The sequence below is a fragment of the Watersipora subatra genome, chromosome 2 (genome assembly GCF_963576615.1).
Source record: "Watersipora subatra chromosome 2, tzWatSuba1.1, whole genome shotgun sequence".
NCBI classification, from domain to species: domain Eukaryota; kingdom Metazoa; phylum Bryozoa; class Gymnolaemata; order Cheilostomatida; family Watersiporidae; genus Watersipora; species Watersipora subatra.
This window is the reverse complement of record NC_088709.1, coordinates 8,524,195-8,649,015: the sequence shown is the minus strand read 5'-3', so window position 1 is coordinate 8,649,015 and position 124,821 is coordinate 8,524,195. Positions and strand designations below refer to the sequence as shown.

General features: G+C 37.2%; 5 protein-coding genes and 2 long non-coding RNA genes across 9 annotated transcripts; 4 read left to right on the top strand and 3 right to left on the bottom strand.

Moving 5' to 3' along the window:
• The first annotated feature begins 16,369 nt into the window (after window positions 1-16,369).
• Window positions 16,370-20,797, top strand: LOC137386790 (uncharacterized). The gene is made up of 2 exons (XM_068072938.1): window positions 16,370-17,769; window positions 20,596-20,797. The coding sequence occupies exons 1-2, from the start codon at window positions 16,653-16,655 to the stop codon at window positions 20,613-20,615; spliced, it is 1,137 nt and encodes a 378-aa protein (XP_067929039.1). The 5' UTR covers window positions 16,370-16,652; the 3' UTR covers window positions 20,616-20,797.
• A 4,506-nt stretch (window positions 20,798-25,303) lies between these two features.
• LOC137386801 (uncharacterized) lies at window positions 25,304-30,815 on the bottom strand. 2 transcript variants are annotated; one of them, XR_010977838.1, is made up of 3 exons: window positions 30,639-30,815; window positions 26,159-26,278; window positions 25,304-25,522 (listed from the first exon to the last, which is right to left on the bottom strand). It is a non-coding gene; the product is annotated as an uncharacterized lncRNA (long non-coding RNA). The 2 variants fall into 2 exon arrangements; XR_010977837.1 differs by having other exon boundaries at window positions 30,651-30,815.
• A 115-nt stretch (window positions 30,816-30,930) lies between these two features.
• LOC137386775 (zinc finger protein 271-like) lies at window positions 30,931-118,807 on the top strand. The gene is made up of 11 exons (XM_068072918.1): window positions 30,931-31,006; window positions 38,190-38,246; window positions 38,352-38,414; window positions 39,883-39,939; window positions 42,092-42,154; window positions 42,554-42,610; window positions 44,171-44,227; window positions 46,158-46,214; window positions 46,309-46,371; window positions 57,467-58,896; window positions 117,014-118,807. Exons 2-11 carry the CDS (start codon window positions 38,231-38,233, stop codon window positions 118,220-118,222), a joined length of 3,072 nt encoding a protein of 1,023 aa, XP_067929019.1. The 5' UTR covers window positions 30,931-31,006; window positions 38,190-38,230; the 3' UTR covers window positions 118,223-118,807.
• LOC137387005 (uncharacterized) lies at window positions 55,249-56,532 on the bottom strand. Its single transcript, XM_068073281.1, has 3 exons — window positions 56,440-56,532; window positions 55,646-55,899; window positions 55,249-55,432 (listed from the first exon to the last, which is right to left on the bottom strand). Exons 1-3 carry the CDS (start codon window positions 56,530-56,532, stop codon window positions 55,249-55,251), a joined length of 531 nt encoding a protein of 176 aa, XP_067929382.1.
• Window positions 80,374-82,906, top strand: LOC137386799 (uncharacterized). Of its 2 annotated transcripts, none has more exons than XM_068072946.1 (6): window positions 80,374-80,581; window positions 80,789-81,460; window positions 81,793-81,923; window positions 82,074-82,194; window positions 82,476-82,652; window positions 82,751-82,906. In XM_068072946.1, exons 3-6 carry the CDS (start codon window positions 81,862-81,864, stop codon window positions 82,811-82,813), a joined length of 423 nt encoding a protein of 140 aa, XP_067929047.1. In that variant the 5' UTR covers window positions 80,374-80,581; window positions 80,789-81,460; window positions 81,793-81,861; the 3' UTR covers window positions 82,814-82,906. The 2 variants fall into 2 exon arrangements, with proteins under 2 accessions (XP_067929047.1, XP_067929048.1); XM_068072947.1 differs by having other exon boundaries at window positions 82,727-82,906.
• Window positions 83,765-85,373, bottom strand: LOC137386802 (uncharacterized). Its single transcript, XR_010977839.1, has 3 exons — window positions 85,215-85,373; window positions 84,247-84,403; window positions 83,765-83,883 (listed from the first exon to the last, which is right to left on the bottom strand). It is a non-coding gene; the product is annotated as an uncharacterized lncRNA (long non-coding RNA).
• Window positions 97,857-112,385, top strand: LOC137387004 (uncharacterized). Its single transcript, XM_068073280.1, has 8 exons — window positions 97,857-97,995; window positions 98,647-98,708; window positions 104,464-104,563; window positions 104,770-104,826; window positions 105,910-105,966; window positions 106,075-106,137; window positions 110,730-110,792; window positions 112,180-112,385. Exons 1-8 carry the CDS (start codon window positions 97,857-97,859, stop codon window positions 112,323-112,325), a joined length of 687 nt encoding a protein of 228 aa, XP_067929381.1. The 3' UTR covers window positions 112,326-112,385.
• Window positions 118,808-124,821: the final 6,014 nt, after the last annotated feature.

The window sequence follows — 124,821 nt, the reverse complement described above, 5'->3', positions numbered from 1 at the left end:
AGTAGTAACTGAATACATAATATTACAATGTATTACTAGTTGAAGTAATTGCACTGTTTCTGAAGAATAGGTAGCTATTTTTCTTCATTGTATTGAATCTGCAAGGGATTTTGTATATTTTTATGCTGCTATTGTGTCAAGGTCGTTTGGATGAAGAGTATCTGTACGTATTTCAGAATTTATTAGTATTGTTTATCTTAATGCTTGTTTTGTTTCTGTAAGATCAAAGTGTGCCACATTCAGAAACTGATGATCCAGTCACACAAGCAAAATAGATTGTTTTCAGCTCGCAGTTGGAAACCTGTTTGTCAATCAGGTATGTCCCAGATTTGCATATTTGAATTGAATGAAATATTTGGCTTAGCCTAACTCGACTCAGCTCTGCATTTGAATTACTAAGCGGTCAGTTTACCATTGGCTTGAATATTGATGGTGAAGAGAATGTAACTTTTTAGGATCATGAAGGTTTATGAGTAGGACCACAATCACTCTTTTCACTTGGCTTAAAAACTGAGCAGTCATGAAATTCTATGTTATATTTTCTATTGTATTCAGATATTAAAAATCGGTTAATGACTACGAATTTGCATCGAAGCTTTGTACTTGCTTCGCATTACAGGTATGCTGTACAGATTGCCGTTGGCCTAGCCTTGGTAGTCCAACCTTTGTAAGAATGGGAACCAACCTAACTATCAATGCTCAATGTAAAGACTGTGATAAAGTGAACACATGATCAACTCAACCCTCTTTGTGTCGGAAGTATGCTGCCAATGTGTTACTGCCATCAAGCATTGTTCTGTCGTAAGTCAATCAATGCGATTTTATAGACAGGTTTCTGTTGAAATACTGCAAACATGGCTCATGTAAGGAACACGAGTAGTCATGAAATGTAATGGCTTTTTGACACTCCGTCATGATATTTATCCAAAATAATTTTTCGTGAAATTTAATAATTACTGCTTCAAAACTATGTGTAATCTCTGTGTACTTTGCATGAAAGTTGTGTATAATATATGTTATACATTGTGCAAATAAAACTGGATTTTACCTTTATACTTTTTAGAGGTCAAACTTACACTCAGTTTGCAAAAGTAGCGAACTCTCTTAATTTAATGATTACATCGAAAACACTATTCTACCGCTACCAGAAGTCGTATGTTGTGCCTGCAGTGGATGATATGTATTTAGGAGCTCTAGAAGAACCTCGGAACATTGTTGCAAGCCAAGGTGGATACAGAAGTGCTATCATGTAATGTATTCCATTGTTGACCTGGTAGTGTATGTGACCCATGTTAACCTTGAAAATTTAATGTTACATTTCATGCAGTTTGTTGTACTCTACTTTGTTTTATTGATTTAGACGAAGAGATCTGTTTATCAGGGGATGGAAGATTCGACAGTCCTGGTCATTCAGTTAGATATTGCACATATACATTTTTGGAACCGGTAAGTGATTTATACATTACTTCTCAAGGTAACGGTTGCAATATAGTATAATAAAAGTTGGTGTGTCATTTTTCAGAATACTGGAATAGTGACCCACTCTTCGTCATTAGAAATGGCTACTACAACATCAGCAACGGCAGCTGAAAAGCAAATCTTTGTGTCGTTACTAAATGAGGCCACCACAGATCTCAGTGTCAAAGTGGTGACAACCGATGGTCATCTCGGCATTGCAAAGCACATGAGACAAAATATGCATGGAATTACTCACAATCAGGTATAACTATCTAACTATGTATAGCGTTAGTGTGTTGGTGATGGCGGTAGATAGCGGTTATGCTGATAGTAATGGTGGTAGTACTGCAAGTGACTGCAACCAATTAATTTATTGGTTCATGAGAACACTGGATGACCTTGTGTCCTGGAAAGCTCCTGTGAATATTAGCGACATGGTATCTTATGCTAAGTACCATTTCAACCAGAAGCTCAGCATCGCCTTTACACTGAACTGCAGAATACCAAACATAGTTCTTTATTTCCTTTATCCAAGAGAGCAACTCTTTTTGATCTTTTTGATCAATTAATTGATCCGTGAAGATGAAAAAATATATTATTTATACCCAATGTTGGCATGAAAGCTGTATGTGGAATCTAATAATATATTCAGAAATATCAAAGCACAGGGAGATCTGTAATATAATATTTTATATATCACTTAGAATGCCTTTGGTTTGTGATATAAGAATATGTAATCATTTGTTGTATTATAGTAAACAGAAATTCGACAAATGGTAAATATTCTGCAGCTGGTTGACATTTGAATAAACAAAAACTTTGCAGATTTATAATATTTTGAAAACTAACAACGAATAATTTGATGTTTACAGAGAAATGGAAAGAAAGGTGAAATGGTTAATTCCAGGAAGTGCAGGGCACAAAATCCTTTGCGATGCATTAGGGCAAGCGAGACTGCTAAAAACATTGTGTCTTTTAAACCATGGTCAACACACTGGTGCTTCAGAAAACCTCTACAGCCTCATATTAAGTTATGCACCAAAGCGAATAGACTTTGATCCCCCAGGATATTTCATGAGAATTAAACTAGCAGCGATAGATCACAACGCAAATGTGGAAAGAGAAGTTCTGACTGGTTAGCTGTATCTGCAATAAAATTATACATGGACTATACTACACTTCAGCAAGGATACAACTTTTACAGCTTGTACAACATTAAAGATAGATTTATGCAGAGATTGTAATAACACAATTGATAACTAGCTTTAAATTTTAACTATTATAAATTATTTATTAAAGATAGCGATGGGGAACTGAAGATGACAGTCTATTACTCTAAAGAAGCTAGAGGCTTTTGCGCAAGAAATGTATATGCTGAAAAAAGATTTGAATTTCGAAGAGAGCTTTTGAAGATTATCTGTAAGAAATCTATTGGATCAACTCTAAAAGTGCCCGTAGTAAGTCATACCTAAATTGTAAAGCAATAAAAACACATTTTTGCACCAAGATGTCGGTTCAATTAGTCACTGTCACACAGTCTGCAGAATAATGCATGAACATACAGTCAACATGCAGTCTTAAATTACCCTAACACTGTACTGTGCAACATTCTGAAACTACTATGATGGTGTAATATACAAATATTTGAATTGCAGGACAGAGCAGCTCCGCTGTCAAAAAATCTTATAAAACCAGATGGTAACACAGCGAAAGAATTGCATAGGTCAAGATTTACATGAAAGGTAAACTCAATCCCTAGTTTTATGTGAGATATTTTTGGATAAAATTAATATTACAGGCTATTCAAATTATACATATTATGCAGTTCTTTGTATAACACGATTTAGATTTATGTAACGTAAGCTGTTAAATGTGGTGTTTTTATGTCATGGCGCAAGTCAAATGATTGAAATATAATTATTTCTCAAACCATACATTATTCACTTATTCACTGTACAAGTCATGAAGATCAGCTAAGTAACGTTGCTGTCAGATTCAGTTAAAAGATTTATAAAAACCATATTTTGCTCAACTCACAACTGAACTTACATTAATTTCCTTCATCTGTTGCTAAACAGAAGAGCATCCCCTCTGAAGCCAAGATACCTTTGATGCTTCAACCATGAGAGTTGTATGGCAACTTTACCCAGTATCTGATGTATTAGTAAATTATACTGCAGGATGCAGCTATTTATATCGGGAATATACTGATCATCCTGAAAGTTTGTATTAGCCAAATTTTCAGGGTAGCAACATACTCTTTCAATGGCTGTCAGCAAGTCAGAACAATTGCCACACTTGCAAAATTTATCTGGAGTTGGTAAGACGTCAGTGGAGGTAGTTGTAGGCGAAGCAATTGTAGTTGAAGCAGGGGTAGTAATAGTAGTGCTCGTGGTCATTGCTATACTAATCGTTGTTGAACATGACGATGATGAATCTGACTGTCTGTTTCGCTTGCGCTCATTGAATAGTTCACCACTGATATATTTATATTTTTGCCCATCTTCAACTTCGTCATCAATTAGGTAGCTTCTATAAAGAATGGTTGTTTTAGCTGTGAGTCTTTTAGCCATTGTATTGTGAACGTAATAGAACAACGACAGAAATACATTTAAGTTGAAATATTTTAACGATACGTGTATTAGCAGCGACGTGTTCTAAATGTGCACTTGTTTTCGGATTGTCACAATTGCGGGAGATGTGCGATGTCCCTCACATCATCGTGATTGGAATATTGATTAAGAATCAGTGTTCCCAGTGGCGAGTCCGTTTCACACTCATTTTCGCAATGACGTTATCCATCCGATTTTTGCAAAATATGCAATTGAAAAAAGACTCTGTACTCAGTTATATGCGAATGCATGGGCATTTTTTGTTTTTAGAATATTATTCTGCGTATTTATCTGTTGTAAGAAATAATTTATATTTTGCTAAACGTAGTAAATTACACAAAACAAATAGGGTCAATGTTGGCCTTCATCAGTAAATTGTGTTTACTTTCCCTTTAACGACCATAATCATCCAGCCACAAAGTTTTAGTAATTTTAATAGTTCTAGCTGTATATAAGTAACCAAAACTGGTAAAAGCACTTTATTTGAAGATTTCTCTTACTAAGCATAAAACTAATAGTAATCAGGGGTTTTATCTGAAGTTATATAGTCTGTTTTATTGATTTTATATATATATATTTATATATATATATATATATATATATATATCTGTAACGTTATCCGTTTACACACCAAAATGACATAATACGTATTTACAACTCTATGAACTTTTTTAGCTCTATGAGACGCAATGTTTTTTTGTCATCGCCATGTTAGTGTTAATTTGTTTTCGGCTAAACAATATCGACACTAGACTCCCTCGATATTAGAATTGGGCGATTAAATTCTACCTATTAACTTTATGAAACCCAATGCTTTTTCGCGTTTTTGTGAACCTCTGTTCTTGGCTTTTCGTAAGGTTCAGTTGCTAAATCGGTGTAAAGGTTAATACTTTTCACGTGGACAATTGTAATATCTGGAGTAGGAAGATTCTCTCACCTGCGATCAGACAAAGACACTACAATATCTCATTTTTACATATTGTCGTACCAGTATCGTCGAATTCAGAATTTTGATGGGTAGCTGCTGGTGGAACAGTAACTTTTTTATACACCTACTTCTATGCAAGAATTGTTAAAACTTAAAACAACTTATAACTTTATAAATAACTTTTAAACAACTTCTAAAATCATTCTAAAACACTCATAGAGGATTTTTCAATGATTTTAAGTTCGATAAAAAGAATTGCGTGATACTGTGTGAAGGCTAAAATCTTGCCAAATCGCCATAAAATTGCTCCCAATGGCTTACTAGATGCATTTTAAGCAATATCTCAACAAATCAGAACTAATTTGCCAGATTGCTATTATAATAAAGTGCCTAAATGATTTATTTGTAAATTCAGAGCCATATAGCTTCACAGAGTCCCGCGACCAATGGCAGCATTTATGAGAGCGCACTCGTTTCCAAACAAACAGGCCACGTCCATTATTTTTATATAAGTTACATGTATAATGGAGAGATAATGAAGAGGCTGCAACATCAACCAACAAAAAATACTCCCATTGGCTGTCGCTCTGAAATTGATTGTTATATTATAAAAAAATCCTCTACAAGAAGCTACTAATAATTTTTTTAATTAAAATATATCTAACCCTTATAAGGCTTAAATTAAAGCACATCCTACTTAAATTGGCATAATTATAGTTCAAATTCTAATAGGTTTTGTATTTGCAATCAGTTTCTAGTTTGGGTTTCTAGAAGAATTGTATGTTGTGATGTCTGTGTAAAAGCCTTAGTTGCTGCTGCTAAACTGATATAACAACATAGTGGCTGGTGGCCATATTTGTTTAAATACTATATGTATAAATTTCCTTCAACTCTTCATCTCACAAACGTGCCAAGGTAATATTAGCTGAAGGTCTATTAAGCAAAACATGTGATATGTAAAATATATTGTATACAGTACTGCAATACATATGCAAAACCAGGCTCAAGTGAACAGTTACAGATATTAAGATCATTTGCATGTGATTAAATAAAATATAATTTACATAGCAGTAACAAACAACAAAAGCAAAACAATAGTACCGTGAAATTTGGAATTCTGTTAAAAAGGTTATTGCTGCATTTGCAACAATGGTTTCAGTTGAGTAGTTGGATACTACTAATATTTTGGCAATATATTAAGACAAAAAATATTAAGCAAAAGAAAATATAAACAGAGTGAATAATGAAAAGAAAATTCGGCTTAGAAGGCGCCCTTCGGATCCGCTCTTCAACAGACGCTTTAAGATAAGAGTTAACTGATGACAACTCCTTGCACAACATCTCGCATCGCCATTGAAGCACTCCCACTGCTTACGGACGAATCATTCTTCAGTGCTTCAGTGGTTTTTTTTACACATGAAGTGCAGAAGTACCCAGACAAACTTTTTTGCCAGATGATGCCCTAGTCCATGTTGGCAGCTTGACGATTTCAGTGCATAGCGCCCTGCGCCCATGGTAAAATGCTCATCTTTATCTCGTGCTGTCTAAGCTTGGCTTCATCCGCCCTTTTCTCTTGTTTTCGGCCTAAACAAAGATTCTGAACACAACCCAAGCAAACGGAAGTATTTTAAGATGCATATTACAGAAATACATGCATGATTTAATGTGCAAAAACATCACCCACTGTTACAATTCGACCAAAATGGGTAAACATGTTATTCTTTAAAGAAAAATGGTAGTATGTATATAACTATATATAATTACCTGATTGAGTCTTTTTTGAAGGTCAATAACCTTGTGTTTGAGTTGGTCAACCTCCGAATCACTGATATCATAGACTAGAAATATAAATTATAATGACCATTAAAGAATAAACATTAAGCTTCTTTAGAAAAATCTAAAATATTCAATTACTCAGCTTTCACTTGATGTCCTGTGCTTCTCCCTGTGTCTAAACATATGATTTCATACAGAGAAACTATGGAGAGACCCGCATACTTGACCATGTGTTCAGCTGCGAGAAGAAAGGGTAATTGATGTTTAAGGTGGATGAAAGGTTAAATGACAAAAATTTCAGAACTGTTAGTATTTTGTTAGCATTTTTGATAGCAACATTATGTTAGTATTTTTTCAACCAGACATGTAGAAGAGAAAACGCTAGCTGTTTGGTGATATGTTAGCCATACCATGCATTTCAGAGTGCAGTAAGGTACAACACATACTAGTGTTAATTGTGATGGTAGCAGAAATCTATTACTGAAACAGGTGAATCACGTGCAATACTAGTAATACCGTATGCCGCTATCTGTCACACGCACAGCAGTTACACACTTGATGATGTACACTGTGCTGAATTAGCTGCATGGGAAAAAATAGAGCATGACAATAAATTGTAGTCAATGGGAGGAAATTTTTGTCACAGGTTAAAATGTAACATGAAATTTGATTAAAACTCCACCAAGTCTCACCAAACTGTCCAACACTGTTCAGACTCATGGAAATCAAGGCGGCTAGTCATGGCCAAACGCTATCGATGATTATTTGACAATCAATTTATAAAATAGAGCGGAGGAACTGTTAACTCTAAATACTCGTGTTACTATATGCTTTATAGTCGATGCTTTTTATGTTATGTATTATTTAGTTCTAAACTTGAAAGGAGATGTTGTGTAATGGCTATTACATTTAACTTTGGAGTTATCATTCTTTTATTATTCAGTTCAACTATTTGCTGTTCGCTCTATGCTTATGTTTTTGATTTACTTGCATTTTATAAAAGACGGGTGAGCTGTGTAGCCGCTCTCGTCAGGAAATAAATAAATATTTTCTGCTCTTACAAACTATACCTAAAATTACCAAACAACACACCAATGGCTTATTATATGCATTTTAAATAATATCTCAACAAACTAGAAAATGTGTGAGGGCCAAAATTGGTCCAAATGTATCTAAACTAGTTGAAAAAACTTTAAAATCTATTAAAAATCGTCAAAAGTCATATTTGTTGTATATGCGTGCGTCTGTCTCGTGCCCGTTAGTATTGCAGGACCTTAGGTTAAACATGGCAGTCTAGCATTGAGGGCCAGACCGCAAGTATGTGGACATATAGGAGTTGACCATGTGGACTGCTGTAGAACTATATAACCAGGTGCGGGACTGCAGACAGGGCTTTCCCCTTGTGGAATACTTGGTAAGTGCATATGTTTATCAATATTCACAAATGCTTGAAAAAAACTTCAAGAATCCTTCAACTTGCAATGTCATCCAGACCAAAATAGTTGAGGCATTTAAAAAAATAAACATAAAATAGAATATTGTAATAAAAATAGTTGTGTACAAAACAAACAAAAACTTTTATTGCTCATATTAGCCTATTAAAATACTTCAACTTGCGATGTTTTCCAGATCAAAATAGTTGAGGCATTGAAAAAACATAAAATAGGCATATTGTAATAGTGGCAAACATAAACCAAAAATAGTTTAAACTTCTCTTTTTAAAAACTACATATATTTAAATAAAAAATAGTCTAGCAAAAACAAACAAAAGTTTGATTGGTTTTGAAACATTTAGGTATTTTGTAACTAAAAATTAGCGTAAAAACATACCAAAAATAGGTTTTGTTTAGTCCTGACTGGAAAATAGGATTGCAATAAACATTTAAACCTTCGTCCAAAACTCTTGTAAAATACAACAAAGAAAACAGGTGTTAGAAACCACTTATCATATCTTGCCAATACTCGGTGAGGCTGGTCTCAATTTCTGGACAGAGAAGCAGTTTGCGTTTGTTAAATTCATTACATCTTTTCATACAGTGCACATGTGCACACATGTAATGATATAGAATTTTTCTACTTTTGGGGTTCCTTTTAACAAGGCACCAACAATGAATGTTATGTATAACTTTTTTAGTTTTAACTAATTGTTTTTTACACTGTTCACAAGTTATATAAGATTTTGTAATACATAGTTGTTGTATATCGCAGGTACACCTAATTCAAATTTCTATGTACTTTATTTAGATATTTGTTTTTATTAAGTCGAATTTCTTCTTTTTGTCACAGTTTTTTGCTTCAGGCTGCCCGTTTACCAATATATTTCTCGCGACTTTTTTGCTTCTCTCTGCATGGCTTTGAACCATTCCAAAAGGAGTTAGGTTGTTTTTGTTTAATATTTAATGGCAGCTTTGCCCACTCATCTGAATCAACATAAACGGTTTTTTATGAATTGGTTTCAACTGATATGAGCCCACTGAAATTATGCTAAGCTCAAAGTTATCTTTTTGTGAATTGACGTATTTTGCTACGTACATGTTTACAAAACTTGATTATATTGGTTTTACGAGTCATACCCGTTTTTAAAATTTTGTTTATAACCTTGTTTGGATTATTGAAGTACTGTTGATCCTCATTGAGTCTAGCTTCAATTTGCCTTGGATAAATCACTCAAGTTTTAAAATGATTACATTGGGATTTTTAGAACAATAAGTAATTCATTTTTTTCTAGAGACAATTGCCATTAGATCTAGTTGCCACTCATAACCCAAAACTATAATTAACCGAGGATGTTTTCCAACAAATAAAATTCCAGAATTTTGTTTGCGAGCAAGTTTTAGCAATTCTTTAATCTTGTCATCATAAAACTTGCCTTTATTGGCATTATACAGTTGTAAAAAATTACGGGGTAGGTCACCACTAGCGTAGAAATTTATTAAACCCCCACTTTCCTTGACCATTTCATGCACTGCATACTGTGGTTTTTGGGTTGGCAGACTCTCTTTCATAATTGCGTTAATAGATGGCTGGGTTCTACTGTAAGCTTTGTTGCAGTTTTTTTTGCCATTCCTATGATATTTTGTTTCAAAAATAAATTGATCAGTATTATTTTCAGAGTTTCGAGTAGGCCTATATGTAATAGCAGATAAATTTGTAAATTTCTTTTTATGTTTTGCACTGAAAATTTTTTGTGTGATTTCTAGATTATGAACAAATTATTGTAAAATACGTAGGAGTCATTTTATACTCTGATTTTGTTTTGGATTGCATTTGCTATTTTTCATGTTCAAATAAATATCACGATTCGGATTGTTTTTATAGAATGCAAGACCAGTGCACTGCAAGTCTTTTTTGAATTGTAAACCTTGACAATCAACTACAAAATTTATGTACCTCTCTGTTATTATAGGTTTGTAAGAGATCTGTTTACAAATATTCGAGATATCTGATTTTGTTTCGAATACAATGTCAAATATTTCAGACCTTTCTAACAAAGAATTGGAAAAAACTTTTAATTCTTTATTTAAAACAGATTCCATTTTTGTTGAAGCGTCAGAACTGTAATGATCAGAGTTTTTTGTTAAAGATATATTACTACTAGGCACTCTGCAAGGTGATGGCTCAAGTACGTCTTTATTTTCGATACTTGAGCTGTCAACATCATCAACATCGTCAACAAATCAAGCTCCGAGGCTTCTTTTGCCAGAAATTTTATTGTTGAAAAACAATGCTCTGTAGAATTTAATTTTTACATTAACTCATATTGAGTAGGATTTAACACCTTCGTAATACTTAGGTCTGTTGCATAGGAGATGCCCATCGTACATTTCGGACTATTAGCCGCTACTTGTTTCTGATGTTTTGAGCCATGCGGCTTTTATAAGTGTGCGGCTAATCTGTGGCTTTTTCTTCCACCGCTAGGGCACATTAACCAGAATCTCCGGTTAGTGCACCTCTAGCGGTGAAAGAAAATACGAATCAATGTCTAACGGTACTGTTCCGTTAGACACTACATTAAAAAGCATTGGTTAATATGAAACGGTGCCGTTAGGTACTGTTCCGTTTCGCACTAGGTTAAAAAGCGTCAATTAATACGGAACAGTGCCGTTAGGCAATGTTCCGTTTTAAACAGCAAAGTTCCTGCCGCGTTAAAGAACACCATCCTGAGTCTTGCGACCTAAACAAAGGTGCGGCCTATGTATTGTTTCATTATGGTTTTTTCTAAATAAAGCAGAAGCGGCTTATATAAGGGTGCGGTTTATAGTCCGAAAAGTATGGTATATAATCTATCTGTTTGATATTTTTGACCAATGGCAAAAGAGCATTAGCAGCAAGGGCGTCGGAGTACAGTGGCGTTTGCCGACATAGATGGATCACCATCAGAGAATCAATACATTGCCAATTGTCTTGTTTTGTGATCACTGGTGATTTGTATTGCACATCGTGAAGTACAATCACAATCTTCAAGCCATTGCTTAGGAAACACAAGGCCAAATCTATAATATCTTGAGAAAAGTTTCTCATATTCTCATACTTTTTTAGTTGTTGGAATGCCTCTGACAAAGATTGTATATTTGGCAGAAACGACCTCTAGTTACTATTCCAACCTGATGTTAACTCTTCTTTCATCATCTCTGTGTAATACCCAACACAGACTCCCAAATGAGTTATTACACTGTGCAGTATTCAATGACCGTCAGGCAGACTTTTGACAAGCGCCTGTCAGAAAAAGGAAACATATGCGTAAATAGAATGTACCTGTAACCCACGAAAATAGCGTTCCTAATATTGTCTACTTCAAAGGTAAATGAATTTTATTTAACCTATGTAACAATTTCATATTTTTCTACTACGGAAGATAGCTACATAACAAAATATAATGGTAAAAATGGCTTCTTATGGCAAAAAGAAAAGGCAACTCCAACTAAAAGGTAAAGGTGCTGGCAAAGCCTTGCACCATTTTTGAACCAGCTGTTGTTCTGCAAGATATGCTCGTCAGAAGAATAACTCCACAAAATAACAGATTTGTCAAGACAGGTTAGTTGTTGCCCCATCTTAAAAAAGCAGGTGTTACAATATGAACACGCTTTAAAATACCTTAAAATAGAAGATTCATTGAGTCACTAATAAATATTGAATAGTTTATGCTTGCCATTCCTTCAGCTACATTATTTAGGCAAGGCTTCTGAATCCATCTCTGTACGTTCTTGGGTCCCTGTGTAAAATAATGAATGCATTGGTAGAGCACGCCAGATGCAGGCGTACCAAGTAATTTCAAAGTTGTTAGACTGTAACCTAGCCAAGAGCTCGCGGTGTTCATGTAGTATAAAAAAATATGTGCTTTAGGTGATACTGAGGCAAACGGTCTATAATTGTCAATGGACTATATGTTACTCATATGTTAACATGAGTACTTAATGTTACTGTTATAACTAGAAGCTTGTTGTACTTACAGATAAAATGGATATGAGTGTTAGACTTGGTCTCTGGATATCATCCTGATGAAGTAAGTATGCAGTCTGCAAAACAAACTCAATTCTGTTAACGAGTTCTTTCTAATAGTGGCAAAAATGGTTTTAGTTCATGGGTCTGGTGGTGTAACATCAGGTTTAGTAAAGCGTGTGAAGCGTGAAAAATTGCATGATGGCTAAAATCATATCAGATCCTCATAAAATTGCTCCCAATGGCTTACCAGATGCATTTTAAGTAATATCTTAACAAACCAGCGATTTTCTTTCCAAGTTTAAATTATTTTCCAGCTAATACAGGTTGAAGCTTTTTTCAAACATGTGTGAATAGGACTTCTGATGATTTCAACTAGTTTAAATACATTTTGGGCCAAATCTGACCCTAACGCATTTTTCTAGTTTGAGCAATATCTCAACAAACTAGAAAAATGTGTGAGGGTCAAAGGGAAGGTCCGCTAACTAGGAATAGTTAGCGGCTAGAGTTTTATGATCTAAAAATGAACTTATCTATAGATATGCTGTAAAACACCTGTCAAAGCTGTCACCTCGTGCTATAACAAGACACAGTCACAACTTCCATATGTCCCAGCTACCATACTCATATTGTATGAGCTGTTTTATTTCTCAACACTAGTACTTACCTGCCACTCCATAATGTACTGATAGTATTTTAAAGATACATGTTTAATCTATAGGTCTAAGCATGAGTGTCTGTCATTTGTCAAGTTTTACCAGTTAAACTCTAGCAAATAATAATCCACTTTGCACTGAGTTTGAACTTGGAACCTCCAGTTCATCAAATGCATGCACTAATCATTTCATTACCCATCGGTGTGGCTATACTATGGTATGGTTACACCAAGCGATCAGGTGCGCTTTGTGTCACATCCGTGCATACGAATGTCCGGGTTTGATTCCCATGAAATGCAAAATTTCTTATAGAACTTGCAATTCCTATGAGCTCCGGACAGCTTGCATGCCACAATCTTTGTGTGTCACAAACAAAACTTTACCTCTTTTCTTTATTTACACTTTTATTTAAAAACTAATTTTATTTATAGCTAAACATTTGTTGTTTTTCCAAAAGTTCCAGTTTACACACATTTAATATCTGGTTTAGCTTTATTTAAAGTTTCAAATTTAACAAATCCCAAGGTCAACCGCTGAAATTGTAAAAAAACTCAAAAGTTTTCACTTGAAGAGTTGAATGTTTTGTTATTTCAAATAGGAAGGGCATTTACGTTTTCTCTCTGTTTGGTCAGACAAAAACAATGATGAATGTTGTGTTGTATATGTTAAAGAAAAATAAATTTTTTGTGAAGAATGTGGTGGACGCTGGGCCATGACATTGTAATTCGTGTTGATGTTTTTATATGTTATATTTTGCATGCTGTGTTGTTCTTTTTCTTATATTGTTATTAATATGATTAGCCATTCTGTTTATTACTAATATTATATGGTTTTTGTGAGGTTCCGTTAGCCGGAACGAGCGAGTTTATTGTATATAAAGAAGCGCCCTCACTCAGTTGGGCAGAGCAGATAGCCGTACGCTCTTCGGCTCGTGTAGTTTCCTTCTATAATAAAAACTGGAACAAAATCACACGCATTTTATTTCTTTATGAAATTGTCTAGATCGTGCCTAGTAAAGGCCGGCAAATTCCTTTACACTAGTATAAATGTACCGTAAAACATCTACTTGACCGCCACCTCTAGATGAACGCCACCTCTAGATGAACGCCACCTCTACTTGACTGCCACTATGAGAGAAGAGTTGAAAAATAGAGCGCCATCCTCTATTTGAACACCACCTTCATTTGACTTTGACAATCTTTGATTTTTATGAACTGGCAATAACAAATGATCAGTACAAAAATGTCTTCAAAATTGTATCCATTATGAATCAATTGCATCAAGTACAATCAATTCTCTCGTTATGCAACTCCAAAACCTTTCGTTTTTTGTTAAAACTATGAAAGCAACATCATAAAAATAATTAATAAATGTCTCAGGCTAATAGTAGTTTTTCTGTAGCGTGGTCTTGATACTTCGAAGGACAAGTATATAAAAATGATTTACATTTACGATGATAGTTGTAAGCCAAAGATTACGTTTAGCGAACAAACTTTGTATGCGTTGCGTTTGTCAAGAATGCAAAGCGTAAAGGTTTTGCTCTGCCAAAAATTGTTTTGACGCTAATATCGACTAGTTTAGCAGTGCAGAAACAGAGTTGAGGTGAGAAGACATTGTGGAAAGTATTGAAAAACCAAAAGATGCTCATTCCATTGAAAACACCAATCAGAACGCAGTTATCCGAGCAAACTGTTGGATAATCATATCCAGAGGATTTGGCTTTAAAGACAAAATTACAGCTTGTGGTTAAGTCAAGGTCAAGACTGTTTCTATGCCAGCTGTAAATGCCAAAGACTTCCTGTAAGGATCTTGTGTGCCAACGAACTTGACGTGACCGGATCCTACACTCGAGCACTTCTATTCACCAACCCCTTGCGATTTGTGAAGAGAAGTGCTTATATTTAAAAGCATTTGAAAAACATCTATTTAACAAAAATATTTGCATTTTAAACCAAAAATGCAAATATTTTTGTTTTAAAAACATAAATTTCTGTTTATGTATGTAATATAAGTATGGTTCATTTATGTCACTTGTTTTTAGATATATATTTGTAGCATTTGATAGATTATTGTTATATAACTTTTAAGTTTGCTGGTATATAGCATATTATTTGATAGCATCAATGCGGTAACCTGATCTTACAATTGATTGAATCTCGTAACTTTTCTTCCATTGTGCATAAAAAGCTAGTTTTGCTGCAATCTGTAGGAAACATATCAATGAGTGCTATGAGTTTTTATGCAACATCGGTAAATATAGATATAAAATAAAAATTAGTCTTCAAATTCAGAATGAAATAAAAATTGAACGCTCCAACAAATTGCAAAGCAGGCCACAAGCTATATCGTAGCAAGATAATTGCAAGTAATAGATATCAACTGGTAGAGATATTTCTCAATTTTTCAATGCATATTTATTAAGATATCTTTGACAACTTACAGATAAGCTAGCAGGTTTATTGCATCAAAAAGGTTTAATATCGCTCTATAAGAAAAAGAGGGCAAAATAAAAGCAACAAGTGCTTTGCCCGTAAAAGAGCTAAATTTATTTTCCCAAAAATCTCATTGCCATTTAAAAACTGCAACGCCAGACTCTATTTGAATGCCGCCTCCAATTGACCGCCGCCTCCAATTGACCGCCAGTATAGGAAAAGGGTTAAAAATAGAGCGCCATGCATGATGTTAAATTAAAGGTTTTACGGTATATACCATTTATAATCTATCTGCAGTGAGAAATATAAATCTTTACCAACTATTAATATTTTAGCCATTACACATTTCTTATTGGACGAGTAGTGTAGCTAGTTGCAGTTATTACTCATCACTAAACGCTTGAACTAAAATAGTTCAAGCGTTTAAATCCAAATACAAAAACATAAAATATGGAGCCATCTGGTCTTTGTTAATACAATCTGCTTTTTGAGAGAACACGACTCTTCCTTTAAGGCTCTTCATGGGTAACACTATAATTGATGACATATTAGTTACTTGTATTCAGAGTTTCTATTTTAACGTTAGTTTATTAATGACTTTGATGCCGTGGAAGTAGGCTCAAATGTCTCGATGATTTCGAACCTGATGATCGACCCCGATTTCTTAATTCAGCACAACATTTATTGTTTAGACTGGCCAGGGACAGTGGATACACCAATGATATACAGCCCTCCAAAGATAGGCGACGGCTATCATATGGGCGGGGTTTAATAATCGTGCTCTGTTAGGATTGTGCTAGCCTGGGTTTCGGAGCTAACACAATTCCCGCGGGCGGTCGGGTTGCCTTGTTATGTTTTGGAAAACACGACTCGCTGTTACCGCGTCATTAGCTCATTCAGTCAGTAGGCCCCGCAATTCACAATAGCAAACCTTGAATTTTTGCAATGTAGGGGTAACACCTAACTAAAAAAATGGGTCCATGGAAAATAAAACACTTCAACTTATCTATTTTTACCAGTTTTGAAATTGGTAGATGTATTGAAGTTATGTGCACAATGTATGTTGCACTTAGTAATTACCTGCCCTTACTTACACTTCCTGTTGTATTCGTCACATCCTTGTATTGCATCAGCATTGCGACATATTTTATGCTTACGGGTGTTGACTCGTTATTGGCTGGGTCGGTCGATATTACACTAAGCAACAATACACTTGTTATACCATGTACACCACTCTTTTAAGGTCAAGACATGGTGTCAGTTTAAACTTGGACTAAAGAGACTTTACATGGATTAATATAATACAACTATCTATATTACATTACTTACATTGGCTTTGCTTACTACCGCGATGGCTAGTGAATATCAGTTCTTGGCTCCTAAGTCATTGGCAGGAGTTGATTTACCAGCAGAATGGGAAGTTTACAAAGAAGACTTTACACATTTTCTGGAAGCTATTGATAAAGACGGAGCCGATGATAAGGTAAAGATAGCTCTATTGTTACGAACTGTTGGAGAGAGAGGCAAAGATATCTACAAGACTTTTACATATGCCACCGGCAAAAGTAAGGATGTGTATAACGATATTATAGAAAACTTTGACAACTTTTGTAAGCCGAGGCGTAACCTGTTCAACTCGAGAGACCATTTTTTCAACTGCAAGCAGAATCACACAAGCGTTGATGAATATCTGACTGAGTTGAGGAAAAGAGCACGTTACTGCGAGTTTGGTGAACAGACTGAAACGTTAATACTTCACACAATGGTTATCGGCTTAGATGACGCAAAAACAGTAGCTAAGATTAAGCAAATGGAAAATGTTGAACTAGATAATGTTGTAAAAATGCTCAGACGTCTTGAGGAAGCTGCTAAATGCGAACAAAAGGAAGAATCTGTCTCTATTGCTGCAGTACGTAACAACGCTCAACATAGGACTGAAAAGCCTAAAACACACCAGTCAAGTACATGTAGTAGGTGTGGAAGTTCGCCCAGACATTCCTTTGACTCATGCCCAGCAAAAGGACAAATTTGTAGAAACTGCGAAAAGCCTAACCACTTTGAGAAATGCTGCTATACACCAAAGCGTAAAGCTCGTAGCCAATGTAACGCTCTTTTTGTTGGATGCATTAAAAGTTCTACAACTAATCCTGCAGACTTCACTACTAACATTAGTATCAATGACACTACAGTTTCAGTGCTGTTAGATACTGGTGCTGAATGCAACACACTTCCTGTACAGTTAGTGAACCAGATGAACCTACCAGTACAAAAATGCGCTACTACACTATACTCTTATTCCGGACATCAGCTTGTACCACTTGGCCAAGTAACAGCTACTGCTCACACAAATGGGAAGAGCTTGCCACTGACATTTATGGTAGTACCTGAAGATAGGAGAGCAGTGTTAGGTGGCAAAGCATGTGTCACTCTAGGACTGTTGGCAAAGCTAAACCAAATACAATCTCCAGGTAAAACTATCAGTAACACTTTCAACCTGGATAGTTATTCGGATGTATTTGATGGGCTCGGCTGCATAGAAGGCGAACATTCTATAGAGTTAGATCCTGCATATACTCCTGTTGTACACCCTCCACGAGTTATACCTGAACCAGTTAGAGATCAGGTGGTAAAGGAGTTGAAAACAATGGAATCATTAGGTATTATAGTTAAGATAACTGAGCCAACTGATTGGGTAAATAGTCTTGTACCAGTAAAAAAACCTGATGGTAGTATTAGGATTTGTATTGATCCAACGAACCTAAACAAAGCTGTTAAAAGGGCACATTATCCTTTACCTACTATTGAATCTGTCACAGCTAGAATGCCTGAAGCTAAACTTTTTAGTGTATTAGATGCATATAAGGGTTTTTGGCAATTGAAACTAGACAAATGTAGTAGTCTTTTGACAACTTTTAATAGTCCTTTAGGTAGATATGTTTTTACTAGATTACCTTTTGGAATTAAGAGTGCTCCTGAGGTATTTCAGGCCGCGATGGAAAGGCTCTTCGAAGGTCTAGATGGTGTGGCAGTAATTATGGATGACATATTAGTGCATGCTACTACTCTTCAAGAACATAACAATAGACTAAAGGCAGTATTAGAACGTTGCAGACAGCAAGGACTGAAGTTGAACAGAAAGAAGTCTCAGATTGCAGTATCTCAAGTAAAGTACATAGGCCATGTTCTTTCAGCTGATGGAGTGAAGCCTGACCCCAGCAAAGTTTCTGCAATTCACAACCTAGAACCTCCAGTTGACAAAACTGGTGTACGAAGAATCATAGGTATGGTCAACTACCTCACGAAGTTTGTGCCGAACCTGTCCGAGCATCTAAGTGAGCTTCGCAAAATGACTGAGAAAAGTTCTGAGTTTGTTTGGACACAGCAACAAGATGAAAATTTCAAAAAGCTAAAAAGCAAAATTTCATCAGCTCCTCTTTTAAAATACTATGATGTCAGCAAACCAGTTCTCTTATCTGTTGACTCTTCTAAATCGGCCATTGGTGCAGTTCTATTACAAGATGGAGAACCAATCGCCTATGCTTCCAAAGCTCTTACAGATACAGAGCAGAGGTGGTCACAGATTGAGAAAGAGATGCGAGCTGTTGTGTTTGGAGCAGAACACTTTCACAGATACATATATGGTAAACATATCACTCTTGAGACTGATCACAAGCCACTTATCAATATTATAAGTAAACCTATCGACAAGATACCGCCAAGATTACTCAACCTAGTTTGGAGATTGATGCCTTACGATGCTACACTGAACTACAAACGAGGAGAGGAGTTATACATAGCTGATACACTGAGCAGAGCCACGTACAAGGATAGTGAACGGACCATAACTGATGAAATCTTAAGTCTCAACTGCCTTCCTGTTCTACATTCTACAGAAGATCAACAAGCTGAGCTTAAAGATGCTACATCTAAGGATGCCCAACTACAAAAACTCTGCAAAGTGATCAGTGATGGTTGGCCTGATAGCAGAAAAGAGTTAGACGAAGACCTTAGGCCATTTTGGACTGTGCAGCATTCACTCACTGAAATTAGTGGCTTAGTGTTTAAAGATCAGCAGATTGTCGTTCCTAGAGCTCTGAGACAGCATATGTTGAACACAATACACCAACCTCACTTGGGACAGACTCTAAGCATCAAAAGAGCTAAAGAATTTGTATATTGGCCAGGAATGTCATCTGAGATCATAGATACGGTTCAAACCTGTGACAAATGCTGCCAACATCAGAGAAACCAACAAAAAGAATCGCTTCAGCCTGTAGATACTCCAGAGTTGCCATGGCAGACTGTAGGAATGGATTTGTTTCAGCATGGCAACCAACACTTTCTTATAGTAGCAGACTATTTTAGTGGTTTCATTGAATACTCAAAACTCAGCAGTACTACTAGTTCATCTGTAATAACTCATGTCAAATCCATTTTTGCCAGACACGGAATACCACTAAAGGTTATAAGTGACAATGGGCCACAGTTTTCTAGCAGTCTGTTCAGGGAATTTGCAAGAACATGGAAATTTGACCACCGTACATCAAGCCCTCGGTATGCTCAATCTAATGGACTTGCAGAACGCTCTGTAGGAATACTTAAAGGACTGCTAACAAAATCTGATGACCCATACTTGGCTCTACTGAATTACAGGAACACTCCTAGAGGAGATGGCATACTATCACCAGCAATGAGATTGTTTGGCAGAAGAACCAGAACACTACTACCCTCTACAAAATCAGCTATGGAGCCAGGTCAGCATTCACTCGACACATATGATGACCTCCGAGCAGCTAAAGCAAAGCAAAAGAAATTCTATGACAGTAATGCTAGAGATCTTACACCTTTACAAGATGGAGATAAAGTAAGAATACGCAACTGTACTAGCAATTTATGGCTGCCAGGAATCATTGTGAAGACAATTGGTAGAAGCTACTTGGTAAAGGACTTGGCTACTGATGTAATATATCGACGTAACAGGAGACAGATTAGAAAGGATGCCGAAAGCAAGACCTGTGTAGACTTACCTGACGACATTGAGCTTAGAGACATTCAGCCAGACAACATACACATAGCTAATCAAAACAATCAACCTAATGCTAAGAAGGTACCTGTTTGTCCAGAACCTGCTGCCACACCGCCTCGACATCCTCGGGTTAGAGCACGACCATCTCGGTTTGACGACTACATTATGTATAATTGTAGTAGACAGCAGTGATAACATTATAATAGCTATGTGTGTTGCTAGTCTGATTATTTCAATTAGAATTGGATTTCATCTTTTTGTTTTGTAGAAGAAAGAGAGATGTATTGAAGTTATGTGCACAATGTATGTTGCACTTAGTAATTACCTGCCCTTACTTACACTTCCTGTTGTATTCGTCACATCCTTGTATTGCATCAGCATTGCGACATATTTTATGCTTACGGGTGTTGACTCGTTATTGGCTGGGTCGGTCGATATTACACTAAGCAACAATACACTTGTTATACCATGTACACCACTCTTTTAAGGTCAAGACAGTAGATGTCGTAGTATATGCTTAAAGTTAAATTTAATTTACCCAAAATCACCTGAACAACGACCTTTTTATCCTAGTTTTTGATTAATATTTTGCCACCCCTAATATAAAATAACAAAGACTTTCATCGTTGTTACATTGTTTTACCTAGGCAATAAGATGGGACAGCAGGCAAAGCTGTGGAGTGTAGTTTTCATACTCAAAATCTAAATATAAAACCAAATTTGAGCTATTTTACGATTGCGACTATTAATATTGTGAATGCTTGTGAATGGCAAACGACTAATCATAATGGTGACAATATTGGGCAACTATATTTATTTGACAACAAAATGAAACCAACAGATCAGTAAAATAACCACTATTGTTCATAATATTTGTAAATTTACAAGGGGCTTTATTCAGCATATTTTTCGGGTTTAGTTCGGGTTCATCCCAAGAGAGCTCGATCATTAAGCCCGGCCCATATGATGCCCGTAGCCTAACCTTATGGGGACTGTATATCATTGGATAGACCAACATGAACATATTTCCTGTAAGTTATGTTTTTAAATGTGATTTTACAGTGCAGGTGCATTACTATTAGTATATGTATTATTGCTTATCATCGCTATGATTGATTGCATAATAAAAGATTGATTGGACCGTAGTTTTTAAATTATTTACGCTTACATAAAATTTGGCAAGGATAATCATTTATTTTTTAAAAGTATGAATAAGCTCAAATTACTAATTAGCAGTTTTATTAATGCTCACACTTAACTCAGCAAGAACTTGTATTTAATTCAATAGATTTATTTCTTTTTTAAAAACAAACATGACAAAGATTAAATCTTTATTTAGTTGTTTGTAAATTTTTTAAAAGATTTCTGCTGCTATAAATTATTTATTATTAGCTCAGCAAGTTCTATAAACTGAGATTTTACAGATGCAGATTTTGTATTAATACTTCAAAACACTGTCAACTACAATGAACAGAGTTAATCTAAAAACGCATTTTTACATTTGTCGTATGTGTTGACTGTTTAACAGCAGCACCTCGGCTCGTAACACAAACATCAAACATATACTCTTACTAGAGACAAACAAGACACTGGTGGCAGATAAAAAACCTATCAAACTTAGAGCTATACCAAATTATAGTAATACTTGTGGTTTTACTTGAGCTTTTAAAGGGTTATCTTACCTTAAATTGAAAAGGATTTTAACGAGCCTTTCGGGCAGCGAATTATTTTCCCAAACAGCTTTACAAATGGCAGTAAAATCTTGGCTCCTGATTGGTTTTAGTAATTGAGTTTTAGTAGCCAAAACCTACATCATTACATTAAAAATTAATAGCTATAATTAGAAAGGAACACAAAGTTCCAAAGTTTTATTATAAATGGTTAAAATCAATGAGTTATAAGTGAGTGCCCTTTTACAGCATTTTTTGAATGATAACATCATTTTTACTATGTCTTTTGAAATTTTGTGTTCCTTTCTAATTATAACTATTAATTTTTAATGTAATGACGTAGGTTTTGGCTACTAAAACTCAATTACTAAAACCAATCGAGAGTCAAGATTTTACTGCTATATGTAAACCTGTTTGAGGAAAAATATTTCGCCTCCGAGCAGAGGAAAAGGCTCGGTCATCGTTGAAGATGCCCGGGAAAACTTCAATGAGAGACTAAGGAAAACTCACATTTCCCCTACTCTCTCATTTTGTACTAAGTGATTCTGTACTATATATGGGTTTGTGTCAACCAAGACTGCCAGCATATTCTGTACACTTTGTATATTCTTTGTATCTTTATTTTCTGGGCAATGTTATGATAATGAACAAGCTTTAGAATCTTTAGTTTTCAACTTTTATCCTGTTCTTCTCTGTAGTATGTAAGCAATACTGATTCATAAAAATAATGCGATACAACTTATATATGATAGGCTCTGCCCACTTTTCATTAGCACATTCCTTATAAGGTATTGCAATTATTAGCAAATTAGTTATCTTTTATTTGCTGATAATAAAAATTTAATAACAAAAAGCCTCTATTTGCAGGCATATTATCAAATAAATGGAAACTGTAAAAGTATCCTGAATGCAAGATAATAGTGAACAATTCATGTTTACTTTGAGATTATTTGTGTAAGAATTAAAAGAAAATTTACATGAGAGGATGACTTCAAATAAGTATTGCAGTTTCCTAACTACTGTATTGTTTTGAAAAAATGCTATACTTGTTAAACAAAAAATGAACAATAACTTGATAAATGTGATTAATAAACTTTAGACTTGAACTATGTAATTTTACTACAATTTAATCTCTTCTCAACACTTTTTACCCCCAACTTGTTGTTAAATTCAAAAGCTTAGTATATAAAATTAACTAAGAGTTACCTTGGGATGTTTTAAATAAAGTTATCGTTCGAATGTCCCATTTGGAGGCGGAATGCGATCAGTTAAATTGATTTTGCAAGACCGTAATAGAAAAACGAACGCAAAACAAAGAAAAAGAGGATAAGCCTGAAAAGGAAGAAAAATACATTAAAAAGAGCACGAAATTGTAGTGGAACTAGGCTGGCTATACTCTAAGTGTTGTCTTTCCTTGCTTATGTAATGTTACGTAGTTTTTGATCTTGACATCGGTGATCATTCTGGGCGCAAGTTAACGCAATAAACTACGAATAAAACCGCAACTCTACAATTCTACCTTTAGCCAAACGCAATAATACTACAGAAATGGTTGTTAAGGCATAGTTGCATGCGTCAGTTTATGCATGCTTGCATATGGTTTATTGCCAATTTTGCATGCATAATACTAATGTATACATGTAAACCAATAACACCGACGTTAGCACTCGGCGTTATTTGTCGACTGTCTTGTGGAGAGTAAAGAAGACCGGCAGTTTCCTTTACATTATATTGGCATCGGCTTGTCAGGAATTTGTCTTTTTTTAAGTGATCCATAGTAATGCAATCAATTTTAGGCAATCATTTTAGTCCTATCATTAGAGATACAGTGGAACCTCGGTTCTCGAACACAATCCGTTCCAGAAGGTTGGTCGAAAACCGAGTTGTTTGAGATCTGAAACAGGTTTTCCCATTAGAATTAATAATTATATATAAGTTTTAATCTGTTCCAACACCCAGAATGTTTACCCTTTACCTGTAGATGAAATAATAGTTAGTGTAGCTCGTTTCTTTAGAAACCAGCAAACTGTTTCTGGTTTTGGTCGCACAACTATTCCAGAGCCGTATAGTTTCACATAGTCCAGTGTCGTATAGTGAAACGGGTGCCAGAGATTACGCCTACAAGTGATTTTGCCTACAGGAGATTACGCCTACAAGTGATTTTGCCTACAGGAGATTACGTCTACAAGTGATTTTGCCTACAGGAGATTACGTCTACAAGCTGATAGACTATGCCTACGATCTAGAATATTGAACCTACTTTAATTCTGTGAATTGTGATGCAGAAAATTACGAATGCATGTTATGAACGTGTGTTGATGTATTTTATTATGTAAATTATTTTTTATATCGAATCCTATAATCATCCATATATCAAATCCTTGCAAATATATAAATTTAATTCGAGTTGATTATTGGGAACCATGGTGATTTAACAGTCGTTTATTTGCAACACACCGTGTTATTGAAGTTAAAACCACATTTTTATTGAATTATTAAGCAAAAAACAAGCGTATGTATTTTTGAAGTTGTTACTCTTATACATACAGACACATGTCAATAACTGAGTATTTCTATGTTATCAGCAGCCCATCACTAAAAGTGATCAATGGTTGTTGGCCAATATATCATTTCATAACTTTGGAGTTGTTTTTTATCTCCTATTGCATACCATTATGTTTCACTTTTACATGGAGCCTCCCTCACAGCCGGTTGAGATCACCCTTGGATACATATGCATATATACAGAGTAAATTACAAATACAAGTTATATGATTTACAATAGTGTCATCCATCATAAATGAGCAAAAGAAGGCTCTCATAAAAATTTGATTTTTCTGCATATAACCTGTTATTTCACTTTGATAAAAAAGAAATTATTTACTAAACAATACTGTTTTAGCAAGAAAAAATATGACATATAAAGGAGCCAACTCTAAATTAACAAAAATACCACAAAACAATTAAGCACGTTTGATAAAATTATGCTAAAGTGGCCATAGCTTCAACCACATTGTAATGCTGTAATAAATATCTTTGAAATGAAGTAAAAACCCATTTCTCAATCTCCTTGCATGGCTACTATAACTGCTCCTTCTCTTTAGCTTTGCTTTAAAATAAGCATACATTAAAAGACTATTTCGAAGTGAATATCATTTAGACATACAGAATTACTCACTTTTGTATAATTTGGAGGAATTGGGCTACTTTTGTACACACAACAGTTCATATGTTAAGTACACATTCTTGCAGTATTTTTACTTGCTGAAGTTTTCATATTTCATCAATTGAATCAATAGATAGATTATAAGTTTAGGATTTATTCTGCAAAAAAATACAAACATCCAGTTACAGATTTGTTTGCTCCATTTTCTCATTCATCACATATAAGCACCATCATGTCAGTGATACATCTTAAAATGGTAGTATCTGTACTTGTACTAGTATTTGTTCAATAACGTATGTATCGTCATATCACCCTATCTTCTGACTGTCAGCATTCTTTCTCAATCGACTTTCAATGTTCTACAAAGTAGAGTAGAAGGTTATGAAAAAGCAGTATGTTTTTTGAGAATATTAGAAAGTATGATAATGCAATTTACTTTCTCTACCTCGATACATCAGAAACCCAACAGTGAGCGGATAAGAAAATTTGCACAGAGAACAAATGCAAGATTTTGCAAGATTTTTGCAAGATACAGAACAAATCAACTTAAGCTAGGTTATAGGTATAATATTCTAAAATGTTCAAACAGTAATATAATGATTAAACTTTTGCTTCATTTTTGTGAGCCAAAAGCCCTGCTAATCATTGTATGAGCTAGTTTAGCCTGTTTAGACTAGCTTTAAGAAAGGAGTCGTGTGCTCAACAACAGCAAAACTCTAACAGACAACTCCCAAACCGCTTGTTGAGAGAGTCTAGAGCTATTTTTGTGCCTGCTACATAGTGCATAAAATGATGCTTGGTAGGCTAAGAGACGAGGTATTAAGGGACTCCATGTGAGTGTCAAAAAAGTGGCCGAAGATGAACTGACAACTTAGCTGATAACACAAAGCCTCAACAGCTACACAAGACAAAGCTCCCATGCTGCAACAAGATTTATGCTCTCTTGAATCTTGAGCCAAAATTTGGCACATGATTTTAATCCACAAAAGTATTACCATCTCTCTATTGGCAAGTCGTCTTTGCCGATGGATACAAATAACTTTCTCATCTTATATGATCACCATCTTCAAAGTGTGACTTCTAATCCTTGTTTTGTGGTAGAGTTGCAGAATGATCTGAAATTTAATCAACATATTTTTAAAATTGAATCCGAGGAAGAGCAATTAATCGGCATGCTTACAATGGTTCTGAAAGATGCAGATCAAAAGACAAGAAAGATAGCTGATACTTCACGAGTTAGACCTGGTCCTGAGTATGGCTGCATGGTTTGGGACCTTTACCTTACAAAGGATATTACTTTACTAAAGTGAACTCAAAACGCTGCACTGAGATTTTTGTATAGACAAAAAAGCAGAGTTAGTTTTCTTCAACTATGAGAAATTAATTATTTTGAAACCTTGAAAGACAGATGAGTTAAACTTTGTCATAATGTTTTTAGTAAAATTCTGAGTGGTGATATTGACTTATTGATCAGGACCAATATCAATATACCAATATTGACATTGGTCCCATTCGCTACTTGGGACTTGTAATTTAGATGTTGCGTACAAAGCTACATACATGGAAAATGGTAGCGTACAGCCTGCTACACGGTATTGGCGTTTCATAATTTACAGTTTTAGACTAATTGTACTGCTCAGAGGATGACATTTTTAATGTAATGTTACTTATCACAATTAGCCATCCCAAGACAAACAGTTTTAACTCATGATTCAACCTTTCGATCAATCAACCTTGCTTGCAACACAAAATAATAAAACCACTACATAATTATATGTAATATATATTATGTATATGGTATAATATACCAAAGATATAATATTACTACTACTCTGTATATATTAGCAATGCATAAGACATTGCTAAAACAATGTATTACAAAGCAAGCTAAACCAAAGCAATGCGTAAAACATTAAAAGTGACCAGAAGAATGGAACAATTTAGTTATAAAACAACTATTTATTTTTTTGTTATTTATTCGCAAATAATCATATTATTTTGTCTCATTCATATACCCACACTCGTTTGACTATTAAATTACTATAAGCAGACAGACCAACGCCCAATATATCAAATTATTAATACTAGTTCACCGTTAGTTGCAGACTATTAATTAATTACAAACTATCAATAAATAATAATTCGTAGTACAACGAATGGTACTACCACCCATAGAGTTATCTCCCCCCTAGAGTGATAACTACACGAGCGTTTCCGGTGCCAACAAGGAGCGTTTAGGCCACGCCTCTTTTTTGTGCTAGTCAGTCGTAGTGATTGACTAGATCAATAACATCAACCATGAGAAGGGTTAAACAAGGATCATGAATTCCAGTTGAGATAGTAATTAATGCTCATATTAAAGAAATGATGATTATAGTTTATTACTCTAATATATGCTTATTATTTAAAGCAATTCAATACCTACCAGGGATCGCTAAACATATTATGGAAATGTTTACTTTTTCATTTCCATAAACATAAATATTTCCATAATTTTAGGGAAATGGATATGGAAATTTTATTTTACAAGTATGGAAATGGTATGAAAATGGAAATAATATGGAAATGAATTATGGAAATGCTATGGAATTGGAAATAATATGGAAATGAATTATGGAAATGGAATTAATATGGAAATGAATTATGGAAATGGAAATAATATGGAAATGGAAATACTATGGAAATGAAGTAGGGAAATGGAATTAATATGGAAATGAATTATGGAAATGGAAATAATATGGAAATGGAAATAATATGGAAATGAATTATGGAAATGGAAATAATATGGAAATGGAAATGAATTATGGAAATGGAATTAATATGGAAACGAATTATGTAAATGGAAATAACATGGAAATGGAAATAATATGGAAATGAATTATGGAAATGGAATTAATATGGAAATGAATTATGGAACTTTTATGGAAATGGAAATAATATGGAAATGAATTATGGAAATGGAAATAATATGGAAATGGAAATAATATGAAAATGAATTATGGAAATGGAATTAATATGGATATGAATTATGGAAATGGAAATAATATGGAAATGGAAATACTATAGAAATGAAGTAGGGAAATGGAATTAATATGGAAATGGAAATAATATGGAAATGGAAATAATATGGAAATGAATTATGGAAATGGAATTAATATGGAAACGAATTATGGAAATGGAAATAACATGGAAATGGAAATAATATGGAAATGAATTATGGAAATGGAATTAATATGGAAATGAATTATGGAACTTTTATGGAAATGGAAATAATATGGAAATGAAATATGGAAATGGAAATAATATGGAAATGGAAATAATATGAAAATGAATTATGGAAATGGAATTAATATGGAAATGAATTATGGAAATGGAAATAATATGGAAATGGAAATAATATGGAAATGAGTTATGAAAATGGAATTAATATGGAAATGAATTATGGAAATAGAAATAATATGGAAATAATATGGAAATGAGTTATGGAAATGGAATTAATATGGAAATGAATTATGGAAATGGAAATAATATGGAAATGGAAATAATATGGAAATGAATTATGAAAATGGAAATTGTGACATACACGTAATCCCTGATACCTGCATGACTTGCCAAGGCACTGAATAGATAGTGAGTGAAAGTGAAGGTAATGCAAGCAGTTACTCATAGATAACATACATAGTCATACTGGGGTTGTATTACATTGGTGTGATGGGAAGCTAATCAACTGCCATCAACTATGAGCTGTACTACCCGGTGTTGCCCGAGTAATAAAAAAATGATAGAAAATTTAATTTTATATAACATTTACTATTCTAACTTTTAAACTTCATATCATAAGAAAATATTTTTAAGCAATTTAAATGAATTAAGAGGAAAAAGAAAACAACTCTAAAGGTTTGCAAGCTTTTTCAAACAACTACAACTTTTAAATTTCATATCATGAAAGAAGTGTTTAGTTGAAATAAATTAGGAAAAAAAATAAAACTAAATGTGTTTAAATGTAAAATAATTAGCAAGTAATGGCTAAATATAATCTGTTTAGCTATGATTACAATGAAAAATTATTTAATAAATAAGGTAATAAAAAAGTATATTTTATTTTTATATAATTATAGTTAGTAGAATTAAGTATAATTTATTTTTATTTAATATATAACAACATTTGCCACTTTAACTTTCAAACAACATATTATGAAAAGTGTTTTGTGTAATTGAAATAAATGAAGAGAAGAGAGAAAATAAAAACAACTGTAAATGTTTTCAAGCTTATTCAAACAACTACCACTTTTAAATTTAATATCATGAAAGAAGTTTTTTGTTGAAATGAATTAGGAAGAAAAATGAAACTGCAAATGTGTTTAAATGTAAATTAATTAGCAAGTAATGCTAATTATAATCTGTTTAGCTATGATTACAATAAAAAATTATTGTAATCATAGCTAATTTTTATTACTTTATTTAATAAATAAAGTAATAAAAAGTCTATTTTATTTTTAAATAATTATAATTTAGTATAATTAAGTATAATTTATTTTTATCTAACATATAACAACATTTGCCACTCTAACTTTCAAACTTTTTGCTTGATTACATCAAGCAAAGATGTCCACTAACTAGTGGACATCTTTGCTTCAAGCTAGTCTATGTATTTGATTGATATGTATTGAAATCTAAGATTACATGCAAGGGCTGTTTGTGAACTGAGGTGACAATGAATCACTCTATCACCATACAATGTCAATACTTTCAGTTGATGGCAGTCGATTAGCTTCCCATCACACCAATGTAATACAACCCCAGTATGACTATCTATCTTATCTATGAATAACCAATGATATACAGCCCCTCATGTTTGGGGGCTGTATATCATTGGAGTAACTGATTGCATTAACTCACTTACTTAACACCATCTATTCAGTGCCTTTTCAATGCATGTAGGTATTGAATTGCTTTAAATAATAAGCATATATTAGAGTAATAAACTATAATCATCATTTCTTTAATATGAGCAATAATTACTCTCTTAACTGGAAATTCATGATCATTCTCATGGCTGACGTTATTGTTCTGTCGATCACTACGGTTGACTAGCACAAAAAAGGGGCGTGGCCTAAACGCTCCTTGTTGGCACCGGAAACGCTCGTGTTGTTGAATGCACAGTTATCATTCTAGGGGGAGATAACTCTATGCTACCACCCTAAGGTAGTGATGATTTTATCAGACTCAAAGCATCTACCAAAGCTTTGAGATTTTAAGCACACATCTTAGCGTTCTTGTGGCTCCGAACAGCCACCAGTAGTAATAGTAGCAGTGGTAGTATTCGTTAAGAAAGCCAAGAAAGGAAAGGAGATATTAAATTGTTTTTATTTTACACTTCCACGATTTTCGTTCTGATTGATAGATGACTTTAATCAATAGTATGTTTTTTCAATCAATGTTAAGTGAAAACACTATTATTGCATTACTTTTTACCATTTTTCTTACATTTTTTCTTCAACAATCAATGGTATGCACCATCTCCATAACTGTAGACGTAATCTCCAGGAAGTGTAGACGTAACCTCCAGGAAGTGTAGACGTAACCTCCAGGAAGTGTAGGCGAAACCTCTTGTAGCCGAATCCTCTTGTAGGCGTAATCTCTGTAACCCGGTGAAACTATACGACACTGGACTATTCTATATACGGCTCTGCACTATCCAAAACGAGCTTCACCTTGACACCGTAGCGAACCAAACAATCACGTATGTTACCTTGGCAAAAAGGCGTTTTAAAATACGTGTACTAGAACATTTTAAGTAACATTATTTATTTCGGAAAGAAGGCTAGGGAAACTGGTTCTCGGTAAATCGAAAAAATAATTTAACTTTTATTTTTTGCAACTTCTAAAGCTCTACATATATTTTTACTAGCTTGCAGTACACATAATTGCTTGTGCACTTCGTTTTACTCATTTGTAAAGGTTTCGTCATCGTCTCTTTTTATATAGTGCAAAAATATGACCGAAATGCTACGAGTTTCATGTCGACTTTGGGAAGATAATGTACATACATATAGCAAATGAAAAAAAAACATTACATTAGTTGCTGCAAATGCATATTAAATAGTATTACGAACATGCCTGCCAACCCAAGAGTGGGGCAATGCTGGAGATTTGGTTTAGGGGCAATTGATGTATCAATGATAGTATATATAAAATTGTGGAAATTGGGGCGACAATCTCATGCATTTTCATTTTTTCATTGGTGTTATTGCGTGAGTCTCACGCCCAATGCGTGAGAGTTGGCAGGCCCGATTACGAAATTATTTAAATATATATAATTTATCAGTAACTCTGTATCCTGCTAGAATATGAGTGAGATAAGACATACAAGTTCTAAACAGCATGATTTTATTTCATGTCAAGAACAAGTTTAGGTTTGCATTTTTTTGCCTATGTTTCATGCTATTGCCTAATCAATTGCTGTTCACTGTGTAGGCTATTTGCTGTTGCTTGCATTTGACCTACATATTAGTCAGTAGTCACGGATACTATGTGAACTGCAAATGTACCCATGACATTAATGTATATAACAAAAATCTGCAAGTGTGTGAAGTAAATTTTACTAGACAAGGATAAATGACTCCCAACTCAAGAGCGAGTCCACGCAGACTCGACGATGAGCCGATAATCAGACTCAATGGTGAGCCGATGAACAGACTCGAGGGTGAGCCGATAAACAGACTCAAGGGCAAGCCAATAAACTGACTCAAGGGCAAGCTGATAAACAGACTCAAGAGTGAGCCGATAAACAAACTCGGTGGTGAGCCGATAAACAGACTCAATGGTGAGCCGATAAACAGACTCAATGGTGAGCCGATAAACATACTCGATGGGGAGCCGATAAACAGATTCGAGGGTGAATTTTCCCAACTTTTACACCCTAGTAAGCCAATCGCAATAATTCTTGGTGTTCGGCCAATAGCACTTATAGTGAATGCAGCTATGATACGCTGGCTGATCTCACAATGCTAAAGTCAGAAACAGTGACAAGAATTTGATACGCTAGTTGCCTTGAAAATCGAGCAGACCTATAGTAAAGAACGCAGTATCTTTATTGGTGTTGTATCTTGCAGCGCCAAGCAGTAACACAACAGTAATGACAAAACTGAAATGTTATACAGCAAACCAAGGGAAAATCTACGGTTGATTGGCTGCACAAAAATTAGGTCAACCGTTGCCACAATAAAATATTTCGAATGCAAAAACGATAATATTTGTCACTAACTAATCACGCAATACGAGTAATAATAATGTTCTGAGTATTTATATAGTAACATGCAAATCTTAGGTCAACAAAAAAATGAATAGTTTCGAGTAGTCTAGACATGCCAGCACACGTGCAGTTTTTAGGTGCTTTTTAAGAGTTTGAAAGGCATCCTGACACTCGTTGTCTCAGCAGAATCCTGCTCGGGTAGAGCACAACTGGCTGAGATGTCGAGATAGTTCAGCATAGTTTGCAATGAATCTGCGGTAAAATCCACAAGTGCCCAAAAACGTTCTCACATCAGGCTTAGGCAAGGACCATTTACTCACAGCTTTAATTTTGGCCGCATCTGTTTCCACCCATCGGCGCTAACCACGTGCCCCAGGTAGTGCACCCTCTCCCCGAAAAGTTTTCACTTAGGTGGCTTCAGCTTTATTCCGGCCGCTTCGAGTCCGTGAAATACTTCTTCTAAGTGGATGTCAAAATCAGCAAAGAATACAGTTATGTCATCTAGGTAGATCAACAGTGTGCGCCAATGCAAGTTTTGTAGAACTGTTTCTATTAACCGTTCGAAGATAGATGGGGCTGAGATAAGGCTGAAAGAAAGGACTTGCCACTCTCAAAGGCCTGATCTAGTAGTAAAAGCGGCAGTTTCTCTTGCAGAACCTTCTAGATCCACTTTCCAATAGCCACTGGCAAAATCCATAGTACTGGACCACTTGTTACCACCCAAGGCATCCAGGCTATCATCAATTCTAGGAAGGGAGTATGCGTCCTTAGTGGTGAGTTCATTTAGCTTGCGGTAGTCTACACAGAAACGCCAACTGTTGTCTTTTTTTTCACTAACACAATTGGAGAGCTCCAAGTGCCATGGCCCTCCTTGACTAGGCTTTGTTCCTTGAGCCCTTGCACTTGCTTCTCTTTTTCTGCCTCTTGAGCAGGGCCATGCCGGTAAGGCTTTTGTTTGATAGGTTGTGCATCTCTAACCGAGGGAATGGTATGCTTGACAACAGCTGTTCTTCCAAGATCATACTCGCCTGTACTGAGAATTGACTGGTTTTCTGCAGTAACCCTGTTGCTCTTTTTAATTGGTCATCGTCCAACCTTATGACACCACTGTCGGAAAGCATTCTCAACGTCTTTATGCAACGATAATTTCATGCTGTTAACAATACAGAAGCTATTATATATAGCACTAAGTTTATATAACATTGTGTAATAGGTAATCAGAAAAGTTAAATGGGGTATAACTATTATTTGAAATACTAACAATTCAACAAACTACATACAAGTAGGTCTTAATGAATCTAATGATCATGCCATATTGTTGACGATATAGTAGCTTGCGACAATGAGTACCACCATTGAAATGCCGTTTTTGATGTGGTAGATACCAAACTCATCTTAAATTGTATGAATTCAAGTCCATAACAAATGTCATTGCTCCCAATTGCTTCATAGTGCTTCCATTTGATGTCGGTGGTGGTAACACCAGCGGTAGCTGTCTTTTCTCAACAAATATACAATCTGACTAGTCTGGTTTAGTAAATCGTCTATTTGAAAACCGGTATAAATCTATCTTAACCTCATCTTCATTTACTTCTACTGCCTTGCCTACATAGTAGATTACATTTTTCTTTTGTTCAAATTTAAAGGTTGAATTGCAACACAATTTACATTACAGTTATTTGGTATCAAAAGATTTACCATGTTTTACTCTGCTGTGTTGTTAGTGCATAATATGTGGAGATGTGATTACAAGCTCTTAAAAGCTCAAAAACGAACAGTTAATCGCCGCCATCACGAAACTGTCGTACATTAGAATCTCTTTCCCAAACAACTCAAATGGGACGTAATTGATCAAGATGGCTTCTGTTTGCACTTTCATGCAACCTCACTCGTCGAAATATTTTTACAAATATATTTCACGCATTCAATAAAACCATGTCTATTGTCCTTATGCGTCTATTTCATCGTCATTGTAAAGCTGTCACTTTCAGCACTGCTCTCTTATAACCTGCCGTGAATATTGTTTCAATTTTTCAACTTCAGCTCGACAGAGTACATATCATCATTTAATAAACATGATGAGCCTGTTGGTCACCTCTGATAATCGAAAAATGCTGCAGAAGTTATTTGCGCTATTTGGCAGGAAGTATGGGTCACATGATCAGATTACAACTAGATGATTAGACCAAGCCGAAACAAAACTTTAGCGAGCATTTATATTTGATACTGGCTTTTCAGTAAAACCCAAAGTGTTTTTTATAAACCATTGCTACGAGAGGTTTTATATTGAGCCTTTTATTGGCCTTTCAATTCACGTGTGAATATCATGTGTGAAAACAATAACCAAATGGATTGATTACGTCAGAGAAATAAACTTATTTCAATCTTTGGCGGTTTCATGATGGCGGCGATTAACTTTTCATTCTTTAGCTTTTAGGAGCTTTAATCACATTTCCACATATTTTACACGTACAACACAGCAGAGTAAGACATGGTGAATCCTTTGATATTAAATAACTGTAATGTGAATTTTGTTGCACGCCAACCTTTAAATATGTCGTTCTAATGCGTATCTACTAAAAGCTTTCAAATTGGGAGTTAAGTAGATTGTGAGTGTAATTTCTTTTTAATTTTACGCCAAGCCAATAATTCGAAGCTTTGGTGCTGGGAGTTAAAAATGTGCATTGATCAATCGATTTTCCTCATTTTCTACAAGTGAGAAGTGAACATAAATTTTAATCTTTGATCTAATTTACCAACTAAAGCTGCCAATGAAAACTTGAAGCAAATATTATAGTTAAGTGAAACCATAAACATTGTTTATTTTGTAGCAAGACCTCACTGTGCATCCATAGCACGCACTCGTGCACAGGAAGTTACATTATGGTCTCAAACAGCGAAATATAATCTCAATGTAAACACAACAGTATATATATATACATATATTATAGGAGACTCAGAGTTGAAGATAAATTTACCTCCATTAGCATATTTTCCTCCGCAGCATAACGCTGCTGAAGCCTATCATCTCGAACCATACGCTGTTTGCTCCAAACTTTAACTACCTGATGCTCATGAAACTATGAGTCACCTTTGCAGGAGCTGGAAGCATTGTTATAATTTTGTTGTTTGTCAATAAAACGTGCTGAACCAGAATTCAGTAAATTAACGCTGTCAATCGAGTCAGTGAACATCGATGTCTATGTGCGTTTTAGTAATTGAGTAAAATCCCTAACTTCGAGATCACAGACAACCGGTTTTACTAGCAATAAAATTTATTAGGATCTATATGAAAATTCCGTGCTGATAATTGGCTAAAGAAGAGATCTTATATTTATCGCTCGTGGACCCTTTTCAAATGTATCACTACATACGTCACAAATGGAGCACCAGCTCAAATCTGAGCATTTTAAAAGTTGATCTCATTGAAATGCATATATCTCTAGACAGGGTTTGTTTACAAAGGCAAAAATGACATCAAATTGTAGCAGATGTTTTAGCATTTTATTGGTCTTAAAAACATTTGATCAACCTTTTTGACGCAATCACATCTTTAAACCAGTTGGCTCGATAGCTATAAATCTTGGCCGAGTTCCGCTTTACATTGGAGTGTCCGTACGGCCAAAATCACAGGAACGCACAGCATGAGTAGGCAAATTTTCAAGGGCTTTTGTCAATGTTAAAACACTGACCTGCTGGGTGGAGAACTCTCCCAAAAAGTTCTGACCAAGGATGACAAGAGGAAAACAATCATGCAGATGCCAACTGGTGGCCCGAGCTGGACTCTTGCTTCAAAAGTGACAGGGTTGACACTGGGGAATGTTGCACTTCCAGAAACACTGACTAGTTGCTCGTACAGAACTACTTCCTTAAAAGCTGCAGTATCGAACCTTGGCACCGGCAGCCAAGGCTAGAAACTACAACCGTTAGAAGGTTAGTAAAAAATTGTGAGGTATGCTAGGTCGCTAAGCATGGTGAAACCAGTATGACCAGCGGCAAACAAGATGTATGCCAGCCGACCATGGCAAAAAGTAGCCATCGACTTAGTCGGTCTGCCACTTACCACTCCCAAGGGCAACAATTGGGTGTTTGGCTCACAGATCACTTTAACTGGTGGTAGGATACCCTGGCACTGCCAGATGGAACAGCACCGATAGTGGCTAGGGTACTCGATGACATGGAAGTTCTGTGTCCCGAAGTTGCCAGGGCACATACAGATCAGAGGGCGCATTTCGAGAGCCTATATTTGGTTGAACTCTGTCAGCTTTGGCCCAGTCACTAGTCCCGCATCACACACTACCACCAGCAAGCAAGTAGGATAGTAAAGAGAAACAACAAAAGGCTTAGGAAATTCGCTATCATAAGTCGTGTTATTGACAAGAGGTTATCGATGAATGGTATCTAATCCCTCTCCAGCTGATGAGCGCATACCAAGACACCCCACTCCGCAACGAGGGAGACTGCAAATATGCTGATGCTTTTGTCGGGACCTGAGGTTGCCACACCAGCAGCAGAATTTTTCCCCTACCGACCGAGTTTGTTTCAACGCGTGACCATGTGATAAAGATCTAAAAACGCCTGGCGGTGATGCGCGATGCTATTTCGCAGCGTCAGATTCAAATTTGGCAGGAGGAACAAGAAAAGCCACATTTGTGTGCCCCTGGTCACTGGGAATGACTGTCCATCAAAACAAGAAAAAAATAAGCCGAAGCCAACGCATATGGAGATCAGGCAGGAAGGAGCTACCCTTTTACATCCCTGGAGACTGGATATGAAAGCTCAACAGGCGACAAAAATGGAAATAATTCCACACTACTGACCAAATTGTTTGGGCCCTATCAAACCCTGCCCAAACCACCCATATTTGATCAAAAGGCAGAGACAGTCATCCATACAAAACGATGATCGTGTAAAACCAGGGTAGGGTCTCAGCAACCCTGCTTCCAAGGAGGGGCATAACATGAAATTAAATAGGCCCATCTTCATGGTAAAAATATGTCCTGAAAAGAGAAATCTCGAATTGATGTTGCCACAGCCAGTTCTCTTGCCGAATAAAAAGAGAGAAGTTTAAAGGTCACAAGCAGAGAAACAAGTCATTAGGCACTTCCACCTCCAAATGCGACCAAAAATTGCCTGAAGCACGATATGTATCAGTAATCGCTGTCACTCGTTTGGTCTGTGACGCCTGAACCTAACGATGTCGTCACGCCTAACGTTGTTAGGCGTGACGACATCCCTACTGGGTAGAGTGTGTTGAAGCCAACCAAACAAACCAGCTAAGCTCACTAAAAGTTAGCCGGCTGGTTAAGAAATCACTAACCGGCTGGCAGCATGGTCAGCCAAGCGAGAAAGGATTACCAGCCGACAAAGCGCAATTATTACAGCTAATGCCAGCTTGGCTATTAAGACTAGAGCTGACACAGCTAAAGCTGGCACAATTAAATCATTTCTACTATGGCTAATGCCGGCATGGATAAAAGCCGACACAGGGATCTTGTACATATGGTCAGCCAAGTGTGAAGAAGGTTTGGAGCTTACTAGCTAGAAGAATATAAAAGGAGCATGGATGGGCCAAGCAAGCCAGAGCACCTGGAAGTCTTATCTTGTGCAGCTCATTTGTATCCACGCAATTGACTGTTTTTGTTGTACATATACGTAAGAAATTTGTATCTGTCTATCTACTCAGTGGTGTAGTTCCTTGTTGAGTAGTAAAGTGTTACATTAGTTTAATTGTAACTGTTTTCTTAAATTATCACTATATTATATTGTAGATATTCATTTTAAAGTAGAACCTGGTGATTCATCAGTCAATATGGACAGTGATCAAGGTAACTATGTTGGAAGGATGTTTCATTGTAACCATGACAACCTATTACATATCTACAAGCCTGTCATTTCCATTTTCCTTAGATAAACTCTCATCTGTATTGTAGTAGGTACAAGAGTGAAAATAGAACCAAGATCTGAAGGTTGTGTGGATAATCTCTACCCAACAGGTTAGTTGAAGATCTATTGGCTAATATGGATGTTCATTGGCTCTAATGTCAGGTTCCTCCCAGTTAAATGAATATGATAATTATTATTGTCTGGACAATTGAAAGTCTGGAGATTTGAAGTTTGAAGAAGTCGGGGTCGGCTGTACTAAGTTACAAGGTTAAGCATAAGCACAATGAAAAATTCTGAGGTTACAGAGTGTATGGATTTAATTGGCTAAACCCATATTCATGAGCGTTAAGTAGGTGTGAGTCATTTTTTAGAAAATTGCTTTCTATGACTGCAGGAAGCGCATTGAGTTTTCAAGTCGCATCTAATTTCTATCTCAATTTTGTTTAAGATAATTTGTATACTATAAACCTCTATTTGCATGCCGTGGCACTATTTGTCAATTTTTCTGCTATAGTGGCACTTCATTAGAGGAGATATTCAAGTAGTAGGTGGTGTTGTATTTTTAGAATAGTTCGTCAGCATTTTGGGAAAATAAATTTAACCTTTGGAGGGCTGAAGCAAATGCCACTTATATTGTGCACTTTTCCACTCTTCATTTGGGGTGCAATAAATCTGCTACAATTCACTTCCACCTTGTAGATCTTTAAAGTAAAGATGCATTGGGAAGCTGAGGACTATTTCTACCAATTAAATTATAGTTCATATTGTTCAGTGCCTTCTGACTTCCACTATTTTTACACTGTTGGACTAATAGGTATTCGCCTCAAAATAATGTTAAATAGAGAAAAACTTTGGCGTTATCATTTAGAATACGCTTTTCGTGCAACTAAAAAAAACCTACTCATGGATTACGCGTGCATATTAAGCTGAAGTGTGAGCCTAGAAATACTAGTAAAGATTTTGTTGTATTGCTGAGCCGTTTCTCATATATGTCGAAAAACTGAGATTGTTTCAAGTGAAAAGCTACAATTAGTCTGTTACAGCTATTGATTGTTTCTGTGGTGCTGCTTTTAAAGTTTTAACGAAAAAACTTAAGTTTAAGAGTTAAAATCTGGATTTTGGTTCGAGCAGCAACAACAGAAGAATTAATTGTTATATCACTTCATCGTTGTAATACTTCGTAACTGAGTCATTACATGCACCATTTTGTGGACTTGTTTTACTGATCACTTGCTATAGGGGTCGTTAAGATCGAGGAATGTGAAATTGGCGATCACAGAGAGGTGACATTCAATCAAAAGGTAGTGCTCCAATTTTCAACCTTACCATAGCGGCGGTCAAATAAAAGTGGTGGTCAAATAGAGGTAACGGTCAATTAAAAGTCGCATTCAAATAGAGGTGGCATTGAAATAAAGGTGTCAGTCAAGTGGAGGTAGCAGTCAAGTAGAGGTGTCGGTCAAATATAGGTGGCATTCAAATAGAGGTGGCATTCAAATAGAGGTGGCATTAAAATAGAGGTTTTATAGTGAATAATATTATTCAATGTATCTAAGTGTATCTAAGTTGTTCATATTGTAGATACTCAACCTATTCCTGAACCAGAGAGTTGTTTAGTCAGCATATACAGTGATGAAGGTAAATATGGCAGTAGTATAATGCATGGGATATCAGGTTTTTCAATGGGACGTTAAACCCTTATGTAGTCATATTAGTACTTTCTTCTTTATTTAACATCACTTTTCTCTCAGGTTAGTCTCGAGATATTTTTGCATTTTACAAGTTTTGCCAAATTGTAAAGGTTGTAAAATATTCATCATTTGATTTGGTTTCCCTGCTCAGAGGGCATTCACTTATCTACTCTTGGAGAAATATTCTCTTCTGAGCTGTTTTAGCAGCATTTTTCGCTGTTCTATTGAGAGAGGTATTATGTCACAATATCTAGTATAATGGATAGGAATTGTATATTAACAGTACTACAGTACTTCTCGAGTTGACTCGGCGGAAGTATAGGCACTTTGCTTGTTACCAGCAAATCCAGCAGCACTTGCAATAATATGTAGTCATAGCAATCACATGATACATGTACTTGTACACAAATATATCATAATCATAGCACAAGTGTAAGCCGCAAGCATTGCTACTCTAAACTTAATTGTACATGTGTGTTCATTTTATATCATTGTTTTTTGGAGTGCTACGTCCTTCTTCAAGCTCTGCAGATCGTGCGTACAGAATTGCCATGCTTTAGTCATGATAGCCAGGCTTTAGCTGTTATAGCCAGCTATAGCTATAATAGTTGTGCTGAGCCGGCTGGCTAAGCTTCTCCTTGGATATGTGTAGCTTATCCAAGCAGATTGGCTAAGTGTTCATTGTTTGCCTGTCCGTTCATGTGGACTGTTAGCGATGGCTTAGCCAGCTGGCTAATCTGGCTGACTTCTATGCCGCACGCTCTTCTATTGAGAGTGCTAACAATCCATCAGCAGGGAAATGGCTAGCCGAACACTCATTTGATGTCGCCGGCTATGTGCCCTAGCCTACTCATTTCTTGACGTCCAATATCTATACTGATCTGGCTTTCTTGTGGCCAGGGATGACTTGATGTTGTGCAGGGCCTGTTTCGGAACCGATTTAGGCATCACAGCCTGATTTGGCAACAACAGCAATCGCTAAAACTCATCATACCCCTACTCACCTTTGGTTACGTTTCGTAATTAAGACATCTGGTTTTTTTCTGTCTTATTGTTTTTTCATCAAAACTTTCAATCGCTCTCAATGTGGCTGGGAAACTGGCTGTGGCAACATCGACTCAGGGTTTCTCTCTCCCGGAGGTATTTTCTCACTGTGCGCTGTCATAGCTCGTTTCATCTTCGTTCTTCTCTCTTTGGTTTTAAAGTTGCTGGGGCGCAAACTAGTTTCTTCTGGCAAGCACGGTACAATTTTAGTTAGTTGTTGTTTTCTGAACAGCTTTCCTTGTCTTTCGATGAAACATGTATGGTTTGGCCAGGCTCGAATGATCTGATAGCTTCCGCAAATCTTCCTTGCAGTTTAAAATCATTCTCTGTTTGTCATCGCCTGCAGAGCCTCCAAAACCAGTTTTCAAGGTAATTGACAAATGGGTCTTTTTGATCCTCATTCCAGATGTACATCTGCGCCTGGCGACGTGCGCTGTGAGCCTTTTTCAATCTCCCGAGTAGCTCGACCACATACTGTTCTGTTTTCTGGAACTCTGTGTGGGGCGGCACTCTAGCTGGTCCGGCATGGGCAGTTTTTGTCTAAGCATAAGCTTGTTTGTCAGATGTCCATGGTCAAGTGTGGCATATCCTAGTACGCTCTTATCAGCTAGAGAGGCAACACGTCCGATTCTTCTTGGCATCAGTTTAGCGGCAGCGCCCTGGGGGAATATAGAAAACCTAGATGAGCCAAGTAAACCAGATCACCTGGAAGTCTCATCCAATGAAGCTCAATTTCTATGGGCACATTTGATGTATACTCATTGAGAAATTTATATTTGTTTCATCTACTCCAAGTACTGTGGTCCTTTGAGGAGTAGTCAAGGGTCACAGCGAATCCTTTACAATACTTTAATTACAACTGTGCTTATAACTTATCATTATATTGTGGACATTCATGTTGAAGTAGAACTTGGTGGTTCATTAGTCAATACAGACAGGGATCAAAGTAATAATGTTCAAAATAGTTTTTCATAGCAACCATGACAACTTATTACATATATACACGGAGCCCATCATTACCATACTCCTTAGATCAGTTCTCATCTATATTGTAGGAGGTACAGAAGTGAAAATAGAAACAGGATCTGAAGGAGGGGCTGATCATCTCTACCCTACTGGTTAGTTTAAGATTTATCAAATACTAGTGATGACTGTCGTTGATTTGCTCTGATGTCAGGTTGCGCCCAGTTAAATGAATATGGTAATTATCGTTATTTGGACAGTTGAAAGCCTGGGGAAGTGGAGTCTGAAGAAACGGGGGTTGACTGTATTAAGTTACAAAGTTAGAAATAAGCACAAAGAAAAAAATATGAAGTTATAGAGTGAGAATTTCATTGGCTGACCACAGATTCATGCGTACCAGGAAAATGTGAGCCATTTGTTAAAAACTTGTGGTTTTTGACTGCAGGAAACACAGATTTTTTAGTAACATGAAAGTTTTATCGCAAGTTGGTTTAGGTTTTTATGTATAAAATCATTTGGTATATTTATTTGTATATAAGGTGTTTATATTGCAGACATTGAACTGAATCCAAAACCAGAGAGTTGTTCAGCCAACATATACAGTGATGGAGGTAAATATGACAGTAGTAGAATGGTTGTAATATCAGGTCCTTTAATGGGGCGTTAAACACTTATGTAGCCATATTAGTATTTGTCTTTTTATCCTCAAATTTCTCTCAGGGTATTCTCGACATGGTGTTGCATTTTACACGTGTTGCCAAATGACACAGGTTGTAAGATATTTGCATTAGACTGGGTTTCCCTGTTCAGAGTGCGTTTACTCATCTACTCTTAGAAAAGTAGTTTTTTTTAATGCCCATTCAACAATTTTTGCCGTGCTATCAAGAAATGTATGCTGCCACAAGTATCTAGTTTAATGGATAGGTATTATACAATAATGACTCTGTCAAATGGCAGTCATGCCTCATCATTCATAAGGTCATGGCTTTCACTTCTTCGCCCAGGGCCCGTGCGTTTTGATGAAACTTGTTAAAACCTATTTACTAGCAAGTTTGTAGTACATCCAATGTTGATCAGGAACTGAATGGATCATCAGTCGAGCTTCTTTAGAGGGAAATAGTTAGTTGAATGGGCCAATTTCGAGACTGCCATAATCATCCTGATACCATCATTTGCCCAAACCGCAATAGGATTTGGCTTGAACACTTTTGAGCCGGTTGTCGACAGTGCGGGCCTCTAGTGTGTCCCTTCGGTCTGAAAGTGGGGGCAGCTTAGCCAGGTCTTGCCATTTTGAAGGCAAGGTACTGGTTTATCTTGGTCCTGGTCTCTTGCAGCTTTTTGAGTCTACTGGCAATCATGCCTAGGGTGGCTTGGTTTTCTTTAGCTTGATTCAGCTTCAGGGCTCCAGATTCTAGTTTTTTCAGCGCCTCATAGTTCCAGGTGGCTATTGCAGAGGATCTTTACACCACTTTCCCATCAAGGGTGGCTGTCACGGAAGACCTTTGTCACCCTATTTCAGAAGGTTATGGTGAAAGGTCATTCTGTTATCGTTCCCTGGCTATGAAAGAAGATCTCCACGTCATTTCCTCCCTTGCGCTTTGATGCTTTCTGTTTGGAGCTCCATCCTAACTTCGTGGGCTCACCGGCCGGGAAAACCTTTGCTGAAGTTGAAACTGTTAAAGACCTTAGTACAATTAGTACTCATTACGACTGTTGTGGACATTTTGTTAAAGCTGTCTCATTGGATGGGCCCATGTCCTTTACAGCTCTAGCATAGAATAGGCTTTACTAGGGTTGCCGCGCTAAAGCCATGTCACTCGTTTTGCTATTTATGAACCTGTTTTATTAGTTGGGACACCTGAAGAGCAAGCTGGCTAACTATTGGGTCTTGACCTACCTGGCTGGCTCTTCCATGTACCTGAATAGGTGGAATAGTACTCCATTTTTCAACCTTCCTATAGTGGCAGTCAAATAAAGGTTGCGGTCAAATAAAGGTGGCGGTCAAATAGAGGTAACGGTCAAATATAGATGGCATCGAAATAGAGGTGGCATTGAAATAGAGATGGTGGTCAAATAGACGTGGCAGTCAAGAAGTGGCAGTCAAATAGAGGTTTTATAGTGAATAATATTATTCAATATATTTATGTGTATCTAAGTTGTTTATATTGTAGATACTCAACCTATTCCTGAACCAGAGACTTGTTCAGTCAACATATACAGTGATGAAGGTAAATATGGCAGTAGCATAATGCATGTGATATCAGGTTCTTCAACAGGACGTTAAAGACATGTGTAGTACATTCTTCTTTATTTAACATTTTTTGCAGGTTAGTCTCGAGATATTTTTGCATTTTACAAGTTTTGCCAAATTATAAAGGTAAAATATTCATCGTTTGATTTGGTTTCCCTGCTCAGGGGGTTATCTACTTATCGAGAAATATTCTCTTATGCGATGCTTTAGCAGCAAGTTTTGCTGCGCCATTGAGAGAGTTATGGTGTCACATCTAGTATAATGGATAGGAGTTGTATATTAACAGTACTACAGTGCTTACAAAGTTGATTCAAGTGTAAGTCTAGGTGCTTGGTACCAGCAAATCCAACAGCACTTGCAACAATATGCAGTTGTAGCAATCACATGATACATGTATTTGTACACAAATATATCATAATCATGGCACCAGTGTAAGCCTCAAGCATTGCTACTCTAAACTTAATGGTGCATGTATGTTCATTTTATATCCTTGGTTTGGTGGAGGGCCATTCTTCAAGCTATGCAGATCATGTGTACATAATAGCCGGGCTTTAGTCAAGGTAACTGAGCTTTAGCTGTTATAGCCGGCTTTAGCTATAATAGTTGTCTTTAGCCGGCTGGCTAAGCTTCTTCTTTGATACGTGTAGCTTATCCAAGAAAATTGGCTAATTGTTCATTGTTTGGTCCGTTCATGTGGACTTTTCAGCGATGGCTTAGCTAGCTGGCTAATTGTTAATGAGATCAGCTGGCTCATCAGGCTCACTTACTCCACGCGCTCTTCTATTGGGAGTTCTAACAATCCATCAGCAGTCGAATGGCTAGCCGAACATTCATTTGGTGTTGCCGGCTATGTGCCCTAGCCTATTCACTTCTTGACGTCCAATCTCCACACCGATCTGGCTTTCTTGTGGCCAGGGTTGACCTGATGTTGTGCAGGACATGTTTCGGAACCGATTTTGGCATCACAGGCTTATAGGGCAACAACAGCAATCGCTAAAACTCATCATACCCCTGCTCACCTTTGTTTACGTTTCGTGATTAAGACATCTGTTTCTTTTTTATCTTATTGTTTTCTCATCAAAACTTTCAATGGCTTTCTATTAGGCTGTGAAACTGACTGTGGCAACATCAGCTCGCTCCAGGAGATTTTCTCTCGGTGTGCTGTCATAGCTGGTTTCATCTGTGTCCCTCTCTCCTTGGTTTTAGAGCTGTCGGGGCACAACCCAGTTCTTCTGGCTCTTGTCAGCTTTTTGGCCGTTCCAGTATATCCGGCTCCCGTTTTGTGGACAACTTGCCCTACCGTTTTGATGAAATAAACATTGGTTTTGCCATGCTCGAAAGATTTGATAAGGCTCATAGAGCTTGCCTTCCGTTTGAGATTATCCCCCTCCTTTGTTGCCTGTAGAAAATCCTGACCCAGTCTTTAATATCATAGAGGCTGTTCTTATTTTTCCTGCCAGATTTGCATGTGCGCCTGGCAGCGCGCATTGTGAGCCTCGGTTAATTTAAGTAGCTCCACTTCATATTTGTGTATTTGGAACTTGGAACTCCGAGTGGTGGTAGTTGTTGTTGTTCTTGTTGGAACTCTGGTACGATCTTTTCAGCTAGAGAGGTAACTCATCACATGCCTCTTGGCTTCGGTCTAGCTGCAGCGCCCGGGGAAAATTCAGAAGCATATGAAAACAACATAGATGAGCCAAGTAACCCAGAGTGCCTGGAAGTCTCATCTACTGCGGCTCATTTGTATGCGCACACTTGACTGTTTTTGACATATATTTGTTTGTGTAACATATTTGGCTTATTTAATCCCAAGTGTTGCCATTATTTGTAGAGCAGTAAAGGGTGGCAGTGGGACCTTTACAATAGTTTAATTACAACAGTGTTTATAATTTATCATCATATTGTAGATATTGAAGTTAAGGTTGAACCTGGTGATTCATCAGTCAACATACACAGTGATAGAGGTAAGTATGTTGGAAGGATTTTTCATTGTAACCATGACAACTTATTGCATCTTTCATTACCATTCTCTTAGATAAACTCTCTTTTTTATTGTAGGAGGTGCAGAAGTAAAAATAGAACCAAGTTCTGAAGGTGTTGCTGATAATATCCACCCTACTGGTTAGTTGGAGATTTTCCAAATAATAGTGATAACAGGTGGTCATTGGCTCTGATTTCATGTGCCTCCCAGTTAATTTAATATGATATTTGTCATAGTTTGGACGATTGAAAGTCTGGGGAATTGGAGTCTAAAAAAGCGGTAGTTGACTGTATTAAGTTGCAAAGTTATAACGAAGCACAATGGAAACTTTGTGAAGGTAAACAGTTTGAGGATTTAATTGGTTGAACACAGATTCATGAGCACTGAGAAAGTAAGGGCAATGTTTTTAGAAAACTGACGTTTGACTGCAGGATGCACACTGATTTTAAAGTACTGAAGTTTTTTTCGCAAGTTTGTTTTCTTTTTTTGTATAAGATTTTATTTATATATTTATGTATATTCAAGTTGTTTATATTGCTAACATTGAACTTAATCTAGAACGACATAGCTGCTCAGTCAATATGCCCAGGGATGAAGGTAGAAATAGCATTAGTATAATTGTATGATGGATGTGCAACATGGCCTCACGGTTTTTATCTTTAGGAAATATTTTATCTATCCTGGTTTAATTGGTTTCCTTTATGTTTGGCCCTCTCCTTGGTTCTAGGGCTAGTTGGACCTAAACAAGTTCCTCCAGGCAAGCATGGTATGATTTTAGTTAGTTAGTTTTGTATGGACAACTGTCCCTGCCTTTTTATGAATTGGGTGTGGTTTGGCCAGGCTCGAATGATCTGATAGAGTTTCGCAATTTGGACATGCGGTTTGAGATCATCCCCTCTTTTTCATTGCTTGTTGAGCATTCAAACCCGGTCTGCAAGGGCATAGATGTGCGACCTTTTGTGGTCCTCTTTTCCCTCTATCTGCGTCTGGTGGAGTGTGTTGTAAGCGTCTTCTAACCCTCTGAGTAGCCCAACCACGTACTCGTGTCTTGACTGGAACTCTGTGGGTTCGTGCTGGTAATCCAGCCGGTCCAGCATTAGCATGTTTGCCAACTACCCCATGGCTGAGTGTGGTGTACCCTGGTACACTTTCATCAGCTAGGGAAGCAACACATCCTATTCCTTCTGGCCTCAGTTTAGTGTCAGAGTCTTGCCAATTGTTGCGCTCTACTTCGACATTGGTCTGTAGGTAGTATGGGATTCTGTACGATTTGTCCAAATGCCAGAGTTGACACAGCTCTGTCATCAGTTGGCTCTCGAATTGTGATTTCAGGGTTGTGTGGTTCTGTTATGGCAAGCTCGTGTAGCAGAAAACTGGTTCTTTCCGGGCGGTGGCTACGGCTGGTGCTATGGCTTTTGAGGCGGCCAAAGTATGATGCCATTGGGTAAAGTGATCGCTTAATACCGGCATCAATTTGTTATCCTCTGGCATTCTTGGTGGTGCCTCCACGGTCTACAGCGGCATTTTGCCATTGGCATCTGATGTATAGCCTCCGCCTTGTTTTAGGTGTGTTTTGTCCCACCATGTTTTGCAGCTAGGTACACCGCGCAACTTTTGACCAATGCCCTCACAGTTGCTGTCAGTTTTGGCCAGCACCAGGTCAGACAGAGGTGACTGGTCATCCTGCCTACCCCAGAGTTTGCCAACCGATTTTCTCTTTGACCAATGGCAGTCAGACTGCTCACCATATTGGCTGGTCAGTGGTTTCTAACACTCTGTGGGTATTCTGAGAATATGCCTGAGTTTGCCTAAATGTCGGAGTTGCTGATTGAACAGCTGGTGAGGAACTCCCTGACGAGCTGTGGTCAGAGAGTTGCTCCCTGGTCTGCGCATCTATCCCCAAGTGTGTTGCAAGGCCTGGCAGGGTAGTCTCGTCTGGTCTTACAATGTAGTCTCGTCCGGTCGTAAGTTAATCTCTCTGGCTACCCAAAATGTTGACTCAACTGACTAATGATCTCACATTCTGTCTTACTGACCCTTGACACAGCTGTTGGGCCTGTTTTGAGTCTTTACGACAATGGCTGATCATCTATGGTGAGTTCTCTTTGGGTGAGTCTACCACCACTCATCTCAATAAACTTACACTGTTCGCTCTTTTTTTCAGGTCTGCCACCACAGCCCACTGGCATTACCATAGTGTAACACGGCCGGTGCACCAGCGTTTACTCCTCTTGAACGTTCAACCACCGTGCCACATTGTTGAATGGCTGTTCCTTCCTGCCCAGCCGGTGTAGTGAGGAGTGGTTTATTTGGAGCAGGGTTTGCCGCCCATATAGCTACAGTCAGTCGTGCTTTGCGGTCCTGATCATGAACAGCAACTCCTCGATGGGACACAGTAGCTCCATTTGGCAGACACTAGTATTTTTCCTAAGGAGGCACTCACCCTTTCTGTTATGTTCTTGATTTTGGCCAGTATTGCCTCTACCAACAAGCCTGCATCCATATCTAAGATATACACCTGACTCAAATAAGGTTTTTTAGATTCGGTGCAGAGACGATGCATTCTTTCAGGTCATCAAAGGCGGCTTGCTCTTCTTTTTCCTTGTCTATTTTTCTCCTTACTTTGGCAGAATTTACAAGGGCTGCGTCGTAGTAACGAAGCTCATAATGTACTGACAGTAGTATTCTACTGTGTCCAGGGAATCTTTGCAGTTCCTTAAGTCCTTTATGGGTGGCGACAGTTTTTAAGCTGCTTCTCATGGTCAGTAGCCACCACTGTTTCATTTATCATATTTCCCTGGTGGTGCACTTGGGACTGAAAAAGTTTGCCTTTAGCTGGTTCAATTTTGATTTCTGCTTCATTCAACCACTGCAACGCCTTTCCTCTACTCGTTGCAGGCGGTATCGAAATTTAATGCAATAAATATGCCTTACAAGTAGAATGTTAGACCTTTCACAAGCTGGAGTGAGGTTTGTATGGTGGCTTATCTTGCGCATCGGCATCTAAAGCGACTTGCGGGTATCCGTTTCCAAATCCAGCATACTTCAAAACCTACTGCCGGCGAAGGCGCCAAGACTGTTGTTTATCCAGGTAAGGTGGTAGGCGTCCTGCTCTTTGACCACATTTAGCCGGCAATAGTCAACTCTGAATTGCTGTTTTCCTTCCGAATTAACACTACAAGGTAACTCCACACATCTATGGCAGGCTCAATGAGTTCCTTGCTGTGGAGATCTTGTACCTGACATCCTGCTTCTTTAGACTCCCCTCGAATGGGGTGGCAGATAGGCTGGTTCACTTCTTTTAATGGGATGTTCCACTCGAAGATTTGGCCCAATTAATCTTTTTCTTATGGTGAATGTGGCCTTGGAGTGCGTAAATAGCTTAGCCAATTGTATAGCTTGTCTTAGCGCCTTACAGTTCTCACTCACTGCAGGGAACAAGTCCTTCAAGTATTTTGGTGCCCATACATCCAGTGCTTGCGTACTTCTTGTTTCACTGTATTCCTCACTATCTGTACCTTATTCAGCAGCAGCCGCCTGTGTCTATGCCTACTAGTGCTGGGCACAGGTAATGAAACTCTTTGGACTCGCGGGTTAATCTTTTCTCGAGTCTCAGGTAATACAGATTTTGAGCATTTCGATATTGCGGGTTCGGGTTTTGATTTGCGAGTTCGTGTTTTGTTACACGGATCCATCAAGTAAAGTAGATAAAACTCAGTCTATTGCGCCCAGTGTTCTAAAAAATGTTTAATAAAACCCGCCTGTTAACTTTTTGAACCCTGGGCTTTTTTTCAATGCGTGTCAGCAACCCTGGGCAATCTATCCAAGGATCCGAAGGTTTTAAAATTGTATTGTATATATCTGAACGTGCTCATCATACAATGATAATTGGTAAAACCCTAGTAAAAAGGTCGGGTAACCCACAGCAAATGTCATCTTACAGGAAAAAAACAGTACTTAACCATTATTTGGGTTAAAACTATCAAAGTTTGTACGATTTTAAAAAACTTGTAAAAACATTTACAATAGCATCATATCTATTGGGCACATGTTCATTATTATTTTATGACTCAAAATATATTAGAAAATTGTAATTAGTATTTTAAAGTTCTTTAATTGCATCACAATCATTCAAGACCTACCAACAAACGAGTCGTGGCAATTTTTCGTGATTTCGTTCAAATAAAATTTGTTATTAAAACGAACGAACTAGGTAAAGATATTTGAAAATTCTTACAAATGAAACTGAAGTTTTTGGTCTAATCTCTTGTGCAAAAATTATTTTTATTGGTTTACGCTGTTACTTATAAACATATTTTGTAAACAAAGCCATGTGGTAAAGCTAGGTCAATAAAGATTCTGACACACCCTACGCAATGCCTGAAAACTACCAATTGGTGTTCAAATTTGAAAAAGTTGAGGCTGCGAGCACGAATATCGGTTCTTAGAAAAAAGAAAAAAACAATAAATAAATTGAATAAAATTATAAATGCATTGTAAAATTTAAAACGTGTCAGATGTTTATAAACTGTAGCATAAAACCCATCAACTATAGACATAAACCCCCATCAACAAACCCGATAATTGGAAAACTCATTGGTCAAGAAGTACTCATGCCCAGCTATAATGTGTACATTTCAACAGGCATCCTTTAACAGAAATATTGGGCTACTGTAACTCTATAGCATCTAGGTGAGTCGCTAAGAATGGCATCCCCAAAATTGCATATTTGCTGACATAGTTCATTACAAAGTCGTATCAGTAACTGTTGACCCCATAAGATGGCAGCCATGTCCAGTCTGCTTTAGGTTGTGGCTGTTACTTTCTTTGCATAGGTCTGGCACATCTAGATGAACACTGTTAAATACTTTGTTACTGAGCAAATTTGTGATGCATTTGACGTTGATCAGGGATTGGATGGATCGTTCCTATCGTTTCCTTGGAATGAAATAGCTAGTTTAATGAGGCTTATTCAGAGACTGCCCTGATCATGTTGGCACCATCTTTAGCTCGATTGGCAATAAGGTTTACCTTGGACACCTTTAAGCTTGCTTACGCAGAGCGAGCCTCTAGTGCTTTTGTTTGTTCTTAGGTAGGCGGCATCCGAGGTCGGTTCTGCTCTTTTGAAGGCAGGCTATTAGTTTGTCGTGGTTTTGGTCTTTTTTAGCTGCTGTTTGAGTCCACTCCTAGTAACCTTACTTAGTTTGACTCGTCTTGGCTTCAGCTGCTTTTTTTCTTTGGCCAGGGCAGGCTTTAAAGGTTGAGACTCCAGCTTCTCCAGTGCTTCATTTGTAATAGCTTTATATGGCTATGGCAGAAGATGTTCACGCCACCTTTTCATCTCGGGTGACTTTCATGAGAGACCATTGCATCACCTCCTCGTTTTGGAAGGTTATGGTAAAATGTCGCTGTATCACTCTTGCATGGCTATAGTAGAGAATCTCTGTCACCTAGCTGATCCCTTCACCTTGCTTTTGTATTGAGCCAGTGTTTTGACCTGTCAAGTGTGTTGTGAACGATGGATTTCTCTATTCTAGACCCGCCTTGAGGACATTGTATGGTTGTTTTCGTTGTTGCTATTCCACCATCTTGGTAATGACTAGCCTTGTTTCGGTCATCTCAAAACCTTTGCCAATCATCATTTTACAGGAAAATTATTGGAGAGCTCTATGCTCTGTTTTACACTATCGTATTATTCTCTAGCTCATCACTGGTCTGTCTTTCTCGTAGATGTCCTTTTTAGTATGATTTATGAGAGGACTGTAGATTTACTTAGCTTGTCCAGTTTGCCAGCATAGATGGCTTATTCTATAGAATGCTAATCTTTTCATTTTTATGTTAGGATTCACTGAGTACATGCTTATAAGCCTTTTAGGTTTACTTAACTGTAGTAAACCTAGGACTAATATATACCAGCTGATCGCAAGTACATCCCGGATGAAACAGTGCTGCTTATATCAACTTACCCTAGGACACTTAAGTATTCGCGGCATCTAACTTTCGCGTTTTCGCGGAGTCATCGTCACGCGAAAAATTCATGCGCGAAACTAAACTATCATAACGAACTAGCGAAAATTCGAAATTAAATAGCTATGTTCTACACAGGCCTGTATTCACTGGTTGCAAGTTGGGGGGCTAATGTTAGACGACTAGTTATGAACATCTGGGGTGTGGAGAAGGAGGGGGGGGTGCTGTAAGCTCCCAACAGGTTTCTCTTATGTAGGGCCTCAGCCGGGCCTCTCACGTGAAGTTTTAAAAAATTTTATTGGCAAGTATCAACATTTTTCTATTTTTTGAGACTTGCTTTGTTTTAGCTGATGTGACTGACGAAACGTTTTAAAATTAAAACAGGCAAAACTTGTATGCAGTTAAAAAGCTCAGAAAGAAGAAATCTTTTTCTTTTAAGCGTTTTAACAAAGATCATTTTTGCCGATTTTATTTCAAGTTCATTAAGTAGGATATGGGCAAGCAGATGTTTGGTAAAACTTGATATTTTGCAAACCTTTATAAAAGTCGTTAACAAGAATATTTTCCCGCTGATGAAGATAATAATGACGCCTAAGAACTACTAAAAGTTGATGTTTGTATCTATGGCTTCGAATAAAGTGATATTCTACAGCGATAAAAACCTTTCTATAGCCGTTGGACTATGAAATTCCTAAAAAGTTGGGGCGTCTTAGCCGGCCAGCTGTCCAAGGGAATACGGCCCTGTAGTTCATTGATATCCACAACAAAATCGTGATATTAGAAATGCAGATAATTTTGTGTGTGATTGAGCTCAATGGGAAATTTCTAGTAAATTCGTTAATACACCGAATGAGCAGCATGGCAAAACAAATTAAGATAACAAGTTTTTTTGGAAAAGCCAAGACAAACGAAGAAGATGATATCAGTTTAGTCACCGAATTTGTAACTGATGAGGATGAAAGTCTGGTAGGTGAAGTCATAATACTTATTGTAGTGATGAATTTTACTGCCAACCAAAAACGATAACAACCCTCACCAGGTCCAACCATGTTATACAGTTCTGGTTGTGATGTTGGTTGTTATCTATTTTCTTTTTTATGAGACATGTACTGTATTTGATTTTTTTTAGTGGAGTTGGTATAGCAACTACATAAATTATTTAGTTAACATATTAATTAATTAGCTAGTTAAGGTAATTAATTACAAGGTAATTATTTAGTTAACATTCTAAGCACTCATTTGTTTTGTAGCTTGCTGATCCTTCACTCTACACAAATAAAAGGGGAAGTTACAAGCAGTACACACCAGAGTTCAGGACCATGGTAGGGAGATTTGCTGCAGCAAACACTGTGAAGGCCACGCAGCTCAAATACCCCCATATTCCAGGTGCAACAATAAGAACATGGCGGGGTTTATACGAGAACACGAAGAAGAAACTACAGCGAGAAAATGGGGCTAATTTTGATGAGAGTGTTCACACCATTAAAACACTATCAGAAGCGAAGGTTTTTTTATACGAATTCTTGTATTCCAAAACAATATCTTTGATGTATATCACAAGTAAACATTCACATTACCTCCTTGTCACCATGTCATATTGGCTTAATTGTCACTGTGTACTACCTACGAGGTGGTAGTAAAACTTATCCGCCACTCCTAGCCTGGGCATGCCCGCACCTCCACCCCTCTAGTATGGGCCAGTTTTGGCCTAAATGCTAGCACGCTTTCATTGTTACAGATGTAGCTGTCAAGTGTGTTTTTTGTTATAAAATATATTATGAACGGTCTGCATTTTTTAGGCAGGCAGACCACTTAATCTTGGCACTTATGACGGAGAGGTAAAGGAGCTTGTGACAAAGCTCAGAGAGAAGGGTGGAGTCATCAACACCCGCACTGTAATTGGAATAGCGCATAGACTGATTAAGAAAAAAGATCCTTCGAATGAGCATAAGTATGTGTTGGGCAAAGGGTGGGCTGCCTCACTCTTCAGAAGGATGGGATTCTCTAAGCGGGCTGCCACTACAGGCAAACTGGAAGTTCCTAGGAGCTTGCTTTTGGAAATCAAGCACTCATTCACAAATGAAATTGCTTCTGCATGCCATCTTCATAACATTCCACCAAACATGATCGTTAACTTTGATCAGACCCCCATCGAGTACGTTCCAACAGGGAAATATACTATGGCTGCTAAAGGTTCTAGTGGTGTGTCGATCAACGGTAAAGGAGATAAAAGAAATCTCACATGTGTAGCAGGAATAACCATGGGTGGAATCTTCTTGCCACCCCAGCTGATATACAAAGGATTAACCAAACGCTCTACTCCTAAATTCCCATGTCCACAGTCTTTCCATATAACGGCCAATGCAACTCATTGGTCCAATGAGGAGACTATGAGTGAGTATGCAGATCATGTTCTCCGACCACATATTGAATCCCAGAGGGAGATACATGGTAGTGAACAGAAATGTTTGCTCATATTTGATAAGTTTAAAGGACATCTCACAGCCTCCTTCAAAGAAAAGTGCAAATCATTGAATGCTATTGTAGTACATGTTCCAGCCGGTTTCACGGACCACCTACAGCCGCTGGATTTGAGTGTGAACAAGTCATTGAAGAATTTTATTAACAAGCAGTTCAATGACTGGTATGAGCACACGCTTTCACAGGATGACAGTGGGGACTTGGCTACCACAATTCTGAAATCGGGAGTACAGCTCAGGGAACTAAGTTGTGAGTGGATGGTGAGGGCTTACCACCATTACAATCTGGCGGAGCAGACTCAAATTCTCACCAATGGTTTCAAGGCTGCAGGGGTTTCTGATGCGGTCCGTGAAGGCCCCAAAGATGATGACCCATTCGCAAACTTGAATAGCAGTAGACCTAATGATATTCTTCCATGAATTGTTTCTTGGTCAACTCTACTGAAATTCTGGTTGTTTATTAATTGGTTAAGTAAATTTTGATTTTTGTTCTACTCGAAGATTATAATATAATTTAATAATATAATATATATAATATAATAAGTTTAAAATATGTTTATGTAAAAATAATTAATCTGAATCCGATAACACAATCAATTTTGAACTTTTTCTCCTCCTGGCTGTTATGGAGCTTTCTTCATCAGAACTTGATGCATGCCTTGTGAGGGATTTGGTAGGACCAGGAAGAATATGTGAGGCAGTGGCTTGCTTCTTATTCCAGTCTTCAATGGATGGCTGGAGCAGCTCTTTAATTCTGCAAAATTATATGTATCGTTTAAATTGAATGTCAAATTTACACCAGCCCCCCCCCACAGCCATAAAAATGCTAACTGTCAAATCGTCACGATAAAAACTTATTCACTGATAGTGTTATTTGCAACAAGTGGTTGGTCACGATTAAGGCAGGGGTAATATTGCATTATCATTGGGAATAGACAATAATTGAGTTTCCTTCACAGTCACTGACCTATCCAAGTATTGTTTGATTGTGTGACTGGTGCACACTTTGATGGTAATCTCCAGCCCACCAAGGAGGATTGGAGATTTCTTTATGGTAGTAGAATGCATAAAACATTCCACCAGTCCACCATGTTTCACAAAATACGTCATATGACGTGAAATCTCCCGTGGCAGATGACCAACCGTTCTGAGACACCCATTAACTTGGGTCTTCACTCCAATGGCAAATGGATCTATCCCATTGTTTGATTCTAGCTCTACCTGTAAATAACAACACCATGAGCATGTGATAATGATCATGTGAAAAACACAAATATTGTTGTTACTATGTATGTTTGTGGTCAATGATTATTTTTTTACTTTTTATGTCAAGTTGTCTTGACAGTTGAGTTTAGTGAAAATAATCATTTATCACTTCACATCGAGCCCAGACTGATAAAAAAGTACAACTGAGCAGCATTTCACTTTCTGGTTGTGATTGGTGCATCTATGTAACGACTAGGCTGTCTACACCCATCTGATCTGGTAACTAACAAGTCTACTTGCCAACACCTATGTTTTATCACCTGTAGGAGCTGATTAGTTATACAAGTATTTTATGAGCTTTGGAAACTTATTGCTAGAAAGTTAAGGAAACTAATGGTGATTTTCTGAAATCTGTTTAATATGGTGTTTGATAAATTTTTGCAATAAATTAAATTATTTTTGTTCATCGATTAAATCAAATCACTATCCGTTTCCTTAACAAAAAAAAACTCCATGAGTAATTGCCTTCCTTCTCTGCTATTTTTAATAACATACTGTCAAAACGTCTTCCATGTCTGGAGTCCAGAATTCTCGGTAAACATGGAATCCTCTCAGCCCGCAAGTGAACTCAAAACGAGCCATGGCCATCGCTTGCTATAAATACTTGAGATCTAATATCGGTACCATATCGGTCACGACGGAAAGGACCGAGACGTCATTGATAGTCCAAGAAACAAATGGCAGCAAGCGATCACGTTGAATTATCGATTTCTGACATACATTTATACCTGCGGGTTACAAATACAAACTAGTCGCAAATATAAAAAACTTTTTTTACTAGAGGACCGGACCTGAGGAATCTAATTTGTTTGTTTCATTGTATTTATTTTCACATCACTATATTTTCGCACTCATCAGAGCTGCGAAATTAAGTTGCAGCGAAATTTTACTCTGTGTGCTACTCACGAAACTAAATACTAGCGAAATATAAGTGTCCTAGGGTATTCATTAAAGATATCTAGACTTGATTATCACATAAAAATCATTTGTACCAAAACACATGTAGAGGCTGCTATTATTACTTTAAGGTATCATAAATGTTGCTGTTGTTGCATTTAACCAGATTGGTCCAGAAATAGCGACATGGTGAAATTTAGTCATCCAAAATAATCCTTCATAATTAATGTTTTGCATCTGATGGTTGGTTTTGATAATATCAGTAAGTTTCAATGCTTGCTGCCGATCTTAAACCATATGTTGGAAATGTACCACAAAATAGATATTTATGGGATAAATACTCCAAAATATTATTTTGTATTACTTGTAAGGATTAGACGACAATTTCGTAACATGACAATACTTGTGTGTGTCTGCGTGTGTGTGTGTGGTACTACAGAGCCAGTGTGCCACAGAAATGTTAAAATAATATTCAGCATCCAGGTTCTTGTTTTCTTGGCATTGAGTGCAAAAGAAACTGTACCAACTTCATTGAGCTGCTGCTTCAAGACAGAAGTCATTATTTTCTTGTAACCTTCAAAAGAGATTTTGCATGGTACTATGAGTAAGCATTTTTGCATTGTAGGGGAGTTTTGGGGACCAAAATTCTTTCAAAGATACCAAAATGTTCTATCAAAAAGATCATCATGTAAGAGCACTGTAAAGACAAAAAGAAAAGTTCCCGCCAAAAAGAAATTATTTCAATGTAAGATGTGTAATGGTAGGTTTACTCATCGCAGTCATCTAACAATTCATATGAGGACTCACACTGGAAAGAAGCCACTGCAATGTGAGATGTGCAGTAGAAGGTTTGCTGACCGCAGTGCTCTAACAATTCACACAAGAACTCACACTGGAGAGAAGCCATTTCAATGTGAGACTTGCAGTAGCAAGTTTGTTCAGCGTGGTCAACTAACAGTTCACATGAGGACTCACACTGGAGAGAAGCCATTTCAATGTGAGATGTGCAGTAGAAGGTTTGCTGATCGCAGTGCTCTAACAATTCACACAAGAACTCACACTGGAGAGAAACCATTTCAATGTGAGACTTGCAGTAGCAAGTTTGTTCAGCGTGGTCAACTAACAGTTCACATGAGGACTCACACTGGAGAGAAGCCATTTCAATGTGAAATATGCAGCCGCGGGTTTGCTCGAAGCGGTGTTCTAACAACTCACATGAGGACTCACACTGGAGAGAAGCCACATCAATGCGAGATGTGCAGTAAAAGATTTGCTCATCGCAGTTCTATAATACGTCACATGGCTTCTCATACTGGAGAAAAGCCATTTCAATGTGAGATATGCGACAAGAGCTTCCCTCAGCAAAGCAATCTCACAAGCCACTTGCTAATTCACACTGGAGTGAAACCATTTCAATGTGAGATGTGCAGCAAGAGCTTTTTTCATCGCGGTAGTCTAACAATACATTTAAGGACTCATACTGGGGAGAAGCCATTCCAATGTATGATATGTAGCAGGAGCTTTCTTCGGGGCGGCGATCTCAAATCTCACTTGAAGACTCACACTGGAGAGAAGCCATTCCAGTGTGAGATGTGTAGTAGCAAGTTTGCTCATCGCAGCGGTCTAACAAAACACATGAGCACTCACACTGGAGGGAAGCCATGTCAATGTGAGATTTGCAGTAGCAGGTTCGCTCACCACGGAGATGTAACAGTTCACATAAAGACTGACACTGAAGAGAAGCCATTTCAATGTATGATATGCAGCAAAAGATTTTCTCGGCCCCAGAATCTCAAAAGTCACATGAGGACTCATACTGGAGAGAAGCAATTTCTATGTGAGATGTGCAATAAAAGGTTTTTTGACCGCAGTCATCTAACAATTCACATTAGAACTCACACTGGGGAGAAACCATTTCAGTGTGAGATTTGCAGTAGCAAGTTTGCTCACCGCGGTCAACTAACAGTCCACATGAGGACTCACACTGGAGAGAAGCCATTTCAATGTGAGGTGTGCAGCAGGAGCTTTAGTCAGGGCAGTAGTCTTGTAAAACACATGAGGACTCATACTAGAAAGAAGCCATCCTAGTACTACTAAGATTTGCAATAGCATATGTACTCAACATTGTCAATTGAGAAGTTACAGGAGAACTAACACCAGAAAAATACCATTCCAATGCAAGATGTGCATCTGTAAGTTTTCTCATCACATGGATCTAAGAGACTACATGAGAACTCACGCTTAAGAAAACCCATATCAGTGTAAGATGTGCAGTAGTAGGTGCACTCAGCACAGTCAACCAACAAGCCGTATAACGACTCATACCGGATAGAAACCATTCTGATCCAAGATTTGCTGTGGTAGCTTCACTCATCGCTTCATACTTTGGAGAACCGTTTCATTGTAAACCATGTGACTGTACATCTCGGTATATATTTTAATGCACACATATACACTGATTATACTTTGTAAAAATCATATAGTTGTGTGATCACATCAGTTGCATTTTGATTGATGATTAAATTAACTATTTGTAAAAAGTGTATTATTTTATTTGCTAGGAATAAATTGTTCAATGAATGACAAGCTTTGGTTCTGTCTGGTTGAACCAAATTGAACATGATTGATGACTGGGTATTAGCACTTGTGCTGATTCTCTTGAAAAAAGCCTCCAACATCGAAAACACCAATCTAATTCTGTCGCCAAATATTTTAGCAAAGCCTTAGTCTTTGTACTGCATGAACATTTTTACTTCATACATTGTAATAGTTCACACAACAGCCAAGTGCACAAAATAAAGATTGCCGACTCCCACAAAATGCTGACCAAAAACACCTGCCATGATTTTCAATTATGTTTAAGTTGCCCGTTTATTGAACTATATTATCTAAAATATGTGTGTTAAAAATTATTATTAATAAAAGTATAGCATGTGCCACTAAGTTTTAAGCCTTCAGATAATAGCTAATTTTCATGGGCAACTCACTCCACAGGATGCAGTCTTTGAGGAATCTGATTATATATTGCCATTGTTATTACAATTCATCTTCCATGAACCTATCATTGGCTTTAATTTATACCAGTAACAGCAAAGGCCCATAGCTTACTCTGTCTTCCGTGCTTATGTTGTCAGTTTTGTGGCTCAAAAATCAGTGGAGTGTTATGACTTATACTCATTGATAAGCTACAGTTTTACATGACATTATCAAAATATGAAGCTTTTCATATTAGGAGAAGCAACTATATACGCTGTAGTACCAGAACTATTACTCTGATTGTTTCAATAGGTATCAACTCCTTGAGTTGTCTTTACAAACATATTAGTAACTATGACTATGAGAGACTAAAACTTGTCAACATATTCACCTCTTGTCAAAGGCTATCTTAGACACTTGAGGGATATCATAAACACCACCAGGTAGGACAAGATTACAAATGTTGAATTCTTACAACAGGCAGGCATATCATCAATGGCTGACATCCATATTAAAATAGTCTGATATGTTTGGGTCATGTACACAATATTGAGCAAGATTGGCTTCCATGTTAACTATTATAGTCACATTTATGTGATGGTAAAAAAAATTGAGGAAGGCCCAGACCCCACTATAAAGATGTAGCTAAGAGAAATTTAACAATGAGGCAAATAAATACAAACTCATTGCAGACGACTGCTTGTAGTCGAGCTGATTATCTGTTATCATATAAAAGGAACAACTATAGTTTTAATTACCTCAACTGACTGTAAGAAAAAGATAGAGTTGTCTGTGTACCTGATAATCCCTGGCCAGGTTGGTCTTAAAACACTGGATAGTTGCAACACTTTCTGTTTTAGAAAGATGTATAAACATTTGTGTCCTCTGATAGGTGATGGCAACAATTTCAGCATATCATTGTACGAGTACAGCGTACTCTCAGGATATGATTAATCCGATATATGGTTTTTTCACCTTACGAAGTTGAACATGGTGAGATTTTCACATCACCTTATGAATTCAATTGAACTCGCCGGAGTTCAAATTTGGCAGTCGGAGTGCTTATTACGTACATCAAAATAATAAAGACGCTGAAATTCAGTTCGCCGAAAACATTTTCACAACGTTCAGAAGAGACATGACTGACTTTTATCAGGTCGACATTCCACATGGGAATTTTTGTGAAAAGTGCGTGTTTGAGCAAATCTAGCAAATTTCTAGCGTTAAACTCTATTTATATATATAGATTTATCAAAGTATGTGGATATGTGTGTCCCTCCAGCTATAGCTATTAAAATCTAGGAACCAAGAACCTGTACTGGAGAAGAGGGAATCTCGAACCTTACCGTTCAACAGTCTGACGCCGTACCCATTAGGCCAGAGAGATTGACTTGTTATCTAGCTGATATATGCCTTTATATGGGAGCAAATATTCAACGGCTTTGAGTACTTCACAGGGTGATTGCGTAAATAAGTGATTGTCGTTACTAATCTTACTAAATTTTCTGGTTTTGTTGGCCTATTTTAAATACCCGGGCAATGCCGGGAAGCCCAGCTAGTTTTACTATAAACTTTTATTCAGCATACGTATATAACTACAAGTATCTATGTTCAATTCGTTGCTATGGAATCTGAGACCAATACAAACGTTATAAGATGGAGGAGAATTATGACAACAAAGTTGGAGGTCATAAGTAAATAGGAAGAAGGTTCTCATATTGTTAATATTGCCAAGAAATATGATTGCAATCAATTACCAATTGATATTATCATTATTAAAAACAAGAAATTCGTTAAAGCAAACACAAGAAGGGGCTTAAGACAAACGACTTGAAGGAGATTACGGCCTCTCATGAGATCAGCATTAAAAAAAAGCAACCATTTAGTAGTGGCAAGGAAGCAGGAGACACAGAAAAACCTACATCGGTAGCAAAATTTCAAGTGTTTGATTTACTAGTGTGGACTGGTACATAAAAACAATACTGTACAATGTATGTATAATGTACATCATTGTATGTCATGTATATCATGATATACGAATGTATATTATTAATTTATCTTCTTTGTGTGGCGTGTTTTTCATGTTTTATTCACTTGATATTTTATGTTTCATTTATTTAATTTTGATTTTATCTGTAATTTTCTTGTTTAATCATGTCTTTGCAGTCGAGCCTGTTTTCTACGTCGTAAACACAAATCATCGTATGTATGTAACTCATATATAACTAACTACTCAAGATATAGTTGACCCATCCACAATACTTTCTAGAACTTGCTAAAGCTCTGCCTTCTAGGGTATAAATACGTACAAACTTATAGATGTATGGTTACATTAATTCTTGTGTACATTTCATACAAAACAAACTACTGTACAACCTTCCCTGGATCTTTTACAAGCATTAGCTCACTAGCTAGCAATGTTGTGCATTGCACCAGCATTTACACTGCACCAGTAATCATCATCCTCAATAAGTGATCAAGAAAGCTATTTTCTACATTGAACCAAATCTGCTTGCTTTCTTAGAGCACTCTCTGTACCAGCATGAAAGCTGTGTCTTCTGGGCCATTTCTGCTTTTCATGACCATGACGCGTTAAAATTTTTCTTTGAGGACCAGTCGAAATAAATAGACAGGATTAGACAACTTCTTTTAGCCTGCCAGAAAACTCTATTACAATTTAGCCTGACAATAAATTCTACTTCAAAAGTTTATTTTTCAAGTGTACCATAACCTAATTAGCATTGAGTCTTGGCCTCCTTTCTGCTTTACTTGCTACATGTACCGGCTCAAGTCACATTACTCCAAAGGTGTGTACGTACATCCTTTAAAGCAAATAAAAAAATTTTTTTTTGATGCCAGTGAATGGTCAAGTGTGCGAAAGGCCACTTTCGATAACTGCATCGCTCGGTCTTTCTTGTTGAATTAGATTGAAAAAGGTTTTAACCAGGCACACTAAATGTGAAAGAGAAGATAGCAACTGATGAAGAATAAAATTTTCATGATATAAAGTTAAAATTAAGTAAAGTAGTTAAAAAAAATACTAAAACTTAGTTTTAAGGGTGAGTTTAGTAGGTTAAACTTATTTGAAGTGAACTGTGAGTTTATGTTATTCATACATTTTAAAGGTAAGAACTTTTTACCGTATGGTACTGCACTTAGTACACACATTATGTTGTTGCATTTTACAGTGTTGCAGATCATAATCAGTAGGTGCACTTAATACAATGCAGCTACTGTAGGTAACTATAGTTACTAAAGTTAACATACTATTTTGTTACTAATTTTAATGTGTAAAGTATTTTTATAAACATTTGAACGATTTTTATCATTAAATTTTTATCTTTCATCGTATAATTACAAAGGTTTTTATACCCCTACATACGATTTTTTTCACCATATGATGCCAACCTTTGAACGGATCAACATCAAATCCCGAGGGTGCATTGTAATCTTTGTACGTTTTATAACTATATGGAGTAACTATTACCTCATCCATCGTTCTTTGTTTTACGCACTGCAGCAATAACCAAACTCACATGCATTATTGTAAATTCTATGAAATGAAAACATTAAAAAGTTTCCTATAGTCACTATTTTCAGGACATGTTTTTTACTATTTTTTAAACTTTACGTTCCTTTTCTAATTTGTCTTAGCTCCAGCTCCTCTAAGGGCTTGTAGTATTTTTTGGAGACCTATGGGCTGAGTCTCCTTCATCGTCATCTTGTCACATGTGGTAGGAGCATATCTCTTCTGTCTCATCTTTCCATTACTCCTCAGGCACTTCTGGACTAATTGCTCTCCTGGCAAAATTTTTCTGACCAGTGGGTTGGAGTATTTTTCCCATTGTGGAATCGATTCAGGGTCTCAGTGCAACCAGTAGTCAGCACCACTATTGCAATCTTTTGCAGTTTCTCTGATTTTGTGGCTTTTGACTAGAGCAGTCGGTACGGGCGTGTTCCTGTCTTCCACATCTCCAAGCATTGGAAGGGTTTTTTCTTTGTGGCCTCCTTAAGCCGAGGCTTTTTGATGTAGTTCCAAACCAGTTTCGTCATCTTTTGTATGGGCAGGGCCAGCTGGCTGATGATCTGGTCCAGCGCTACCGCAGTAATCTTAGCCTGTTTGTCGTCCCCCGACCTGATGGCTGTTAACTATTATTTCTCAAGTTTAGCCTGGAGAAACACTTTCCTGGCTTAGACCATGTTGGTCAATAATGGCATTGGAGCCGCCGACAAGTGACGCTGCAAGCTCGAGTGATTCACAATACTGCAATCCGGCTCCTTGACCATTTCTGCTCCGTAAGTTTCCAGCAAGTCCTAGTAGGCCACTCGTACTAGCCATTCTATATAAAAAGCATGTTCTCAGAGGATAGTGGCTGTGGCTTTCCTCAGGGTACTCAGTTGGCACCAAACCTGTTTTGGGAAGAGGCGGAACTGAGCTCGTAATGTGTTGAACAGGGCTCCCTCTTAGTCAGCTTGATCAAAGCTATCTATTTTCTCAGAGCTTCTCTAAAGTGGAGTAGGCTGGCAGCTAAAGGCCAGCGGCTTTGTCCAGTTAATGAAGTACTCCACGTCTTCTGAGCCACAGTACTAAGATGACTCAAACTGGTGAGCCCAGGGCACCACCATCGTCATCTCCAGTATCTCAGCCAGACAGTCTGTAATGTGTAGCCAGCCTGTTGCCAACCATTAGGAGAGTACTTCTCAGACCCTTGGAGGCAGGCTACCCTTAGAGCAGCTAAAGTAATCCACAATCAGGAAACGGTCTCGCCTTGGAGCACTTGTTTTCTCTGGAGTTCTTTCCTTACTATCGCTAGGATAGCATTGGTTAGAATATCCAGAGATCTGTTGCTGCCGGTGAAGTTTAAATCCGTGATCTTACTGCTGTCCCCAGTTTAGAGGACCCGACAGAGTTTCTCTATTTGCTCCACAAGGAAACAAACCTCTCCAGCGCAAGGCAATAAATAGATAGTTCATAAATATATAATGATACATTCAAGGGTAGTGTGCATGCAATTAACTGCATAGAAGGAGCCTTCTAGGTGCTCCGGTCATCACTGCTTCCACAGCTTTTTTTATATATTTTATTTTTGCTTAATCTATTAGCGGATAGACAATAAAATTGTATCTCTATCAGTTTCTCATTTGAAGAAGCTTGCCGTTTTGATTAAAGTTGATCAGCTTTGGATTTTATTCAAACTAAATTTTGTTGAAACACTTTTTCAACTTCATTTTTTCATCTGTTTGTTTGTTGGTCTTTTTACCATTTTTGTATTAGTGCTTCTTGAGTACATTGTTGCTAACCTCTTGGGTTTACCTAACTAATAATATATACTAACTGATTGGAGGTACATTGTTGGTGAACATGGCTGATTATATTAACTTATTCAATAAGGATAGATAGACCTGAGTACCATACAAAAAATTCTTTACACCGATGTCTGTTGTTACTTGGCTGTATCAAGACTGGTTGTTGTAGTATAAGGTAAGAAGTGCACAGAAGTATGAACATATTGAAATTTAGCCATCAAAAATAGTCCTTCATAATAAATGTTTTACATCAGATGGTTGGTCTTGATAATATAAGTATGTTTTGATATTGTTCGCTAAACTTAGACCATGTGTTTGAATTGTTACCAAAATTGGACATTTATGAGATGAGCACTCTAAACAATCATATTTTACTACTTGAAGTGTTTAAATGACACTTTTGTGAAATAACAATATTTGTGTGTGGTACTACAGTGTCTGTGTGCCACAAAACTGTTGAAATGACCAATGCTGTTAAAATGTTAACTATTACAAGTACTTCACCTTAAAGTTACCGTAAAACCTCTAACTGAAAGCCATGGCACTCTATTTTCCAATCTTTTTTCTATAGTGGCGGTAAGTTGGAGGCGGCGTTCAAATAAAGGCTGGTGGTCTATTTTTTAAATGGCTTTTCAAAGTTTTCCGAACAACTCTCGTCAGAATTACTGGCGAAGCGAATGTCGCCTATATTTTTCTCACTTTTTTGTGGAGCGATATTAAACCGCTTGGATGCAATAAATCTGCTAACTTACCTCTAAATTGTCAAACATATATTAATAAATGTGCATTGGGAAATCGAAAAATATCTCTACCAGCTGACATCTATTGCTTGCTATTGACCTGTGATGATATTGTAGCCTGTGTCTTTCTTTGCAATCTGTTGGCATTTTCAATTTTTATTTCATTGTAAATTTGAAAACATATTTTTATTTTATATCTGTACTGAAAATTGTTGAACAAAAGTTCACTGCACTCACTGATATGTTTGCTACAGTTTGCAGCCAAAAATAGCTTTTTAGGTGCAATAGAAGTGGAGTTATGAGTATCGATCCATTGTAAGCCCTGTTCAGATAGCCACAAGGAGGCTATTAAATAAGTCATAAGGTCATAAGTTATACAGTAATAATTTATCAAATGATACAAATATGTATTCATGAACAAGTGACATAAATGAATCATACTTATGTTTCATGCAGAAACCCAAAATAATGTTTTTAAAACAAAAATGTTTCCTTCGTTTGCTCAGATAGCTGTGTTCTGATTGTTGTTTTTGGTAGCATGAATAGCTTCTAGTTGTTCAATACTTTCCACAGTATCTTCAGGCCTCAACTTTTTTTCTGTATTGCTGAACTAGTCGATATTAGCGTTCAAACGATTTTTTGGTAGAGCAAAACATTCACGCGCTGCATTTAGCACTAATGCAATGCGTAAAAGTATGCTCGGTAAGCGTAACTTTTATTCCAGAATTTGCGAACTATTAGGACCAGGTTAACCAAAGAGCTGTTATTAGCCTGAGACAGTTAGTAATTATTTCTATGGCGTTGCTTTCGAAGTTCCATCTACTATCGTAATTTTAAACCGTTTTTTTCATAAATGTACATGTACTTCGAAGTATCAGGACCGCGTTAAACATGGAAGTACTATTAGCCTGAGACCCTTATTGATTATTTCTATGGCATTGCTTTCAAAGTTTTGAAAAAATTGAAAAGCTTTAGAATGGAACAACAAGAGGGTTAACTGTTATTGATATAAACAATTCATTATTAATACGATTCTGTGGACACTATTCTTCTGATCAGTTGATATTATGGGCTCGTAAAGATCAAATAATGTCAAAGTTGTGGTCAAATAGAAGTGGCGTTCAATTAGAGGTTTTACCGTGTATATTTTTACTTCATCTCAATTACTCTGGGTGATTATAGGATGATGCCTCATTTTGGGTAACTATATAAAGGCAGCATGGCATTTAGATGAAGGAAAATATTTAGAAATGGCACTAACAGAAGTGCATTTGTCTTGCTTTCACACAATGACTATCTTCAGCAAGGACATCTGAATTTACATGTCGGTTTCCTAAACAATAGCTTCCTTTTGCTCCTTTAATTAGAAGTTTTTTTGTTTCTAAAACAAGTCCCTCTTTTAATCTCAAAACAATTGCTAGCCAATTACTCTTAACTATCACTTCAACTTAAAACTATATGTTTTTACCTTGTCACAATCATTCTTCATCATCCACTCTATTTGCACTAATAGACTGGAAGGGGATTATGAGTTTAATGTTATACCAGTTTCATTTAAGGTCAAACACTTATGCTGTTGTTTGCACTTCTGTTGTCAGTCCTGAGGCTAAAACACTTGACCAATGTGTTACGACTTAAACTCACTGATAAGTTAGTTTATACGATGATATAGCAAGACTAAGCTGTCCAAATTAGAAGCGAAGAAGAAACTATATTTGTTGCTGTGAGAGGACAATTGCTATTATAGTTGCAACAGATATCAAGTTTTGCAGTTGTTTTGTGAGCATATTATTAACCATGGCCATCTTAAGAGAAAGTACAACTTATAAACATGTTCACTAATCCTCAAAGGCTATCAAGTTAAAAGTAGATAGCAGTAGCGCTTGACGTTGGAGTTCTCCGTCCACCATCTTCTGAGAAGATATATATATATATATATATATATATATATATATATATATATATATATATGATGAGTATGGCCTTAATAATGGCCTATGTGATGAGTATGGCCTTAATAAACCACAACACTGGTGGGAAGCTCCTAGTAAGGTCAATGAAAATGACCGGGCTAAGATCCTCAGGGACTTCTACATCCAAACTGACAAGCATGTCCTAGCAAACCAACCAGATATAGTGGTAGTAGACAAGGAGAACAAGAGGGCTACTATAATAGATATAGCAGTACCCAATGACTACAATATAGCCAGCAAAAAAAAAAGAAAAGGTAGAGAAATATCTCCCTCTTGGAGAAGAAATTGAAAAATGCTGGAATGTAAGAACAACTGTAATCCCAGTAGTCATTGGGGCACTGGGCGCAATAACACCGGCGCATAAAATGTGGCTTGCCCAAATACCAACAGCAATCAACTCAGGTGAGTTGCAGAAAAGTGCGCTATTGGGAACAGCTAAGATCTTGAGGCGCGTGCTCAAACTCCCAGGTCTCTGGTAGGAGACCCGAGTTAGAGCAGAATTTACCACCCATACGGGGTATCCGGGGTGAGGAAACAATTTTATATATATATATATGTGTGTGTATATGTATGCCGTAAAACCTCTAGTTGAATGCCACCTCTCTTTGAATGCCACCTCTCTTTGAATGCCACCTCTATTTGACTGCCACTACAAGAGAAGGGTTAAAAAATAGAGCACCACCCTCTATTTAAACGCCACCTACATTTGACCGCCACTTTGACTAGCTTTAATCTTTATAAACCCATAATATCAAATGATCAATAGAAAAGTGTTCTTAATATCGTATTAATAATGAATCGTTTACATTATTAACAATCGGTTTTCTCGTTGTCCATCTTCAAAGCTTTTCGCTTTTTTTCATTAAAGCTTTGAAATCAATACTGTAGAAATAATTAATAACAGTTTCAGGCTAATAGTAGTTCCTTGTTTAACGCAGTTTCAGTACTTTAAAGAGCATGCATATAAAAATGGTTTGCAAGTTTTGAGCCAAAATTTACGTTTAGCGAGCAAACTTTAACGCGTTGCATTTGGGCTAAATGCAGCGCGTAAAAATTTTGCTCTGCGTAAAGATTTTTTTGGACCCTAGTATCGACTAGTTCAACAGTGTAGAGAAAGAGTTGAGACTAGAAGATATTGTAAAAAGTATTGGATAACTAGAAGATGTTCATTCTACCGAGCAAATGATATCCGAGCAAACGATAGAAATATTTGTTTTAAAAATATTAACTTTTGTTTCTGCATGTTATACAAGTATGGTTCATTTCGTTGATGTCACTTGTTCATGAATACATATTTGTATCCTTTGGTAAATTATTATTCTATAAATTGTAAATTTATAGCCTGTTTTTAATAGCATTCTTGCTGCTAACCTAACACGGCTTACAATGAATTGATACTCATAAATCCACTTCTATCGCACATAAAAAATAGTTTTGTCTGCAAACTTTAGCAAACATATCAATGAGCGTTTTATGCAACATCATTAAATTTATATATATATATATATTTCTCAAAGTTGGTCACATGTGTATTCGTCATTTTGATTGTCCAGCTATAGCTATTAAAATTTTGGTAGCAAAATTCTGTGTTATGATGGATTTGAACTCATGACGAATGCATCAACAAGTTTCATATTCACATGCTTTACCACTGAGCTAAAAAGCTTATCAATTAGAGGTGGTTTCGTATACAGTATACTCCATGCGCATGCTAATTATTTTAGCCTGGCGCCTACGCGTTATGATGCCCTGTTTAGTAAAAGTTTGTGATCTAAGTATATGCAACGCGATGCTTCTTCATCTTTTTTTGTTGAGGCAAACTTGTTCGGCCCACGAAATCAACAATAATGTATCTCGAACTTGAAATTTGTCTATTAGTCTACCAATTATATGCGTTATTAAAAGATACACATCACTGCACTCGCCACAGCAAGTTATCCGTATGCGTTATTCTGTATATCTGGTAACCAATATAATAAACATGATTCGCTAACGTAAATATTAAAATTTGGTTTTAAAGTTTAAAGTTTACTAAAATACATACTAAAACTTCCTTCAAGTATGTGTTTAATAAATTAAATTCATTTAAGTTTAATTCAACGTTTAGGTTGCACGTCTGTCTTGAAGGTAAGAACTCTCCACGTAGTACATTGTAATGTTCTATTTTGCAAATCGTAACCACAAAATGCACTAAAGTCATTGTAGATAACTATAGTTGCTAAGGTTAACATAGTATTTTGGCACTATTTTTAATGATGTTGATTTTTACCAGGAAGTGATTGCATCGGATAATGGCTATGGGTTCCTATACCACTCCATGTACGTCTATAGCCTACAATATTTTCGCATGCCAATTTTTCCATGTACGTCTATAGCCTACGATATTTTTGCGTGCCAATTTTTGCATGCCAACACTGAAATAAACTGAAATCATATAATTGTATACCACATAATTTTTGATTGTAATCGTAGTGAAATAGAATATATTTAGCCATTACTCTCTAATGAGTTCACATTTACATTTAAACACCTTTACATTTTTATTTTCCTTCTAAGTTATTTCAACAAAACACTTCTTTCAAGTTATGGAACTTTAAACTTTCAGTTGTTTAAAAACCTTCACAGTTGTTTTATTTATTTTTAATTTAGTTGTCGTGCACAAAACCTTTTCCTCGTAATATGAAGTTTGAAAGTTACAGTTGTTTGACCTAGTTTGAAAACCTTTACAGTTACTTTTATTTTTTGACAAAATTATTACTTTTAAGTTGTGACAAAACATTTCTCTCATGATGTGTAGTGTGAAAGTTAGAATGGCAAATGTTGTGATATGTTAAATACAAATCAATTTTCTGTCCAAAGACTTTTATTACCCAGGGAAGGCCGGGTAGCACAGCTAGTATAGATATAAGATAAAAATTAGTTTTTAAATTTATTAAGAAATAAAAATTGAAAATGCCAACAAATTGCAAAGGACACCGGCTATAATATCATTGCAGGCCAATTGCAAGCAGTGGACATCAACTGGTAGAGATATTTCATGATGCATATTTATTAAGATATCTTTGACAAGTTGGAGGTAAGTTAGCAGATTTAATGCATCCAAAAGGTTTAATATCGTTCTACCGGAAAAAAAAGCATACTATGAGTGACATTCGTTTTGTCCGTAATAGTGCTAAATTTATTTTCCGAAAATTCTGACGAGCCTTTTAAAAAATACAATGCCAGCTTTTATTTGAACGCCACGTGACCGCCACTATAGAGGAGGGTTGAACAATAGATCGCCATGGCGTTCAGTTAGAGGTTTTCCGGTATATATACTCATGCAAAAATCTAGATTGTCCTGCAAGAAAGGTGGTTTTCCTGATATATAACAATTGTAAAAAGTGGGCAATCAATGGGTAAATTGGACAGTGTTTATGGGGAGCTGTCCCATTTATTGTGGGAATAAGTTTAATCAACCATACCGCTTTCTGTTTCTTATATATACATACATGTATCATTTCTGCCAGATCACTCAGTTGGAATTTGTTTCTCTGCCATATAAATATATTTAATCTGCAGTTTTGGATAGTTTTCAGTTTAATACGTACATAACATAACCCCTTTTTGGTAATTCTTTTAGCATTATCATAATAACTTGCTTCTGCCATGTTATGTTATTTTAAAATTTTCTGTATTTTACTTGGCTGCTTATTAATATATGGCTAAGACTATTTTTCTGAGAGCATGCCATTCACAATGCTACAACTGATGTAGGAACACAGACTGTTCAAACCTTTGAGCACTTATTATTAGCTCAGCTTGATGCAACAACACAGACAGTTGTAACATTTGTATTATTAGCTCAGCAAGTTCAATAAACTGAATTTTTACAGATGCAGGCTTTGCATTAATACTTCATAGCACCGTCAACTACGGTTAACTGTGTTAATCTAAAAACGCACATTAAACATTTTTTGTATCAATTGAATGCTTAGCAGCAGCTCGATTTTTACCCAGCCATCAAAACATACATTTACTTCAGAAACGCAAGCCAGACTTTCATAAACAAGCTTCAATTTTTATACGTTTCAGATATGAAACCTATGAAAATTGAAGATCCAGTAAGCTCTAGGCAATATTACAAAAGGCTTGTGCTTTTAATAGAATTTCAAAAGGGTTATCTTGCTATAAATTGAAAAAAAAACATTAGAATCAGCTTGTAAGTGTTATATTATGGGATTTGTTAGGCTCAAGCTATATTGGTGTCTGAGCTCAAGGCAGTACAGGTGGTCTTGGTAATTACGGTGAGTGCATAAAGCTGGATAAAGCTAGTGGGTAAAGCTAGTAAATAAGCTAGTGTAAGGCAGTATAGGGGAGGATATAAGGCAGTGTAACGAAAGACAGAGGCTTCTTCTTCATCTTCGCATCAGTACATGTGAGTACATTGATTTATACAACATGGTGCAGTTGACAAAATTCTGATTTTTTTTCTTTTTGTGTTATCATTAGCGAACATTCTTCTGGTTACGGGTTTAGTTTAACGGTTGATTAGACCCTTTCACGGGCGTGCAGGTGAGGTGACGTGAGGTAGGGTGGTTTTGTGAGGTGTTGTAGCGGTGAAGTAGCGGTGTTGGTGAGGTGTAAATATTTATCACGTATTCGGAGGTGAGAATTACATTAATTTTATACGAGTGGGGTAGAGTAAATTGTGGCGAGAGATATATTGTGTTGGGTAGAGATGGAGAGTGGTTTTCCGAAGCTGGTGTTTAGTGAGCACGGTGATGGGTCGTGGGAGAGATTTATAGAGGAGATGAATTTGTGTATTGAGAGTGCTGTCGAGAGGAGAGGTTATGTAAATGATGAAGATGGCAATAGAGTACCTATTATGAGAGGTAGAGCTAGGTTGGTGCCACTATTGAGCACAGTGGTAGAGAAGTATTGAGGGGTGCAGGATTTAACGTAGATAGTGTAAATTCTACTTATCAAGGGGCAGTGGAGGTTTTGCAGGATTATTATGGTAGACAAGAGAGTATGTTCGTAAAGGGGCATAAGTTTCTGACGGTTAGGCAGGCACTTGGAGAAAGTGATAAAGAATATTTACAACGGGTAGAGAGTTTGAGCAGACATGCAGAGGTGACTAACAATAATGATAGGGTAAGGTTTGCCCTTATAGTGGCGGTTAACGGGTTGAGAGATAGAGAAGTAAGCAGAGATCTAATGAAGAATGCCAATCTTACTTGGGCATTATTGCAGGAGGCATTGAGGGCTTGTGAAATGGCCAACAACTTGGATAGGTTTTTGAGAAATGAGGGTAGAAGTACCGATTTAAAGAGTGAGGTTAAGAGAGAAGTAGAAAAGATATCAGAGTTTGATCGTCGAGTGCAGTATGGGAGTAATGATAGAGATAGAAGTTATGATTCAGCAGGTAGATCTTCCCCTAGGGGTAGCCTTAAGAGTAGTAGAGGGTATTATGGTAGTGAGGAGCACGATACTAGTAGATATGGGACAAGAGGCCGGGAGTATAACAAGGACAGTGACAGTAGGAAGTATAGAGATAATAGCAGGGAGAGGCATGTCTCTAGATATAGAGCAAGGAGTAGAGAAGGCAGTGAAAATAGAGTATGCTACAATTGCAAACGTAGTGGCCATGAGATGAGGAGTTGTCCCTCCATTAAATGTTTTTGTTGTGGACAGCGAGGACATGTATCTCGTTATTGTAGGGATAGGAGAGATGTAGGTTATGACAGGCGAGGTGGTAGCAGGAGGTCAGGAGACAGTCGGGATAATAGCTATGAGCGATATGGTGTCAGGGATAGTAGTAGGGAGAGGTACAGGGGCCGAGAAAGCCCCCGTGAGATGAGAGACAAGTTGAGTAGATACAGGGACAATAGTATAGGTAGGCTTGAGGGGGACCGGTACAAGGAGAGGCACGAGACGAGTCGGTATGATGAAAGGTACCGGGATAATAGTAAGGGCAGAAGTGTTAGATTCTCTGGTTTGAGGGATAAATATGAAAATGACAGTTGACTAGGCCAGAGAATTGTGCAGTATTTAGAAGTTAATGGAGTAAATGTAGAGTTTACGTTTGATACTGGAGCTGAGGTGTCAATATTAACCGAGGCAACAGCCAATAAGTTGAACTAATGATTAAAAAAACTGTCGACAGTTTTGGAAACTGCTGATGGTAGTGAGTTAAGTGGTTGGAAGTGTAATAGTTCATTTGGAAAGTAAAGACAGGCATATGGATGCTGAAGTTCATGTGGTGAAAGGATTGAGAACAAACTTCTTGGGCATAACTGAGTTGAAGCAGCTTAAATTATTTGCTGTTGTAAACGCGTTATGCAAAAGTAAGTTTGAGTCTGTAAGGGAGTGTAGAAGTATTAAGCCAGTTAAGCCGTTTCCGTCGAGAACCATTATTGCTGGGTCAAGTTATGTTTCAGATGATGTCAAGTTGCAAAACCTGACAAATAAGTCCGACAAAGAGAGCGAAGTTAAGAAAGGTCACACAGGTCAAGATTGGTGAACTTGTAAAACCAAGGGAGTGAAGAGTAGCGAATACGTAGAAATTGGTAGTCAACGGGGGACAGCCCAAGGCAACAGAGATGTGCAAGTGTTTATGGGGTATGATAGAGAACACAGTCACGATGAGGTAAGGGAAGGTGCTGAGAAAGTAGCTGAACCAGCGTCTGTAATGGAAAAGGTTTGCTCTTTTTTAGCCGAGGTATCCAGCAATGGAATGTTAGACAGAGAAGGTCATGAGAAAAAGGTAGCAGAGATTGAAAGAGAGGAAAGGGAAGTGCGGAGGAAGTCGAAGGAGAAATTGGCTAAGCTGAAAGCCAAACGGGAGACAGCAGCCGTAGAATTGGAAAATGTCAAGGCATTCGGGGTAGTGGTGCAGGAGTTAGCCGAGGTTCAGAAAAGAATTGCTGGTAGCAGACCTGCACTGGTTGCAGGTGAGGTCGAGCTAGATAGGTCTGGGCCTATGCCAACTTCCAGCTCTGTGGTGCCATCCCCTGTGCAGCCGGTTACGGCCCAGGTGGAGACCTCCCACAGGAAGCCTGTCGAGCCTGCCTCTTACTGGAGAGAGCGAGGTAAAGACGAAAGAGACGGAGATGAGGTTGAGGAGTCATTACTGACCCAACCAAAAGACTCTGGGCTAATCAGGGTTGGTGGAAGTAGTGTTGGAGACGTTGGTGGAAGTAGTGTTGGAGACGTTGGTGGAAGTAGTGTTGGAGACGTTGATGGAAGTAGTGTTGGTAGCGACAGTGGTCACGGTAAAAGTATTGGAAGCGGCGGAGGTCAGGGTGATGGAAAAGCCAGTGCAGACTGGCAATGGAGCTGGCAGTAGCGAGAAGAGTACTTTTGACGGTGGCACAGGGTCAGACAAGCCAGAGGCATAGCCTATAGAGACTGCCCTAACAGAGTCAGGTAACGAGCAACACAAGTAAGGTAAGTTACTATGTCTGCTTGTTGGTAGTGATGGAGTGGCCCAAAACAAAGAGAAAAAAAAGAAAGGGCATGTTGTATTATGGGATTTGTTGGTGTATATTGGTATATTGGTGTCTGAGCTCAAGGCAGTACAGGTGGTCTTGGTAATTACGGTGAGTGCATAAAGCTGGATAAAGCTAGTGGGTAAAGCTATTAGATAAGCTAGTGTAAGGCAGTATAGGAGAGGATATAAGGCAGTGTAACGAAAGACAGAGGCTTCTTCTTCAGCTTTGTTATATGGGTTTCTAGGTAATTTGATTTACTTGAATACCACACTAACATCAATGATTAATAACCACAAGTTCTACTTCAATCTAGACTATGCTTGTTGTGGTTAATTAGGCTAGGTAAGCCTAATTGTTTATTCAATGGTTGCTAATAGTATGAGTATGGAACTTGACTCAGATCTTTGTGCAAGTCTCAACTATGTTAACTCTCAGATGTTTGGTATAGCAATCAAAATATCTTTTATTATTATGAACCAAAGCCTAATACACAAGTAGCAAAATGCTAAAATATAAGGTAGATAGCAATCAATGAAACTAAGTGAAATAATCTCTTACGCCAACAGCTGTATCTGCCCTTAAGCTCGGCTTGTACGTCTACAAGTTGTCACTGTCAAAAGAGGATGAGCTACTAGAAATTGTTAGCTTTTATAGGCATTCAGGATAGCCTGAGGACGGTACGTATAATGTTCGTATTATATCTTTGTGTTGTAGGAGCAAGTCCATTGGAGGGAACGCTGTCTCTGAGCCGTCATCTGATTAGCGCTATATCTGTGTCTTGAAACTGGGATTGCATAACATTGATTGGCACTGTGTTATGTAATGGAAAAGTGCTGACTCAGGGTAAGCTCAGTTATCTTTGGTTGTGCTTGGTCATGGTTGGTAGATGTAATTGTATTCCAAATTCCTTTGGCGGTGTTGACGTGGTGTTGACGCAGCAGTTTCAAGATTGATGTTTAATCTTTTAATGTCTCTTTACATTCCCTGCTGGTATCTTGTTTTCGAAGTATTTCCATACAACATTTCTCCCGCTGTTAAAGAACGATATGTCCTCATATCGGTATTCCGTAGTAACGTTGCTGTTGGCGTAACGGTAGTAAAATAAGCAGAATATATAAAATGAAGTTATAAAATTATAGTTAGAATTAAGATGTTTAAAACCCATATACCCGAGTTAATAAAAAAAATTATATAATAATTCGTAAAACCAAAAACCATGAATAAATCCAAAACCATAAAGATGTTAAGAGCAAAGCATAATTTTTTTTTTAAAGCAATAAGGTATGTGTTAGTAGTAGAAGTAAATGGTTGTTAGTTTGCCTGGTGATATATGCGAGTGTCAATTGTCCTTTCGAGATCGCGTATTATTGTACTGGTGTTTGTATTGCGTCTCCCTTGGCAAAGTAAACGGGTCCTCCCGTATGTCGGTATGTATGGGTGGTTGTAAGCGGCGGGTAGTCATTGGTCTCATGGTCAGGAAAGAAAGCTAAATCTTGAAATAGAAACTTCACATAACATTGTAGTAAAAATTGGCGTGCCTTTTGGAATTCTAAAATCTCAAAATAAATATTATAATACGCATGACTCAGTTGTGTGTAAGAACTTTTTCATTCTCCAGTGCTGGAGCTACCTACAGAAAGAAATTCCAAGCATCTGTGTTCATCACTAACCTGTCTTATCCAAAAAAATAGAAAGTCATAATAGAAGTTAACAGTTTTAAATGAGTTCGTTTTCTGGTATGTGCCGTGTCTATTTCACAATAAAGTCTATCCTAAAAAATTCAAAAGTCAATTTTCATTACATGAAGTTAGCACGCCATTTATATCATACAGTGGCTACATTTAGTTTTTTTTTCAAGGTTAAATGAACGAATGAATGATGTGTTTGATCAAAGTAGGTAATCAATCAGCCACTATCTGAGATTAGAAAAAAAAACGATACGGCACGCTGTACCTGTCAAGGAAATATAGATGTTAGCATGTGGTGAGCATTATGAATGCAGTCAGTCGTTGTTATAAGTTATAAGTTGTCAGTTCAGTATCTTGTCTAAAATATGTCTAGAGTTATGTGTAGTCTGTGCACTATATTAGTATCTAGTTGAAAGTTTATACTCGAGTTTAAGTTTCTGATAGTAGTGTGCTTGTCTAAAAGTCAAGCTGATGTAACTTAATTATAACCGGTGTATTATTTTTGTTAGGCCTTATACGTATGTAAATGTTAGGTGTAATAACCTAGAGCTCTTGTGTATCTACAGTCACTAATATGTATAACTTCCCTGCAAACCGAAACAGTCAGAAGTTATAGATAGAATAAGTGTGAGCGTGTGACTGGATGAATCTGCAGAATTGCACGTACATAAGAAGTTGCCAATGTATAAATAGATCTATGCTTTCCCTGCAAACCGAAACAGTCAGAAAGGTAGATAAGGTAGTGAGTGTCCTAAGAAATGTGTGAAATTGTACGTGTATGAAGTTCTGATCTATGTTTGCCCTGGAGCGAAACAGTCAGAAGCATATAGTATAGTGGTAACAGTGCTCAGCTGTGAACTATGTATGTATAACTTCCCTGCAAACCGAAACAGTCAGAAGTTATAGGCACGCGGCTATAATTTCCCTGCAAACCGAAACAGTCAGAAATTATGAAAGGCACGCGGCTATGTAATTGTAATTTCCCTGCAAACCGAAACAGTCAGAAATTATGGACACTATGGCAATGTAAAGTGAAGGCGCGCGGCTTATTAAATTGTTTAAACAGATCTATGCTTTCCCTGCAAACCGAAACAGTCAGAAAAGTAGATAAAGGTATGTATAATTCCCCTGCAAACCGAAACAGTCAGAAATTATAAAATGAACGCGTATATGTAATTGTAATTTCCCTGCAAACCGAAACAGTCAGAAATTATGAATTAGTTGTTTTCTCCTAGGCAAATGTAAATCTGACCTCAGATTTTCTTAAAATAGATTAGGATCCTCAAGCCTATGAGTAGTATGTAAGTAGGTGGCCAATCCCAATATAGGCTGTAATTAAGCGCTGCGCAAGTATAATGAAGATGTTACGAAGGTTATGCTTTGGCTAAAAGATATACCTAGATTAGTCACCAAACCTCAGCTAACATGGACTTTGTAATTAGTCCCACAATAGATATGTTAATTATCTACCTGCCCAGTAGAATATAGTGACCAAAATAAAATATTCTAGATAGTCAAGCAACCAGATATGAATAGAGATGGAGATGTTAGATCTATGGTAAGCGCTACGAAATATTACGAAAGTGTTACGAAAGGTTATGCTTTGACTAAAAGATATACCTAGATTAGTCACCAAATCTCAGCTAACATGGACTTTGTAATTAGTCCCACAATAGATATGTTAATTATCTACCTGCCCAGTAGAATATAGTGACCAAAATAAAATATTCTAGATAGTCAAGCAACCAGATATGAATAGAGATGGAGATGTTAGATCTATGATAAGCGCTACGAAATATTATGAGAGTGTTACGAAAGATTTAAAAGCGTTTGAGGGATACCCACTTAGCTATGCGAAAGGTTGGTGACCGATAAGGCACCTCCACCAAAAATGTTATATGGGTTTCTAGGTAATTTGATTTACTTGAATACCACACTAACATCAATGATTAATAACCACAAGTTCTACTTCAATCTAGACTATGCTTGTTGTGGTTAATTAGGCTAGGTAAGCCTAATTGTTTATTCAATGGTTGCTAATAGTATGAGTATGGAACTTGACTCAGATCTTTGTGCAAGTCTCAACTATGTTAACTCTCAGATGTTTGGTATAGCAATCAAAATATCTTTTATTATTATGAACCAAAGCCTAATACACAAGTAGCAAAATTCTAAAATATAAGGTAGATAGCAATCAATGAAACTAAGTGAAATAATCTCTTACGCCAACAGCTGTATCTGCCCTTAAGCTCGGCTTGTACGTCTACAAGTTGTCACTGTCAAAAGAGAATGAGCTACTAGAAATTGTTAGCTTTTATAGGCATTCAGGATAGCCTGAGGACGGTACGTATAATGTTCGTATTATATCTTTGTGTTGTAGGAGCAAGTCCATTGGAGGGAACGCTGTCTCTGAGCCGTCATCTGATTAGCGCTATATCTGTGTCTTGAAACTGGGATTGCATAACATTGATTGGCACTGTGTTATGTAATGGAAAAGTGCTGACTCAGGGTAAGCTCAGTTATCTTTGGTTGTGCTTGGTCATGGTTGGTAGATGTAATTGTATTCCAAATTCCTTTGGCGGTGTTGACGTGGTGTTGACGCAGCAGTTTCAAGATTGATGTTTAATCTTTTAATGTCTCTTTACATTCCCTGCTGGTATCTTGTTTTCGAAGTATTTCCATACAACAGCTTCACATCAGTACATGTGAGTACATTGATTTATACAACAGTAAGGAGTTTTTTTTAAATGGTATATAACATAATTTAACATTGCAATCTATTTTAAAGCTACTGTAAATTATTTTGGTCGGTCTGTAAGTTTTTAAGTGGTGGTCTCATCATTAAAGATTGTGTAAAAGTATTGGACGCGGTTTTTTGGAAACAATCTAACTGTTTCCGGTTTTGATGGCGCGACTTTTCTTAACAAGTTACTGTCTACGATGAGCTTCACCTTGACATCATAATGAGCCAAATCAGATCTCGGAGCTTCACGATCGCGCATGTTTTCTGAACGTCAAACGTTCGGAGCACTGAATAACCTTTAGTAAGAGTACATTACTTTTTCAGAAACCAAAGGTAGAGAAACAGGCGCTTGATGCATTGGAAAACCAAATTAATATTTGCTTTTTACAGTGTCAAAGAGCCTACATTTTTTTATTCCTCATAATTGCTTTTGCACTTGGTTTTACATCTATTTGAGAGTTTTTGTCATCGACGTCTCTATTTAGGTAAAAGCTAGTTCCCATCAGAAAAGTCGTGCGCTCTAGGCATGCGGTATATACGGTAGTTTTTCTTTCCCATCAGAAAAGTCTCTTTTCCGCTTTAACTCGCTACAACCCGCGAACATATTCCTTTCTCATCCCCACGCCACGAGTACTCGGTTGAGAAAATAATGAAAAACGATTGTTTATTGAAAATTCATAGTGCATCATTTTCATTAATGGGTTAATTTTCTATCCGAGATGAAGCCACATGTACTGGAATATCTTAAACCAAGTTCAAGGATGCCCTTCCTGACAGATCTAATAGAATATATTGGCCTACAGATCGTGACATTGCCAATCGCAAGCTCTTCCATGATGTTAGTATTGAATTTAAGTAGTATTCATTCCACAGCTGAGATTATCATTGGATGTTTGCATGAAGTTTTCTTGACAATGTCTAAAACCCGCATGATTGATAATTTTCTTTCTGAATGTGTTCATGACCAAATTAATTTGTGCTGATAACTAGGCGTAATATATGTACGGTGTATGTAGATTTTTACCAGTTACCATCGTCCTTATAGGGGTAGCAGCAGTGACCAAGATAACTGCGCCACTCTGGTAGAAAGATGGTTAAAGAGACATTGAAGGTCAATTTTACTTCAGACTATGTAAGAGGCTCACATCGCTTTCTGCTTGTGCACCACACCAGACCAACGTCATCTACTGAAGCGCTATGGTGATGAGCTATGTTGTTTGGATGCGACATATGAGACAACTGTAAGAGTTTGCTGTATATCTCTTCTTCGTTGCGGTGTAAACCAATGCTGGCTACTAGGTAATACAGCCATATAAGTCAGTCTTCTAACTAGGACCGGTAAATATTGAAGTGGGTTGATCATGTGGGTAACTGATCGTATTAAAGTCTTGTTTCTTCTGATGGTTCACATTGTCTAAAACCAAATTTCCACCTTTATTGCAGCATCTCGATGAGGCCACTCTATTTTGTGATGAAATGTACTTGTGTCAAAATTGATATCTCACTACATGCACACTAGTTGTACATCTTCAACAATGAAGAAAGCTTTTCAATTTTACACAGGTTGCTGCTACATTGGCAACAATGGATGAGACTCGAGGAGCTATTCAGGAGGCTTTGAGTATCGGGAGGAAATGGAATCCAGTATGATCGCCAAGGTCCTGGTTCATAGATTATGCTCAGGCAGTGATGTCTGCTCTTGAACACCTCTTTCCAGGTAATAACCTTTTTTAATGCATCTTTAAACTATAATGACTCAGCTAAAAGAAAAAAGCTTAGTGATAGGTGTATGTGTAGATGTAGGTATGCAGATTGTCAAGATATGCATGTACTGTATATGTACTTTTAGAAGAATGTCAAGTTGCGCTGGTTTTTAGAAAAATGATACGTCGGGCTGTCAGTGTTGTGACATATACTATTGTAGGTCTGAGACTCACTAATGTGGCATCACACTTCATAAACCAATATCAAAAAATGATCAAGTAAATAATAAAATGACCTAAATGAATACATTTCAAGCTTCCGATTTATGCTCTTGAACTTTTTTAGAAAGCAAAGTTCTACTGTGTGCATTCCATCGTGAGCAGACCTGGGACAGACAGTTGAAAAGAAGAGAAAATGAAATCGGAGAAGAAGAACGACAGATCATACTCGCATCACCAAGGAAAATTGCAGTCTAGGTTTGTCTCCTCATGTCCTATGTACACAATAAATCTATCTAATAAAGTAATAGCAGTGTATGAAGTTCGGGCTCATGTCCCATGCACTCTTTTCGTAAAAGAATACAAGAGTTGATTCTAGTGCATCTAGTTGTTTTTTTCATATTTCAGAACGGAGCAGTATGTCTCATCAAAGGCAGCTTTAGAGGGGTCTGACTGGTGGGCAAATTCCAAATCTCTCAAGATACAAGAGTACTTCCTAAACCAGTGGATGAGTGAGAATATGCCCAAGGTAAAATTATAGAAAAAAACTGAAAATTCACATCAGCTTTTTGTATCAGTAATTGGCATAATTAATGTTTCTGTATTTTAATTAACAGTATAATTGACATGTTTCAAAAAGTTTTGAGCATGCACCGCTTCTTATTGAATTTTCTGTCCACATACAATATAACATAATCCGTTGAGGTCCTTTGGGTCTAAGACAATGTTGAGGAATAGCCTCCATACAGACAAGCTCAATGAATTATTTTGATCTTAAGTTTATATCAGTTCATTTATGTATTATTGTAGAAGCGGATGGAGTGTTATAGGCGTGATAGATCTCTGTTTAGTGTACGCACCAACAACGGCATCGAACACATCAACAACCCTTTCAAGCAAAACTTTTCACACTACAAGACCAACAACGGTCTCACCAGGGTGCTCCACATAATCGTGACTCACTTCACACACTTTCTCTTCCAACAGGTACTATGCTCAAATTGAATGTGATTGGTGTTACATTAAAATTTCTGTCATCGGCTTTTCTATCATTCTGTTAGCAAGCCAACCTATGTTTATTTTAGATATTCTGCGCATGTCGAAGGCCTCATGACAACATCGATTTGGGCTTGCCTGCGGAGAGATGATATTGTGTGGCAGTTGCAATGAGTGGTTTCACCGCCGGTGCATAATTATGAAACATACAGATTTTGACCATTTCACTGTTGCTCTAGATCATGAATGGCGATGTAGGTGTGATCCTTTAGGTTAGGTTTTTTTTACATACATGATGTATGATTTACGTTATGGCATACAGTAGGTATAAAGATGTATCAACTTGTTCTATATAGTCATGATGAAGTTTTAATTTTGCTTGTGTCAACAGGTATTGTTTGTTTATATTTTGTAACATCTCATTTGTGTGATAAGGGAGGTGATTTTTTCCTCTTTCCATCACGGCTGATAAGCACCAGGGACCATCAGCGTGGTATGTCTAATACTTTTTATGTTTTTCTAGTGTACATATGTTGAGAGATATACCAATACTTGTTTATAGATTTATTCATATTTCAATTTCAAGCTTTTCTATGAGTGAGGTAGTGAATGAGCCCCTCCTCTTCATATCTAAGACAATGTAAATATAACACAGATCTTGTGTCAGTTACGCTGGCCTAACATGCATATTCAATTTAAAGTAATTGATTTCGCATATATGCAAACAAAAAAAATTTGTAGATACTGTCCAGTAAGAAGATGTAGTTGTTGATAACGATATCATAGGTCTTAGCTGGTGCTCACTCAACCTCTTGTTCGACTCATGAGCCACAATATCTCATCTGCAACACAGTTAAAAATATATATTCTATATGACACAACGAAGCATGAGTTTACTGAGTTAAGCAGATGCCAAGATTACGCCGAAAAAACAAAAAGTAGGAATTCATATCCTATATTAACAAAATATATATAATTTTGGCAAGAATAACAGACCAGTCTGATACATGTAGAAAATTAGCATTGCTATAATTGATATCTATCGTGAGTGCAGTATGCCATCCCCTTATGCATGAAGATATGTCACTCACTTGAACTTTGTATGGCTATTTCTTCCTTATGTTGATATCTTGGCCATGTTTGCATAACATTATCTTCAAAACAACAATCGTACTTAGGATCTTTCCAATGGAACGCCTTGACCTCTTTGCAAAACCCTGCACTGAAAAGGTTGATCAAACAAAAAATTAGAGCACCGCAAACAAGCAAAGTTTGTTTATATATAAACCTTTATATATATAAATACATACTTTGTGTCATCTTTCAAGGGTCCAATGATTCATTTGCTATTAGTATCTAAACTAAAAAACCTATTGTAATATCACTAAATAAAAACAGAAAGCTGATCAATCACACTTGCTAGATATGCTACAAAATATGTAACTCAAGACTCAATGCTAGCCTGCGTAGGCCTGATTGACCATTATATATATATATGTATATACATTTAAACTTGTTTAAATGTATATACACATATAAATGTAACATGTTTTAACTTGTAATTAACCACAGTCTCAGAGCATACCGGCATTGAGTAGGACAGTAAAGCTCTTGTCTGGCTGCTTGACCACATATTTCACCTTGTGTCTCAGCTCATATTCTTTTATGTATTTTTGGAGATCACCTGAATTGCCGAATGCACATACAGTATACACCGTAATGGAGTAGCCACCGTCTTTAAGCTGTAAATAAACAGAATGAGTAATGTAACAGAACTTTAGGAAGTAATACCGGTAATTGGTTTCGACTGCTACTAAGAAAGATCTAGGTCTACTGCATATCTACTGACCCATGTCATCTTGTTTTAAAGGGTGATGCCGACAGGAAAAAAGGCACAAAGTACAGTTGCGGTTGTTTCAAGTAAATTAGCAATGTTATGCACGGTATAAATATGATACACTGTACTCACTTGTAGCTAGTAATAATATTATTCCTTGTTTTGGCTAGACCTGTGATAATTATGATTGACTGAGATTTAAGCCAACCTTCCGTCTTAATAAATCTAGACAGTCACAATGTACAATTTTCCATCACACTCAACTTCTCACACAACAAATGACAATACTCACAAAGAGATAAAGGGTTGGGAGTTTGGGATATTAACGCAAATATTTCGTAATAAAATAATTCTTGTGGTAAATAGGCCTAATAAACAAGAACACACAGAAAAACCAGCACACCACGAAAAGAGAACACAAAGTTCAATAACAATGATGCCGAACTTTGTGTTCTTTTTCTGGGATGTACTAGCCTGTACACGAGCCAAACAGGGGTTTATATACATGCTAGTGATGCACAGGTTGTTGTGGTTGTTTCATCAATTTACAACAAGACTCCACTCAGCAACTACTCAACTCAGGTTGAGCTAGCAGCAAAATGAAGATGATGCACTATTCCAAACAGATCATGGTTATTTATTTTCTCAAACAACTACGCGCAAGAAAGGAGTGAGAAAATAAAGCGGGTTGTTGCGAGTGTTTTATAAGCACTCACCACGTCTTCACTAGCTTGAAGCAGGAAAAAGAATGCTATTCAATTCACCCTTGTATATACATGTATATACTTAGGGGCCTCAATAAGCTAAAAAAGTTACAATAAGCTGAGAAAGCTACATAATCCTGCAAGCCTGTCTGATAGACTTTTTCTTCTAAAGCCTAGCTGGCTTCCTTAACCTAAGTTCCTGTAACATAGTCAGGTACCCGAGATACGCGTGCATAAACACAAGCGAGACTTTTCTGATGGGATATTTCTACCGTATATACCGCATGCCTAGGGCGCACGACTTTTCTGATGGGAACTAGCTTTTACCCTCTATTTATACGTACTTATATTATTTTATTGGCAATAGTTTTCATTTTCAATATACGGTAGTACGAAATTATTGACCAAAAATGCTACGAGATTTATGTTTTCTTTTGGGAAGGTAACTCACATACATATAGCAAATGAAAAAGCATTTCATTGGTCGTTGCAAATGCTTTTTAAAAGCTGTTACGAAGTTATTTATAATTCATCAGTGATCCTGTATCTTATTAAAATACTAGCTCGTTGTTCGGGTGATAAAAAATCGTTGGGCAGAAAATATTTATTTGTGTTTGACTTCTAACAACATTTGCCATTCACTTTTTTTCAAACCATCATGAGAAAAATATTTTGTGTAGGCCTAGTTGAAATAATATAAGTGAGAAAATAAAAACAACTGAAAAGGTTTTTAAACATTGTCAAACAACTGTAACTTTTAAACTTCATAATTTGAAAGAAGTGTTTCGTTGAAATAAATTGGGATAAAAAATAAAAATGTAAAGGTGTTTAAATGTAACTGAAATCATTAGCAAGTAATAGCTAAATATAGTCTGTTTTGTTACGATTACAATAAAAATTATTTGGTATAAAATTATATGATTTTAGTTCGTTTCAGTGTGACATTGTTGTAGCTGATTTCAGCTATCTACCTTCAGTATTAGTCCAAATTTCCTTATACAGTCAAACATGGATAACTCGAACTTCAAGGGACCGAGCAAAAGTGTTCGAATTATCAGAGCGTTCAAGTTATCGGAGCACTGTCACAAGTCCATATATTTACTTATTTATTAGTAGATACATGTACATATACAAACTATAGTATAAATCAAAAGCACAAATGGCTTGTTTCAAATTAAATGCTTCTAATGTAAAGTTTAAAACGTTTTCATGAAAAAGTATAGAGATTTTTCTATCACTTGAGATTGGTTTGTTGTTTGAGGTGATGTTATTGCCAGGACGTTTTTCAGATTGACATTGGCAAAACTTGATCGTTGTTGAAATGCTCAAAAGAAAAGAAATTTTTTTCTTTTGGGGTTTTACCCACGATCAATTTTGCCGTTTTTCTTGAAGTTTATGCAGATTACCTTACTTTGCCTGGGATTCGTTAAGAGCAACACTCCGAGGCAGTTCAATTAGAAGTTTTACGAGGTTTTACGGTACATTCTATATCACTCACGCTTTTTTAATAGATACTTATTGAATGTACACACGTATTCTGTGTTTAGGTCAAACGATGAATAGTTTTTTGTAGCTCAGATAACGTATACGTTTAATTACAACATTTTTTAAGACGTTTTAAACATTCAACATTCCGACGTTGATTCAACACGGAATCAACGTCGGAAAACTATTCATCACGGGCTAGCCGGGTCACGCACTCAAGGATTTTCGCCACGCACATACAAAACAACATGTGATTTTTGTTTTGTATGTGCGTGGCGAAAATCCTTGCGCGTGTGACCCGGCTAGCCCGTGCTATTCATCGTATCGCAGTATAAATCAAATTTCACCAAACTTTTAGAAAAGTCGTTGACAAAAATATTTTGCCGATGGTGGTAATAACGACGCTTATGAATTACGAAAAGATGAAGTTTACCTCTATGGCTTTGAATAAAGTGATTTTCTAAAGCGATAGCAACCGTTTCGGTAGCCGTTGGGCAAAAAAACAGTTCGAATTAACAGTGTTGAGTTCGAGTTATCTATAGCAATTTATCATTACGTGGGAACGGACCAAAGGAAATGTTCGAATTAACCATGTGTTCGAGCTATCCGTGGACGAGTTATCCATGTTTGGCTGTATATAGATAGTCTTCACTTCAGTTGTGTTTGTCATTAGGTGCAGAACACTCTGGTTAGCCAGTGCTATAGTGTTCTTCACTGTCTATGTGAGTGTCAATGCCAATAGGTGGGAGGTAGTCTAGTGATGGTTAGGTTACAGTTCTACAACAAGGCTAATCCAACGCTATAGTTCATGTAACGGTGCCTTTATATAAACAGTGAAACACGGATAACTGAAACTTCAAGAGACCGAGCAAAAGTGTTCGAGTTATTAGAGCGTTTAAGTTATCAGGACAGTCATAAGTGCACGTATTTATCAGTAGATACATGTACATATACAAACTATATATCAATCAAAAGCATAGATTGCTTGTTGCAAGTTAAAGGGTCTCTCGTGTGAAGTTTTAAATATTTTTAATAAGAAAGTATAGATGTTTTTCTATCACTTGCGATTTGTTTGTTGCTTTAGGTGATATGACTGCCAGGACGTTCTCAGATTAAAATTGGCAAAACTTGATCGCGGTTAAAACGCTCAAAAAAATACATACGTATTTTGGTACATGGTTAAAACGCTCGGTCAAAAAAATACATACGTATTTTTTTACCGAGCGTTTTAACCAAGATCAATTTTGCAGTAAGTCGGTTATTACAAAACTGCTTTACTATTAAAAACCCATTATCAATTTTGCCGATATTACTTTAAAGTTATCCAAATTTTGCCTCGCTTTTCTTGCTTTCGGAGGGCTTATTGCTAAGCGGATGTTTGGTAAAATTTGATTTTTGCAAACCTTTAGAAAAGTCGTTAATGAAAATATTTGCCGATGTTGGTAATAACGAGGCCTAAGAACTACTAAAAGTCGATGTTTATCTCTATGGCTTGGAATAAAGTGATATTCTAAAGTGATAGTAACAACCGTCTCGGTAGCCGTTTGGAAAAAAACTTCGAGTTAACGGAGTTTCGGTCAAGTTATCTAAAGCCATTTATCATTGCGTGGGAACGGACTAAGCAAATCCATTCGAGTTAACCATGTGTTCGATATATCCGAGGATGATTTATCCGAGTTTCACTGTATATATATATATATCTTATTAATATCTATATATATATATTTCTCAAAGTTCGTGTGTCGTCTGTTGGAAATCCGGCTATAGCTATTATTAGAACAGCTGACCTGGACAACAATACAGACTCAAAGTCATGGCTTACCGTCATTGGAAGCCTAACCTTATTAACTAGCTTAGTGGAGTTTTCCATTGGCAATATGTCAGGCTACTAGCTTGAAAGGTACAGTTGTTTGACAAAGTTTTAACACCTTTACAGTTGTTTTTATTTTTCTCCTAATTTATTTCAACTACACGACACACTTCTCTCATGATATGTACTTTGAAAGTTATAATGGCAAATGTTGTTATATGTTAAATACAAATCAATTTTCTGTCCAAAGGCTCTTCTATTACACGGGCAATGCCGGGTAGCACAGCTAGTATATACAGTGTATATATATATATGCTACTGAACGTACACCTCCAACCTTCTGATGTCTGGCTTGGGGTTAGAATAGCATTCTTGACGTACGATATTGCGATACAGTATTACATTTTGACCGATCAACTATTAGTATACAATTACCTGATGTTGCTTCCTTAGTTGCTAGACATAGAATGAATATAACTATTAGGCTACTTCTATATAAATGGACTTACTGAATAGGAGTTGTGTTCCTACTATAGTTTTGCTACGTAGTGAGTAGATAATTCCCAACTCAACAATCAAATGGTAAGAATATTGTACACATATGCAGCACAGAAGCAATGGTTGTTAAAATGCATATTTGTTTCCACTAATGGGAACATTGCTAATATACAGCTATTTCAAAAACACGATTTTTTAATATAACAACATGCACAAATTGGCATGCCAAATCGCATGCCAACACTGGCGTGCGAAGATATCGTAAGCTATTATAGACGTACATAAAGTGGTATAAAAAACCCATATTAATTATCTAATGCAATCACCTCCTGGTAAAAATCATCAGTCATCATCATTAAAAGAGTAACAAAGTCATATGTTAGCCTCAGTAACTATAGATACCTACAATGACTTTAGTACATTTTGTGTTTATGATCTGCAAAATAATATAACAATGTACTTTGTATAATTCATTCAAGTTAGATTCAGTGATCAACTGATCATGTTACATGGCTCATTAACTGTCAATAAAGTATGAACTATTAAATTATTAAAACTATTTAACTATTAAAACTAATAAACTCCTGTTAATATAGTTGTTACCATCAGTAATGTTAATAAGGTTGTTACCAGCATTATTGTTAATAAACTTGTCATCAGCATTACTGGTAATAAAGTTGCTACCAGCAGTACTGTTAATAAGGTTGTTACCAGCGGTACTGTTAATAAGGTTGTTACCAACAGTACTAGTAATAAGGTTGATACTAGCAGTACTGTTAATTAGGTTGATACCAGCAGTGCTGTTAATAAGGTTGCTACCAGCAGTATTGTTAACAAAGTTGTTACCAGCAGTATTGTTAATAAAGTTGTTGCCAGCAGTATTGTTAACAAAGTTGTTACCAACAGTATTGTTAATAAGGTTGTCACCAGCAGAGCTGTTAATAAGGTTGCTACCAGCAGTATTGTTAACAAAGTTGTTACCAACAGTATTGTTAATAAGGTTGTCACCAGCATTGCTGTTAATAAGGTTGTTACCAGCAGTACTGTTAATAAGGTTGATACTAGCAGTGCTGTTAATTAGGTTGTTACCAGCAGTACTGTTAATAAGGTTGCTACCAGCGGTACTGGTAATAAGGTTGTTATCAGCGGTACTGTTAATAAGGTTGTTACCAGCGGTACTGTTAATAACGTTGTTACCAGCGGTACTGTTAATAAGGTTGTTACCAGCAGTATTGTTAATAAGGTTGTTACCAGCAGTACTGTTAATCAGGTTGTTACCAGCAGTACTGTTAATATGGTTGTTACCAGCAGTACTGTTAATAAGGTTGTTACCAGCAGTACTGTTAATATGGTTGTTACCAGCAGTACTGTTAATAAGGTTGTTACCAGCAGTACTGTTAATAAGGTTGTTACCAACGGTATTGTTATTAAGGTTGTTACCAACGGTATTGTTAATAAGGTTGTTACCAACAGTATTGTTAATAAGGTTGTTACCAACAGTATTGTTAATAAGGTTGTTACCAACAGTATTGTTAATAAGGTTGTTACCAACAGTATTGTTAATAAGGTTGTTACCAACAGTATTGTTAATAAGGTTGTTACCAACAGTGTTGTTAATAAGGTTATATAATAATAAAGTTCATATACTGTTCATTATGTGATCATGATCATGTTACTTCTTCTGTGTCGAAAGTAAAAACTCTCTACACAGTGTGGAGAGTTTTTACCTTCGAGACAGACGTGTAACATGAACGCTGTGTCTAACTCAAATGAATTTAGCTTACTAAATACATACTTTAAGGAAGTTTTAGTATGCATTTTAATAAACTTCAAACTTTTAACTAAAATTTCATCATTTATTTGTTCTATCGGTTATTACCATAACGGATAACGCTAAAATCGCCATGATAAGCAGCGTATATCTTTTAATAACGCATATAATCAGTACACAAATCGCCAATTTTCAAGTTCAAGTTAAATTGTTGTTAATATCGTGGGGCGGAACAAATTAGCCCTAACGAAAAAAGGACAAGGAAGCATCGTTTTGCATATACCTAGGTCCCAAAATATTTCTTAACCCAGGCATCATCATGCGTGGTTGCAATGCTAAAATAGTTAGTGTGTGCATACTATTAGCTATTGCTATATACACACAATGACGAATACACACACAAACTTGGAAAAATACATATATATATTAGCGATATGAGAATTACGCAAATTCTGCGCAGTATAATTGCATTTTGTGTCAAAAGAAAATCAAGTTTAGATTTGCATCTTTTCATCCATATTTTATGTTATAGCCCTAGGCAATTGCTGTTTGCCGTGCGTTAGCTGCTACCAATGATATAAACACCCTACAAGGCTAGGCGACGGCTATCACGTGGGCGGGTTTAATGATCGAGCTCTGTTGGGATGAACCCGAACATAGCACCAGAACAAATAAATATGCTGAATACAGCTTCTTGTAAATTTACAAATATTATGAACAATTGTGGCTATTTTACTGATCGGTTGGTTTCATTTTGTTATCAAAAAAATATAGTTGCCCAATATTGTCACTGATACGATCAGTCAGTTGCCATTCACAAGCATTCGTGATATTAATAGTCGCCATTGTAAAATCGCTCAAATTAGGTTTTGTATAAATATTTTGGATTTTGAGTATGAAAACTACACTGCACAGCTTTGCCTGCTGTCCCATCTTATTGGCCAGGTCAAACAATGTGACAACGATGAAAGACTTTGTCATTTTATATTAAGGGTGACAAAATAATTATCGAAAACTGGGGAAAAAAGGCCGTTGTTCGGGTGATTTCAGGTAAATTATATTTAACTTCAAGCTTATATTACGGCCTCTACCAATCTCAAAATTGGTAAAAATAGGTAATTTGAAATGTTTTATTTTCTATGGATCCATTTTTTGGGTTAGGTATTACCCCTACACTGTAGAAATTTAAGGTTTGCTATTGTGAACCGCAGGGGTCTACTGACTGAATGAGCTAATGGCACGATAACAGTGTGTCGTGGTTTTTCAAAACCTAATAAAGTAATGCGACCGCCCCGCGAGAACTGTGTTAGCCTCGAAACCCAGGCTATCACACTCTCAACAAAGCTCTATCATTAAACCCCGCCCATATGATAGCTGTCGCTTATCCTTGTGGGGGGTTTATAGCATTGCTGCTACCTATACATTAATCATCAATAACCTATATTATGCAATTTGTAAATTTAACCGTGATATTATCATGTTCAACAAAAGTCTGCAAATGTAGTTCACCAGTTAAATTTTTATTGCAGCTAAAACCCTCTACATTCACTGTTTTTATGTACTGATTTAAATATTGTATTTTTCTTCATATATACAAATAACACAAAGAAAAATAATGTTCTGATGTAAGCAGGTCATAAGAGCTGTTGCAAAGTTGGGAGTGAGCGCCTAAGGTGATCATGGTTATTTTTAGTGCTAACTGTACAATACCTCTGTTTACAGTAAAGAGCAAACGCACTTTGCACTGATATTGTGTTTTGCAGAGATGTGCATTCGAGGTAACATGCTCGCTTGGGTGAACCTTAAAAGTTGACTTGCAACAAAATTCCCGTCACAGTTATTTGGTATCAAAAGAATCACCATGTCTTACTCTGCTGTGTTGTAGGCGCAAAATATGTAGAAATGTGATTACACGCTCTTAAAACCTAAAAAATGAACGTCGTAGGTTGGAATCCTTTTGCAAAACGGCTCAAATGGGACGTAGTTGAACACGATGGCTTCTGTTTACACTTTCATGCAATCTTTTTCGTCAAAATACTTTCACAAATATTCTTCAGGTGTTTAATAAAACCATGTCTATTGTCCTTATGCGTCTATTTCATAACCATTGTAATGCTGTCACTTTGATGATCACTGATCTCAAAATCTGGTGTAAATATTAGTTTAATTTTTAAACTCAGCTCGAATGAGTGCATATCTTCTAATAAAAATGGCGCGCTTGTTGGTCACTTGTGATAGTGGAAAAATGCTGCAAAAAAGGTTCACGCCATTTGGCAAGATGTATGGGTCACATGATCAGATTATGACTAAATCATTAGTCCAAGCTGAAAGGAAACGGTAAAGTAGCGAGCATCTATATTTGATAAGGGTTTTCCGGTAGAACGCGATGTGTTTGTCATAAACTAGTGCTGCAAGATGTTTTATATTAAGCCTTTTATATACCTTTCAATTCATGTGATAACATCACTTGTCAAAACAATAACCACATCGAGTTGAGTACCTCATCAAAATAAAAAAATTCCAACCTACTGCGTTTTTGTGATGGCTACGATTAACTGTTTGTTTTTGAGAGCTTGTAATGACATTTTCACATATTTTACACCTACAACACAGCAGACTAAGACATGATCCTTTTGATACCGAATAACTGTAATGTGAATTTTTTTGCAAGTCAACTTTCAAGGCTCAATTCACTAATTAATTAAGATATGAGTTAAATGATTAGAGGTGATGGAGGTATATATAGAGATGATAAATTTGATGAACTATTGATGAGATATGAATTGAGTCATTAATAAAGCCTTAAAAACATCTCTAGTGTTTTGACCAACACCGATGTCATGTTTGGCTAATCTTTCTGCAGTGGTCGTACTATTTCTTTGCTTCTTGTTAGGTCCAAAAGCTGTTTCTCTCTTTTTCTACTCATCTTTCAAAACTTATGGCTCTCAAACAATCCAAATGTTAGTAAAGCCACAATAGAGCTTGCAATAGCTGATGTAACTTTTTTTCTGTCAGTGTCTGAGACAGTTTTAAAATCTATTAGTTAGTGATGCATAAGAGCTTGTTATAGTAGAGAAAGTCTGTCTATGATTTTACGTCTATAAAGTTGATTGTAGTTTAAACAAGTTACATCTGACCAATCACCATCAATGATTGTAAAATCAATCTATTTATTAAGATTGTCTTTTGTAATAATATATTTTTACTTTGGTATTTGCTATCATCTGGCTGAATACAAGTTAAATTGTTATCTCTTGATTTACAAGTGGATTCTATTCATAAAACAGTCCCCTAAGATCACTGCATGGTGGAAACATAGATTTTAACCTCATCTAGTTTGATGCAATTTTCATTTAGATAAACTGATCTCTCTACTTACCGTAACTCAAGGAAGATTTGCTAATAAAAATGGACCCAGAATCAGATGGTCTGAGGCACAGTCTCTATTCATCCGGTTAGTGGAGAGTATTACCAAACTACATGTACCATAAAACCTCTAATTAAACGTCATGGCGCTCTATTTTTCAACCCATCTCTAGTGGCAGTCAATGGAGGTGACGTTCAAAAAGCGGCTGGTGTTGTATTTTTCAAATGGCTCGTCAGAGTTTTGCGATGCTAATTTTAGCTCTTTTTTGCTAAACTAATGTCGCCTACTTTTGCCCTCTTTTTCCAGTAAAGCGATATTAAACCTTTTGGATGCAATAAATCTGGTAACATAACTCTAACTTGCCAATGATCTCTTAATAAATATGCATTGAGAAACCGAGAAATATTTTTACCAGCTAATATCTATTGTTTGCAATTAACCTGTACCGATACTATAGCCTGTGTACTGCTTCACAATTTGTAAGGGCTTTCAATTTTTATTTCATTATAAAATTGAGGACATATTTTTATTTATATCAATACTTAACAATGTCGAATAAGAGCTCATTGCACTCATTTACTGTTTGCAGCCAAAACTAGCTTTTTATGCGCAATAGAAGAGGAGTTATGAGCATCGATCCATTGTAAGCCATGTTAAGATAATCACAAAGATGCTTTTAAATAAAATGCTACAAATCTGCGAATTTGTGGGTTATATAATGATAATTGATCAAATGTTTTAAATATATACATTCATGAACAAGTGACATAAACAACCCATACTTATATTGCATAAAAAAATTAATGTCAGATAGCTGCATTTTGATAGTTGCTTTCGATGAAACGAACATCTTCTAGTTGTCCAATACCTACCACGATGTCTTCTGACGTCAACTCTACTTCTGCACTGGTCAACTAGACAATATTAGCGTCTAAACAATATTTTGACAGAGCAATGTTTTTACGCGTTGCATTTAAGTTTTGCTCGCTAATTGCAACCTTGATCCTAAAACTACTCATTCATCTACCATCACAAATGCAAACCGTTTTTATATATGTGTACATTAAACATTAAAACCGCGTTTAACAAAGAACTACTATCAGTCTGAGACAGTTATTAATTGTTTCTATGGCGTTGCTTTCAACGTTTTAACAAAAAACGAAAAGCTTTAAAGTTGGACAGCAAGAAATTAATGGTTATTGGCGTAAGCGATATTTTATTAATATAATTTTGTGGACACTTTCCTACTGATCATTTGATATTGTCAGTTCATAAAGATCAAAGATTGTGAAGTGGCGCTCAAATGATGATGACTTTCAATTAGAGAGTGGCGTTCTATTTTTATACCCTGCACTCACAGATGCGGTCAATCGGAGGTGGTGTTCAAATAGAGGTGGCGTTCACATATAGGTGGCATTCAAATAGAGGTGGCATTCAAATAGAGGTGGCGTTCAATTAGAGGTTTTACAGTATTCGGTAAAGAGTATTGCCATTAAGGATTTTAGCATTATGTATTCTCTGCATTCCATGTTCTCTGTATCCATATACTATTTATGTTTTCTATTTATCAATGTTCTCTGTAGCAATGTTTACTTTTTTTGTTTTCTATATTTTTATTTCCTCTTAAAGTACATAAATTACATACTTTTTTTATTGTATATTTCAATACATCCCAGTCTTGGCTTTCGAATGACCTATATTCAATACACAAAGAATAATAGAGCTATGAAAAACAGGGTGTCAAAAGTATGTCCTGTAAAAAAGAACACTTGGTTCAGGTACTCAAAATGTGATGTCACAATTATTATTTAGCCTTAGGTAGTCGATCCCTTTCACTGCCATTGAGGTAACGCTTTTCTGTGACAATCGATGCTGTTAAACCCAGAGAGAGAGCTAATAATAAACTAGGATTCTAGATAATCAACAATGCCTGGGATCGTGCTAACGCCCGACCAATACAAACACATGTTCTGGGCTGATTGATTATGCTTCAATAAATGTACTGTCATTGATAAAGGTACTGAAATCGCATCGATCAAATTGGGACCTGCGGTTGCGTGGCCCTAGGACTATATGTCAATCGCACTTTCGCGAGATCACGCAATGCTTGAAACTAATTAGTCTCAGTCGCGACCCTCAACATCACAATAAAATGATAGGGCTAGTGCATAATATCATCGGGAAAACAGCATGGCACTTGGAATCTGAGTTATTTATCATAGAAATAATCTGTCCATGGAGAACTAATGACACTGACTCATTTGTCATCTTCATTGGTTCTCTGGAGTTGTCCTATTTTCGCCTGACACTAGTGTCATTATCGTAGTTAATAAATATAAGCGGTAAGCAATAAAATAGGCGGTAAGAGCACACAACTCCGCATATGGAAATTGTGACGTCACAATATCCGAGCCTATGCCAGTTAACATTTCTGCGGTAGAGCTCTGGGGAAATCCTATAAACACTAACCAACGTCTGTCTCACCCTGGCGAACAATAGCTCATTCGAAAGCCAATACTCTGATGTATTGAAATATACAATAAATAAAAAATGTAATTTATGTGCTTTAAGCCAGGTCCTCTATGAACCTTCCCATTTAGTTACTTCTTTTTCAGATATGTCTGCTATATGTTCCTTGCAAGTCTGTATTATATTTCCATATGTGAATAACCATGCCTGCTATAGCCATGGTTTATTATAATTGCATACTATTTTATTATGATGCTTTAACTAGCAAGTTTAGGGCAAGTATTTCTCTTTAGGGCTTGCCCACATTCATCGTGTGGTGGAAGCCAGCCAATTGAACCAGCTAAGCTCACTGACAATTAGTCAGTCCGCTAAGAGATCATTAACTGGTTGCATGTACGGTCAGCCAGGTGAAAAGAAATTAGCCAGCGTGGCTAAAACCTCGGCTGTTAAGGCTAAGTTCGACAAGGCTAAAGACTTCATGGCTAGAGCTGTCCCAGTTTGCGTGGCTATCATGGCTAACACTGATAGAATTGAAGGGTCACTAGAGGATAAATTCTTGATCTTCTATAATAGTTTAATTACAGCTTGACTTGCATCAACCCGACCATGGAAACTGTTCAACCAGCGCCTCTGCTCTAAAATATGAGTGATGGGAGCATAGTAGAAAACATTGAAGAGTTAGTCGAGTCTTCCCTAACCAAGCTTCCAAAATAACCCAAGCCCGTTCCAATAAAAGAAAACAGTCGGAAGCCCGCCTTGAAAGCGGTAGGGCTGACCCACTCACTATCCCAACGAATGAGTCAAACGAGTCACCAGGTTGACCCCAGACCACTTGAGGCCTGGCAGAAAGGTTTTGCTCTACTGTAAGACAGTGAAACACTCGACCCATTGGGGGCTTCGAGGTAGACCCGGCCATGACACAGGTCTTCATCCTTTCTCTCTCTTATCCAATTACTTCCATACCAGAAGGTTAGAGGCCAGCGCATCCAGTTTCTAATTGATACTGGATGTACTACCAACTTGTTGTTGAGCAAATAAGACTTCGACGGGCTACCAGGAACTGTGCTGGGCAGACTTGAAGAAAGTTACAGCTATGGGCTGTTGAGGGATGGGACGAGGCGGCCCTTGACGGAGTCATCAGACTTCCCATTTAGATAAGAGACGTAAAGACTGAAAAGTAGTCTGTCACCTGAGTAAAAACGCCAATTTTGGGCTCACCAATGCACCTTGGAATTCAAGCAACTCGTTGCCCAAATGGATAGCAAGTCAATGATATGTACGGTCTATCACTTTCTGTTGCTGCAAGGTGCAGGTGCGAAGAGACGTGGTGGGATGGGCCCGGACAGAGATGGCTTTCCAATGCCGCATAACTATCAAGAACTATTACCCCATGGTACTGATTGAGGGTACCTTGACAGACCATCTGTGGCAACCACTCTGGACCAACCAGAACCGAAAAAAAGTACATAGCCATGTTTTGAAACAATAGGATAGTCTCTAACCCTCAAGTCCAATGCCACAATTGACATGTATACATTAGTTAAAACCTCGCAGATCGACGATCAGAGGCTCTTACAAGCGAGCCCAGTCAGACGCCAGTGGATAGAGTGGCAGCCCAATTAGAGGACCTCTTTCAAGCAGACAGAGTCACAGCCAGACAATGAAGTTGGCTGAACTACTGAACCACAATGCTACCATTTTTATTACCCTTAGCCTGTAGGACCTTGGAAGTCGAGTATCCATCCCACTCAAGGAAGGGGCCCGACCTAATTGGCAACCATTCCGCTTGCTCGAACCAAAAAAGAAGGGTAGGCAAAGAATCAAGTACAGTGAAATCTTACTCAATAAATTCCTTATTGAGTCTGCAAGAGGGTCCTTGAGTTCGTCTGTGGTACTAGTTTGTAAAAAAAGACGGTAAGAGGCGTTTCTGCATTCATTAGTGGCATCTAAATGCTGTTACCAGATAGGGCGGGTACCCCTTCTCCTGCATCGACAACGGCCCGGATGCCTTATTCAGTACTTCATTATGCTTGTCTTGTTACAGGTACTGGCAAGTGCGACTGGACACTGATGCAAAAGAAAAGTCGGCCCTACCCGCTCGTTCTGGTCTGTGGAAATGCAAGGCGTTGCTCTTCAGACTGATTTTAGCATAGCCACTTTTCAGAATTTCGTGTAGCGTGTCTTGCATGGCTTTCATTGGCACACGTTAATGTTGTATCTTAATGGCATCATCAGCGTCATCCCTGACTCAATTTGAGGTACTACCTCTTCTCAAAAAGTAGTTTTTGCTCAGGGATTACTATGTCAGATAGTAGAATGCCCTGGCACTGCCTGTCGTGACAGTACCACTGCGGCTAACACGCTTGATACGACGGCATTCTGTTACCCGGGCTGCCAGAGCAGATACATACAAACCAGGGGCGCAATTCCAGAGCCAATGATTGGCAGAACTCTGTCAGCTTTGGTACAATAGGATAGTGGAAAAAACAACAAAAGCTTAGGCGATTGGTTCTAAGTCCTGTTATTGACGAGAGGGGAAGATGAATAGGATCTTGTCATTCCTCAATCGATAAGGGCATACCGAGGCACCCCACTCAGCACATGGAAAATCTGCTAGTATGCTGTCGTTTTCATCGGGAGCTGATGATGCCGGATCAGCTGCAGCGCTACCCCTCGCCCACTGAGTTCTTTCCGGTCAGTAAACATGTAATAAAGATCCAAAAATTTTGGTGGTAGTGCGCAAAAAGGCAGGCAGAACAGGGAAAACCACCTATCTATGCCCACAGAGTCTGGGTATGGCTGTTTAACAAGAGAAGAAGGGTTAGCCAAAGCATCAAATCACGTTTGTGGAAACATAAAATTTTTCAAAGGTGACTTGTAACAAAATTCACATTACAGTTATTTCGTATCAAAAAGTTCACCATGTTTTGCTCTGCTATGTTGTAGCTATAATATATGTGGAAATGTGATTACAAGCTCCTCAAAGCTCAAAAACGAACAGTTAATCGCAGTCATCACGAAAATGCCGTAGGTTGGAATCCCTTTATTTTAATGACATACTCAATTCGATGTGGTTATTGTTTTGACCTGTGATGTTATCATGTGAATTAAAAGGCTCAATATAAAATGTATGGTAGCACTAGTATATGACAAGCACTTCGGGTTCTACCGAAGAGCCCTTATCAAATATAGATGTTCGCTACTTTGCAGTTTTGTTTCAGCTTGGTCTAATCATTTAGTCTTAATCTGATCATGTGACCTATACTTCCTGCCAAATGATGCAAACAATTTTTGCAGCATTTTTCAACTGTCACAAGTGACCAACAGGCTCTTCATGTTTTCCAGAGGACGATATGCACTCTTTTGAGCTAGAGTTAAAAAATTAAAACTAATTTTTAGGCTAGGTTTTGAGATATCAGTGCCCAAAGTGACAACATTACAATGATGATGAAATAGACAGGTAAGGACAATAGACATGGTTTTATTAAATTTTTGAAGTACATTTGTGAAAATATTTCGATGAGTTAAGTTGCATGAAAGTGTAAACAGAAGCACATTGTGTTCAACTACGTCCCATTTGAGCTGTTTTGGAGCAGGATTCCAAAACTGATTGCTGCAATTAACTGTTCATTTTTTAGACTTTGAGAGCATGTAACCACATTTCCACATACTTTGCACCTACAACACAGCAGAGTAAGACATGGTGAGGTAAACCTTTTGATGCCAAATAACTGACTTGTGAATTTTGTTGCAAGTCAACCTTGAGGCATAATAGCAGACTACTTGGTTTGGGTTGCAAGGGCAGCAGGGTCGTAAAAATCAATGATTTTTTTTAAATCAAAAAAATCGATTTTATTAATTTATTTGATCTTTTTTATTTAAATCAATTTTTTTGATTTTTTTTGGTTTCAAAATGATGTTTTGTGTTCTGAATTGCAAGTTATTGCTATCAATTTGGAATTTATGATTTGTAGGGGTATTATGTAGTTTTATTACAACAATTAGGAAATGAAAAAAAATTTACACAGTTAACACACGACAAAAAGGACAGCATAATTTATGCGTTGGACATTAAAACCCAGAAATGAAGATGAAGAATCACAGAGAACAGATCACACAACCGAAACCATTATTACATGTTACTATTGACATTCCCAAGTAAGAAACCAAAATACATGTACATAGACCTAACTCCTTAGTTCAATAGTAATTTATCTAGAATGCATCAAGTCTTAAGAATTTAAAGTTTTAAACAAAAACACTAGTTTTCTGGCCTTCTCAGTTCCAAGCCGATTTCTGAGTTTGCTATGTACCAAGCCAAATGATGAAAAAATTCTTTCCACATTTGCACTACTGCATATGGCACCAATCATTCTCAGAACCGCCACTTTGTGTTCCTGATCTAAACCGATAGCCGACTTCCACCAAGTTACTGTGTCCACTGCTTCGTCAACTCTTTTCTCAAACAGGTAAGCTTGAAATGGCCTAGTTCTGGCTTGGTAGTTCATCACCATGGGCAGCAGTGTTGGCCATTCATCAGAAAGAGATTTGGTCACACTCTCTAGTACCTCATCAAAAAGCGTAAACGAGCGGGTAATCATGTATGCCAAGTAGTGGTAAGCTGTTAAGTTTTTAGTCATTCTTAGTTTCACCTTCTGCATTTTTGCTGCATCAATAGCTCCCTCTAACTTCTGCTCCAATGACAGCCAGATTTGAACACCGTCAGCTATGGTACAGTTTTCGGTTTGCACTTGATCGATGGCTATCGCTAAAGGTTTCAGGAAAATGATGACATCTTCGACATTCCGTTTCATTGACATGTCTCCTACTTTTTTAGCTATCCCTTGTCAATTTTGTCTCGATGCTCTTTGCAAACTGCTAGGAGCTTTGGCCAGTTTGCGATATTGGCCTCCAACGTATCTATAACACTGTTCGATCGAACAGCGCAGACCATAGGCAGTTTCTTTCCACCCGCTGCTTTATACCAAGCATTGGGAAGATGCAAATGCCTAGACATCTAGTCTTTTACTCAAATCAGTGCGGTCATTAAAGATTGAAATAAATTTAATTATCTACCAGATGACTTGTCTTCCCTTCATTAGTTAACGAAAGGTGCAATGCTGTTTATAACCTCATCGTTATAAGCTATGGACATTAGTAGGCTTCTAACCCTTTCCTACCCACTGTATTGCTGCACACAATGAGCTAGATATCTAGAATGGTCTGCAAAAGAGCCTTCAGTGAGCTCAAAATACATAGCAAGGTTTATTTCAAACATATCTACCGCGTTATAGAATAAAAATCAATAAAATTAAAAAAATGTGATTTTTTTTGGGCGATTTAAATCAGATAAAAATTGCCTGATTTAAATCGGTTGATTTAAATCGTAACAGCCCTGAAGGGCAGTCCTCCATCCAGAATGAAAACCTTTTCAAGCCATACTCAGCTTGTCCAAAGGAGCTATGCCTTCCTCCAGCAGCTTTGAAGCTCAAGATCATCCAAGGTCCATTGCCATCAATAAACTTGGATAATCTTATAACCCGCATCGCAATTGGTTTGAGATTTTAATTTTCAAATTAGTTTTGAATTTGAAGACATATTTCTTATTTTATAACTTCATTTACCAATGCTGTATAAAAGGCTCATTTCAGTCATTGATAAGGTTGCTACAGTTTGCAATGAAACCGGCTTTTTATCTTCGATAGAATGGGACTCATGAGTATCGATATATCGAAAACCAAGTTTGGGAGTGGCAATGGTGCTTTCAAATAATGTTATAGGTCTGTGCAAATTTTCAAGTTATGTAATAATAATTTGGCAAACACTACAAAAATATATATCTAAGAGCAAGCGACATAAACCATATTTATAGTACATAGAGAATCGGAAATTAACATTGTTCTCTAAGGTTAGTCCCGGCATGGTTTTGCATTTCACAAGTTTTGTCAAATCATGAAAGTTGTACAATACTCATCATTTGATTTCGCTTTCTTGCTCAGAGTACATTCACTCTTTTTTCTGGCTTTCCATCGAAATCGACAATGATCTGCATCCTATCGATGCATGCTTGGGTCAAGCAGTATAGTAGAATAGACCCTGTTCTCAGTATCTAGCACTTCTGGAACTGTCAGATTAACCTGAACAGATGCATTTCCCAACTTGTCCAGTCTGACAGAGCCAGGTAGCCATTTCACTTGCCCAATGTGTAAACGACAGAGGGGATCTTTAACGTGGCCAGGATGTCAGTGTGGTACACAGGGCCTTCAAGTTATATTCTAGATCCGAAAGTCCCAGCAATTTAGAATTAAAATTTTGTTGAAAGCTTTGTCAAATCGGCATTAGGCAGAACTCAAACCACCATGGTTGACATTCAAATATGCTACGACTAGGCTACCCTGACACCCTATCACTGATCTACTCATAGCTAAATTTTCTCTTTTGGGATGCCTATGCGAAAAATTTTACTATGCTATTGAGAGAGGTATGAAGCCAAAATATCAAGTATAATAGGTAGGTACTAACAGCATTTCTCAGTTTAACAGTAGTACTTCAGTACTTCCTAATTTGGCTAAGCTGAAAATTTAGCTACTTTACTTATTGCCAATCTAACAGCATTTGCAATAAGTAGCCGTAGCAGTCATATTTGTATTAACATATATTTGTACACAAATGTATTATGATACCAAGTATAAGCCACAAGCATTGTTACTATAAAGTCAATGGTGCATGTGTGATTATGATCATGCGTACATAATAGCTGCGCTTTAACTGTTATAGCCGGTTTTAGCTATAATAGTTGAGCTGGCTGGCTAAGCTTCTCCTTGGATAAATCTAGCTCATTCAAGGAGATAGCTAATTACTTTTTGTTTGTCTGTACAAGCATCGGCCACCTCAAAGAACCACACCATTTGAAGTAGATGAGGCAAACACATACGAGCATGTAGCTAGTTAGCGATGGCTTGGCTGTCTGGCCTATTCTTAATAAGCCTAGCTGGCTCATCTGGCTCGCTTACTCCGCATGTTTTTCCATTAGGTGTTTTAATAATCCATCGGCAGGGAAATGGCTAGCCAAACACACGTTTGATGTTGCCGGCTATGTGCTCTAGCCTATTTACTTCTTGACATGTCCAATCCCCATACCTATCCAACTTTCTCATTACCAGGGACAGCTTAGGGTGGTGCAGGACCTACTTTGGAACCGATTCAGTTTTCACAGCCCGAAAGGGCAACAGCAAATGCTAAAGCCCATCGTACCCCTGCTCACCTTTGGTCATATTTCATAATGGATGCATCTGTTTTTTTTTGTTTTTTTTTCATTGAAACTTCTAATGGCTTGCTATGTGGCTGGAAAGCTGGCTGCAACTTTGGCTCAGGGTTTCTCTCTCCGAGAAGTAGTTTTTCCATATATTTTTTATGGCTCGCTTTTTTTCGTCCTTCTCCTTGATTCTAGAGTTGCTGGGGGGCAACCCGATTCTTCTAGCTAGCTTCAGCTGGCTTTGAAGCCAGCTCCTGTTTAGCCGGCTTTCGTTCTGTAGACAACTGTTCCTGCCTTTTGATGAAATAGGTATGGTTATGCATGACTCGAATGATCTAATAAGGCTCGCTAATTTTGCTTGCAGTTTAAGGTCAATCTTTTTCCCTAATCATTTGTAGAGCATCCAGACCCAGTCTACAAGGTCGTAGAAGTGTGGCTTTTCTTATTCTTTTTGCCAGATCTACATCTGTGCCTGGTGGCGCATGCTGTGAGTCTCTGACAATCTGAGTAGCTCTACTCCGTAATTGTGCGTTTGTTGAAGCTTTGACAGTGGCCAATTTTTTCTGTTGGAACTCCGGGAAGTGTACCCCAGTACGCTCTTTTTAGCCAAAGAGGCAACACATTCCTCTTGGCTTCGGTTTAGCGGCAGTGTTTGGAAAGAATCTAGAAGAATATAAAAGCATACAAAACAACCTAATTGAGCCAAGTAAGTCAGCGGGTAGAAGTTTCACCTACTACGGCTCATTTTAATGCGCACACTTGTCTGTATTTGTCATATATTTATTTGAGAAACATATATTTAGCTTATCTACTCTAAGCGGTGTGGTTCTTTGCCAAGTAGTAAAGGGTCGCAGTGGAACCTTCGCAATAGTTTGATTACAACTGTGTTTATATTTTATCATTATATTGTAGATGTTGAAGTTAAAGTAGAACCTGGTGATTCATCAGTCATCACAGACAGTGATAGAGGTAATTATGTTTGAGGGATTTTACATAGTAACCATGGCAACTTATTGCATATATACACGAAACCTATACATATAGGAGACTCAAAGTTAAAAATAAATTTACCTCCAGTCTCCTCTCTTCCTCTGCAGCATAATGCTGCTGACGCCTGTCAGCTCTAACCATAAGCTGTCTGTCGCAATCTTCAACCACCTGATGCTCAGAAAACTGTGAGTCTCCCTCGCTGGAACTGGAAGCATTATTTCAATTTTTTGTTTATCAATAAAACGTGTCAATGCAGTAATTCAGTAAATTAACGATGTCAATTAATTCAGTAAATCGAATAATGATGTTGATGCGCGAACTAGTAATTGAGTAAAATTCCTAACGACAAGAATCTTCGATATCACAGAATAAGCATTTACGAGCGATAACATTTATTATGACCTATATAAAAATTTTGTGCTGATGATTGGCTAAAGAAGAGATCTCATGTTTATCTCTCGCTAACTCGTTTCATATACGCTCACTATATACGTCACGAATAAAGCACCCTCTTGAATCTGAATCAAAAAGTGATCTCATTTAAACGCTTATATCTCTGGACAGGGTTAGTCTACAAAGACAAAAATGGCATCAAATGGTAGCTGATTTTTTAGCCTTTTCTTGGTTTTAATTTCATGTGATCGAATTTTTTGACACAATCTCATCTTCCAGGATTTTAGCATGTGTTCTTTGCATTACATGTTTTCTGTACCCATCTCCTATTTATCGATGTTCTCTGAAGCCACACTTACCTTTTCATTTTCTTCATTTATTTTTTCAGGCATGTTCTCTATAAACTTGCCCACTATTATTACTTATTCTATAGCTTTGTCTGCTATAGCAATGTTTCCTGTAGACATGCCTTATATTACCATGCCTGGTATAACCGTGTTTGCTATGCCCATAATGTATCATAATTTCATACTCTTTTTTTGGTACTCTTCCAAACTTCTTCAACTAGCAGGTTGGGAGCGAACATTATTTTTTCAGGGCTTGTCCTCATACATAGCTTAAATATAATTCTGTTTGTAGGTAATAAAGTATCATTACATTATATTGTAGATATTGAGGTTAAAGTAGAACCTGCTGATTCATCAGTGAACACATACAGCGATGAAGGTAATTGTGTTGGAAGGATTTTTCATAGTAAGCATGAAAATTTATGAAATTTGTACGAGAAGCCTGTCATTACCATTCTCCATAGATAAACTCTCATTTTTATTGTAGGAGTTATGGAAATGAAAAAACAACCTAGATCTGATGGTTGTGCTAATAATCTCTACCCGGCTGGTTAGTTAAAGATTTATCAGATAATAGCGATAACTGATCTTGATTAATTCTGATGGCAGGTTCCTCCCGGTTAAATTGATATGATAATTACCATTGCCTGGGCAATGGAATGTATGGGGAAGTGAAGTTTGAACAAGCGGGTGTCGAGTGTAGTAAGTTACAACCTATGAAAGAATTCTGAAATTATTGGGTTTGAGGATTTTATTGACATAACAAAGATTTAAAATAGCTAAAAAAGCGCCAGTGTTATTCAGAAAATTATGACCTCTGACTTTTTTACAAAAAGACACTGTTTTTGGTCACTTAATTTCTATAAGATTTTTATAGCATCTAAAGGATTTATTTTAGGATTTGTTGTTTATAACGTAAATACCAAACTTATTCCAAAGACGGAGTGTCATTAATCCAACACAGATTATGATGACAGCCAATATAGTGTTAGTTTAATTGCTTTTATAACATGTCGAATATTTGCCTTCAATGTGTTGCATGGAGAAATTTACTCACATGTATCGTAGCAAAAAACTGTCTGCTCTTCTACTCACTTTTATACTGTGTAATAGTACATCATCCCATGGCTTTATTTTCTCATCGAGACTTAGGCGTTCATTTTGCGTGAGCTCCACAAAATCCAACATACAACACCTTTCTTTTTTATCAGGCCACTCCAGAACTATCAAGGACTACACGCAGCAGTTCACTTATGTTTAGTTATGATTGAAGTGTTTTTATAGTAGCCTGACTGTTATTCTTGTATATTTGAAAGCTAAACAGCAACTGGCTTACTACATAAGTGAGACAAGAGAGTATAAGGATTATTACATAAGAATTACATAACAGATGAGTAAGTCAATATGAACAAAGAGTCTGACAACGGCTGTATACAAATACAAGATAATGACTGTGGTCAATGTCAACAGCTAGTACATACTCAACACTCCTACATAGTTTTGACATGTTGAGCCTGGCTTACATACTCATCAATTCCATAGCGAACCAGACGTCTACGTTTGCGAGCAGATAAGCTTCGCTGTTGCCCTTCACCAATACATTGCCCTGATAAGTTAGGAGTTGTCTGTTCATTTACTGAATGTTCAACAACAATATATTTCTGCTTTGTACATTGGTCACATGATGGTTTAACGGTGTTTGTAAAGTTCGTTTCATCAAATACCACATCTCGCCTAGTAGTGACTTTACCAGTTGATTCATCAACCAGGCGGTATGCCTTTGACTGTTTGCTGTATCCTATAAACCTTAGCTTCTGGCACTTCTTGTCAAGTTTCTGTCGCAGTTGATCTAGAACATGAGCATAAGCAATACATCCAAACACCCTTAGATTGTCTGTTGGGTTTGCGTTCATACCACTTTTCATACGGTGTGAGATCATTCTTGTGTGAGGAAGTGGGAAGCCGATTTCTAACGTAGGCAGCAGTAGAAATGGCCTCAGTCCAGTATTACTTTGACAATTTAGCATGGCACAACATTGAACGTGCTGCTTCACACAAAGTTCTGTTCATTCGCTCAGCAACACCATTTTGTTCCGGCGAGTAGGCTGATGTGAGTTCATGATGAATACCCTTAGATTTCAAGCAGTCAGTATACCTTTGCGACAAGTATTCACCACCTCTATCTGATCTCAGTCTTTGAATGGTTTCTCCAGATTGGTTGGCTGTATATGCTTCAAACTCTTTGAACTTCTCAGGTACCTCAAATTTGTTTCTAAGCAAATACACAGCACCTAGAAAAATCGTTTATAAAAGTTACAAAGTATTTGCTACCTCCAATTGATTTCCATTGTACAAACGTCAGAATGTACTAGTTCTAGCTTATGGGTAGCCTTGGTATCTCCCACAGGTTTGAAGGGTTTACGAGGCATCTTCCCTTCAGCACAGCCTTCACAGAAGGAAATGTCCATTGCAGGTAAGCTTGTAGCACAGACTATATCTCCTTTGCTCAATTTTTTCAGAGTAGAGTCATTCACATGTACCAGATGTTGATGCCAAATCTCTGCGCTAGCAGTGTTCGCATATTGAGTTTCAGTTTGTACACAGTCTAAACTGAACAGCTTATTAGCTAGTGATCCCATGGCCCTAACTCGATCACTAGCATCTTTAATCCAACATCGGGTATGGCTGAACTGAACAATGTAGCCTTTCTGAGTGGCAGCTCGAACTGAAAATAAATTGCTGGCTAGCTGAGGGGCATGAAGTACATCGTAAAATACAGCTGCACATTGAACTCTACGATTGAGCTTTAGTATCACTTTTACAACACCAACTCCCACAGCTTCAACTGTTCAACCATCACCTAGGCTGACCATTTCTATCTGTTCTAGCTTCTTGTAGCTATTAAAACTTTCCCCATTAGGTGACATATGACACAATGCTCCAGAGTCAATTAGCCAGGGTGAGCTACTGTGCAATGAAGTTGTGTTGCAATGATGAGTGATAAATGTAAATTCATTGCCTACACAGCCATTGTCACTTTCACATACAGTTTTTCTACATTCACTTATTAACTGCATGTTCTGTCGGCGTCTGTCCTTTGAGCATTCTGGTGACTTGTGCCCAGGCTTGTTACAGTTGTAGCAGATGATTGGTTTTCTGGTTCTAGGCTGCTTTCTTGACACCAATGCAGAGTCAGATGCACTGACAGAACTAGATTCATCTGAGTTTCGCTCATTGTGTTTCAACTCTTCATTTATCAATGACTGCTGAGCAAACTCAAGACTCAATTTGTCTACTCTTGCTTCTAATGCTGGTGCAAGATGAGCATAGCTGTTTGGAAGGCTGCCTAAGAGCGTGTCTGCTAGATCTTCTTCAGAAATTGTTGCATCGATAGCGTCGAGTTTATCAGTAAGTCCTTTCATGCGTTTCAAGTGCTGTTCTACAGGTGTACCCTCCTTCATTACTGTTCTGAAAGATTGTTCCTTAAAAGTTGACTTGCAACAAAATTCACGTTACAGTTATTTGGTATCAAAAGATTCACCATGTCTTACTCTGTTGTGTTGTAGGTGCCAAATGTGTCGAAAAGTGATTACAAGCTCTTAAAAGCTCAAAAACGAAAAGCCGCCATAGGTTGGAATTTATTTATTTCTCTGTCGTAGTCATGACAGTTTGGTTATTGTCTTGTCACGAGATGTTCTCACGTGAATTGAAAGGCCAATAAAAAGCTCAATATAAACTTATCGTAGCACTAGTTTATGACAAACACTTCGGGTTTTACTGAAGACCCCGTATCAAATATAGATGCTTGCTACTTTACAGTTTTGTTTCGGCATGGTCTAATCGTCAAGTCGTAATCTGATCATGTGACCCAATACTTCACAAATAATTTTTTCAGCACTTACCAATTATCATAGGTGACCAACAGGCTCGTCATGATTATCAGACAATGATATGTACTCTTTCGAAGTCAGGTTAAAAAATTAAATGAATTTTTACGGTAAGTTATAAGATATCACTGCTAAAAGTGACAGCATTACAATGACGATAAAACAGACGCGTAAAAACAATAGACATGGTTTTATTGAATGCGTGAAGTATATTTGTGAAAATATTTCGACGAATAAGGTTGCATGAAAGTGTAAACAGAAACCATCTACCACAAACCAGCTACATCACATTTGAGCCGTTTTGGAAAGAGAATCCAAACTACGGCGGTCTCATGTGGCTGCGATTAACTGTTCGTTTTTTTTAGCTTTTAAGAGCTTGTAATCACATTCCCACATATTTTGCACCTACAACACAACAGAGTAAAACATGGTGAATCTTTTGATATCAAATAACTGTAATGTGAATTTTTTTGCAAGTCAACCTTTAAGAAATAACTTGTTTGCTTGTTATTGCGTTCAAAGTGGTTTTGAAGCCGCTTCCATGCTACATCAGGTGCTTATGTATCTGGTATTAAGTAGAAAAGTTCAGTACTAGCAGACAGAGCAATTACTGAAAAAGCCTTACGATACCTGGATTTCAAAGTAGTTTTCAGCGCTTGGTCAGCCGAACCGTCTGGTGCTTTCTCGGTACCATCCATGATATTGTATAGATCCTTTACCAGCAAAATATGTTTCATCTGAAATTTCCATGTCTGATAGTTCTGACTGTCCAACTTATCTATTGTCCATTTATCACCATCCATTGTAGAATGAGAGATAGAATCTAAGTTCTGGTTCAGTAGTCCATGTTTTACTGTTCCTGATATCAATTGTTTAACTCCTGGTTCACCAGTCGTCGGTTTGTCAGTATAATAGCCGATTGTCCTTGTTCTGGTATCAAATTCGTGTACAGCTTCTTTGGTTGATTGTTTGGGCCCATAACCTGTTATTCTTGTATATTTCAAAGCTAAACAGCAACTGGCTTACTACATAAGTGAGACAAAAGAGTAAAAGGATTATTACATAAGAATTACATAAAAGATGAGTAAGTCAATATGAACAAAGAGTCTGACAACGACTATATACAAATACAAGATATTGCCTGTGGTCAATGTCAACAACTAGTACATATTCAACACTGACGTTTTATAACAACATATATACAAAAAGCTTGTTATTATCATTTTCCTTAGATAAATTTTTATCTTCATTGTAGTAGTTACACAAGTGAAAACGGAACCAGGATCTGATGGTGGTGCCAATAATCCCTACCCAGCTGGTTAGTCTAAGTCCTTCCCAGTTAATTGTATATGACAATTATCATTCTCTGGACAATTGAAAGTCTTTGGAAGTGAAGTCTGAAGAAGGGGGCGCCGACTGTATTAAACATAGACTTATTAACTAAACTCATACAGTATAGTTAATAGGTCTTTGACTAGACTGGACATTGCGAAGCCACGGTGTCCTACATATATAGCCACATTCTTTGTGACGCAACGTCAATACTTATAAGGTTGACGTTGAGTGAGTTATCGTTGTTTACATTGAAAGAATGAAGAGACATTTTTGTTGCTACATGTAATTTGACATAACTACTAAAGTATACGAGATATTAGTTTAAAATTTTAGATGCAAAGCTTATACATCATGTATTTCCTACCCTGCAAATTTGTAAACATAAATTGAAATATTTCATATGTAAGGTGCCGGTAAATATGTATATTGCTCTATTAAAAAAATAGTACAAAATTATCAATGTTGCCCCATGCTGTAGGCTAACATGTCAGGTAGCTAGGTGTACAAACTGATTTCAAATGTATACGTAGTGGTAAATGGTACACTGATCGCAGTTTGCCATGAATATAAGTGTTGGGTCTTAGGAGTTATGCAAGCAGCTTCAGAAAAATCGTAGAAAACGAACGACAAGTGGTACACTTTTCTAGACATATTGTGCCTGGCTACACATGGCTAAAGACCACCAGTCGGCTGAGGTTTGATCTGAGATTACATTTGTTAGCCGCTATCTTTGTAGCCTCATGGTCAATTCCAGTTCTGACATATCTGGAGGGGATAGTTTTAATTAAGGCTGTGCTGTGGATTGAGCATGGAAATTCCTGATGCAAATTGCTTTGTAAAACCAATGAGAGATTCTTAGTGACCAACAGCTGGTGTCTGTCTGTATGTCTGCAGTGAAAGTCAACACACTGCCATATGATCTGTTCTGAGCCTAGACATATCTTTGTGATGACAAGATGAGGTGTAAACAGGCCATCTCTAACTTTTACACTGACTAGTGTCGCACCTTCTCTGGTGTGTAAATCTGGACAGGAGGCTATAAAGCTGGTGCAGTCATTGCAGTTGATTTTTAAGCTTTGTACCACATAGCCTGCTAAACAAATATCATATGAGAATATTATTATAAAAAGAATATGTATCAACCGTAAAATAAATTTAACTACATCTCACTGATCTGTTGCAGTATTATTTCAAACTACTTTGCTTTCTGTATATCTGCTCTATACAGTAACAATAAGTGAAAGTAGCTAATACTAAAATACATGCACATACCCTAATCATGTACCACAATATGAGCAGCCATGCAGCTTAGCACATGCAGCAAGGCGATCTCATGTTTTGCCATGTGTGCCAGATCTCTTGTTTTGTAGAAAATGTGGAGGAATTGATCATATTTACCTACCGATGTACTTCACTATGTCCGAGACAAACTTTGACAGATCGATTTCCAGCTGTTTGCTTGATTCCAAATCATGGAAGTCACCGTCACTTTCTACATGACTTGTTCTTCGTTTAGATGAGAGAAGTAGGAAGCAGGAGCCATCTGAGCCATCAAAATCAAGACAGTTAGCACTTGAGCTAGGTGTGATGTCTGTTTTCATTAGTAGAGCTTTCAGTGCAGATTTGAAGCTACGGACATCTGGATTATTGTTGAACCCTCCCTTGGCCCAAATCTTTGAGAGCAGTGTTTCTATATGATTCTGTCCAAGCTTGTACGGAAGTAGCTATTTAGCCTAGCGGAATGTTTGAAAAATGTAGTCTATGCTTTGGTTGAGTTGGTTGTAATTATTTTGGCAGAGCATCAAACACCATTGGTACAGCAGTAGGCTTTAGTATGGCAGCCATCTTCATACCAGCTCTGCGATAGGACTCTATTGTGAAATGATCACTGCAGAGCGCAGAGTATTTGGAAAGCATCCAGTCCTTATGTTTCTTGGCGTTTATCCACTTGTTGCATCTGTCTAGGTGTTTTTCTTCTGATGGAAAGGTGTGGAAACTGAGTTTGCTGTTTTTTGCTGGAGTATTAGAACACCCAAATGCACAGCAAAAATTTCTACTCTTGCTCTGCAAAATAATCACTAAATGATTGCATTCTTATGAGACCATCATAAAGTGAAAATATTTCCGGTTGGGTTTAGCTACACTCCTAAATATAGCACAGCCATCACCATACTCATTTATTAGCCTATGTCCACCTGCCACGGGGATGAAAAATTTCATAAAATGGGCAACACTTTGTTTACTTTGCGCTTGGCACTTCATTGTACGAAACAACTTTTCAAATATCAGTGCCAGCAATGAACTTTAGGAAAACATTTTGGAAAAACTATTATTTGTATGCATATCTCGGAAAAATCCGCAAGATTCCTTGCTCTTTATATCTAGATACCTCTCACAACCACACTCGAAAACAATTGAAGTAAAATTTACCTTCGAATCATTTCCAGCGCTGGTAGTTGCTCTACTCTCCATAGCTTCCTGCTTAAAGCTATGGCCTGGACTAGGCTAAGCGAACAAAGCAATGACATTACGTCGTGAAGAATGTGACTATTTAAGTGGGACACAATGCTGAGCTGTGATGCATTAGATTGCTCAGTCTAATATAGTTAATAGGTTTATGGTATGTTATGTTTAAAGTTATGAATAGCTACAATGAAAAGTTTCTGAAGTTGAAGAATTTGAGAATTTCATTGGCTGAACACAGATTCATGAGCGCTGAGAAAGTACAAAACATTTTTGAGAATATTATGACGTTTGATTACAGGAAAAGCACACAGAACTTTTAGTAATGCATATTTTTTCAGTTTGTTTGGGCATTTGTATAAAATCATTCTATATATTTATGTGTATCTAAGTTGTTTATTTTGCAGACATTGAGCCTAATCTAGAACCACAGAGGTGTCCTGTCAACTTACCCAGAGATGAAGGTAAAAATACCATTAGTGTTATTGTATAATGGTTGTGTAACATCGGCTCAAGGTTTCTATTTTCAGGAAATGTTTTATTTATGCTGGTTTATCTAGTGCTCTTTATGTTGGGCCCTTTCTTTGATTCTAGAGTTGTTGGGGTCCAACTCAGTTCCATCCTGCAAGCATGGTATGATTTCAACTGGTTCGCGTTTTGTATGGACAGCTGTTCCTGCTTTTCTATTAATTAGGTGTGGTTCGGCCAGGCTCGAATGATCTGATTTGGTCTTATATTGGTCCTGCAGTTTGAGACCTCTTTGTACCCCTCTTCTTCATCGCTTGTTGAGTATCCAGACCCATGCTACAAGGGCGTAGATTGGTGACTCCTCTCGGTCTTCATTTCCTTCTTTTACCCGCGTCTGGTGCTGTTAGCTTCTTTCTTCCTCCTAAGTAGACCCACTCCGTGTCCCTCTGTTGGCTGCAACACTGTGGATTTGTGAGAAGATGTGTACCTCCAAATCATCAAGTGCAGCTTGCTTCTTTTTCATGTCCACTTCGGTCTTTACTCTGGCAGCATTTGCAGGGCTGTGTCGTGGTAACGACGCTCGTAATGTACTGATGGTAATATTCTACCATGCTAGGGAAGCTTTGCAGCTTCCTGAGCCATTTTGGGTGGTGACCATTTTTAGGTAGCTCTCATGGTCACTAGCCACCACTTTTTCATTGATCATGTGGCCCGGATAGTGCACTTGGGACTGGAAAAGCTTGCATTTGTCTTGTTTAGTCTTGAGTTCTGCTTCGTTCAGCCACTGGAATTCCCTGCTTTTTTACTTGGTGCAGGTTGTCTATCCAGGGGAGGTGGTAGGCTTTCTGTTCTTTCACCACGTTTAGCTAGCATTAGTCAACACAGAATCGCTTGTGTCCTTCCGGATTAATGCTACAGGGAAACACCAGATATCCCTGGCAAGCTCGATAAGTCCCGTGTTGAGGAGATCTTATACTTGACATTCTGCTTCAGTCTCCTTCTCCAGTTCCTGCTCGGGTGGGGGTGACAGATAGGCTGAGTCATTTCCTTTAGTGGGATGAGATGTTCCGCTTGAAGATCTGGCCCAATTACTTCTCTCTTGGTAAATGTGGCTTGAGAGTGCGTCAACAGCTTAACCAATTGTTTAGCTTGTCCTAGCTCTTAACAGTTCTTTTTCACTGCTGGGAGCAGGTTCTCTAGGTGGCTTAGTACTCTACATCCAGTGCTTGCATATCTCTTGTATCGCCGCGTCCCTCGCTATCTATACCTCATTCAGCAACAGCCACCTGTGTCTATAACCTGGGCTACTATAACTCTATTAATAGTATATTGGTTAGCCGCTAGGAGTGGTGTCTTCAATATTGCATATTTGCTGATGTGGCTAATCATGAAGTCGAATCAGTAACCGCCCATTCCGTAAGACAGCAGCCTGGTCTGGTCGGTCATTAGCCGTGGCTGTCACTTTCTTTGCACAGGTTCGGTGCGTCTTGATGAAGACTGCCAAATACTTAATTACTCGACAAGTTGGTGGTGCATCCGATGTTAATCAGGCACTGGATGTATCGCCCCTATAGTTTCCTAGGAATGACATAACTAGTCGAATGGGGCTGTCTTATTCAGAGACTGTCTTGATTATTCTAGTACTATTCATGGCCTGATTAGCAATAGGGTTTGCCTTGGATACTTTTAAGCCTGTAGGCTCAAGGCAAGCGTTTGGTGTTTTTATTCCTTCTAAAGGTTGGGCAGTCGAGGCCAGTCCTGCGGTTTTGAAAGCAGGCTACTGGTTGCTGGTAGGCTTGGGCTCCCCTAGCTGTTGTTTGAGTCCTCTCCTGGCAACCTTGCTTAGTCTGGCTCATCTTGACTGTCTGGTTTTTTCGTAAGCTCAGGAAGGCTCTAGAGTTCGAGACTCCAGCTTTTCCAGAGTTTCATAATTGCTCCGGTGGCAGAAAATCTTCTCGCCACCTTCTCATCCCAGGTGACTATCATGTGACACTTCTGCATTGTCTCCCCATTCTAGAACATTATGGTAAAGGCTGCTGTATCACATCTGCGGGGCTATGGTAAAGAATCTCCATGTTACCCACCCTGACCCCTTGCCTAGCTTTGACTAGCCTAGAATTTTTACAGAAAATTCTCTTAGAAAATTGTACATAAAAAGCTCTAAGCTCTGATCTACACTTTGCTGTATTATTCTCTAGCACAACATGGGCCTGTCGTTCTCGCAGATGTCCTTTTAGTATGTTTTGTGAGAGGGCTGTAGATTGACTTAACTTGCCCAGTTTCCCAGCATAGATGACCTATTCTATAGAATGCAATTGCTTTTTATTTTTATTTTGGGTTTACTGATTACATACTTGTAAACCTGCAAGTTTAATTGAGTTTAGAAAACGTAGGACTAATATATACCACCAGAATGCAAGTGCGTGCCTGATGAAACATTGCTGCTTATATCAACTTATTCATTAAGAATAGATAGTCTTGAGTATCACATAAAAAATCCATTGGGCCAAAATACATCTAGAGGGTGCTATTATTACCTGAACATAAGGCCAGATGTTTCCAAAAATTGCGACAGTTAAACTTAGTCATCCAAAATATTCCTTCATAATTAATGTTTTGCATCTGATGGTTGGTTTTGATAATATTAGTAAGTGTTGATGTTTGTTGCTGAACTTAGACCATATGTTCAAAATGTTACTCAAATTAGACATAAGATGAGCACTTCAAAGTATTATCTTGTTTTAATTGTAAGGATTATATAACACTTTTGTAACATGGCAATATTTCTGCGTGCGTGTGTGTGGTTCTACAGAGTGAGTGTGCCACAAAAATGTTAAAATGTTTTGCAGTATCCTGGTTTTCGCTTTCTTAGCGTAAAGTGCAAAGGAGATTGTGCTATCTTCATCAAGCTGCTACTATCTTCATCAAGCTGCTGCTTTAAGATGGAAGTCATTATTTTCTTGTAGTATTCTAAAGAGATTTTGCGTGGTATTATAAGTAAGCGTTTTTTGCATTGTAGGTGAACTTTGGGGACCGAAATTCTTTCAAATATACCAAAATGTTCTACCCAGAAGATCACTATGTAAGAACACTGTAAAGACAAAGAGAAAAGTTCCTGCCAAAAGGAAATTATTTCAATGTAAGATGTGTAATAGTAGGTTTACTCATCGCAGTCATCTAACAATTCACATGAGGACTCACGCTGGAGAAAAGCCACTTCAATGCGAGGTTTGCAGTAGAAGGTTTTCTGACCGCAGTGCTCTAACAATTCACATAAGAACTCACACTGGAGAGAAACCATTTCAATGTGAGATGTGCAGTAGCAAGTTTTCTAGCCGCGGTCAACTAACAGTCCACATAAGAACTCATACTGGAGAGAAGCCATTTCAATGCGAGGTGTGCAGTAAAAGGTTTGCTGGCCGCGGTCATCTAACAAGACACATGAGGACTCATACTGGAGAGAAACCTTTCCAGTGTGAGCTGTGCAATAAAAGGTTTGCTAGCCATAGTACTCTGACGAGTCACGTGAGGACTCATACTGGAGAGAAACCATTCCAATGTGAGATGTGCAGTAGCAGGTTTGTTGCCCGCAGTGCTCTAACAACTCACATGAGGACTCATACTGGAGAGAAGCCACTTCAATGCGAGATGTGCAGTAAAAGGTTTGCTTATCGCAGTTCTATCATACGTCACATGAGGACTCATACTGGAGAGAAGCCATTTCAATGTATGATATGTGACAGGAGCTTTCCTCAGCGAAGCAATCTCAAAAGCCACTTGCTGATCCATACTGGAGTGAAGTCATTTCAATGTAAGATGTGCAGCAAGAGCTTTTTTCAACGCGGTAGTCTAACAATACATTTAAGGACTCACACTAGAGAAAAAACTTTTCAATGTATGATGTGCAGCAGGAGCTTTCCCCGGGGCAGTGATCTCAAAATTCACTTGAAGACTCACACTGAAAAGAAGCCGTTCCAGTGTGAGATGTGCAGTAGCAGGTTTGATGATCGCGGTGCTCTAACAAGTCACATGGGCACTCACACTGGAGAAATGAAGTGTCAATGTGAGACTTGCAGCAGTAGGTTTGCTCACCACAGTGATTCAACAGTTCACATAAGGGCTCATACTGGAGAGAACCCATTTCAATGTATGATATGCAGCGAAAGATTTTCTAGGCCCCAGGATCTCAAAAGCCACGTGAAGACTCATACAGGAGACAAGCCATTTCAGTGTGAGTTGTGCAGTAATAGGTTTGCTCGTCGCAATAATCTAACAATTCACATGAAGAGTCATTCTGGAGAGAAGCCATTCCAATGTGAGCTGTGCAGCAAGAGCTTTGTTATGCGGTGTAATCTAACAGTCCACATGAGGGCTCACACTGGGGAGAAGCCATTTCAATGTGAGGTGTGCAGCAGGAGCTTTAGTCAGCGAAGTAATCTTGTGAAGCACACAAGGACTCATTCTGGAAAGAAGCCATCCTAATGCCGTAAGAGCAGCAATGGAATATGTTGTCAATATTGTCAATTGCCAAGTTACAGGAGAATTCACACCAAAAAAACCATTACAATGCAAGATGTACAGCTGTAAGTTTTATCATCCCAGAGATCCCATATAAGAAAATCCACATCCGTGTAAGATATGCAGTAATAAGTTCACTCAGCGCAGTCAACTAACAGGCCATATAAAGATTCATTCTTGAGAGAAGCCATTCCAATCCACGATTTGCTGTACATGTAGTAGCTTCACTCATTGCATGATATGTTGGAGGACAGTTTCATTGTAAAACATGCGTCTGTACATCTGGGCATATATTTTCATGCACACATATACACTGATTTTGCTTTGTAAAATTATATAGTTGTGTGATCACATCAGTTGCATATCGAATGATGATTAAATTAACTATTTGTAAAAAGTGTATTCTTTCTTATAGTTGATAAGAATAAGTTGTCCAATAAATAAAAAACTTTGGTTTTGTTTGGATGAACAAAATTGAACACGGTTGATGACTGGGTATTGGCACTTGTTGGCAAGTGCTGATTCTCTCTGCAAAAGATTCTGACACCGAAAATACCGACTCGGTTATTGATGTAACCAAATAGTTTAGCAAAGCTTTAGTCTTTATACTGCATGAACTCTTTTAATTACTACAGTGTGATAGTTCACAACAGCCAAGTACACATATGAAGATCATCAATTTTCACAAAATACTGACCAAAAACACCTGCCATGCTTTTCAATTATATTTGAATTGCCTGCAGGCCTATAATCAATGACTGACATCCATATTGAAATAGTCTGATATGGTTGGGTCATGTACATGGAATGAAACAAGATAGGCTTCCATGTCAACTATTATACTCTAGAGGTGGAACGAGACAGGTTTTTCAAGTTCGAGACAAGACTCGAGACACTGTCTTGTAAAAATTCGGGACTCGAGACACAAACAGTAAAATAATGTGCATTTGGTGATGATTTCACTACACAAGGGCTAGCGTACATAATATATAAAATTGATAAACCTATTTTTAAATTGAATTTTCACCTGGTGTAAACGATTTAAATTTTTAATTGCATTATGCATGTATTTTTTGTAAACAAAAGTGACACAAACAGCTCTAAAATAGCGAAGTTATATATTTCTGAGAATTTTGAGCTTGATTGATACTAATTATTATAAACATATTGCTTTGCACATGTATATTTGTTTTAAGTTTTGTTTGTGCATTAACTGCAGTATGTGGATTATATTTAAATTGTACCCATGAAATTGTATGAATTACTGCATATATAATATATTCTTATATTGAATATGAGAATTTTCAATTTCTCAATTTCTACAATGTTAGGTCAGGTATAATGGCAGTGGCTCAAAACTTGGTCAGTTTCTGGGTAGTTTTGTAGAGGTAAAGCTTAATCCGGAAATGCAAATGTTTTGTCGGCACTAAGCAACGAGGTTTTAAGCAAGTGCTAATGTTTAGTTGGTTAGAAATTGAGCCTGTAATATTTTTATCTTTTGTAACAAAATAAAGCATAAACATCTTTTTAGGCAAATATTTAATTAAAATTATGAGATCTTTCATCAAACTAGCATAACGTATTCACATAGTTGTTTATCGTAGTTTTGTCGTGTTAAGACGAAATAGTAAAATGCTCACAAAATGGAAAAAATCTCAAAAATACATCATTAATTATTCTGTATTCGTTTATACAGTGTATATGAAAAATATCTTACATACGTTGTAAAATGATTGCACTTACATGTATGTAACGCGGTATTACATAAGTTATTGAATATTTGTGATTATGTTCTAACCAAATAAAATGCACATTGAAACAATTGTCTACTTTGCTACCATTCTGAGAGCTAAAGAAGATTCTATTTCATTTTAGTGTAACTATTTATATTAGCATATCGTGAGACAAAGATTGAGAAAAGGCAACAGAGGACATTAGTCTATCTTATCTTTACTGCAAACACCGACTTCTCCAACAACTAACTTTATTTAGATTTTGAACATGACCGCACTCTGTAGGTATTCATTTGTCAATTGCTTATTTATTTATTATTTAAGTACAGCAATGTGTGACCAAAAACATTTTCTTGATTTGTTGGGCAAAATTTTTTTTCTTGCTGTTGGCATGATGATGTATTTTCTTGCTCCAATATAAATAATGCATGTGGCAATTGTTGTGCATCATTGTTAGCAGCTCACCCGTTACCTCCACAAGCACAATGTAGCCAATTCTGGAAAATCAGAGGGCAGCACACACGAAACCTTTAGCATGATGTATGTCTATTGGCATTGCTAAAGTTATACAGCATACATTGTTTGAAAAGTCGATGCGCAATGACAAAATGTCTGGTGATGGACCACTGGAACAATGATAGGAAGTAGGTTGTTTCAGTTATCGGATGAGTCTATCATGATAAATTGCTAAGTTTAATAATTTTACTTCATTTGATATAAAAAGAAAATGTTGCACACAACTTAATTACTACCACATCAGCACCAAAGCCGCAAGGCACAAATGAGAACAGAATAACACCGTAGAAAAGGGCTACATATACTACATGTAGATATGTGAAAATAAGTGAATATAAGTCTGGGTTATTTAAAAAAAACATCAGTGTTGAAAATCCTGAATGTTGTATGTATGCAGGTATGTTTTAATTTGATCAATATATTCACTCAAAATTGAGCACAGTACAAGCTGTAACAGTTCGAGTTTTTGCATATAGAAGTATTCCTATCTAGAACAAGTTTGTTCTCTATGGCTGCAGATGAATTGGCAATGAGGTGGAGGGCATGGCAGATGCCCTCTGGCATGCCCTCCCTTCATTGCCAGTTCACCCACAGCTATAGGGAACAAACTTGTTCTATGCCTATCTAGATATTGCATGTATTATAAAACCTCAGGAAGCATTTTTGCTCTGTCATTTCTTACTCCCTGCAAACTCCTCTTGGAGATCCTTGATCTGAAATAAAAACAATCATAGCATGTGTATTTACATCTCCTTGAACTTGTAAAGTACATACTGTGAATGCAGTATTCAAGTGGCATTATTTGCGACGATTTTTGACTTTGACAGGAATATTATTTGTTAATTTAATGAAGTAGATTGGAAAGTTACATTGGACATTGTGATTAGCTGGAAGTTAATTTGGTGATCTCAAAGAACCGGGCAAATCTGCTTTTGCTAGTTTCTGACTTTATTACTGTTTTTACAGTAGTTTTATTTCACAATTATTTCCTGGCTTCATATATCTTCTCCGATCCTACATTGCTCAACCGACTTAGCCCATAGAGTTGACTTGTAGAAGACAACAGCGACATTAGTCCAAGTACTCAGTCTATGAATCGGATGGCGTTGTGGCACCTTGTTATCAATTTCTCAAAGAGTTGATCAAAACTCCGGAGATGCTCCCAAATCCTGATTAGAGATTTGTAAATCACATCAAATCACCAATCATGAGATTGGCATCAAAGCACCATAAAAATGGATTACCCAGCTTGTAAATTAAATTAAAACCATCAATTACATAGTGGATGATGGTTTTAATTTCATTTTATTTGAAAGCTGAGCAGTCACCCTTCTAAGTGACTTGATTTGGAGCAAAACGCATGCCAGCGACTTGATATGCTTTACAAATCTGGAATCAGATATTTGGGAGCATCGCTGCACAACTCTCTCCAATTCAGACACTGAGCACTTACACTAAAGTGACGCGAAAGCATCATGCAACAGGGTTCTAATTTTAAAACTGAGTTACTGAATATTACCACTCACCGGACTGTTATGTATGAAAGTAACACCAGGTCTCTAAGTTACATCTATAATGCTGTCGTTTGTGGTGTTTCGTAGATGCTCCCCACATCTACGGAAGCTCGCATAGCCTCTGCTCTTACTCCTACCCGTCCTGAGCAAGCACTGCGTTTCCTCCTTATCTTGAGCTATAAATCAGAATGCTCGAGGCATTGAACGTTTGGCTGGGTGTGAACAGGCAACTTAACAAATATCGCAGTTGGCAGCAAATAATTTGTTTCTAATCCTGCCTACACAAGGGGTTCTTCTGCATTATCCTACCATCACTTCACGTTTTTCTAGCTACTAATCTAGGGCTATAAAGGGCTTGAAGATCCGCCTACCAATGAAATTCCACATTTAACCATAATTAATATTGCACGATTTGCCTAAAATTTTATTGCTGGTTATGTGAGTGAGTACCTCCGTGTTACTATCAGAAGTATTGTCTTGAGGATGCGGTCTCTTTGTTGGATTCTGTGACTAAAAATATAAACAATACGTAAATTATGTATATCGACACCTTGTGACAACATATATGAATTTATGCACATGTATAGCATATTTATATTTGTGGGCGCAATGTAACTAAATTCAAATTGGCAAAAGAGTCCAAACAAAGGCCTTGTTGCCAAAGTTCCAAAATAAACATTCATTTTATCTTGCTTTTACTGATTGTTTTTGCAAATTTTAGGTGTGAAATATTAAATGTAAAATAAAATATTACGTCCAAGTTTAACCAAAGGTGTGAACTGCGATATAATACTATCTGGCGCATGTGTGAGGCCTCGAGATGAGAAATTCTCAAGAAAAATGAGACAGATTGCCGTAAACTTCACTGGCTATTGGGTCAAGGATATGGTATCTGAGCATTCCAATCAAGTCCTTGTTTTTTTGCAGTTCTACCGAATTTCTATGAGAGTGTAGATGAATTAAAATAAGAGAAAAATTTTTTGAACTTTGATGTGCCGTGAGACCAAAAACAAAGTATCGAATACAGTTTAGACATGTCGCAACCCTCACAATAGTGTAGACTTAGATTTACTGCATTCTCTGATTTCGGGCTTACAAGAATATAAATGTGCACGCTTGCTTTTGTTACAAGATAGCTATTTCAGAAATAAGACAAATTAAAATCCATAAAAGTAATAAATAGTATTTATCATCTCTGTGTAAAATCCATACTATACTATCTGTGCATTTGCAAAGACATGAAAGGATAGCCCTGTCTAAATATATTGGACATACAATGACCGAGTTTTGCTGTCCAAAAATATCCCTTATAATAGGCTGAGTAAAATATTCTTGGTGTACAGGTAATTTACCCTCCGCTGTTCTTTGTACTTTTCCTTCTGGGTTTGCTGTCTTTCAGGGCCGTACATGCAGCCATACTCTTTTTCTTCGCCATACATACATAAATAGCCTGGACTGTCATGAATGATGTTCTTACCTCTCCAAATATCTTCACCTTGCTAAATTAGAGCAGATAAAATTTTTAAATTAAGAAACATGGTACAGAATTTTTAGATTCATTGGCTGAAGACGTTGTAGGTTTTTAGCCTTACTTGATGGCTAACACTCAATTGAGAACTAACTGCTGCATGTATATGATGCTTGATACATTTATTGCTTGTTTGATTGTAGTTATTAATATACAATGATTTTTAATGTCATTTCAATTGCATGCCAATGCTTGTACATTGAAGCCCATGTATATCTTCGAAACAAGGCTGTACTATAAGCTTGATTGTAATCCACTGCATGTCTGTATATACATGAATATCCACTTCGTTAAATTAAGCTTAAGAGTTGAGTGTCTATAGAGAGTAATCCTTTATTGCTGAGAGGTAGATGGTGTGTATCCAGTGTGAGTTGCTAGTGAACTGATGAAAATTGTGTCAACTCTGCTTCAAGTAGGGCCTGTGACGTCATAGATCACATGGTACAAAAACAAACCAAAAAGGGCCTTATAAAACTACAGCATAAAAACATATAAGCTACTATTAACATGTACTTCTATTGCACAACAACCAAGCATAGGCCTACATTTTACAATCAAGGTTACACTTCACAATCAAAGTTACACTAAACTATCCGAGGTATAAAATGTTCATTTTCAACGCAAGATCACAAATTAGGCAGTGGAGAAAAAGTGCTTTAAGGATATGAGATTACCTTCAAAAAGTCTTTCATGCTTGTTAAATATGTCGTCCTCATGGTATGTGTAAAACTTGTTGCCATATTCGATTTTATAGGCTTTGATGGCTTGCTCAGCTTTGTCTAATGATGAGGCAAGGAGTGGCATAATGCTTAAATGCACTGCAATTAAAAAATATATTATGTAGGCCCTCAAGCTCCTCATAGAAGTTGACTGTCGTCAGCGATCATGTCATTCAGCTATCGAGGCTTCGATAACCTACCGACACGATTGCCGACTACAGGCATGGGAGGCCTGTAGGTAGGCCTATATAGAAGATGAAATGACGAATACAAAAAGTCAGTTATGAATACATGATGACCCACTGAGGTCTTCTTTTAGGGTTGAAGCAATATGAATATGTAGTGCATTTCAATTAATTTTTTAAGACAAATTGCAAGCAGTAAGCGACTCTGACTACTGAGGACTACTGATCACAGGCAGGCTGTCTAGTTCGAAAATATAACTGCCCTGCATTGCAGGAGACTACAAAAATTTGCTTTACCTTGCCTCCTCTCCTACATTTCTTGTGAACCAAACAGATGAGATACAGCCTAGGCCTGGCGGTGCTACTGA

What these genes read in the sequence shown, in the direction of transcription:
- LOC137386775 (XM_068072918.1), top strand. An exon ending in GGATAATCTCTACCCAACAG is followed by an intron (nt 38,415 to 39,882) that starts GTTAGTTGAAGA and finishes TTCATATTGTAG; the next exon opens with ATACTCAACCTATTCCTGAA. An exon ending in GCAGTAGTCTTGTAAAACAC is followed by an intron (nt 58,897 to 117,013) that starts ATGAGGACTCAT and finishes CTAACAATTCAC; the next exon opens with ATAAGAACTCACACTGGAGA.
- LOC137387005 (XM_068073281.1), bottom strand. Translation starts at nt 56,532, where the DNA reads ATGGCCATGGCTCGTTTTGAGTTCACTTGCGGGCTGAGAGGATTCCAT. An exon ending in ACATGGAAGACGTTTTGACA is followed by an intron (nt 55,900 to 56,439) that starts GTATGTTATTAA and finishes TGTTATTTACAG; the next exon opens with GTAGAGCTAGAATCAAACAA. An exon ending in ATCAAACAATACTTGGATAG is followed by an intron (nt 55,433 to 55,645) that starts GTCAGTGACTGT and finishes ATAATTTTGCAG; the next exon opens with AATTAAAGAGCTGCTCCAGC.
- LOC137386790 (XM_068072938.1), top strand. Translation starts at nt 16,653, where the DNA reads ATGGCTAGTGAATATCAGTTCTTGGCTCCTAAGTCATTGGCAGGAGTT. An exon ending in AAACCAAATACAATCTCCAG is followed by an intron (nt 17,770 to 20,595) that starts GTAAAACTATCA and finishes TTTGTTTTGTAG; the next exon opens with AAGAAAGAGAGATGTATTGA.
- LOC137387004 (XM_068073280.1), top strand. Translation starts at nt 97,857, where the DNA reads ATGGATAGCAAGTCAATGATATGTACGGTCTATCACTTTCTGTTGCTG. An exon ending in CATCACAGACAGTGATAGAG is followed by an intron (nt 104,827 to 105,909) that starts GTAATTATGTTT and finishes ATTATATTGTAG; the next exon opens with ATATTGAGGTTAAAGTAGAA. An exon ending in GAACACATACAGCGATGAAG is followed by an intron (nt 105,967 to 106,074) that starts GTAATTGTGTTG and finishes TTTTTATTGTAG; the next exon opens with GAGTTATGGAAATGAAAAAA.
- LOC137386799 (XM_068072946.1), top strand. Translation starts at nt 81,862, where the DNA reads ATGAAATCGGAGAAGAAGAACGACAGATCATACTCGCATCACCAAGGA. An exon ending in CAAGGAAAATTGCAGTCTAG is followed by an intron (nt 81,924 to 82,073) that starts GTTTGTCTCCTC and finishes TTCATATTTCAG; the next exon opens with AACGGAGCAGTATGTCTCAT. An exon ending in TGAGTGAGAATATGCCCAAG is followed by an intron (nt 82,195 to 82,475) that starts GTAAAATTATAG and finishes GTATTATTGTAG; the next exon opens with AAGCGGATGGAGTGTTATAG.